General features: G+C 36.2%; 1 pseudogene across 1 annotated transcript; it reads right to left on the bottom strand.

Annotated features, from left to right (window-relative positions):
• Positions 1–74456: 74456 nt before the first annotated feature.
• LOC308641697 (calcium/calmodulin-dependent protein kinase type II subunit gamma-like) lies at positions 74457–136599 on the bottom strand (annotated as a pseudogene). The gene is made up of 3 exons: positions 136432–136599; positions 133712–133849; positions 74457–75940 (listed from the first exon to the last, which is right to left on the bottom strand). The product of its transcript is annotated as a calcium/calmodulin-dependent protein kinase type II subunit gamma-like (transcript).
• Between the last annotated feature and the right edge of the window lie 7580 nt (positions 136600–144179).

Here is a 144179-nt window from a genome sequence, read left to right as displayed (position 1 = left end):
TAAGAACATACATGTAATTTCAGGAATTTTTTACTTGTTTATTATAGAAGAACTTGCTTTCTATGAATACTTTGATGAAAATAGGGCTGTTTTATCCATATTATCTATTGCTTAGAACCTGACACAGAGCATTGTTCAAAATGTGTCTGTTGAAAGAATGAAAGAGTGATGAATAATACAAGAAAAGAGTCACATCCTGTACTTCATAGTTTCTTTTTATTCTACTAAATTTAGGGACCTCTATGGGCTTTTAGATGATGCCATCTGTTAGGATTTTACCCTCCTCTAGTAAGTTTGACAATGAAGATCAGAACTAGAAGTAAGAGAGCAGCATAAGCTAGCAAGCTAGACTTGAATGGTTGCTTGGGTGCTGACAGAAGACACATAAGACTCCTGGATCAGAGATGAAGCTAGAAAATCAGTGGGAGTATCAGCACACTTGCACCAGCTCTACAAGCTCTGAATTTATAATGCCACAAAGAGAACCAGGAAGAATCTTCATGAACAGTGAGGTATGCCACAGAAAGAAGAACTGGCATTGATTAATTTATTATTTTTGCAGGAAGGGGCAAACAAGTTTGGTTTTTGACCAGAAGGAAAGCACATTACAACACAGGTCTGTGTAGAATGTTCCTTACTTTTCAGAATTACCAATTGCAAAACAAAACTTTGAGAAGTGGTCCAGTGGCACAAAAGTGGAAGAAGAGCCAATTTGACCTATACAGCAAGACATGTAAGGAGACTCAAGTAGCAGACTGACTCAGTCACCAAGGATCTGGAAGACACTTCCATATGACATAGTTACTTTGCAGAGAAGACAGAGCCTGAGAGGTGAAATGACTATCCAAAGTTATACTGATGGGATTTTGATGTTTCCAGGATAGAAAATCCCTTCTTCACACCCTAAATCTAACACTCTTTTCATAACACCACCCTTGCTTTTTTTGTGTTTTTTGCTCCTTTCCTTCCCACTATACCACAATTTATAATTATTAAAAAAGATTTCCCCACTTGTTTCTGTATTTCATATGAAACATTAGTGTCATGATCTCATAATGGAACACTTCAAAAAGCACTTACTGAATACTGGTGTAGCAAAAGGGATCTATAAAAGAGTGTTTAATCCTCAAATATGTCTAGGAACTAGTATGTGCTCTGCCCCATACCAAAAGAATCACAATGTAGTACAGGGTTTAAGAGTAGAGGCTCTGGAATCAAGGAAGTTTGGATTCAAGGTCTGATTATTAGGCTTATAATTCTAAGTAAAGTGTCTGAATGTTATGAGACTTTAAATTATCCTGAAATTGGGCTGGGGATGTGGCTTAAGCGGTAGCGCTCTCGCCTGGCTTGCGTGCGGCCTGGGTTCGATCTTCAGCACCACATACAAAGGAAGATATTGTGTCCGCTGAAAACTAAAAAATAAATATTAAAATTCTCTCTCCCCCTCCTTCCCTTCCTCCCCCCCCCTCTCTCTCTCAAAAAAAAATTATCCTGAAATTTATGAGTTTCATCTTTGGACAAATGTAGCTGATTATACTATTTCACAAATTAGAGGAAAAATTAAATGATTTAATATATTTTCAAGAGCTTGATATTTAAGTTTAATATGACCCCCAAACGTGGCCACAATTAATGCAGAATAAAAGCTCTTATAGATCCAGCATGAAAAAACCCACCTAATATTAAACTAGAGTTTCTCAAATGTGTTGACCATGAAATAGCAAATTTATTTATTTTTGCATTACTCACCTGTCATCCCATGCATTACTATTCTGAAAGATATGCTTAAGAAAAACTTGCTGAAGAAAGAAAAGGGCAGTTCCTCATTTATGCATTGATAAACCAAGGAATTAAACTCTACAGAAAAGTTGTATATTTCATGAATAACTTCCCTATTATCCTTGAATTACCATATAAAACAGAAGAAGTATGGCTTTTGTGATGTTCTTAAATGTGGGTCAGGTTTCCTGGCAGCTTCTGTGATGATTTAAAATATAATTTCTTATTGATTTAATTGTATTCCAGCAAAGAGTCTGATTTTATTCTGCTATCACGTACACAAGGGAAATTATTCTAATAGCATGTCCACTAAATTTTTATTCTGAGGGTATGCATCTGATAATCTGAGCAGACACACCACTCCAGAATGCTAAATCCTTTTCTCAGACACAGGTAAATACTGAAACCCAGAGGTCAGGCATATCTGTCCTCAATGACAAGAGAGCACTATGAAATTAGGTTGGTTCACATTCCCTGCATGGAATTTAGTAAATATTGTTGGTTTTGTGTTCCCTAGCTTTCCGAGAGAAGCTTTCTGTTTAGAAAGTTCTTAGGTGAAGGTCAAACACACATGGAAGCCTTTGTTGGTGCTTGTGAGAAGCTGTCTTTTGGGTACTGGCTTACAGGAGCTAATTATTCAGACTCCCACTTCTGTGTTCAGTGGTCCTTGGTTAGTAGCTTGAGATCAGCTTGATGGAAGTTTTTATACCATAGATATTGAAAAATAATATGAATCATCGCACCCAATTTTTCAGCATACCCCCTCCTTATGTTCTCAAACAAGTTTGGGTGCTTTCTTAGTTCTTCCTATCCCCTGATCACACCATTAACATCTAGGTTGCTTGTTTTGACCACCAGATTTGAAGGCAAAAACCGTGATTTCATTTCTGGTATGTTTTGTACCTAGCATATTGGTAGGCATTCAGTGAAGGGGCTTGTATCCTTAAATAAATCAATCATCACTTGCGTATGATGATTTTTCTATGTGAAATGAAAAAAAAATGTATGAATATGCTCTACATAATTGAATACTGTGGTCAATTCAGTTGGAGTGTGTATTCTTGGATTGCTTTACAGAATCTGGAACTACTCTAAAAATATTTAATAAATATCTTTATCATCAGAGCAGGATTCACCTGACTGCTCTGGTATCACCTGTGTAGCCATTTGGTGAGAAAAAAAAATCAGAGATTAGTCTAATTGCCCTCCTAGATTCCTGATCTACCCTCTTCCCCTGAGGCACTGGAAAGAAATGCTTCCTGCTTAGAAGAAATTCAAAGTTGCAGCTCTTGATAGAATTCCAAATTGTTCAGTTAGATAGAATATTCTGCCAGTACAATTTCAAGAAGGATTGCTTGTAGAGATTTTGTGATCAAGAATCTCTGTTCTTTTTTTTTTTTTTAAAGAGAGAGTGAGAGAGGAGAGAGAGAGAGAGAATTTTTTAATATTTATTTTTTAGTTCTCGGCGGACACAACATCTTTGTTGGTATGTGGTGCTGAGGATCGAACCCGGGCCACACGCATGCCAGGCGAGCGCGCTACCGCTTGAGCCACATCCCCAGCCCAAGAATCTCTGTTCTTAAGGGTTAAAGAAGATGTAGTTGACATTCACTATGACTAGGAACTATCATTGCAATGTCAGAACGGAACCCAGAACCATTGCTTAATCCATTGCTATATTCTATTGCAGACTAAATAATAATACAAAGAATGAAATTACTTGTTCAGTCATAGCATTGGAATGGATGGTGATCTGAAGGCCATACACTCATGGTTGTTTACATGTTGTAGCCCAGTGATCATTGCCATCATTTTCGGTGATTAGTACCCTTTAGAGAAGTTTCAACTCTGGTGGTAATGAAAGAGTTTTTGGTGATATATTACAAACAATGAAAGTGACTCCCCCCCACCCCCAGAAGAACAGGTCTTGCTATGTTGCCCAAATTGGCCCTCCAACTCGAGATTCTCCTGCTTCAGACTCCTGAGGAGCAAAAATTACAGGCATATACCACTATGCCTGGCTGATAAAAGTAATTTTTCATTCTGTTTTCACTATGGTCCTAGGTTGGTGCTAAATGGTTACCTATATTATTTTGTCAGCACACAAACATATGAGGAAGAAATAATTGTCCTTATTTTACAGATGATAAATTTGAAGGCCAGAGTGGTTGGATTAGATGTTTGTGATCACACAATTACCAGGAGACAGACTGGTGCTTGTCTTCAAGTGTGTGTCTTCTTTCGAAGTGAAAGCTGTTAGCCAATGCAGTATATGGCCTGTCATTTCACCACAAGGACAAGGAATGGAAAATCACATACATATGTACTTTATTACCAATATATGTCTCATTATTTTTTAACAAGGTGTGGTACATGTTCTAATATCAGTAACATGCTAGAGAAGGTCTTTTGGAAATTATTCATTTCTTCCATTCCAAACTTTCCCTTCATTCTCTTGGCTTTGTCCAATGTCCTGCTAGTGTACACAATATGCATTTTAGAAGTGATATAGCAGTAAAGGGAGCCAGAAGATCACTAGAATTAAAATTGAGAGACTGATGTTCTAGCCACTTCTTTGTCTTGTGTGACATTGTACTTTCCACAGGAGGTACGAACCAATTTGTATGGATTTAACATGCATACTGAGAGCAGGACTTTTTGGAGTGAGACCTAAAGTCAAATCCTAGCTCTTGTATTTATCTTCTTTGTGGCTTTCAGGAAATTACTTAACTTCTCTGATCCATAGTATCATTGTCTACAAGGTAGAAATAGTACTATCTACCTCATAGTTCCATTGTATGGATAAAATAGATATGAATAAAATTTATATAAAACCCAAAGGTAACAGATTAGTGTCAATTCAAATTAACTGAGTACTACAAATGTTGTTTTTAAATAAATTTGAAACTTTTCTATGCTTCTCAAAAATAATATCTAAATGTTAGAATGGAGGTAAGGTATATCCTAGGAACACAGGAAAATAGCTTTAAAGTTCTTATTATCATGGACCCTCTCAAAATCCTATACCTAAGAAACAGCTGTTCCCCAAACTCTCCTGGTCTCTTACTCTCTTTATACCATAGGATTTTCTTTCCCAAACCAACCCAGATAGTTAGTAAACTCATGTCCTCCCTTGATTATTCTTCTTCTCCCTGGGAATTCCAATTTTCCTTCTTAGTGCATCTCTCTTCCCTCTCTCTGCCTTGTACATTACTTCTGTCTGCATCCTTCTCATAACACAGCTCACTCTCCCATTACCTAAACCATCATAACAAGCCAACATGGCCAGACGGTTTGAGCATGGACTCTGGAACCATTAATATTTTCTGGGTATAATTACAAACTCTGTAAGTTAATGCCTTCCTTGTATGTGTTCCTATGTCCCTGGTGTGGTCGATGGTCACTCGGCTACCCCAGTCACGGCGGGGTAGAGACTCGGTGTCAAAGCAACACATGGTCATGGGAACTGGTGAGAAAGCTGGCTGATGAGAAACCAGAGTCGACATTCAACAAGCTCAGTCGACATTCAATAAGCTCAAACTCATTTATTTTTGGAATGCATACAGCTATTATAGGATTCAGGTAGGGTGTGCCCACCAATCACACATAAGCACCTTAACATCTATAAGCCAATCTTCTTATGCCTAATTTAACCGCACTATGAGGAAGCACTAAATATTGCTGTCATGATGGAAGGCAGTCTGGAAGGGTCTTTGTCCCTGAGGGAGGGGGGCTGTAAGTTGGGAGGGTTACATGCCCTGAAGCACTTGACTCTCGGTTTCCTGACCTGGTAGTCTGGTAGCTTGGCAACGCTGACCACAAGTGCTGAGGATGTGATTTCACTGATGGCTTGCTAGAGCAGAGCACTCCCCCCTGCAGGTGTTCCTGCCAGGCCTGTACAAGCTTAGGTTTTCCAGCACTCTGAGCTGCTCGTAGCTACTAACTGTGATCTGAAGGTCATTCCAACAATGCCTGTTAAGTTTTCAGTAGGAGGTGGCCCCCCAAAACTCATGTACGAAATAATGCAGGAATTCCCAAAGGAGAAGTGGTTCGATTCTGAGAGCTTTAACCTAATCAGTAGGTTAATCCATCAAATGGATTAATTATATTACAGTTACCAGGAGGTAATTAGATTAATCCATTTGATGGATTGGCAATATAATTAATTTGATTCATCAATTTGATAGATTTATTTGAATTTGAATGGATTAACAGGTGGTAACTGTAGGCAGGTAGGGCATGCCTGAGTAAGTAGGTCACTGGGGTATGACCTGGGGGTTTATATTCTGTTCCTGGTGAGTGGAGTGCTCTCTCTTTGCTTCCTGGCCATCATGAACTGGGCAGCTTTCCTTTGCCATGCCCTTCCACCATGATATTCTACCTCATCCTAGCCCTAAGAAATGAAGTTGGTTAACCATGGTCTGAACCTCTGAAACTATAAGCCAAAATAAACTTTTCCTCCTCCAAGTTGTTCTTGTCAGGTCTTTGGGTCACCATGATGAAAAGCGGATTAAAAAAGTGACTATGCCTTATTTCCTCCTCTATAAAATGGATAACAAGAGTACCAGCCTCAGATGGCAACGGTAATGATTCAAATATGTAAAGCAACAGAGAACCAATCTTGACATAGTAGATACCAAGTAGGTGTTAGTTTATTTTTCATAGGCACCTACAGATACTATATGAGAATAAAACATTTCCTACTGTGGCAGGGCAATAGAGAGGCAGATGAATATTGAGGGAACAGTCATGATCATTTTCTTGCACAAAAATTGCCAAGGAGTTGGAAGTCAGCTCTTGGTCATATTTTCTCCCAGAAGGCACCATTCTGCCATAGTCCGTCTAACAAAATTTGGTTAGGTCCATTCTCCCATTCACGTCAGTACGTTGCTTTACCTTTTGAAGGAATCTTGGAACAGCTACTAGACATGAGTCTGTCTCATGAAAGAAATTCCAGGAAAATCCTCAGTCCAGAGATAAAACTTGAGTCCATACATTGCCAAGATAAGCAATCATAGTATAAGAATAGTAGAAAATTATATGTTAACCTTCTGACAATTTATTCAACTCATTCATTCATTTACTCATTCATTTACCATGTATTCATTAAGTACCTACCTTATTGTACACACAAAGATACATGAAAAAGGAAAATCATCACTCTTTTATTTTCATGGAATTGACAAGGTTCAGGACACACTTCCCCCAAATATGGAACCTTGGTATATTATAGTAAACTGAAGGAGTTTGAGAAAATTCCAGAAGCAAAAGGTCACTTTGACCTTGCTCCTGGCCCTCTTCCCTAAAGCAGGTCATAAAACCTAGGAAGGATCATCTAAACTTCTCCTGGGGCAGTCATAAGATGCTCATGCATAAGTGTTCTTCTTAAACCAGGAAGAAAGGAACATCTTCATCTGAAAACACAGGGATACAGAAAAGTACTCTGAATGAACATGACTTTTTACATTTTCTTAGCTCATTATTTCTAGATCATTCATTTTGCCCTACAATATTTCTGCACTATCTACTATTCATTGAATTTACTATAAAAACACCCAGGCTTAATTGTTTTGTTGGGTCTTCATTTCCTTATTAAGGCTCCTATGTCACATGAAACTTATATTAAATAAATTAGTATACTTTTTTATTGTTAGTCTGTATTTTTGTTATATAGGCATGTGAACTCAGGGCAGGCAAAGGGAAAAACACTTTTCCTCCTCTGCAGAATTTATAGTATGGAGGAGTTATGATGCTGATTAAATTATTTTCTAGATGAATGCATGATTACAATTTGGAGTAAGAGTTAGGAGGAGAAGTATATGATGAATTGATATTAATATTAGGAGCACCTCAAACCACAGATACAGTAGTAGGATCTGACCTTTAACTTGAGACCTAAACAATGAATGTTCCTGGGCTGAAGAAGAAGTTTTAGGGATTCTTTCTATACTACTCTGGTGTTTCCTGCTGATGTAGCTATGCTTACAAGGAGCAGTAGCAAAAGGAGAACGTGGTATCAATTCTGCTAGTGGCTGGACACATGCCAGTACTCCCCAGGACAGAACTTCTTTGGAACAATGTGTGGGAGCACAAAGCTTATGAACAGAGTGTTATGGTTTTGATGTGAGGTGTCTCCTACAAGCTCACATTTGAGACAATGCAAGAAGGTTCAGAGGAGAAATGATTGGGTTATAAGAATCTTAAACCAATCAGTAATTAATCCCCTGATAGGGATTAACTGAGTGATAATTGAAGCGATAGGGTGTGGCTGAAGGAGGTGGGGTATTGGGAGCATGGCTTTGGGGTATATATTTGTATCTGTTGAGTGGAGTTTCTCTCTCTGCTTTCTGATCATCATGAACTTCCCTCTGCCACACTCTTTCACCATGATGTTCAGTTTCACATTGAGCCTTGAAGAATGGAGTCTGCTGTCCATGGACTGAGACCTCTGAAATGGTGATCCCCTAAATAAACCTTTTCTCCTCTATAATTGTGCTGATTGGGTCTTTCCTTCTTCTTTCCCCAATATCATAAGTGAGTTTATGACATAGACTCTCTTAACTGTGAAAATTAAATGTGTATATATTAACTTTTGGAACTGGAAAAATAATTGAGGCAGGGACATTTTCTGGAAATCAGGACTCATCCACTGTATTTATGACATGGGACTTGGTGGCATGGACAGAAGTAGGAAGGGATCTGGTACACTTGGGTGCAGGAAGTAAATGAGGAGAGAGCAGCCTGTGTTTGAGTAATGCACAGGAGGTGGAATGGAATACAGTGTGCTCATGTCATTGATGCTTTGATCCCCCAAAGAAATGTGGCCATGAGTACTTAGTTCTCACCAATCAGATTAGCCAGTTACCTGGGAAGGAACTATGAAGGCACTAAGTAAAGGTGGAAATATGGGCAGAAGTTCTCTGTATCCTAAGGGAGATATCTGAGGTAATGGAATTCTTACCTTCCTCTTCAGCATGTGGAAGTTAAAGATAAAGTGGCACCAGAGTGAGGAGAGTAGACCATTCTAGGCTACTAAGCAGAAGAACACATACAAAAGCTGACATGGAGAATATGCAGATGTTGAAGGAACAGAGAGAAAACTAGCACTCTAGAGGGCCCAGGATGAGACTAATTATGATGTTGGTGGACATGAGGCTAGGAGGTGAGGGCCCAGGGATAGGAGGTGAGGGACTATGGAGGCTGTGCTAAGAAGTTGGAGATTCTATCAACAATGGGAAGTTCGGGTGGGTTTACCTAAATTTCCTCATCTTATACAAGCACAATAATTTCTATGATCTGTTTTTGGACTTAAAAAATTTAAAGGCAGTAAACCTAGGATAACAACATGTTTTTGTTTGCCTAGGATCAGCCAGGGTTTGTAGCTGCTTTCTTTGTTCAAGGGCTTCCTGGTTTGGATAATAAATTATGAGGTCACCTTAGCATAGCTGTGAAAAGTTTAGGCTATGGAACCACACAAACCCAGTTAATATTCTAACTCTAATACTTTCTAGTGGTGTGACCTTGGGCAACCACTGTATCCCTTAGGTACATCATTTCTAAAACAGGTTAATACTAAATGTATCTTTAGTGATGGGTAAGGATTAAATTATTGATATACACCAAACACATTAAAGACTGGAGGAGCAGAAATGCTAATAAATGTTAACTATTATTATTCTTGTTATACATTTCTCTATTTTTATTATGTTAATAGTATTTGGAATAAGCATGTGTAAAACTCTTATTGCATTTAGTAGAGCTTACATTTTGCAGTGGGAATGGCAGGGTTGGTCCAGATGTGTCATTGTAATAAAGTGAGAGGATATTAATTAACACAAACAGTCATCACTCACTGCACATTACTATAAACCAGGCTTTGTGCTAAGTAGTTAATAGATGGTTTTTCACTTACTCTTTTCCAATAACCATTGAGGTATACATCATTCATCCAGTCATAGAAGACAAACTGGGTCCAAGGAGGTTAAGAATTCTTTTAGCACAATAAAGCAGCAGAGAGGAGATCCACTCTTATCTCTCAGATACATGACATCTTTGTTAAACCATTACCTTTAATGCCCATCCAATACCAACCTCAGAGACAAAGCTGTGTTTGGCTCCTCTTAGGAGCCAACCAGAACTCCAAGTCAATTGTCCAAATGTCCCTTAGTCCAACATATTTATAATTTCAGTCTATAGCATTCCCTGAGATAAAAAGGAAAAAATGAATGTTTTGAACAATCAATTAAAAAAAGGAAAAAATGCATTTTTAAGCCTGCAGTCCACTCTTTTACAGCAGAAAAAAGCCTAATTTAATTGGCTATAAACTTCTTCTTCTTACTTATCTCTGGGATCTTTCTGTCCTTTTCTTTCAGAACTGGGTGAGCCAATTTTTTTTTTCCAGGACAGTCACAATGTTATGGATTTCAAGCAGGATGTTGGCCGACCTTTCTCTCTACTTACTGAAGAGCCATAACCTTTTCCTTCTGTCCTCGTCTGTCAATGCCAGCTTCTAAACCCCATCTATGTCCATGTTTAAAATTTACAGTTTATAAAGTGTAAGACTTTGCACTTTATGTACTATACCTTAAAGGTTATGTACATGAGAGTATTTAAAGATTAGGCTTTAGAAACTCAGCCTGAGAATTATAAAACCACATTTCTTTTGTAGTGGTTCTTTCACCTATAGTTGCCATCAAATAAAAGTGTTATTGTCCTTGGAATAGACCTAGGGTGAAATCTTGGTTCTAACATTTATTTGTCGTATGTACTTCAGTAAGCCCTTCCACCTTCTGAGCTGGCTTCCTCCTTTGGATACCCACCGAGGTACCTCAAACCTGGGAAGTTTCATTTAAAGCCACTTTACAGCCATTGTCTCATTGGAAGCTTTCAATAGTCCAGAGCTGCTGGGTAGCTTAGGAGATCTTGGAAGTTAACCTAGAGCTTCCATTTTCATGTCTTCAAGCAGCTTGTACAAAGAATATGAATTTTTACAATACTAATCTAAATTTGGAACCCAGCTCTAGAATTTTAAGCTTTCTGTAACCCCTCCAAGTTTCAGCTTCTTAGTGTAAAATCCCCACAGAAATGCATTGCTCTCAGAACAATGAAGCCATCTTTATTACCAGAACCTGTGCAGACACTACCTTACATTGGCAGATGTGATTAATTGAATGGTTTTGATATGGGGAAGATCATCCTGAATTTTTCTGTCTTGACTTGATATAATCACAAGTCTTTATAAGAAGGAGATGTGGTGATGTAAGCAGAGATTAAAGTGATGTAATTCATCCGGGTGATCCCTAGTAGTTGGAAAAGGAAAGAAAACAAGTGTGCCTGGAGCCCCCCCCCCCCCCAAGAGAACACAGCTCTGATGACACCATGACCTTAGGACTTGTGACTTCCAGAGCTGCAAGATAATTTTAAGCCACTAGGTTAGAGTAATAATGGAAAATTACTATAGGAAACTTATAATAATGACGATAATAATGTTAACAGTGACAATCCTGATACTAATATTCATATGTGTACAAATGTAGACATTTTTCTAAGTTTTATAGATTTACAAAGTTTCACATCTTGTATGGTATATATCGTACATGTTTCTTTATACATTTTGCATTTATTTTTCCCATATTTTTATTGGTGAATTATGAGTATATATAATAGTGTAATTTGTTGTTACATATTCATAAATGAATATGATATAAAAGTACAATTTGCTCAATATCATTTCCCAGTATTTCCCCTTTCCTTTCCCTTCTCTCCCCTTGATCCCTTTTCTATACTCCACTGGTCTTCCTTCCATTTTATTGAGGTGCTCCCCTGTAGTTTAACATATGTGTATTTTACATTGATGCACATTTTATGTTGCTATTTATAGTACTCACAATAATCTTCACAAAAGCAACATTTGGCCTATGGGGAAACTGAGGCCGAGAGTGTTTCAGTAACATTCTCAAGACCACACAGGAAAGGGCAAAGCTGGCATTTGAACCTGGACAATTGATAAAGCATCTACGGAGAGACTGGCACATAGAGCTACCCCCCCAGTACATGGAGCATCATCATTGCTATTCTTCTTGCACTATGCTTCTATGTGCCTACCTCTATAGGAATATTCACATTGAAGCAATGATGGGCTCCATTAAAGCTTTCCTCTCAGACACAGACTCCAGAGCTATGTGCCCTCCTGATTCCAGCATCAGCTGAAGCCCATTCTGCCCGTCCTCCAGTGCAGGCCCACCCAGGACAGAGCCAGCAGGAGGAAGGCTGTCCTCGGCCTGTGCCAACTATTGTGTTGCACTGCATTTGTGCCCTAGCATCCTTCCTCCTCTAGAAACCACAAATTACCCAGCAGAGTCCTGGTGACAGAATGATGGAGCTGGGCTGGTGTCTGCAGCTGGGCTAAGTCAATAAAGGTGATAATGAACACTAAGCAGAATTTGAAGAATGACTGGAAAAATTGCTGCTATTGATATTTCTGGCAGCCATCTGCCGCAAAACCAGACTGAAGTGGATTATTTCTCATGGCAAATCCCTTTGAGACAAATAATAGCAGCAATGATGAGAGCTCATATTTGTGCAGCTTCTAAAAGTGGTTTAATAGATATTACCTCATTTTATTTCCACCAAACCTCTGTAAAGTAGGTCTCATTTCACAGTTGGGAAAAAATAAACTCATAAGGGTTCATTTCATTGACTCTCGCCTCCTGAACTAATTGTGGCTTCAGAAACAGAGAGTAACTTTTGAATTTTTCAGTAAGAACAAACTTTGGGTAAACTTTGTCAGTGGGTTTGGCTCAGGGCTGCGTGGCCAGAGCTATCTCCTTAACCCCCTCACCAGGACAGAGGTCAAAGTAGCTCTTACTCTACTCTTGACAACTCCAGGTGACAGCATCGGAAATGTACTTTCAGGAAATTGTTCTCTCTCACATAAAATTAGGTACCCACAGCAATTCTACACCTTTAGTCTCTTCTCAGTGCTTATGTGACCCTGTTGGCTCTATCTTTGAGTCCTCTGCTTCATATAGCAGTGAATGATCTCAAGTTTTTACTGTTCTACCATATATGTGTTTCTTAGTGCTGTCTTTGCCTTAGCTATACCACCTACTTCTAGACCTGTGCTCTGCACATAATACATATATAATAAGCATTTATTGAATGGCCAAGTTCTCTGGAAGAAAAAAGTCTTAGGAGACACAATTTTCTACTTATGTTCCTGTATAGCATTTTTATGGGGAGATATTTTCAAGTCAGCTTATCACTTTTTTTTTTTCATCCTGATTTGTAAGTTTTATTTCTTGGTTACATAATAAACCTGAATTATTTATCATTCTTTTAATAAAGCCACAATATTAATTATTTTAAAATCACAGTATGTTAGAGGAGAAGGAAGTCTTAGCACCCAAGTGATAAAATGGGTGTTTAGAAAGAAGGTATTCAAGGTCACACAAGGAGTTTTTTTTATAAAGCCAAAACAAGAAATAATAATACACACTTCTTATACAAAAAAGCATTATGATGGTTTATATATACATACATTATTTTTTTTTAATTCTTAACAAACATAAGAGGCATAGAAAGATTAAGCAACTTGACTGCAATATGAAGTCCATAAGAGAAAGATAAAATGAGAGTCATATTCAGGCCTTTGTGAGCCACAATCCCTGTTCTTTAGAGAACCGCTCTCTTGAGTTTTCCTCATTCATTGAGATATCTATAATTTTTTCTCCTCATGTATCCAGGATTCTCTTTTTAATTTATGCATCCTGTTGTCACAGAACCACTGTCTTACTGTTTTTTTTTTTAAATAAATATAACTTCTAGCTAGCAGAGGGCCTATGTTTTTTCATTTGGGTATTCAGCAGTTTAAAATGAAATGTTTTTCTGAGGTAATAGAGTGAGTTTTATAACCTCTGCTATCAGAGGCCTGCTTATTATTAGTTGCTATACTTATTATTAGTTGCTAGTCTATTTGTTTTACTTAACATTATACAAAACACTGTTTTATATCTATGTTATTCTATTGGATCCTATTATCCAGAGAATAGCACTAAAGTCTAATGAGCTACACTGACCAAGGTCACCATGCTCTAGGTCACGATGCTAGGAGACTGCAAGTCTCCACCAGCCACATCAGAGTCCCAGGCTACATCATCCCTATAGGGATTGTGTTTCTATACTGGCTCCTGATGCAGGGGTGTTGCAGAGAGGGAGACAGATGCATATTCTAAGTATGGGGAAATAGGATGTGCAAGCCTAGAATATGAGTCTTGTTGCCTTGATCCACACTGGTGCTAATGAATGTCATGCTCTATTCTTTCCAAGCCTTTTAGGAAAATCATAGCGTAGTATTCTTCAGGTGGATGTATTAGTCTGCTTGGAAATTTATCTTCTCACATTTCAAGGCTAGAAGTCTAATATAAAGGCATTTGTCTCTGAGGCTTCTCATTGGCTTCCAGAAAGTCACCTTCTTGTCATGCCTTCCCATGGTCTTGCTTCTGTGCACACGTGTCCTTGGTGTCTTTTCTTGTCTTATATATAGGGACACAGTTACATTGGATTAGGGTCCCATTCTTAAGATATTTACCTCCTTTAAGACTCTTAACTACAAATAATTTCTCACTGGGGACTAGGGATCACCATAAGAACACTGGGGACACAATCTAGTCCATAACAGTGCATCACACAATATAAATGCATCATGTTCCGATTAAGTACGTCCTTCTTTCTCAATGTTTGTTTAAACATCTTCTAGAGTTGTCAAATTTATGGGTATGGATGAGTTGTTTGTGAAGCTACTAAGTCATGTTGCTTTCTTCCCTAAATATTGTGCTTACAAGCACACTGTTTACACATTGAAATGAGGGAGCAGGAAGAAAAACATGCTGCCATAAACCTTCAAGCAAAAGGGGAGAAAAAAAAGTCTTCAGAGAAATGAATATAAGTAAGCTGAGAATTCTCTCAGAACTGGAAAAATCAATTGTTGCCACAACATCCCTGACAGTGATCTAGTTGAGATCAATTCAGTAAAAGTTAATAATGCCTGTGTGAGTTCTACTGTAGCAGATTGTCGATTTTATCACCAGTGCTGTGAGTTATGGGTGCCAGCTTCAAAAATGAATATCAATGGATGCTGGGATTTCAACCATTATAAGAGGATTTGTTTTAAAAAAAAATCTTGCTTTCTTTAAATTGAAAGAGACAGTAGTCAGATTCTCAAGTCAAATCACTCCTACGAGGCAGCTTATTAGAGTCCATATGAGATGTGCTGCCTGCCACAGAGGTTTGACACACAGCACAGAGGAGGGAGGCCATGCTACCACTGTCTATTATAATAAACAACTATGGAGTCGTTTCACTGTCCTTTATTTTCATAGTCTACCAAGTGGTCAGACTTCTGCTGAGACTGTTTTAACAGGTTTGTTAATTGTGCTCTTGCACCCCAAATTTGAGTTCAGTGCTATAGGTTGGCCTCCTGCACACATGGGGTGGGAAACTGTACCCCTCTATTTTAAATCTAAGGCTTATGTGGTATGTGGACTGCTTCACTGCATACAGTTGGATAGAGCCTTCAATATTTTCATGATCAAGTGGCTCAATGTGTGTTCCTCCCACCATCTGCAAGAGAGCTCCCTGAATATGTTTATAAAGGGAGATTCTGAGGCCCAAGATGTAAAAGGATTCACAATTGTTGAGTTTGGAGAAAGGGATTTAACTTTGTAACTAGTATTATAAGAGATACTAACCAATGTCAAACTCCAAAGTCACTATTTTCTTTTACTTCTGTAGTATAAAGAAAGGTAAGGATCCTAACATTTGTACATTTCTTTTTTTAATTTTGTAAAATGCTAATTTGTTATATATGACAGCTTAATGCATTACAATTCATATTACACATATAGAGCAAAATTTTTCATATCTCTAGTTGTATACAAAGTATATTCACAAACATTCATATCTTCATACATGTACTTTGGATAATGATGTGCATCTCATTCCACCATCATTTCTAACTCCATGCTGCCTCCCTTCCCCACTCACCGCTTTGCCCAATCTAGAGTTTGCCCAATCTATTCCTCCCATTCTCCCCGTCCCTACCCCACTATGAATCAGCCTGCTTATATGAGAGAAAACATTCAGCATTTGTTTTTTAGAGATTGGCTAACTTCACTTAGCATTATCTTCTCCACCTCCATCCTTTTACCTACAAATGCCATGATTTTATTCTGTTTTATTGCTGGGTAACATTCCATTGCATACAAATGGCACATTTTAAAATCCATTCATCTACTGAAGGACACCTAGATTGGTTCCACAATTTAGCTATTGTAAATTGTGCTGCTATAAACATTGATGTGACTGTGTCCCTGTTATACGCTGTTTTCAAATCCTTTGGGTATAGAACAAGGAGAGGGATAGCTGGGTCAAATGGTGGTTCCATTCCCAGTTTTCCAAGGAATCTCCATATGCTTTCCATATTGACTGCACCAAGTTGCAGTCCCACCAGCAATGTATGAGTGTGCCTTTCTTCCCGCATCCTCACCAACACTTGTTGTTGTTTGTATTCTTAATAGCTGCCCTTCTGGCTGAAGTAAGATAAAATCTTAGAGTAGTTTTAATTTACATTTATCTAATTGCTAGAGATGATGAACATTTTTTCATATATCTGTTGATTTATTGTATAGCATCTTCTAAGAAGTGTCTGTTCAGATCCTTGGCCCATTTATTAATTGGATTATTTTTTTTTGGTGTTTAGCTTTTTGAGTTCTTTATATACATACCTTAGAGATTAGTGCTGTATGTGATGTGTGAGGGGTAAAAATTTGCTCCCATTCTGTAGGCTCTCTATTCATCTCACAGATTGTTTGTTCTGCTGAGAAGAAACTTTTTTTTGATCCATCCCATTTATTGATTCTTGATTTTAATTTTTGCTCTACAGGAGTCTTATTAAGGAAGTTGGGGCCTAATCCAACATGATGGAGATTAGGGCCTACTTTTTCTCCTATTAGAGTCTCTGGTTTAATTCCTAGGTCCTTGATCCACTTTGAGTTGAGTTTTGTGCATCACGAGTGATAAGGGTTTAATTTCATTTTGTTGCATATGAAAGTTATGTTCAAATCATTCTTCTGTCTTTCCTAGTCTCAGAAGGTTAATGTATTAGACAATGAGGGATGAAGGGAAAGGAGGGGGAATGGGAATAAATAAATATATATATACATATATACTTCATGGGAGATAATTATTCTAAAAATAAATTATTTTATTTATCTGAAATTCAAATTTAGTTGGATAAAATACAAGATATGGGTTGTGCATTTATATCTGCTAAATCTAGCAATTCTGAATATGAGTGAAAATGTCAGGCTACTCCCCCAAGCATGACTCATAAAAGTATACCATACATTTTGCCCTATGTCTGTCCACATTTAAGCTGTCAGGCTGGAGATAATATCCAGGAAGGCTTTGGGAACTGCTAGGAGCCACAAGCAAATAATATGATGCATGGCACTTTTGGTTGTAAGGTGACGCCAGCTAGCCATTGAGATGATATGATTATGTTAAGATTTACATTCATATGGAAATTGGACTCCTGCTGTTCACCTTGGCCTGCTACGGGACTCATGTTACGGGACTCCTGGAGAGTTCCCATTGGTTGGGGAAGGATAGTAGGAGGGAATTCTGGGGGAGGTCCGCCCCCCCCCCCCCGGTTCCGATAGACGCGCACATGGGTGGACCGGTTTTTGGCTTGCCAGCGCGTATGGAGTATTGGCGGCTTTTTCAAAAATAAAGTTTTGTTCCTGCTTGAGTGGCTCGTGATTCTGTGCCCAGCCAGACTGAGGCAATTGGTGGCCCGAACGGGGAACGCCTGAAACTTAGAGGTGAGTAAAATTGCTCGCCCCTGAGGGAAGGCGACAGAATGGGTGACCATTTCAAAAAACAATGTGTTCTTGTTTTGATTTATTTTGTTTTTATTTCAAGCTCCCTAGCCCTAGAATTTTCTCAGGCGAACTGGGAAAAATGGTTGGCTCAAGGTTTGAAGTTATTCGGCCCTGAGAAAGAGAAAATTGATACAACCATTCTCTGCTCCGTTTTTGTTTCATTCTGCTTCGGCTTTGTTTTATCCTATCTTATTGGGTTACGTTACCCTTATAGTAGTTTAGAATCTAGTAAAAAACAAACCGAAAAACTGTTAAGTAAATTGTTAGAGGTCCAAACTATGGTAGAAAAAACGCTAGGTCAAGCAAAAGAGAAGGTCTCTCAAGCTAGTCAGACAGAGGAAAATTTAAAGAAAGAAAGCTTAGAGGAAAAACAGCCATCAGGTGGAGAATTACAACAGGAGGCTGCTACTAACTCCGTTCTATCACCAGAGGGCGTAATTCAATCAACAGCTCCATCTACAGCTGAGCGGCCCTCAACTCCCGTAGTTGATGGACGGAATTCTGAGGCAGGACCTCAAAGATTAGCATGCCCTGTACTTGAGCAGGCAGGAGGGCAACGAATTCACTGTGCTTTAGATTTCAAAACAGTAAAGCAATTAAAGGAGGCTGTAACAACCTATGGGCCGCAAGCTCCCTTCACGGTAAGCATGGTCGAATCTGTTACCAACTTGGACATGACACCAGCAGATTGGGCCAACATGTGTCGATCTGTGCTAAATGGAGGACAATAGTTGTTATGGAAGGTTGCCAATGAGGAATTTTGCATGGAGACAGCTAGGCGAAATGCAGAAGCCGGTTACCCTCAAAGAAACCTAGATATGTTATTAGGAAAGGGACCTTATGAGGGTCAAAGACAGCAAATTGAATATGACCCTGGCATATATGCACAAATTGCTGTAGATGCAGTTAGGGCATGGAAAACTTTACAGGGGCATGGAGATTTACAAGGTCAATTATCTAAGGTAATACAAGGAACTAATGAACCTTACGCTGAATTTGTAGATAGGCTTATTCAGACAGCCTCTAGAATATTTGGAAATACAGAACAGGCAATGCCATTTATAAAACAACTGGCTTATGACCAAGCAAATCGTTGCTGCAGAGAGGTCATTAGACCATGGAGACATGAAGATTTAAACACATATATTAAATTATGTAGAGACATTAATGAACAAGGGCAAGTCTTAGCAGCAGTACAACAGGCTTTAGATGCTAGGCCAAAAACATGCTATAATTGTAATCAAACAGGACATTTTAAAAGGAGTTGCCCCATAAGAGGAGGGTTTAACAAAACTAGGTATCAAAGGAATAGAATACCGGGTATTTGCCCACGATGCCATAGAGGGAAACATTGGGCTAATGAATGCCGTTCTCAAACCACCATACAGGGTATTCCGTTATCAAAAAACGGACAAGGACCAAGTGTTTACCCACGATATCGTGGAGAAAGGTATCAGGCTCCATTGCCAAAAAACGGACTAGAGGGCCCAATGCCCCGGGGCCCAAAACCACAAATATACGGGGCAATGGAGGAACCCAGCAGCACCATCAAGGTAGTGCCCAGGATGCATTATCCATTAAATCCCTCATCAGACAAACTAGAGGGAGCGCAGGGTTGGACATCTGCGCCTCTGCCAGAGCAGTACTAACTCCAGAGATGGGAGTTCAAATCATTCCCACAGGAGTAAAAGGACCTCTTCCCCAGGGAACAGTAGGCTTATTATTGGGACGCAGTTCTTCTACACTAAAAGGACTTATGATAAGTCCTGGGGTAATTGATCCCGATTATGAGGGTGAAATAAAAATTATAGCTAGTTCTCCAAGAGGTATATCAGTAATTTCACCAGGAGATAGAATAGCACAGTTATTAATAATACCCAGCCTGCATGATAAATTTTCCAGTTGTAATGTAGAAAGAGGTTCCAAGGGATTAGGTTCCACAGGTGTAGATTGGGCTATGCTGTCTTTAAATTTAGATTCTCGCCCAATGCTAAAATTAAATATTCAAGAACATGACTTTAATGGGCTGCTGGACACAGGTGCTGACCTCAGCATCATATCTCGTCAAGAATGGCCAAAACATTGGCCATTACAACAAGCCACTCAAACGCTTCGAGGCCTAGGAGTGGCAACAAATCCCCATAGAAGTGCTATGGTATTAGATTGGAGGGATCCTGAAGGATGTGAAGGAACTATACAGCCCTATGTATTGGATCATCTTCCCGTAAATTTATGGGGACGAGATGTCCTAGATCAATTAGGATTGACATTAACAAATAACATCAATCCTAACGCGTCCACTACTAGGGCTAAACAGGCTTTAGGAAAGAAAAAAAAGATTAAGAGAACAAGAACAAGGTATGACAGCACCTGTTCAAATAGATCAAGAAATAAATAGACATGGATTGGGTTTTCAGAAAGGGCCACTGAGACAATCAAAATTACTTGGAAATCAGAAAGACCAGTGTGGGTTCCTCAGTGGCCCCTGACTAAAGAAAAGATACAAGTAGCCCATGACTTGGTCAGACAACAATTAGCGGAAGGACATATACAACCTTCCGTATCCCCCCATAATACTCCCAATTTGTCATTAAAAAGAAATCTGGTAAATGGAGATTATTACAAGATTTAAGAGCCATTAATAATGAGATGGTTATTATGGGACCTGCTCAATCAGGGATCCCCCAATTGTCTGCTTTACCAAAAACCTGGCATGTTTTAGCTATAGATATTAAAGATTGTTTCTTTTCAATTCCAATTCATCCTGAGGATAGTCCACATTTTGCATTTACTATCCCTGCACTGAATCATGAAGGTCCTGATCAGAGATATGAATGGAAAGTACTCCCTCAAGGGATGGCTAACAGCCCAACTATGTGTCAAATTTATGTTAATAAAGCAATCCAGCCACTTAGAAATCAAAATCCTGAACTACAAATATTTCACTATATGGATGATGTGTTATTGGCACATAAAGATAAAAACACATTGCTAGAATGTTATGTCACACTTACAAACTTATTGAAAAATTATAATCTAGAGATAGCAATAGATAAAGTACAATTAAATCTTCCAATTAATTATTTAGGAGTTCTATTATCCTCAACCATGGTCCGTCCACCAAAAATTCAAATACGAGTAGATCAACTCAAATCACTTAATGACTTTCAAAAGTTATTGGGAGACATAAATTGGATAAGGCCTTATCTAGGTATACCAACAGGAGAGTTGGGACCTTTATTTGATATTCTAAAAGGTCCATCAGATCCAAATTCACCCCGCATGTTAACGCCTGAAGCAAGAAAAGCATTAAAAATCATTGAAACATATATGGAAAATATGCATTTGGATAGAATTGATATGTTTGCCTTTATTATTTATTGTACTACCAACAAAAAATATTCCTACAGGAGTATTTTGGCAAGAAGGTCCATTATTGTGGATACATTTATCTTATTCTCCTAACACTATTCTTACTAGATATCCTGAGGCTGTAGGACAATTAATACTCAAAGGAATAAAAGCAGCAAAGGGAGTGTTTGGGATTTCTCCCAATAAAATTATTACTCCATATACTATGGATCAAATTGATGAGTTAGCTAATGAGTTAAATACTTGGGCAATAATCATGTGTAAAACTAGTGTTTCATTTGATAATCACTTACCATCTAATCCTTTGTTGTCTTTTTGGTCTAAGCATCCTGTAGTTTTTCCAAAAATGACAAGAAAAACCCCTATCATAAATGCTCCAAATATATTCACTGATGGGTCAAACAATGGTACAGCAGCAGTAGTTACTCCTGATCAAACTTTTACATTTTTAGTACCCAAACAATCAGCTCAAAAGGTAGAGCTTAATGCAGTATTACAAGCTTTTATGATGTTTAAAGATTCTGTATTTAATTTATTTTCTGATAGTCAGTATGTAGTTAATGCTATAGTATCCCTTGAAGATGCTGGTAGGATTTCACCTTCTTCTACTGTTTTCTCTTTGTTTTCCGCTATACAAAGTCTAATCTGGGACAGAAAAGATCCATTCTTTACAGGACATATCAGGGCACATACAGGATTGCCTGGAGCCCTTAGTATGGGCAATGAACTAGCAGATAAATCTACACATGACATACATATTTTCTCCACAATAGAAGAAGCTATAAATTTTCATAAAAGGTTCCATGTCAATGCTAATACTTTACAAAAGCATTTTAAAATAACTAAAGAACAAGCCAGACATATAATAAAACAATGTCAAAATTGTGTGACATTTTTACCACAAGTTAATCTTGGAGTCAATCCTAGAGGACTGATACCTAACCATATTTGGCAGATGGACGTCACACACTTGCCAGAATTTGGAAAATTAAAATATTTACATGTTACAGTTGATACTTCTTCTGGATTTTTGATGGGCTCCCTTCATGCCAGAGAAAAAACTAAAGATGTTATAGCTCATTTCTTACAAAATTTTGCCACTGTGGGCATTCCAAAACAGTTAAAAACGGACAATGGTCCTGGTTATACTTCCACCTCTTTTAAACAATTTTGCTCATCATTTGGCATTACTCACATAACAGGAATTCCATACAATCCACAAGGACAAGGCATAGTTGAAAGAGCTCATCAAACTATTAAAATGTACTTATTAAAACAAAAGGAGGGAATTGGAAAGGGGTATATATCCCCCAAAGATAAACTTAAAATAACCTTTTTTACTCTAAACTTTTTAAATTTGGATTCATTGGGACTTAGTGCTGCGGAAAGACATTTGTATCCAAAAAATGTACATAAGCCTAAGGTACTTTGGAAAGATATTCTAACAGGACAATGGAAAGGTCTGGATCCAGTGATAGTCTGGAGTCGGGGCTCTGTCTGTGTTTTTCCACAGGAGGAACAGCAGCCGATTTGGATTCCAGAGAGATTAACAAAAACAATTTCTACAGAAAAAGAAGATGATTTGACTCAAATCCATAACAGCTGATATCCAGAACTCCAGCTTGGCTATTCTTACATCTTCGACAGTGATCAACCAGGTTGCTTTTTTCAATATCTATTTTATTATTGCTTTTCCCACATCATAAAGTTCCATTTTAATTTTGAGCTCATACAGACATAAATTAATGTTTTTCTGATCAGTTTTATTTTTTGACTATGGAGTTTTTAAACATTGCAATGGAGATTTCACCTAGGTAATCTACAAGGCCTTTACTATTGTCTTATATGTTGTATGTTACGTGTGCACATTTCTGTTTTGTGTCGTATGTCTGTATGTGCGTATGTCCATATATCATATATGAGAAACGCTCATAAAAATATGGATCCCAAATTTTTTTTATTATTCACGTGATTTTAATGGTTTAATTTGGGTAAACAGCTGTTGAAGACTGTTTTAATATGTGTACAAATAAGCAGGTTAACAGATCTGTTTGTTTACTTTCACCTTTCCTTTTCATTATATTTAATAATTCTGTTCAGGATAATGTAAATTGTTCTAAAAATTGTTTTCTTAATACCTGTTGAAATGTTACATTTTTTTTTCTCTTTTCTTAACATCATTGTCAATCCCTATTTTCATCCCAGTGCCGGTGAAGACAAAGATGAAACCAAACTACAACTTCTTCAATAATTATCACAACAAACTGTATAAACTGATGCATCAATGAATAATAACTCAACAAGTAATGCTCAATCACTGAGTCGATTTATTTTGGGAGGAAATGGACATATTGATAGATTCCTCCATTTTGAACTGCTTACAAAACTTGTCTGGACTATGTATCACTTGTATGCATTGTGCTCTATCTGTTGATGCAGCGAATTATGGTAGTGCTGGCGTATCTTTGCTGTAGTGTCACCAGTGATGCAATTTTTCCTAAAGAGCCGTCTATTGACTTGATGTCGTGGCATTTCTGTATCCTCCTCCCTTCTACTAGTGATGGTCTAATTTTGGGGGCCAACTGAGGTGAAGCAAAGAACTTCACCCCCCCACCGGCACCAAGGTCAAATTTGGGGGCCAACAGAGGTGAGGCAAAGAACCTCACCCCCCCACTGATGCATAGGCCTATCCACAGGTATGGCTATATACTGGACCAGTAGTCAGTGACGGGTATGATTCAGTTGCAGTGGTATCAACCTAAGACAGGAGGCTGACGCCTAGAGGTCAGTTTTCCGATGACGGGTAAGAACCATATGTTGAATTGGACATACCTAACAGGCACGGTCCCTAGCCACATTGCCTGTTGCTTAATTAAACAGAAGGGGGCAGATGCTAGGAGCCACAAGCAAATAATATGATGCATGGCACTTTCGGTTGTAAGGTGACGCCAGCTAGCCATTGAGATGATATGATTATGTTAAGATTTACATTCATATGGAAATTGGACTCCTGCTGTTCACCTTGGCCTGCTAGGGACTCATGTTATGGGACTCCTGGAGAGTTCCCATTGGTTGGGGAAGGATAGTAGGAGGGAATTCTGGGGGAGGTCCGGCCCCCCCCGTTCCGGTAGACGCGCGCGTGGGTGGACCGGTTTTTGGCTTGCCGGCGGGTACGGTGTATTGGCGGCTTTTTCAAAAATAAAGTTTTGTTCCTGCTTGAGTGGCTCGTGATTCTGTGCCCAGCCCGACTGAGGCAGGGAACCACACATTTGAAGATGGCAGGATCACTATCTGTTTGGGTTGCTTCAGGAATATGTTCCTTCAATATATTTTTATAGTATCTGAGTGATTATAAATCTTGATTTCTACTTTCTTTAATGATTAGCTTGCCCAGCTTGTACATTTAATCCATGGCAGGAAGCATACATGAAGTGGCAGCTAACCCTCTGCTTAGTTCCCTCAAGCTGATAGTGCCCCCATTTTTCTCATGAGATCAATAAGGCTCAGAACTGCTAAGCAAGACATCAAATTCTGTATCACCAATTTATCTTAACTATAATAATTATAAAACTATTTATTTTTCAAGGCTATTTGTGGCCATTTGTGAGTTTCATAACAAACAAAAACAAAAACTTATAATCTAGAATTATTATTCTTTTACTAAGCCATTATTCTTATTTTCAAATTCACCCATTATTCTTGAGGGACATTCAATAGCTTAAAAAAGACACCCTAAAAAAATCACTCACTCTTATCCCTATTCCTAAGGCAACTATATCATACATGGTATGTTGGGCCATAAAACAAGTCCTAGAAATATAAGATTGAATTTATATTAAGTATGTTTTCTGACCACAAAAATATGAAATTAGAAATCAATAATAGGAGGAATTTTGAAAAATTCACAAATATGTGGAAATTAAATAACATACTATCTTTTAAAAAATCAAAAGAGAAATTTGAAAATATACCTGGAGGTAAGTTAAAACTTTTCTAAGTAAAAAGTTTATAGTTATAATGCCTGGTTGAAGAAAAAAGAAAGATGGCAAGAAAACAACCTAACTTTTACACCAAAGAACTGGAAAAGAACAAACTCAGCCAGAATTAGCAGAAATAAGGAAATTATATAAATATTAGAGCAGAAATAAAATCAGTACAGACAAGAGAGCCAATAGAAAAGATCAATAACAGTTGAATTTTTGAAAAGATAAACTAAACTGATCATCCTTTAGCTAGACTAACAAAGCAAACAAAGAGAGAAGAACCAAAGAAATAAAATTTTAAGTGAGAATGAAGACATTACAAAAATACCATAAAAGTAAAGGATCTTAAGAGGTTATTATGATTATATGTCAATACATTGAATAATCTAGAGGAAATAGATACATTCCAAGGCACATACAACCCCTCAAGACTGAATTATGAAGAAATAGAAATTCTGAACAGAGCAGTAACAGGAAAGGAAATTGAATCTGTAAACAAAATCCTCCCCAAAAAGAAAGCCCAAGACCTGATGGCTTCACTGGAACATTATACTGAGCACTGGAAGAACTAAGTCCAAATATTTCTAAACTCCTTCAAAAAATTGAAAAGGAGGACACACTTCCAAACTCATTTTAAATACCAAAGAAAGATAAGGACACTACAAGAAAATTATAGACCAATATCCCTGATGAACATAGATGTAAAAATCTCAACAAAATACTAGCAAACTTAACTTGACATATCATAATCAAGTGTGATTTGTCCCTGGGGTACAAGGAAGTTTCAACATGTGCAAATCAATAGGTGTGAGATACCACATTAACAGGATGAAAGACTAAAAATTCACAGGATCATCTCAATAGATGTAAAAAAAATTGCAAAATTTAACTACATTTCACAATATTTTTTTTCAATAAATAAGGTTTAGAAAGATGGCACCCTAACATGACGAAGATGGTATAGTACAAGCCCACAGCTAATATGTTCAATAGTGAAAAGCTGCAAGTTTTATACCTAAAATCAAGAACCAAACAGATGTCCGCTTTCATCACTTCTATTCAGCATAGTACTGCCAGTCCTAGCTACAGCTAGCACAGGCAGGAAAAAGAAATCTAAGATTGCAACCAAAATTGGAAAGGAAAAAGTTAAATTGTCTTTGTTTAAGCTGATATGATTTTATATACAGAATATCTGAAAGATTCAATCAAAATGTTCTTAAACTAATAAATTCAATAAAATAGCAGGATACAGGATCAACACATTATTATTGGTTACAGTTTGATGTGGTGGTGCATGCCCATAATCCCAGCAACACAAAAGGCTGAAGCAGGAAAATCACAAGTTTCAGGCCAGCTACAGATCAAACTCAGCACATTAGGAAAACCCTGTCTCAAAAAAAAAAAAAAAAAATAGAAAGGGCTGGGGATGTAGCTTAGTGATAAAGTGCCCCGGGGTTTAATCCCAAGTATGCTCCCCAAAGAAAATCAGCTGTATTTCTCAACACTAACAACAAAAAGTAAAGATCAAAGCCAGCCTCAGCAATTTAGTGAGGCACTTAGCAACTCAATAAGACCCTTTCTCTAAATAAAATATAAAAAAGGGCCACAGATGTGGCTTGATGGCTAAGCACCCCTGGGTTCAATCCTTAGTACCAAAAAAAAAAAAAATATTTTGTAATAAAATACTTAGGAATGAACTTCCTCTGGGGGAAAGGTCTGTATGTTGAGGAAAATGACATCGATGGAAGAAACTTAAGAAGAAACAAATAAATGGCAAGTTATCCTATGTTAATGGATTGGAAAAATTTTTCCAAAGAAGACATACAAAATGCCAAAAGTCATATGGAAATATGCTTACCTTTAATCATAATGGAAGTGCAAATTAAAATCACAACTAAATATCACCTCACAAGTTCTTAGAATGGTTAATATCAAAAAGAGGATGTGGAGAAAAGGGAACTCTTGCACATTGTTGGTAGTAGTACAATTAAGTACAGTCATTAAAAAAAACTGTATTCCTCAAAAATTAAAAATAGATCAACTATACAATCCAACAAACCCTCTACTGGACCTTTATTCAAAGGAAATGAAATCAGTATCTGGAAAACATAGCTACAATTTCAGATTTATTGTGGCATTATTTGCAACAGCAAAATAATGGAAAGAAATTTAGTCAATGGATGGATGGACAGGGAAAATGTATTTTGTATTTATATATAATTGAACATTATTCAGCTTTAGAAAGACAGAAATCCTGACACTTGTGAAAAAATGAATCAAAGGACATTATATTAGGTGAGGTTAAACAGATGCAGATAGACAGATGCTACATTATCATGTTCATATGTAGAATCAAAAACATCAAACTCATAGAAGCAAAGAACAACAAGCTTATTGCCAGGGGTTCTGAGGTGAGCGAAATGGGCAGGTTCCATGTTAAAGTACACCTTGGTGACTACATTGTCCTTGAAATTTGCTAACAAAGCAGATCGTAAATGTTCTCACCATGAATATAAGCATGTGCATAATGATAACTGCTTGTGTTAAAAGGCTATACTGATGTATTTAATTGTGGTAATCATCACACAACATATATGTATATTAAACCATCACATTGTGTACCTTAATATATGCAATTTTTGTTTGTCAGTTACACCTTAATGAAACTGAAAAAATACATAAAATTGTAGAGGAAGAAATGGAAATTAGTCAAAGAGGAAAGTGGCATGCATGGAAGGTTATGCAAACATCAGCAAATTTAAAAAAAGGTGGAGTGTTCAGTGCAAGGCATGGAGTGAATGAAAACTATTACAAAGTTCTCTAGGTGCTGGATGGATTAGCATTCTTGATGTTTCCCTCCTTGAAGGCCATCGTGATTTCAAGTACAAGGTTATCACAGTAGCTTCCATTGTGAAGCCATCTCTGACTCACCCAGGCAGAGATAGGATGATCTTTCCTGTGTCTGCACTGAAGGTTTCTCAGAGCTCTTCTCATCAACTATCCTACATTTGTCATTGTAACTGGAAAGTGTTGAAGCATATAGGAATTGTGGTTAGGCAGACAGAAATTCAAATGCTCTCTTTAGCATTTATTAGTATTTTTAAAAAATCCTTGGCAAACTATCTAACTTCTCTAATGTTGAGTTCTAATCTGTAGGATTGGTTCATTGACACATCATAAAGTCAGAAGATTGGATGATGTGATTAATGCAGAGCCACTGACAAAGCTTTAATACATAGCAGTTATTATGGTTGGTAACCTGCTCTCTCCAGTTGACTGAATTCTATTAGACTATGAAGTATCTTTGCATGTTTGCATCTCTGCAGCCCATGTCTGTCAAGTCTGTTACAAAGGGTATATTCAGTAAATATTTGTGAAATGAATGCATAAATCCAATTCATAATTTAGAAAGATCGATTTTGGCTTTGGAAAATATATTGGTGGGATATAAGTTTGAAGGTTTAACACAGCAAAAACATCACACTTTATTTAATCAAAATAGGCTATTATGTAAGGCTGAGGGAAGCAGTTTTACTTATCACAAAAAGCAATTTGCAGGAAATAATAAAATAAATTTCCCTTGCTGTTTTAACTTACAGTAGTCATTGATTATACACAGGATTTAGAATTATTACTAAAAACATAACAATAAATAATAATAAAAGGTAACATTAATTTGGAATTTATTGTTAGGTACTGTGCTTAGTTTTTAAAATCTGAGTTGCCTCATTTAATTATCACCTTGTCCCTAAGAGGTACCTGCATTTTACAGATAAAGAAACTGAGGCTTAGAGATACAAAATAGACTGCCTAAGTTAATGCAATTCATGTACATTAACTAAGGTGATTCAAATAACATCCTTGGGTGTGAGTAAAGAGATGGTTTGATGATTAATTTGTCAACTTGTTTAAGCTATTTCACCCAGATGTTGGCCAAACCCTAGTCTGGATGTTGCTATAAAGGCATTTTAAAGATGCGATTAACATTTAAATCAGTAAGCACTGAATAAAGCAATTTGCTTTTCATAATATGGGTGGGCTTCATTTGATCAGTTAAATGGCCTTAAGAGAAAAAGACAGATCACCCAAGGCAGAGTACTTTCTGCTTTTAGAGCACCCTCAGACTAGAGCTGCCACATAACTCTACCCTGGAGCTCCAGACTATTCTCCTGTGAATTTTAGGCTTGGTGGACCCTGCAATCCTATGACCAATTCCTTAAAATAAATCTATATACTCTTTAAGTATATAAAGTATAATGTTTAAATTGTAATTTATAACCAAGTGAGGCAATCCAAATTTAATTCTTTTTTTTTTTTTTGAGAGAGAGAGAGAGAGAGAGAGAGAGAGAGAGAGAGAGAGAATTTTTTAATATTTATTTTTTAGTTTTCGGCAGACACAACATCTTTGTTTGTATGTGGTGCTGAGGATCCAACCTGGGCCGCACGCATGCCAGGTGAGTGTGCTACTGCTTGAGCCACATCCCCAGCCCAAAATTTAATTCTTTTTGTGGGGGAATGTACTGGAGATTTAACTCAGGGACACTCGACCACTGAGCCACATCCCCAGCCCTATTTTGTATTTTATTTAGAGGCAGGGTCTCACTGAGTTGCTTAGAGCCTTGCTGTTGCTGTTTCTGAGGATGGTTTTGAACTCAAGATCCTCCTGCCTCACCCTCCCATGTTGCTGGGATTATAGGCATGTGCCACTGTGCTGGCAAAATTTAGGTTTTTTTTATACTTGGCAATTCAAATTAAAAAAAAAAAACTAAGAACAATAACTGGCACAAAACACACGTACATACATAAACACACAACACACATGATATATGTGCATCTTATTGGTTCTGTCTCTCTGACAAATACAGATATTATTACCTCATTGTACAGAAGAGGAGATGAGGCTTCAGGTCCCACTGCTCATAAAGCATCAAGCCTATATCTCAAAATTATTATTTTTTATGATTTCATAGCATTGATTTCTATATGACACAACTTCCATTTATTTTTGGAAGAGAAAGAAAGATGGGAGTAGTTAATAAAGGGACATTGGTAGAAAAGGGAAGAGAGAAGGAAAGTATGAAGGACAGAGAAACTTAGTTTCCTAGAGATGCCAAAGTTGTCTGCCTGGCTTTCTAGAGCGTTATAATTTGTTGTGTCTGTTCCCATATGATCAAATTACATGGTAATCAATAGCTTCTCTTTAATCCTAGCAGACATATCTTCTCCCAGATCCAATTCTGGTTTCCTCCCATCACCTTGCTTATATCCTTTATAGCATTTATAATGATCTCTCATTGTCTTATTTAATTTATATATTATTTTACTTGCTTTATTGTCTTCCTCTCTGACTGTGATGTTCATGCCCTGAGGACAGGGATCTTTTATGTTCTTACTGCTTAACTGTAGCATATACATGTTGGAGAAACTAAATGGTTGAGTGAATACCATGTTTATCTCCGTCTTCTTTTCTTCACCTCTTTTTTTCCTTCCTTGTCTTCTTCATCTTACCATTCCCTCAAAACCTAGCCTAAGCTCCCATGTCTCAAAGTCTACTTTGGTTATGGTTGGCCCTAGCCACACCTACCTTTTTTCAATGCTTACAGTATATATTGTTCTTGCAAGCTTTTGAGCCTTATGAACACTTTGCTTTGTCCAAAATCTCTTCCACAACTCTGCCCTCCCTTGGCTAAGCCAAACCAACTTGAATCCTTTTTTTCTTCAGGAAGCCTGCCTTGCTTTCCTTTAATATTAAGTTAACTGCCCTTATTATACATTGCTGTAACTATCTCACCATCTCTTTCTTTTTTTAATGATAAATAAATCACAATCCTTTCTACTTTGTAATAGTCAATGCACTTAATGTAACCTTTTATTGCTCACGATTTTTGAAATAACTTGTTCAAAGCATAAATTTACTCCCTATATTTTAACTTCTATAAGAGAATCCTGCTTATCTCCTTTTACTGTTGTATCTATAGCAACTCCTTTCTGTGCTTGGAATAGACATGATGTTTAAGAAAAATCCATTGGTTAAATAATTTAAGAATGTTCATTGATCACTATAGAGCTCTAAGAACCCCTATATGTTCTATAATCAAACGTGACAATATTTATCCATTGTTAAGTGATTACGGTGTGACATAAACTTTTTAACATGCTTTCTATTTTGATTATCATAGCAAAGGATATTGAGGGACAGGGAAGTTGTGAAGCTTGGGTGGGTGTTCCTGGTAGAGCAGGATTCCAACCCAGTCATCCCCTTTAGAAAGTCACCCTAACCCTGTGCTCAGGTGCTCATGGTCTTGTGGAGTAGCAAGCAAGAGATTAATAAGATAAATGACAGCCAGAAGTTTCATTATCTTGGTTTTTCGTTAATAGATATTTGTTGAATGCTAATTCTGTGTTAGGTACTAGAGATAAAATCATAAACCAAACTGACATGGTCCCTGCCTTCACCAGAATGCTTCAGTACAGGTTGTGTGGTTCTCAAACTTGGCTCACATTAGAATCAATTGGGGATCTATAATTGGCTTCATTTGTTTAGCTGGTATAGATCCTGAGCTCCTGTTATGGTTTGGATGTGAGGTGTCCCCCAAAAGCTCCCATGTGAGATAAAGCAAGAAGCTTCAGAGGAGAAGTGATTGGGTTTAGAGATTCTTAACCCAATCAGCAAATTAATCCTCTGGTGGGATTAACTGGTAACTGAAAGCAGGTGGAGCGTATCTGGAGAACGTGAGGCATTGGGGATGTGGCTTTGAGGTATAGATTTGTATCAGGCAAGTGGAGATTTCTCTCTGCTTTCTGATCATCATGTGAGCTGTTTCCCTCTGCTACACCCTTCTGCCATGATGTTCTGCCTCACCTTGAACCCTGAGGAATGGAGCTGGACTTTTACGGAGAAAGACTTCTAAAACTGTGAGCCCTTAAATAAACTTGTTCTTTTCTACAATTGTTCTGATCAAATAATTTAGTCACAGCAGCAAACAAAGCTGACTAAAACAGCTCCTAAAATTTTAACTCTACAATTGATTCTAACATACAACCAGGGCTGAGAAACACCTATTTAATATGTTGTTTCAGACTAATTAAATAAGACAATCAGTTGGTAAACTTTTAAACATTCAGATTCCTGTCCTGTCTCTCACTTCCTCCTGTGTTCCTGACCAAATGACCTGGGAGTTTTTGAGAGAAGAACCCAAGAAGAACTTATAGAGCTTATAGAGGACTGTGGTAGTCTGAGCTGGATTTATGTACCACATCATGTGAATATCCTTGAAGGAACGGTAGGACTTAGGCGTGTGGGTAGGGATAGAGACTTTCACTCATGCTATGTATCTGCACATAACTTTACAGTCTTATTTTAAACATGCTCATTCTATGACCTTGCCACTGAAAATGTGGTCTGGGATCCAATAGCATTTATTTGAGAAAGCAGTCGCTTGGGTTCTACCTCAGAATCTGCATTTTTAACCAAGATTTCCAGGTAGTATGTATCTATATCAAAGTTTGAGAACAATAGTTCTTGTCAGTCTTGGCTACTTCCACCTGTCCAATAAATTGTAAAGTCCTTGAGGGCATAGTACTTGACTTATTAGAAGATTTATAGGTATAGTTTAGGCACATATTATTTTATTTAATCAACTCAGTGACCCTGTGAAGTATTATTGTAGTACACATTTTTTTTTTTTTAGGGATGTAAACTGAGGCTTAAGAAAGTAAAAATTTCCTTGTTACTTCAAGTCTACTGTCATATTAGGCTGAGTTTTCTTTTACTGCCCACTATTCTCCCTATCACCCAACACTTAGATAAACATAATATTTCCAGTTCAGAAAATTCCTGAAAGTCATAGATTCTTGTTATAAGTTGGATCTAAACTTAGAAGTAATATTGCTAAACCCTTTTACTTAAAGTCGAAGAAACTCTGGTCTAGAAGATTAAAGGCCTGCTGGAGGACACAAAGCTAGGATTTTGTGAATGCTTTGATGAGATTAGTGTTCATGTATCCTCAGTTCTGCACCTTGGTGCCTGCCATCTCACCTTTTTACTCCTGCTCATGCCTCATATTGTCTGATGCAGACAGTTTCTTAGAATAGCCGGATTTCAAGCCTATTCTAGGACAGAGCCAAATAAACACTTTGGGTGGAAAACAGTTTTAAAATGCACCTGGTAGAAAATGACCTTCAATGAACTATACTTAGAGTCACTGTATGGTTTCTAGTTATTCCACAAATACAAGAGGACAGGGCCTCACTTATGAAAGTATGTCCTATTCTGAGCCTGCTGCTCAGCCCAACTGCCTAATGAGCTCAGCCACCCGGCCTCTTGCAGGCCTTTTCATTTCCCCTCAGAATGTCTTCCAGTCCTGACACATGGTGAGTCTTGGCTTGTTTCTAGCATGTAGAAAATTGTGGCAATAACCCTTTTTTGAGGGAACAGATAGTGCTGCCATTTATGTTCACCTTTGAATCTGACCTGTCATTAATATCACATATGCATCAAAGGGGGCAAATGGCCTAACACAGCTGAGTCTCCTCCAGCTGGCTGCACAAACCACACATTAAACCAAATCTACAATTTTTTAAGGAGTTGCCCTCCAAATCAATGCTTGATTCCCAGCTTGTAAGGAATCTTTCATTCCAAATTTTGTTTTCTCTTTCTTTTTTTCTTTGCCTTAATGCATTCTTAAAGCATGCAATCAACTTGAAAGAGCCAAGTGCTCAAATTCAAGATAGAAATGAGAGCTGTTGCTCCCTGATTTGCTCTGTACTTGCAAAATTTCCTACTCAAGTCTCTTATTTGTGTTGGTGTCCTTCCACAACAGCAGAACCCTTCCTAGATTTATAATTAGTAGTTTGACTTCCCATTGTTTCCCTTTAACCTAAGGTGGAAGCAATTAATATTATTCTAATTGGATAAAATAAAAAGGATAGATCTGTGTGAGTAACCAGGGAACAAAGTCACTGTATCCAGGCTTCATCAGTCTGCTAAAATTGTCACTGTATTCAAACAACTGCTTGATGTCATTGGCATCTGTCTTTTAGAGTAAAACCCCATTTATCCAAGAAAAATTCTTCCAATTCTCCTGTTCTTCTGTATAAAACTGGGAGAGGAATAGTTTTTTCACATGTTAAACAATGCCTTAATATAGTGAAAAAACCAAAAAGGGTGTCAAAATTCTAAAGATTAGGTTCATCATTTTGGTGAATTTGCTAGTCAAGGGGGAAAGGAAAATTCCTTTTAGCTCGCAAGTCGACAGAATGCCAATCTTACCAAATAAAAGAGAAAAGGAGAAAAAAAAAAGAAGCAGATAGTGTGCAGAAGTAGAACAGGAATAGCTGGTCTGAGACAAGCAGGGGGTTTGGGAGGTCATTTGCCCTAGCAAATGGGGCTAACTCAGAACATGTCAATCTGACTTCACACTTAATCCAACAAGCTTGGCTATCTCCTTACCCAGTCTGCAGGAGATTCAAAGTAACAAATTAGAAAGCATGAAAGAGGCTGTTAGAGGCAGGAACACTGACAGTAGCCAGGAAGAACATTGTTAGCTGAAAGACAAAGTGGAAATCTGTGACATGAAGGCTGAAGAATTTAAAAAGCACAGGAGTTGAAAGCCAGCCAACATTAGGAGAAAGTATCATAACTAAGGTTCCCAATAATGGCCCAGTGTCTTCAATATTTATTCAGTTATTTCCAGGATACTTTAGAAGAGAAAAACATAATGTAATATTTTAAGAAGTGTATAAAAATGAATGAAGCATTTTGATACTTAATGGAAGCTGTTTTACTGATCCGGAGGAGTCACTGTAGTTCTTTCTTCCTGGGGTTTGGCTCCCATTTTTAGCAACTATTTTTTGAGCTCATTTTCCATATCATGGACCTCAGCTTATTTAACAGCAAAATGAGGGTAATAAAAATATACCATGAAGTTTTCTGAGAGGATTAATAAAGATAATACATATAACGCAGACTAATATAGAAACCTTGTTATTTTATACATTTTTATCCCCAATGCAATCACTTAGTTTCATAAAGGCATGATATTTTATGAGTTTCTCTGTTTTCCCAAGAACCTATAGTAAGACTTTTCTACCACATTATGGTCTTTCATAGGGAAAGTAGCCTTATTTGACACATTCAAAATGCTGGGACTTATGGGACTGAATTGTTGACTTGTAAATACCCTAGACATTATGAAAATATCTTGTTGGGTACTTCTAGAACCTTCTGCTCTTCAAACCAACAAGGGAAAGATCATTGAAGTTTGAAATGTTCCTATAAATGTGGCCATGTCCATAATCAATGAGTTATATAGCCAGCATGAAGAATTCCCAATACTAACTAGAGAACAGTTAGGAGCATATTTGGGGAGAAAGAGGAGATTTTATGAACATTCTCACGGAGATTAAAAATAGCAAGTCCTAAACTGCTAAAAAAAAGGGAAGTAGAGCCAGAATGTGGACTGAGATGAGTGAAGAATTTACCTTGGCCACGAAATGAAGACACCAAAGACTCAGTAATCAATATAAATAATATTTTAATACAGAATGTTAAAAAGTAAAACCAATGCACTATAGCCCACTGGCTGATACCTGTTTTTATAAATAAAGTGCTGCAGAAGCTGGGCCAGGATTAGGATGAGGCAAGGGAGAACCCTTTATCTTTTTGGTTGTAAAGTACATGATAAGATTCTGGCAATTTTTTTGATATTTTGTTCATTATAGTTATATTCACATTGATTTTAATTCTTAAAATGTTGAATTAAATATTATATTAATTAGTGTACTTTCTGGTGCCCTCTGAATTTTGTGCTGGTGGTACATGCCTCACTGGCTCTACTCTAGTTCTGGTCTGGAGCAGAGCCGTTCTTTTATGAGTATCTTTTCATATGCCAGGATTTTAACTTACACTATATTATTTAGTTCTCTCTATATCCCTATGACATAGCTTTTGTTCTCCTCATTTATACATGAGAAAATAAGCTGTGAGAGAATTGGCCCTTGCCAAGAAGCTCAGGGCTGAAATGGCATATCTGACTCCAAAGCTCCCACTCCTAAGGCGAAACAGCTCCTAAGTGCTTCTGCTCAGTCTAAGCCACCTGCATCCAACCTAGGTCTCTGCATTGGTGGCATCTGTAATGGGCAATCTTCAGCCTTTCCCTTCATGCCTCTGCTAGCAAACACCACATGGCCACAGAAAAATGTATGTGCCTTGTACTACTTCTCACTTTGCAGCAACTAGAAAGAAAATACCAGATCCTCTTAGCTGTAAAATCCTGGCTGTTAAAGGAGGAAAAGAGAGGCAGCTGTTGAAGAAAGAACATGCTCTCCTGTTATCCGAGTGGGCATCAGTAGACTCCAGGCTGAATGAAGCTCAACAGAAATTTTGTTATGATTTGAAACTAGATTCCACTTTGAAGAGGGTTGTCTTATAGCCGGTCCATTTAAGTGTTTCAGAGTTTGATGGTGCAGAGATGCCTTCTTCACTATTTAGAATATTGCTGAGTGGTGTGCCTTTGCCCAGGGATGTTACAAACTCTCCATAGTGGTGTGGAAAAGCAGTAATGGCTTTCAGTTTGAAATTTATTAGGTCATTTTACAAAAAAATAAAATAAAATGAAGAATCAATAAATGGGATTGTTTCAGGAAACAATCGATACTGTGAGGAGAGCCTACAGAGTGGGAGAAAATCTTTACCATATGCACCTCCAATAAAGCATTAATCTCTAGGATATATAAAAAACTCAAAAAAATTAATACCAAAAAAATCAAATAATCCAATCAATAAATGGGCTAAGGAACTGAACAGACACTTCACAGAAGAAGAAATACATTGATCAACAAATATATGAAAAAAGTGTTCAACATCTCTAGCAATTAGAGAAATGTAAATCAAAACTACACTAAGATTTCATCTCACTCCTGTCAAAATGGCAATCATCAAGAATACAGAAAACAATAAATGTTGGTAAGGATGTGGGGAAAAAGGTACACTTATACATTGCTGGGGGGACTGAAAATTAGTGCAACCACTATGGAAAGCAGAATGAAGAGTCCTCAGAAGACTGGGAATGGAACCACCATTTGACCCAGCTATTCCACGCCTCAGTTTATACACAAAGGACTTAAAATCAGCTCAATTCACAATAGATAAACTCTGGAACCAACTTAGATGTCCCTCAATAGATGAATGGATACAGAAAATGTGGCATCTACACTCAATGGAATATTACTTAGCTTTAAAGAAGAGTGAAATTATGGCATTCACCAGTAAATGGATGGAGTTAGAGAATATCTTGATAAGCGACATAAGCCAATCCTACAAAACCAAAGGCAGAATGTTTTCTCTAATATGTGGATGTTAATTCACAATAAGGCGAGGGGGCACCAGGGAATAATAGCGTTAGAATAGATAGAGGGTAGTGATGGGTGGGGAGGGTGGGGATATGGGGATAGGAAAGATAGTAGAATGAAACAGATATTATTACTGTATGTATATATGTGACATAACCACTTTGATTCTGTAACATGTACACTCAGAAAAATGAGAAATTATATCCCATTCATGTATGATATATAAAAGTGCATAAATGCATTCTACTGTCATGTATGACTAATTAAAACAAAAATATTAATAAAAATAATTTACATACAATTTAAAAAAGCAAGAAATAGAACCAGACATTGGCAGAAATGGTCTGTGTCAGAGATGTCTTATGGTAAGACTAGAGAAGCCATTTAATTTCTGCTACTTTTAAGGTTAATGAACATGTACTGGTAATAATAATTCTTTATACACCCTTGATCACCTCATAAAACAGAACAGTGCCACTGGCCTGAAAGAGGTAGTGACCTCTTTGTTTTCTGTTTTATTCTGGATCAAAACCCATGTTCTTACCAACCAGAAAATGTTTTTCTTTTCTATGTTCGTGATATTTTGAGGTAATGCAATACTGTCAATTTCTGGTAGCATCTTTTGTCTCCTTTTCTACCAGCAAGATTCAGAAAATTGCTGCTCAGGGAAGAGGTATGGCTCAGTGAGAGAACACTTGTCTGGCATGAGTGAGGCCTTCAGTTCAATCCTCAGCTTTGAAAAACAAAACCCTAATGAGAAAATCGAGAAAAATGCTTGGAGTAGTGCTTTGCACATATGAGGTGGTCAGTAAATGTTGAATGAGTGAATAAATGATTCCAATAGATGTTGACCTTATAGTAAAGTGCTGTAGATGATGTTTGAGTCTGGCAGAAGACCCATGGAAACCCAAATTGAGAAGATGTATGTATATATATAGGTATATGTATGTGTGTATACACATACACATACATTTATGTTTATTTTTTGAGTTATGAGTATAAATAGTATTAGTCCAGCTGAAGAATTCTAGAATCAAGCATGTAAGAAACAAATTAGATCAAAAATTATGTACATAGGGACAATCTGAAAAGATCCTCTAGTACTTAGATATATGTGAATGAACCAAGAATCACCCATGCATCCTGTCCAAAGACAAACATAAGCCTATCTAAGGAAAGAAGAAAAACAAGCAACAAACAAACAAAATCCTTCAAATTTATAAATTTATTGACCTAAAAGTCAGTCTCTGTAAATGACTTATTGTGGAAATTCCCAAAAGTTTTGAAAAATATCTGTGAGATATATTGAGATAAGCTCTCCATGAAACAATAGCAGAAAATTAGAAGGAAGATTGTGTTAATATGTCCATAGGATGATTGTTTTTTTTTAAAAGAGAGAGTGAGAGAGAGAGAGAGAGAGAGAGAGAGAGAGAATTTTTAATATTTATTTTCTAGTTCTCGGCGGACACAACATCTTTGTTGGTATGTGGTGCTGAGGATCGAACCCGGGCCGCACGCATGCCAGGCAAGCGCGCTACCGCTTGAGCCACATCCCCAGCCCCCATAGGATGATTGTTAATGACCACTGAGATGAATGAAACATATTGGATAAGGAAGGTTTAAAAAAGAAAAGCAAAAGTAGTTAAAAAAAATTAATGCACACTAGAGGAACATATATTTCTTAAAGAAATATGGAAAATATTAATGTAAAATAATCAAGAAATTGAATAAGAAAATAGAATTAAATCTATGAAATATTTCTTTTAAAAACATTTAAACTTTTAGAAGATTGATTAATAAAAAGAAAAATACCTAAATGGACAGAAGTTGAAATGACACAGAATTCACAATAATAAAGAAGAGTTCAAATTTTGAAAAAAACACTCCATGACAATAAATTGGTAAGCATTGGTGAAATTGATGAATTCTGCCTAAGAGTCCTATCAAATTGGCTCAAAAACAAGGAGAAAACTCTAATGAATCATTAACCCAGGACTAAATTGACAAGTATTATGAAAGAATTACATCTAAAAAGGTTCAGAGAGCTTAAAACTTTAGTAAACAAATTATTCCTTTATAAACTAATTTTTTTTACATAAACTATTTAAAAGCTTAGAAAAGTATGAGAAAATACCTAAATCATTTCATAAAGGTAGCATATGCGTACTCACAAGTCTGACAAACATAGTAATGCAAAAAAGAAAAAAAAACCACTTTTTGAAAGGACTTCAAAAACCATCTGATTGAGTTAGAAATCATGCTTAGCAAATTATCATGTCAGTATCATTTATGTCAAGAATGAAAGATGATTTAGTTACCAGTCATTTATAAGTAAATTTTTCATATTAGCAGTTGTTAGAACAGAGTGCATGACAATCTCAGTAAAGAGATTGTGGCATTGATTTAAAAAAAATCTCTCAGTAAAGAGATTGTGGCATTGATAAAAATTAACATCTGAAATTTTTAGAACACAGAAAACATCAGGAAACTGAGCAATTGAAAAAAAGACACCTACCTTAAACCAACAATAGATATTATTCTTTAATTGATTAATTAAGCAAATAGTTATTGAACAGCTACCATATACAAGGTGCTTTTTAGATATGAAATGAGAGAAAAAGACAAATGTTTGTTTTAAACTGCAACATAAATTGGAATGAGGTGACATTTAGTATAAAAGACAATATATAGCATATTGATATTTATAAGTGTGAAGAAAGAAAACATGAAAGGGGAAGGGCGTGGAGTAAGGAACTTTGATTTGGTGGTCAGGAAAGGCCTCACTGAATACTGATATTGGAGTAAAACCAGAAGGAGGGATAGGGTGAACCTCCTGGGCATCAAGGGAAATGTGTTCAAAGTGGAAGGAATAAAGTACATGCAAACTGGAGCTGAGCAAGTGGAGAAAACAGAATGAAATGAAATTGGAGAGGAGGTGGGACAGCAGGGAGGTGGCAGCCAGGTAGATAAGGTCTGGGCTTTCAGACCAATGGTATGAGTATGACTCCCACTTTCACTTATGGAAAGCAAGGATCCCTCTGGCAGCTGTTCTGAGATTAAGCTAACAGGATCAAGAGCAAAAATAGGAAGCCATGATTGCATACCGAGATCCACGTGATCCATGACATGGCTTGGACAGATGGAAGCCATGAGGTGCCGCAGTCCGGCTGCAGCAAAATAGCCGGTGGGTGACGAACAACTTGTGTAGATTGATACAGCAGGAGTGGGAGCCATTTATTGTAGGACAGGAGTGGTATATATACATTCCTCACAGCTTATCTAATTAACATAAACTAGATACAGCAGTCAACCAATAAGGAATCTCCACACTTAATGGCTCGCTGGCATTACTTCACAAACCACTCCCTCTCGCAAAATGCCAGGCACCATCCAGACTTGTTTACAGACTCTAACAATGATGTTTTGAACAGAAGGCCAACAAGAGTTTCTGAAGGATAGAGTATGTGGTAGGCAAAGAGGAGGCTGAGTTCAATGCTTTATGTAACTAGAAAGATGGAACTACCATTTCCTGAGATAGGAAAGTCAATGGGCAGACCTGGTCTGGGGAGACTAACAGGAGCTCCAGTTTGGAAACATTAGGTTTGCTACAGTTATTACTCTTCAAGCAGAGACATTATGTAGTTAGTTAGTTGTAGGAGTCCAGAGTTCAGAAGAAGGATCTAGGCTAGAGATTAAAAATTGCAAATTATTAGCATACTGCTATCACTTACACTAGACATTTATTAGTTAATAGGATTTAGGCAGTAGGCTTGAAAGAAATGAAAGAAATAATTATTGGTAAGCAATTAAAATTCTAAACAATATTATTTGTTTTTGTGACAACCTATTCTCTTGGATTTTCTTGTATCTCTCTCTGTGTCTCCTCAATGTCCTTTGAGATGTATCTTATTGATGGAGTGAATGTACATTTAATCATTTATCAGGGTAAATCAAGGTAGTGTTGTCGCTAGTATTTACACACATTGATGCTTACAGTCTGATGGTTCCAGGTCCAAAGTCCACCTGCAGTTTGTGGGTTTTGAACTTAATTTTTCTCTCAAATGTATCTGTAGTGGCAGTAATGCTATCTACCTCCCAGAGCCACTTCAAAGATTAAATGAGTCAGTGTTTGTAAATAAGAGGGCTTTTAGTAACTAATGAAAGATCTTTAAATATTTATCCTGTGAGTATATGGATGATAAGCTGTGCTAGAACTTGAAGGGCATGGTCCTACGGATAGATTCTGAGGTATTTTCAGATGACAACAAAGTACATTACTTAAGATGCAATATCGAAAATCCCCAGGCTGCATTCACTATGTAAATTAGTCTCCTTTGCTTTTCTCCAGAGCAGCTGTCTCCCTTCCTTGAGGTTTAGAGCTTACATCCTAAGGAAGGGCTTCCTAGACATCCCTTAATGCTGGGACAGGCAGGCAAAGATCTGAAAACAAAAGAAGAAACTTGTGCAGAGAAAATGAGTCATGGAGCCTTAGGCCTTAGGAAAACCTTCTCTTTCTCTTGGCATCTTATTGCTAAGGATACCTGAGAGTCTCTTTTGCCCCACATTTCCCTCAGTCTTTGAAGATTTAAATCAGTGTGGCTTTACCACGTAATGTATAAATGAGTCCATGGCTTATCGCACAAAGACTCAACTGGGAACAGAGCTTAATTCTATTGAAAACAGTATATTCTCAAGGGACTGGAATTCTATATACAAGTCATGACTTTACAAAGCCTAAAATTCTAAGATTAGTAGATCTTTAGAGGCTATGTTATATAATTTTAAGATGCAACTTTCAGTAGACCATTTTCTGTACCAGTTAATGCATCAAAGTAAGTTCTGGGCATCTGGAAAATGATTGTTGTCCAGACATTCCTTTACAAACCAGAGTTTGTGAAGAGGAATGGATGGATATGGAAATAATCTAAAAGCAAATTTCAGTGTAACCTTGAATCAGTGAACTTGAGCAGTTTCCAGTACTTTATAATAGTTTACTGCTATTTTTTGAGCACCTACCACTATGTGCCAAAAACTGTTGTTCACACTGTTCCATTTAAATGGAACAGCAACCCGATAAGCTAGATAATTTTCAGGTGAGAAAATGAAGGCTAAGAGACAAGGTCATAAATGGTTAATTGTAGCGTTAAGAATACTCTTCTTTTTCTATATGGTGTTGTTTCTTATATTTATTTAACCTGGGTATCACTCTGAGCTGTCCCGTATCTTTTAATCAGCTGGAATCAACTATGGGTTAGGGGAAGATTGGAAGACATTGCCTTGCACACTTCCACCATCACTTTGTTGCACTAAAGTATCATTTTGTACTACACAGCATGTGTTCAACATGTAATACTATTATCTTTTGCACTTGCACTATTACCTATAGTGTATAGGAAAGCCCCACAATTCTGTGTTTACAGGGAAGTAAAATTTGAAATTTAATCAGTAGAGTGACAGAACATGCTCTGAAAATTCTCCATGGGTTTCATGTTCCTGTTCATCTTGTGAGCAGAGGCATTGCCTTTGTTCTTGACTACCTTTTTCAAGGAGGTTTGCATAATGAACAGCTTTGGAAGTCAGGAATAGTGTTTTTCCTGTAGAAAAAGAAATGTTTTATGTCTAGAGTAAAGATAAGATTAGATCTCCCTTCAGAGCATAGGATAGGCATGCTTGCTACCTATTTTAAAATACTTGGGTTCCCCAATTTCAAGTTCCTGCCTTATAATACAACCCACTAAGTATATAGGTGCCACTGACATAAAACCATGGAACTGGAGCCTTAGAAATAACAAAAATGCTGACACTTTGTATATTGCTGTATGTAATGAACCATCCTTTGTCTCTGATCCAGGAGTCCTAGATCTGACACCAGCACCTATGAATCTGTGGCGGGTTAATTTATTAGCTTGAAAGTACGATGAAAATATCAGCCTTTCATAGCTCTTGATAGAACCTAAATTCAAATTCAAGACAATGTGACTTCAAAATCTATATTCTTTATCATTATAATTTTGTGCTAGATCTTGTGGGTTTGGAAGTAAAGTTACCTAAGTAGGATAAAATTATGTTGTTTTCTCTCTCCTTAGGGGGCTATCTTTTCATTCAAAGTATTTCTGTGGTGGGAAGGATAAAAGTTGGTTTTTAATCTTAAATTCATCTCTGCTTTTTGGGATGCTAACAGTGACCTTACACTTCTTGAATAAATTGGTATAGTGTGGAGGAAGGAATATTTGGTTTTCTGGTTCTGTGGGAATAAAATAGGGGCCAGGCAGATAGAAGAACAGGTAACTTCTCACTTTCTAATCTATTTCCTTCGTCATCACAACAGAGGGAGTGATGTGTCTAAATTGGCCTCTCCTGCCCAATAGTCTTGTAAATCAGTCATCAACAAATCTAAGCTTGTCCTATTAGCTGAATTTGTTGGTGATACCTGGAATATGTATATTTCTTTGCAATTTGTGAATTAGAAAAAGGACAGCAGTAGTTGGCAATTTGATCATAGTAACCATTTTAAAAGAAAATTAAGGACATAAGATAAATTTTCTCAGAGTTATACAGTTCCTGAATTAGAACTTGTTTCCAGATCTACTGATTTTTCTGCCCCCAAACATCCCTGTACCAATTTATTATTATTATTTTTTTCCTTTGGAACTAGACCTCATGCCCTTTATAAGAATTTCTGGGTTTGAATAAGAAATCAGTTATAAGCTCTCCTAAAGTGAATAGTAATCAAGATAATTTCATTCTAGAGGAAAGCAATTAAAACCTTGATTCTCCAATGACTCACACTAAAGAAGCATGGGGGGCAACTTGGAGATGAGGCACCACACAATCAATATTGGATATTTACTGACAGAATCACAAATCAATTGAACTTTCTCTATAGAATGACGTATATTATCTTTGCCATCCACCTTCACATCAATAGATGGGTACATATTACATTGGTGATTTTATTCCTACCTTATAGGAGTATTGTCAGATAATTGTCAGAATAAAATTATCTTGGGGCTGGGAATGCAACTCAGTGACAGTTCTCTTGTGTAGCATTCTTTACACCCTGGGTTTAATCCTCAGCACCACACAAAAGTTTTAAAAAACAAATTAAAAACAAAAACATTTTCAAGTGTACAAATGTCTTGAGAAGTTTTCTTTTCCTTTTTTCCTTCTAGTTTACTCAAACTTTTTTGGTATATTATGTGAAAAGCACTATACTGGTGGTTGAGGGGACTATAATGATGAATAACAAATAATCTCTTTCTTCAAGTGTTTTGTACCTGAAAGGTGAAACTCAGAAAAATTAAAATAGTATTACAGTAGAGAGAGGGAACTATCACTGTATCTGAATAGAAATGCTAAATGATATCCAATTAGTACCATTGGTAACAGTTTCATGAAGCAGATGTTCTTGAACTGAATCTTCCCTGGATGAGTAGGATTTGGGTAGAAAAAGAGAGAAGCCGATTTCTGGCAGAAGGAACAGCATGGATTAGGGATGAAAAAGTTAGGTGCATTTTATGTTTGAGGGAAACAGAAGCATAAGGTCCAAGGAAAAAAAAGGACAATGAAGCTGGAGGAGTGGGACAGGACTACAGTAAAGAACTTTGATTTCATATAGACACCTGAAATTAACTTGCAGGCTATAAGGAGCCATTAATATTTCCTGGGAAGAGGTAGAGCATGATTCATTCTTCCTATTTTATGTCTCTTTCTCAATACTGTTACTCTATAATTACATGCACTGCCCTCATTTTTTTTAAAGAGAGAGTGAGAGAGGAGAGAGAGAGAGAGAGAGAGAGAGAGAGAGAGAGAGAGAGAGAGAGAGAGAGAATTTTTAATATTTATTTTTTAATTCTCGGCGGACACAACATCTTTGTTGGTATGTGGTACTGAGGCTCGAACCTGGGCCGCACGCATGCCAGGCAAGCGCGCTACTGTTTGAGCCACATCCCCAGCCCGCACTGCCCTCATTTTGCAAAAGCAGAAATTGAAATTTAAGAAACATAAGTAATTTTCCCCATGCCAGAATACTGGTAACAAAAGGAAACTTCCAGACTGTATCTTCTTACTCCTCTACTGCAGTTACCCAACACAGGAAATTACCACTTTAATAGGATTTTCTATTACTATTAAGGAATAGAAACAGAGTGTTAAAGTTAAATGGTCTAGTATAATTGCAGTGCGGGTAATTGGCAGTTTCTTCTCATTTTCTAATTCAGGGACTCTCAAACTTTAGGGTGCATAGAAATGAGTTGGGATTCTGTTTCAGTAGGTCTGGGAAAGCATCTGAGAGTTTGAATTTCTAATAAGTTTCCTGGTGATTTTGATGCATTTGATTCTTGAACCAAATTTTTGGCACAGCAAAGTTTTGTAACATTCCTTTTATCTTCTCAGCCTTACTTTGAAGATATACATGGACTTAGCATACTTTTCAATAACATTTTCCTTTTATATGTTGAGTAACAGCTGGGCTGTGTCTCTGGATAGTGAAGGAAAATTGAAATTGAATATGCAGAAGCAGCTAACAGTGTCTGACCCACTCAAGGGGCACAAGCAGGTTGTCTAGCTATATTCTTATTGATGATCCCTCTTTTCTTCTACAGCCTCTGTAACCCACCCTCTTCTCTCATGGATTTCTTCCCAATGACGAGAACACTTAAATATTTTATAAAGAAAATCCTTAAAAAATTAGGATTTTTTTTCTTTAAAGGAAGTTAAAATGTAAAGAACTTTATGAATTACCATTTTGAAGCTAAGCTCAGTTAGTGATTTGCAAGTTTGGAAATTATAATGTTATAAGTTATAATGCTTTAGGCAGTTTCTGCTTTGTAAGATCTAAGCCCTGCCCAAAGCAGTCCCCAGCTACTGCAGGTTTCTCCTCCTCATCTCCATGGATTCTAGAGAGCAGGGCTCTTAGCTGACTGTGCCAGCAGCATCATAGCTGTCAGTCTGGTGTGCTCATTACCATTTCCAATTTTGCATTCCCCTGTTTTTCTCATCCTTCTACTCTCTGTGCTTTGAAGACTGTATCATAGTTTTTCTTTCATCTCCTGTTTTCCTAAATTCTTTTTTTTAAAGAGAGAGAGAGAGAGAGAGAGAGAGAGAGAGAGAGAGAGAGAGAGAGAGAATTTTTAATATTTATTTTCTAGTTCTCGGCAGACACAACATCTTTGTTGGTATGTGGTGCTGAGGATCGAACCCGGGCCGCATGCATGCCAGGCAAGCGCGCTACCGCTTGAGCCACATCCCCAGCCCTTCCTAAATTCTTCTTGCTACCTTTTTGGTAGCTATCATGGGAATAGTGTTAGCTGGGAGGCTGTTGGCATCTTGAATGGTCTTCTGACCAGCTCCTCATGAGACAAAGAATAAAGATCTCTGAGAGTCCAGAGAGGCAGTGACTTTTCCAGAGAATCCAAGTTTCCTGACCCTATTAGACAAGAATAGTTCCCTACATGTTCCCCATTTTACTCACTGGTATGGGGAAGGGAAGAACTAATGGCCATAGAGCCCTTACTGTCCTGTGTTCCAGGTCCTAGGTGATTTACACTTGGAGCTCATTTAAGCCTCGGAAAAACACTATAAGACCCTATAAAGGGGAATTAAGGCCTCCTTTCTACAAATGAAGAAACTAAGTTTCAGAGAGGATAAATAAATTTCTTAACTGCACTCAGCTAATCAGTGAAGAGCCAAAATTAAAACTGAAGCCTATCTAATAGAAAATCCATACCCTTTCCAATTCAATTGGCTGTAAACTAGGTTTCATGATTATTTCCAGTAATCTATTTGGCTTGCTATAATAAAGTAAGTCACTCTTCCTATTATGTATCCTTTATGCAAAATGGGCCTAGAATTTTAGTGTGTTCCATTCTTGGTAGCTGTTACTATGTACTGATACCCATATCCACAGAAATTCTTATTCTTACCCCTCTGTCACATTACTCCCAGGTCATCACACTTTGGCAAGGCAGGTATCATGAGCCCAGCTGAATGTGATGTGTTGGAAAGGGCTTGTCTTTGGATGGGAAGGCTTCTGCTCATAAAACATCATGTACTCTACTTGAATCAAAAAAAATAAAACATGGGTAATATATATTTGTGTGGACTCTTCTATAACTCTGACAGAGTTTGATAGGGAAACTCTCTGCCAGGGAGACAATGAGAACTGTGTGTTTGGCCTACAATGGAGAACAGGGCTTTCTCCTGGTCAGCATTAGAATGTAAGGCCTTGCAGGGAACAGTGCTGAGTAGGCCTGGATTCTATAGGTCACACAATGCTGGTAGAGTTGCTGCCATATACCCAGATATCCAGATGAGACCACATAGAAACCACACTTTAAAAATAGAATTATTACAAATCTGTCTTTACAAAGCCTAAAACCAATCTTGCCAGGGCAAAACTGAACCAATAGTGAAATAACTACTTTCCAAAACAAAGCACAACACTCTAAAGGAAGACAATGAATTGTGGACTTTCAGTGTAGCAACATCTCTAAGTACAGCAAACAACAGACAATTACCTGGTATGTGAAAAGTAAAGAAAAATGTGTCTCAAAACGAAGGGGAAAAGTTAACTGAAAGAGACTCAAATGTGACCCAAATGTTCAAAACAGTAACAAGGACTTTAAAACAGCCCTTTAAATATACTAAAGGACTTAAAAATATAAATAGGACTGAGGATGCAGCTCAGAGGTAGAGCTCTCATCAAGTACGTGCAAGGCTCTGGGTTTGATCCTTAGCACTGCAAAAATAAGTACATAAATTTATTAAAGTAGATAAAGTAAATGAATTATGGAAATCTCTGCAGAGAAATGGAAGCTGTGTATAAGAAACCAAATTAAAATTCTAAATATGAAAATATGGAGTATCTGAAATTTTTTAAAAATATCACAAAATGCTTGAAATAGCATTTGTCAGTGGAATTATTTGAATGCAAAGAACAAATTATACCCCAACATGTGAAGGAAGGAAATGAGAAAGATAAGAGTGGAGATTAATGAAAAAAAATTTGGAAAACATTTGTAGAAAACACAGATACAAAAATTGATCTATTAAAAAGATCAATAAAGTTAATAAGCTTTTACTTGGCTCAATTATGAAAAATTAGAGAAAACACAAATTATCAATATGTGGAATGAAAGTATAAGCATCACTATAAATGTTGCACAGGCATCAAATGGATAGTAAAGGGCTAGCATAAAGAGATTAGGGCTAGCAACTCTGTCAGTAACTGGATAAATTGGGTGAAATTAATGCACCCATTGAGACACAAGTGACCAATTAAGTGCCCTGTATTCATTAAATAACCTATATTCATTAAATAGCAGTTGATGAATTTTTAGCCAAGAAAACTTTAGGGTGACTTCTATAAAATATATAAGGAAGAAATAATACCAATCTTATATAAACTCTTTTAAAAAATAGATGAGGTTAACAGTAACCTAATATCAAACCAGAAATATATGAGAACAGACAAATACAATCCAATATCCCATATGAATAGAAATGCAAAAATACATTAGAAAGTAGCAAAATAGTGGTTAATTTATTAGTAACAAATGGAGTTTATCTAGAATTCAGGCTTTGTTTAACCACCGAAGTTCCATATACATATGGAATTAAAGAGAAAAAAATATTTGTAATCATTTCAGTAGATAAAAATATAAAAAAAAATATTCAGTACTTAATTATGATTAAAACTCTCAGCAGACTACGGACTGAGAGACACTTCCTTGAACAGCCAGATAAGAACCACATCGGTAAAACTTACAGCTAACAAAATAATTAATGAACAAATTAATGATGAAGATTGTGAAATTGTAAGAATACTCACTTTTAGAATGACAATTCAGCATTTTACTGAAGGTCCAAGCCAGGATAATAAGTCAGAAGGAAAAAGAAAAAGCATAAATAAAACTTTGGACAATAGGCTTGTGAATGTTAAAAAGTCTGAAGACATAAAAAATAAGCACTAGCTGAGCATAGTGGTGCACATCTGTAATCCCAGCTACTCAGGAGGCTGAGGTAGGAGAATCACAAGTTTGAGGCTTACCTGGGAAACTTCATTTCTCAAAATGAAATAAAAAGGATTGGAGGGCCTCTGGTTTAAACTCCCAGTATGGGGGGTGGAAGAGGGGAAGGACTAGAACTAAGACGTGAATTTAGTAGGAACAATACACAAAATCAGTAAACAAAAATCAATTTTATTGTACAAGCTAAAAATAATTGAAAATAAATTAAACAAAAATAATACAACTTGTTATAGCATCAAATATATGAAATATTTTGTAAAAGACATGTCAAACTTTACAATTAAAACTAAAAACTGCTGCTTTAAAAATTAAGATTTTTAAAAAAACAGAAAGATGTATCTTGTACAAGGATTGGAAAACTTAGTATTGTCATGGTGACAAGCCTTCCTAAACCAATCTATAGATCTAGTATAGGCACATTCAAAAGCCATTGTAATTTTTATGAATAGAAACTGTCAACCTAATTCTAAGATTTATATAAAAATACAAAGAATCCAGAGTAGGCAAAAACAATTTTGAAAAAGAAGAACCGAGTTGGAGAACCTGAAAGACTTGCTATAGGTCTGGGGATAGATCTCAGTGGTAGAGTACTTGCCCCAAATACATGAGGCCTTAAGTTCTATTCTCAGCACTGAAGAAAAGACTTATTGTAAAATTATGGTAATTGGAGGTCACAAATATATGAACTACACTTTTATGATTAATCTTTAGCAAAGGGGTAGTCTTTTCAACAAATGGTACTAGAACAATTGGATATATCTATATCTATATATATATTTTTTGCAGGGGATGGTTATGGGAATTGAACTCAGGGGCACTCTATCATTGAGCCACATCCCCAGCCCTATTTTGTATTTTATTTAGAGACAGGGTCTCACTGAGTTACTTAGTGCCTCACTTTTGCTGAGGCTGGTTTTGAACTTGCTATTTGCCTCAACCTCCTGAGCTGCTGGGATTACAGGCATGTGACACATGGCACAACTGGATATTTACATGGAAAAAATTCATAATAGCTGAAACCTGGAAAGAACCAAAATGTCTATCAGTAGGGGGATGTATAAGCAAATTGTGGTTTACTCTTACAATGAAATACTGTTCAGCAATCAAATGGATCAAGTTCTGATAAGCATGATCACATAGGTGAATTTTAAAACTATGCTAATCAAGAGAATCCAAAAAGAAAAGTAGACATGTAATTCCACTTAGGTAAAATTTCTGAGTTGGCAAAACCAACTTATGTTGATAGAAGTCAGAGCAAAAGCTGTTCCTTCTCAGAAGGGACACCAGGGATCATTTTGAGGTAATGAAATGCTCTGCATCTGGATAGATGTGTACATCACACACAGGTGTACTTCTACCAAAGTCATTCTATCCACATCCCTAGCATCAGTGTATTTCACTGCATGTAGTTTATGACTCAATAAAAAGTTGGATTGTGTTATCATCCGCTAAAATATCTTATTGGTTAGAGAGTGGCAAACATGACGAAGAGGGTTCTTCACTTGTTAAAGGGATAAAACATAAAACATGAAATAGACTTATGGTTAAGCAGATCCATGGAATGATTTTTTTTTATGGTGCAAGGGATCAAACCCAGTGACTCACACATGCTAGGAAAATGCTCTACCCCTGAGTGACACCCCTAGCCTAAACATACCTGGTGATAATTACTTCCAGAATTATGAAAAGTGTGGATGGAAAGGAAGAATCAAGGGAGTAGGGAATAATTTGATATGTACAGAGGGAGATAAGGAGATGGTAAATGTGACTTAAAACAAGTAAGCATAATTTGGGAGTAATTTAATACTCTTGGATGCATGTTTAATTTCCTTTGCTCAGGGTTCTGAGTCCTTTCTGGAAAAAGAGCACTAGACGAAGTGGACCTTGTGTCCTCCCCATCTATCTCACAATGAGAAACGAGTGGTATTATTCCTGGAATACCTCTTGCTCTTTAGACTTGAGGGATCCTTTCCCTAGTTCATTAGTCAAAAATATTCTATATTATTATTGCTATTCTTTTAATTAGAGCATTATCATTATATATGTAAGTAGGATGCACTGTGTTATATTTATACATGATCATTTAATGGAAGGGAGGTCAGTAGAGTAGAGAAAATGGATGAGGGGAAGGGTGTGGAGTGAAAGGTAAGGTACTGGGGAAGGAGACAGAAAATTATGTTCATGTATGAGTATGACATAATGAATCCCACCATACTTACAATGCACTAATACAAAATACATTTTTAAATGTTATGTAAAAGAACATTTATTACATTGATTGATATCTATTGTGTTGATACTGTATATATAGGGCTTAGGAAGGTACAAAGGGTACAACAAATCCAAACAGAGCAAAGTCCCTGTTCTCATGGAGTTTGTATTGCAGTGCTGAAAATAACAGTGAGTAAGCATGTTGATATAGACTTTGTGCGTAGTGTTGATGTGGTGCAGAAAATAAATCAGAGTGAGAGAGCTAAGAAATGCTGGGACATGTGCAAGTGACTTTATTCAAGGTGATCAGGATGCCTTTGCTATATATATATATATATATATATATATATATATATATATATATATATATTTGTTTTCAGCAGATGAGATTTGACTTAAATTTTAATGGGATAATTGGCTATTGTGTGGGTAGTAGACTGCATAAAACAAGAATAAAATTACAGTTCATTAAAAAGACTCCTCTTTCTCCAAACAGAAGGTAATGGTCCCATAATCCAGGCTGGGGATTGTGCCGGGGAGGGGTGCCTGAAGTGTATCTCTCCGTGTGGTGGGTTATGATACAATGAGTACCTTGTTGAGACTCACTTGGCTCCATTCATTTCCCTTCCCCAAACAATCCTTCTTTCTCATGGCATAAAGTCTTTTGAAAAAGTGTTTATTGCACTTGGACTCCTGAGAACCTCACTTCAAAGATTTTTTTACTCCACAGTGAACCACACAGCATAAGAATGGTCAGGGCACGTGACTTCTCTAGTCCATTCCTCCTTGAAACCCAGAAAGCCTAGGGTTTTCTGCTTTGTAGCTTGATAGCACTGTCCAAAGTTTGTTCTTTTCTCAAAAATATATTTGATAAACTCTCATTACAATAGTTCAGTTGCATTTTCCTAAAGAAGAATGGTTAAGGTGAGAGAAAGGATCCACAGAAGATTCACTGCTCCTTGGGAATGCAGAAGATTAACATCTGAAGGTGCCTTTCAGGTTGAAATACAACATGAATATTAAGCAGTCTGAACTTGGTGAGATGCAAACAGAGAATGGCTTACTCTTGTTGCTGTCTTAAATGTACTCGGATCTTTCTTCTCAAACTCTTGATAGGATATTGAGAGGTCTTGAAGCTTCTTGATCACATTAAACTCCAAGAATTGACCCATTTTGCTTATTAAGCCTCAGTTTCACTTATAAATATGTCCTGTCAAGTCTAAATTTAAATTTCTATCTCAAACCCAATGCAAATCTCCCTTCTACTTCTGTTCCTTTATCTGCCTCCCTTCCAGCTCAGGCCTGATCTGCAGCTTAGCTATAGCAATGCACTGAATGTGAGTCAAAGACTTAGTAAGCATCTCTTTACAATTCTGAATTCACTGATATTGGTGCATTGATATCAGCTAAGGTGGGAGGGAATATTTGTACTATAGAAGGTGGCAACCATTTCAGGGAGGGTTTTTTTTTTTTTTTTTTGTATCAAGAGAGCCAGTAGCATATAACTGCTCAGAGACAAGTAGTGGGAAAACAGTTTTTTAATTTTAAAAAAATTCCTTTCACCTTTGCTTTTCTGGTTCTGTTTTGCTCTGAGCAGGGAAGGGATTGAGACTTAGAGGTGAAGGGAGAAGATATAATTTTATTGGTGTTATTGTAATCTGGCTGTTAGTTCTCTTTGAGTGGCAGACATTCGTTGCTGGCTTACATTTGCAGAACTATTGTGGGCTCTTAGAAAGGCCTTGCAGGATCTCCACATTGTCTCTGGCACAAGTGATGAGTTCCTTGGTTGATCTTTTAGGATTCTCCCCAGCTTTTGATTCCCTGCAGTCAAAAGAACCATAGCTTCTTTCTAATGTATCCCCTACCTCATACACCTTATTCTTGGGTGGATAGAGAACATGCAGGATAACTCAAGCCCCACTTTACTTTCTTTTATACTACCAATCTATATGGGAAACCTGTGCATTCTGGCCACAACCAACATGGAAGTCCAGGCTGTCATACTGCTGCCCTTTCTGTTGTCTTCCTGTCATGTGAAACTGCTCCAGCTATCTCTCTATGTTACGATTCTTCAGAACTTGAGCAGGCACCATCTCTATGTTGCAATATACCTTATATTATGATGCTCTGCCAGGCTCTTATGGTCTTCCTCACTGTGATCCTGTCTGCTCTAGTGACAGGCCCAGGGAGAATCTACAGATCCTGTGCTATAGCAGCCATCCAAGTGGGGATTGGGAGACCAGTTCTCTCTTCTGCAAGCACCTAATGTCTGTATAGACCACCTTAGAGTTCAGTCTGGGATATATGGACTATCGCAGATTTCAACCTTCTATTCCAAGATATATACAAATTCCTTTACCATTTTATTTTATTTTATTGCTTATATACTGGATCCAGGACTAGATTAGTGGACTGGTTTGCACATAAAAATTATATATATATATATATATATATTTTTTTTTTTTAATTTTTTTATTGGTTGTTCACAACATTACAAAGCTCTTGACATATCATATTTCATATATTAGATTGAAGTGGGTTATGAACCCCCAATTTTACCCCAAATGCAGATTGCAGAATCACGTTGGTTACACATCCACAATTTTACATAATGCCCTATTAGTAATTGTTGTATCCTGCTACCTTTCTTATCCCCTACTATCCCTCCTCCCCTCCCCTCCCATCTTCTCTCTCTACCCCATCTACTGTAATTCATTTCTCTCCTTGTTTATTTTCCCATTCCCCTCACAACCTCTTATATGTAATTTTATATAGCAAGGAGGGTCTCCCTTCATTTCTATGCAATTTCCCTTTTCTCTCCCTTTCCCTCCCATCTCATGTCTCTGTTTAATGTTAATCTTTTCTTCCTGCTCTTCCTCCCTGCTCTGTTCATAGTTGCTCTCATTATATCAAAGAAGACATTTGGTATTTTTTTTAGGGACTGGCTAGCTTCACTAAGCATAATCTGCTCTAGTGCCATCCATTTCCCTGCAAATTCTATGATTTTGTCAGTTTTTATTGCTGCATAGTACTCCATTGTGTATAGATGCCACATTTTTTTTATCCATTCATCTATTGAAGGGCATCTGGGTTGGTTCCACAGTCTAGCTATTGTGAATTGTGCTGCTATGAACATCGATGTGGCAGTATCCCTGTAGCATGCTCTTTTAAGGTCTTCAGGGAATAGTCCCAGAAGGGCAATAGCAGGGTCAAATGGTGGTTCCATTCCCATCTTTCCCAGGAATCTCCAAACTGCTTTCCAAATTGGCCGCACCAATTTGCAGTCCCACCAGCAATGTACAAGTGTACCCTTTTCTCCACATCCTCGCCAGCACTTGTTGTTGTTTGACTTCATAGTGGCTGCCAATCTTACTGGAGTGAGATGGTGTCTTAGGGTGGTTTTGATTTGCATTTCTATGACTGCTAGAGATGGTGAGCATTTTTTCATGTACTTGTTGATTGATTGTATATCCGCCTCTGAGAAGTGTCTGTTCAGGTCCTTGGCCCATTTGTTGATTGGGTTATTTGTTATCTTATTGTCTAATTTTTTGAGTTCTTTGTACACTCTGGATATTAGGGCTCTATCTGAAGTGTGAGGAGTAAAAATTTGTTCCCAGGATGTAGGCTCCCTATTTACCTCTCTTATTGTTTCTCTTGCTGAGAAAAACCTTTTTAGTTTAAGTAAGTCCCATTTGTTGATTCTTGTTATTAAGTCTTGTGCTATGGGTGTCCTATTAAGGAATTTGGAGCCCGACCCCACAATATGTAGATCGGAGCCAACTTTTTCTTCTATCAGACGCAGAGTCTCTGATTTGATATCAAGCTCCTTGATCCATTTTGAGTTAACTTTTGTGCATGGCGAGAGAAAGGGATTCAGTTTCATTTTGTTGCATATGGATTTCCAGTTTTCCCAACACCATTTGTTGAAGATGCTATCCTTCCTCCATTGCATGCTTTTAGCCCCTTTATCAAATATAAGATAGTTGTAACTTTGTGGATTAGTCTCTGTGTCCTCTATTCTATACCATTGGTCCACCCGCCTGTTTTGGTACCAGTACCATGCTGTTTTTGTCACTATTGCTCTGTAATATAGTTTGAAATCTGGTATCGCTATACCGCCTGATTCACACTTCCTGTTTAGAATTGCTTTTGCTATTCTGGGTCTTTTATTTTTCCATATGAATTTCATGATTGCTTTATCTATTTCTACAAGAAATGCCATTGGGATTTTGATTGGCATTGCATTAAACCTATAGAGAACTTTTGGTAATATCGCCATTTTGATGATGTTAGTTCTGCCTATCCATGAACAGGGTATATTTTTCCATCTTCTAAGATCTTCTTCTACTTCTCTCTTTAGGGTTCTGTAGTTTTCATTGTATAAATCTTTCACCTCTTTTGTTAGGTTGATTCCCAAGTACTTTATTTTTTTTGAGGATATTGTGAATGGAGTGTTTTTCCTCATTTCCGTTTCAGAAGTTTTGTCGCTGATATACAGAAATGCCTTTGATTTATGCGTGTTGATTTCATATCCTGCCACTTTGCTGAATTCATTTATTAGTTCTAGTAGTTTCTTTGTAGACCCTTTTGGGTCTTCTAGGTATAGAATCATGTCATCTGCAAATAGTGATAATTTAAGTTCTTTTCCTATTTTTATGCCTTTAATTTCTTTCATCTGTCTAATTGCTCTGGCCAGTGTTTCGAGAACTATATTGAATAGAAGTGGTGATAGAGGCCATCCCTGTCTTGTTCCAGATTTTATAGGGAATGCCTTTAACTTTTGTCCATTCAGAATGATGCTAGCCTGAGGCTTAGCATAGATAGCTTTTACAATGTCAAGGTAAGTTCCTGTTATCCCTAGTTTTTCTAATGTTTTGAACATAAAGGGATGCTGTACTTTGTCGAATGCTTTCTCTGCATCTATCGAGATGATCATATGGTTCTTATCTTTAAGTCTATTGATGTGGTGAATAACATTTATTGATTTCCGTATATTGAACCATCCTTGCATCCCAGGGATGAATCCTACTTGATCATGGTGCACAATTTTTTGATGTGTTTTTGTATTCGATTCGCCAGAATTTTATTGAGGATTTTTGTATCTAGGTTCATTAGAAATATTGGTCTGTAGTTTTCTTTCTTTGAGGTGTCTTTGTCTGGTTTCGGAATCAGGGTGATGTTGGCCTCATAGAATGAATTTGGAAGAGCTCCCTCTTTTTCTATTTCCTGAAATAACTTGAAAAGTATTGGTATTAATTCTTCTTTAAATATTTTGTAAAACTCCGCTGTATACCCATCTGGTCCTGGGCTTTTCTTGGTTGGTAGTCTTTTGTTGGCTTCTTCAATTTCATCCATTGATATTGGTCTGTTCAAATTGTGTGTATCCTCCTGACTCAGTCTGGGCAAATCATATGACTTAAGAAATTTATCGATGTCTTCACTATCTTCTATTTTATTGGAATATAGGTTTTCAAAATAATTTCTAATTGTCTTCTGTATTTCTGTAGCATCTGTTGTGATATTGCCTTTTTCATCCCGTATGTTAGTAATTTGAGTTCTCTCTCTTCTTCTCTTCGTTAGCATGGCTAAAGGTCTGTTGATCTTATTTATTTTTTTGAAGAACCAACTTTTAGTTTTGTTAATTTTTTCAATAGTTTCTTTTGTTTCAATTTCATTGATTTCCGCTCTGATTTTAATTATTTCTTGCCTTCTGCTACATTTGCTGTTGTTTTGCTCTTCCCTTTCTAGGGCTTTGAGATGAAGTGTGAGCTCATTTATTTGTTGGTTTTTTCTGTTTTTGAGGAATGACCACCAGGCGATGAATTTTCCTCTTAAAACTGCTTTCATTGTGTCCCATAGATTCCGATATGTTGCGTCTGTATTTTCATTTATCTCTAAGAATTTTTTGATTTCCTCCTTTATGTCTTCTGTAACCCATCGATCATTCAGTAACATATTGTTCATTTTCAATGTGATGTAGGATTTTTCCTTCCTTCTTTTATCATTGATTTCCAGTTTCATTCCATTATGATCAGATAAAATGCATGGTATTATCTCCACCACTTTATATTTACTGAGGGTTGCCCTATGGCATAATATGTGGTCTATTTTTGAGAAGGATCCATGTGCTGCTGAGAAAAAAGTATATCCATTTGATGATGGTTGATATATTCTATATATGTCAGTTAAGTCTAGGTTATTGATTGTGATATTGAGTTCTATAGTTTCTTTATTCAACTTTTGTTTGGAGGATCTGTCCAATGGTGAGAGAGGTGTGTTGAAGTCACCCATAATTATTGTGTTGTGGTCTATTTGATTCTTGAAGTTGAGGAGAATTTGTTTTATGAATGTCGCAGCACCATTATTTGGTGCATAAATATTGATAATTGTTATGTCTTGTTGGTGAATGGTTCCTTTTAACAGTACATAATGTCCTTCTTTATCCCTTTTGATTAACTTAGTCTTGAAGTCGATTTTATTCGATATGAGGATGGCCACCCCTGCTTGCTTTCGAGGACCGTGTGCATGGTATATTTTTTCCCATCCTTTCACCTTCAGCCTGTGTATGTCTTTTCCAATCAGATGTGTCTCCTGGAGGCAGCATATTGTTGGATTTGTTTTTTTAATCCATGATACCAGCCTATGTCGCTTTATTGGAGAGTTTAAGCCATTAACATTCAGAGTTACTATTGATATATGGTTTGTACTTCCATCCATGTTTGATTATTTATCCTTTTTTAAAAAAAATTTAGTTTGTTTCTCCATGATTATCTTTCCCTTCGCCCTCTGTCTTTTCCGAGGCCCTTCCTACTGATGGTTTTGGTTATTGTTTTTCATTTCTTCCTCGTGTACTGTTTTGCTCAAAATACTTTGCAATGCTGGTTTTCTGGCTGCAAATTCTTTTATCTTTTGTTTATCATGAAAGATTTTTATTTCGTTGTCATACCTGAAGCTTAATTTTGCTGGATACAGAATTCTTGGTTGGCATCCATTGTCTTTCAGTGTTTGAAATACATTGTTCCATGACCTTCTTGCTTTCAGTGTCTGTGATAAAAAATCCGTTGTTAACCTTATTGGTTTACCCCTGAATGTAATCTGTCTCCTTTCTCTTGTAGCTTTTAATATTTTCTCTTTGTTCTGTATATTGGATAGCTTCATAACAATGTGTCTTGGCGTTGGTCTACTGTGATTTTGTGTGCTCGGTGTCCTGTATGCATCTTCAATTTGTATATCTGTTTCCTTTTTTATTTCTGGAACGTTTTCTGTAATTATTTCATTCAGCAGGTTACTCATTCCCTTGGTTTGAATCTCTGTACCTTCTTCTATCCCGATGACTCGTACGTTTGGTTTTTTTATGTTATTCCATAACTCTTGGATGTTTTTCTCGTGATTTTTTTACTAGCCTTTCTGAGTTGGCTAGACTCTTTTCAAGATGATATATTTTGTCTTCATTATCTGACGTTCTGGCTTCTACTTGCTCCACTCTGTTAGTGATACTCTCAATTGAGTTTTTAATTTGGTTTATCATTTCCTTCATTTCTAGAATTATTGTTTGATTATTTTTATAATGTCTATCTCCTGATAGAGATGCTTAACTTCTTCTTTTATCTGTTTATGTAATTCATTCTCAATGTGTTCTTTTGCTGCTTGAATTTGCTGTCTTGTATCCTCTTTAAGGTTCCATTCCATCTGTCTAAGGTGTTCCTTGAGTTCTTTATATGACCATTTTTCTGATGACTCTAGGTCCTCCTGAATATTTAGGCTGTCCTGCATTTTTGTACTCCTTTTCTTCCTTGCTTTTTGAAGCTGCTCATGTTACTTCTTGTTCTGTTTGACTGATGAGTTACTGTTTACTCCTATAAATTTATTAGATGCTGTAGCCGCAGGTTTCAATGAAGTTATCTCCTCCGCCGCAGTCTGATGACGTCAGTTCTCTGCCATGATGGTATCTCTTGCAAATGTCGACAGTTCAGTTCCCTTTGCCGGGCGACCAATGCAACGGGTGGGTTCTTACTGTCTCTCCCAAGCCCCGTTTCAAACCTGTGGCCACTACCTATGAAGGCTCGGTAGGCATTTACCTCTGTAGGATGAGAAGGGCTGACCAGTTGTTTCAGCCGAATGGATTAGTGCTGAGTCACAGCTGTTTGTCTGCGGGACGCAGGCGAACGGGAGCTTGAATTCAGCCGATCCGGGCTCAGAGTGTGTTCTGAGAGGCCCAGACTGTTTGCCCCAGATCCATGTCAGCTCAGCATTGCCTAGTGATCTCTTACAGAGAAGTTCCCAGAAGATACTCATTTCCTGGTTCTCAGGAGTAGGGTTACTTGGGATCCTCAGTTCCTGCACAGCAGAACAACCTGTGACTCTGAAGTGTGAGACATTTCCTGGCTGTCAGGGTTCTCCGCATTCTCCCTGTGGTTTGTTTTCAGATTCTGCATAGCACAGACATCTGGGCTCCGGATCCAGGACCTAAAAATTATATTTTAAGTTTAAAAAAAAAAATTACTCCTAAAGTCAAATTGTTATCTACCTTGCATAGAAAGCTAAGTCTGGCTAACCCCAAGTGACTTTTGATGGCTGACCTGAATCTCAGGCATGCCTTTTAGCAGCCAAGTCTGAGGTGAGTAGAACAGCCATAACAATAAGAAATGGCCAGCAGAATCTGGAGCTCAAGACATCTTGGAACTTCAGTGGTCTAGGCTGTGGGGTGGAGAAAAAAAATGAACAATGGGTAAATGGAGCAGAATCCTTCTGGAGTGGCACCTGGGGGACATATGTCCCAAAGGGCAATGGTTAGTTGACAATTTGCCATCCAAATTGATGAATTCAAGGGTGAGGAAGGGTAGGAGGAATGCCCAGGGATAGCAATCCTGAAAATTCCTCCTACCTAATGTTGGAACCTAATGAGATTGCAACAACAGTATATTTATCTGTTCTGGAGCAGGCAGTAGGTTTAACTTCTTTCTGCATTTTGTCACTTGCACTGATAATAATCTCTAGAATCTAGATACTATTATATTCTCTGTTTGACAGATGAGGAAACTGAGGTACATGAGATTCTAGAGCTATGAAGTTGCACTACTGGGGTTCAGCCCAAGTGGCCTGGCCCCACTGTTTATGCTCTTACCCATTCACCTCTCCTGTTCCTCTGGATTAGTGCATAGAAGCATGAGTCTTGAGTTCAGGAAGATCTGAGTTCCCATGTGACCACAGGCAAGTTGTTTATGGTTTAATTATCAATAATTTATTATTTCTTCCACAGGAAAGAGAATCATAGCTAACTATGCTATACTGTCTATTATTCATGTATCTTTTTATCTCAGTATTAATTTACATGTCAAGTTATACACTTATTCATTAATATGCATTGGGTGTTTATTATGACCCAGGCCCTTCACTGAACATTTCCCATATCAACTCATTATTAATTGCAATCCTACAAGGTAGCAACTATGATTCACTCAATTTTATAGCTATAAAAATTATAGTGGTTATATTTTAATCGATATCCAATTCTAAGGCCAAAATGATTTTCTATAATAATATGATGTTCAAATATAAGACTTGGATATGTGTATCAATTATTGTAGCTGTTATTATGCTAGGGTTATGTTGTAGGAGGTAAGAAAGTGGAAGGGATCACTAACAGGCAAGGGCTGAATTAACACTGACAAGATAGGAAAATATCCAGGGAGCCTGTCCAGAATGGGAAAGGTGAGTATGGTCTTCACAAAATACCATTGAGAGGTTGCTGCAGAAGTCAAGGGAGGCTGAATTCCCTAAGACATCCATGTCTCTGCTAAATCAATATCTGTCAAGGCTCAGCCATAGGGAGAGAAATGCTTTAAGAGGGATGGATTTCTCAAAGTTCCTTGAAGCCTGCAGGCATAGCTCTCAACTGGCAGAGGTGCATTTTACAAGGACCTATGAATGATGAGAAATGGCAGTAGGCAGAATTATGACTGCCTTTCTGCTTTTACAGTGGGATTTAAGTGGAGAGAAAAGGGGAGAGTACCCAGGACAATCACAACTCCCAGTATCTAGTTCTAGAATGGACACTGGATCAGACATTAGAGACTCATGTCTGCATAAGGATGTTTCTCAGAGTCACAGGGATTCTCAGGCAAGGTGAGGAGACTTTATTATAGCTCAGGGATATATGTCAGGTTAGCCCTTCACCTTTTGGAGAGCTGAGTGCCACCAGAAAAAGGATTTCTTTGCTGTCTTCCCACCTCCTTTCACTCTCTCTCCTCTCCCAGTACTTGTCCCAGTCAAGGCTTCCTTAACACAATCTTTCAAATATACCCTGCATAGCCCTGGCCATTGCCCAGCAATGTGTTCATGGATATGAACAGAAAGGACTTAAGGAACAGACAAGAGGACAGAACTGTTACCACCCACTACTCAACAGAGAAATCCCCATCCCCTCTTTGTGGTCTTTGGCCTAAGGTGGTTGTATAATTTGTTCTCTTTAATTATGCATGACAGCAAAGTCTTTTTGACATATTTACACAAACATGGAGTATATTGCTCTCTGGTTGGGATCCCAGTCTTTTGGATGTACACAATATTCACAGTGGTGTAATCATATATGTACATAGGAAATTTATTTCTGACTCATTCCACTGTCTTTCCTATTTTGGTCCCCCTCCCTTCTTTTCATTCCCTTTTGTCCAATCTAATGAAACTTTACTCCCTACCCCAGTTGTGTGTTAACATCCAGATACCAGAAAGAATATTTGAATTTTTGGAACTGGCTTATTTCACCTAGCATGATAGTCTCCAGATACTTTCATTTACCAGCAAATGTCATAAGCCATTCTTATTTATGACTGAGTAATATTCCATTGTGTGTGTGTGTGTGTATGTGTGTGTGTGTGTATATATATATATATATATATATATATATATATATATATATATATATATATCTCACATTTTCTTTATCCATTCATCTGTTGAAGGGCAATTAGGTTGGTTCCATAGCTTAACTATTGTGAATAGAGCTGCTATAAACATCAATGTGGCTATGTCACCATAGTATGCTGATTTTAAGTCCTTTGGGTTATGGTATGTACTGAGCAGTGGGATTACCAGGTCAAGGAGTGGTTTCATTCCTAGTTTTTTGAGGAATTTCCATACTGCTTTCCAGAGTGGTTGCACCAATTTGCAGTCCCACCAACAATTTATGAGTATACCCCTTCCCCATATCCTCACCAATATTATAAAGTGGTTTTGTTTGAATAAAGTCTTCTACCCTCCAGTGCTTTTCTCCTGGAAAATCTGGATCAGTCGTGTGTCTACTCAGGGCAGGAATTTGACAAATAGTAGCTACATTTATTAGCAATACTATACAACAACTTCCTCAGAAGCTTCCAGGTTTTAGAGAACCCAGATAGGTTCCACTTATAGGTTCATGAGTAGCTGCGCTCGGATGTGTGCACTGCTCACACCTTGTACTCTCTTTCCACAAGGGGCACACATTGCTGCTTGCCTTGGCAATCTGGACTCCATATGCACCTCTCTTATTCAAGAAGTGCACAGCTAATAGTAAAGGTGAGACTCTGAATGCCAACATGCTCTGTAAACTGTAAAATGCTATAACATATTTGATGTTGTTATACCATTTACAGTATTTTTAGAAGGAAATTGAGTCACAATAGATATTATTAGTGGGAATTTGAAAGAATTCCCTGGGACAGACCCACTCTTGTTCTCAAAAGCAGCACTTGGTCTGGAACACTGAGGGAGAATGCTGAGAAGCCTATATGAGAGGTTCTTTGCCTAAGAGAGTTTATCATAAAACCTCAATTAACCAAATCCTATTTTTTCATGACTTCAATTAAACAAAATGATATATTTTTCTTTCCCATTATATTTTATGAGAAAGATAAATGACAAGATGACAAGATTATATCAAATAACTATATTTTCATTTTTGCAAGTATGTATGTATCTATGTATGCATTGTGCTTGGGACTGAATCTAGGTGGGCTTTACATCCCCAGCCCTTATAAGTTTTAGTTTTAGACAGGGTCTCATTTTATCGCCCAGGCTGGCCTCAAATTGTGACCATTGTGACCCAGCCTCTTTCATAGTTGGGATTACAGGCGTGCACCACTATGCCCAGCTACAAGCATTTATTTTGCAATAGTAGTTTTAGGATCTGCTCATGGTAGTTCATTCAGTGTACAGCTGTACCAGCTATTGTTCAGGACATAGAATGGGGTCTAGGGAGAATGGAAAGGTTAGGAGTTAATTCAGACTTATTGATAGTTGTAGCAACAATAACAAACCTGCAGGAAGATGGCTCCAATGCAAAGTGACGACTGGTGACATTTCGAGGTATAGATGCCCCAGGGGAGATAAAGGAAAAAAGTTTTCCCCTGGAAGGAGTATGTCAGAGTATGATAGTCTTGCATTTATAGACAGCTGATTATAATGTCCACTAGGGCCAACTGTATCCTAGGGCAAAATGGTGAGATGAGAAAACTTTTTAAAATATTTTTTTTAAAGAGAGAGTGAGAGAGGAGAGAGAGTGAGAGAGAGAGAGAGAGAGAGAATTTTTAATATTTATTTTTTAGTTCTCGGCGGACACAACATCTTTGTTGGTATGTGGTGCTGAGGATCGAACCCGGGCCGCACGCATGCGAGGCGAGCGCGCTATCGCTTGAGCCACATCCCCAGCCCCTAAAATATTTTTCAAATCTTTTCCCTTTCCCTGTTTTTTATTGTCCACAAATACCAGTGTCCTTGCATGTTCTCTCCACTCTAACTCAAAGATATTCTTAGGTCATTTAAGCACATGTCATCAATTAATTAATTAAATAAATAGCCATCAAGTACTTTCTCTGTTCAGAGTATTGTTTTCAGTTATCACCATTGAGAAATGATGGTGAATAAATGGACAGGTTTCTCCTAGCATAACTTTTCTTCAAACTCCTGGGTGAAAATGTCTCCTGAAGAGGAGAGCTAAACGACCTGGATACATAGAGGATTTGAATCAATGTTATAAAAGTTTGTTAACCAAGCAATTAACTTTTTATTCCAGAACATTTTATTTAATCAAAATGTTTTTATAGTTTGTAAAGGGAGAAAGAAGAGCACAGAGAGTTTGGGTAAGTTCTTTCCTCAGATATCAAGGTCTCCCTGGGATGAGATTGTTACAAAACACCTTGGCAGTAGGGAGGAAGTTGAGGTAAGGTGATTCTGACACCTGCCATGGCCCAAGAGACCTACATTTCCATCATGAAATTTATTCTGTTGGCAACAGTGTTACTTATCAGTCTGATATTGCAAAAACTGTTTGCTTGTTTCTTTCAGAGCTTCAGGTAAGTAAGTGCATACTTACTTTAGACTTTAGTAGGAATATGAATTCTGGCAAGGCCGCTGATGGTCCCACAGGATGTTTAAGGCTTCAGAGAAACAGATGAACATTTGCATAACCTTCTATGTGGAAGACAGCAGCCAGTGTTAATTTTTAATTTATTTCCCCCAGGAGTAAATACCTCTTAGTAACTCTTGGTCAGGCAGACACCGAGGATTTAGTAGAATCATTTACAAGTCTGGAAAATAAAACCCAAATGTTCTGAGGGTGAAATCAAAATAAACATTAGAGAAAGGAATTTTCTATCCCTCCACAGATGGAAGAATGGTGCAGAAATAGTAGGTTTGCATCATGGAGCACACTGACTGTATTAGGAAATGTGAATGAGCTGAACTGTCCCTCTTCCTTTGGAGTAGTGCCATTGCAGGGCCCAATTAATTAAAAACCATAACAAAAGATTTTTAATTACTTGAAGACACATTGCTGGTGACCTTTCCTATCTCTACTTATGGAAATTATTTCAGATTTTAAAAATAGAATAATTAATCATTAGACAATTCCAAAATTGTATCTTCTAAGGTCTCTGCAAATGAGTTTTTCTGGAGGAGACAGAAATATTCTATCCTAGATTCACTTTTGAAACAAATTTTGTTGTGCATTTGCGGTTTGTAACATGATGATGTGGGATAAATAGTAAAACAAATTAACATATTCATCTTCTTACTATGTTATTTTTGTGACAGAAGGAACTAAAATATATTTATTTAATAAAAATCTCTAACACAGTAAAATTTTATTAACTGTTAATTTTATTAACACATAACTGTATGTTATGTGTTAGATCTCTAGACTTATTCACCCATACAGAAATGGAGAATAAAACAGTGGTTACTAGAGGAAGGAGGGTGGGTTGGGGGAAATGCATTTCAAAGGCTATCCCAGTCTTTATTTACTTTAGGAAATTTCAATCTCCTATCATCTACTACCAATAGAGAAATAAGACCCGTCAACAGGGTCATACACAATTATTATAAGCATTACTTAGTAATTGAAAAAATTTAGAACATATATTTTTATTGTATCTAACCTTTTCAACAACACTGTAAGAAAAACATTATTACATAATGAGACAAAAGTAAGCTGCTGCTGACACAGTGAGAAGTTAGGACTTGCCTACAGTCACACACCTGAGAGCAGAGCTGAGATTTAAGCCCCTTTATAATGTTCTTTAAAAAAAAAAACATATATTTTTTTAGTTGTAATTGGACGCAATACTTGTATTTCACTTATCTATTTTTATGTGGTGCTGAGGATGAATCTAGGGTCTCGCACGAGCAAGGCGAGCGCTCTTCTGCTGAGCCATAACCCCAGCCCTATAATGTTCTTTTCATTGTGCTTGATATTAAAGAGTTGAGGAGAAATGAGTGAGGCTGTTTACAATGGGAAGACTTTCTAAATCTTTAATTACAGAGTTAAAAAGAAACTTAAGGGTCACCTATCAAAACTCCCTGAGAGTGATAAAGATGATAAAAATTGCTACCAGTCTTCAAGCAAAGCTTCCTAATATCTGGGCCCCTGTTCTTCCTTTGGCATTGTTTCTCGTGCTCCAATTCATGGGTGTGGCAATATACAGTGTGTATATTTGTACTTATTATTTATTTTATTCTTACATGTCTTACTTCTCACTCAGTTATCTTTAGGGAATAAACAGGACATTTCCAAGAGAAGAAGAGGCACCTTGCCTATTTAAGAATCTACAAACTTAAGTTTTATGTTGAGACAGGCATCATTTTCCCAGTTTATTTGAATAAATGAGGTTTCAGGTTTCTCAGTAAATTATATACTTTTTCCTGTCCTTGTGTTCCTCCAATCTCAACTTTTTAATTTTTATTCTGCTGGGTTTCTAATATTTTAGTATTAATTGTGCTGAATGTCAATGTGGTCAGTGGATATTGTGAGAAAAATTACATATGTGTGTGTATGCATATACATATGTATTATATCTATATGTATATGTGGTTTTTGGTGGGTAGGTCAGCTTGAATTCACTGCAGTGCTGTCCTAGACCTTCTTTTCCAGCTAAGTGAGTCAATAAATTAGTCAAGGTGACAACATTGATTTATTAGTATCAACACCAGTTTGCATTTTAGACAGTGCTGGTGCCCTGAACTGTTACAAAATAGTATTTCAAGGAGGTATAATATGGGGCAGTGGTTTCTACCTTAGGTTGTGGATGCTTAGGGTGCTCAGTTACTGTAAATCCTTAACATTTCAACAGACTAGAAAAATACAAGCCACAAATCTGTATGATGGGCTCACAATACATGCCTGAAGCTTTGCCCAACCCCAGCTTTTGGAGGTAAGTGTTCTTGTGTTTCAGGCAGTGGCCAACCCTGGGGACTTTGGAAAGTGAGTTGAGCTACTGTCTGGAAAGGCATCAATTAGAGGATGGGTCAGAAGAAGGGAGAAAGAAAATGAGATCCAGGAAAAAGAAGAGAGACCAAAACAGCCTCTTAGGCTGAGTTTGTAGCAAGTGCAGGGAGTTTAGACAATATGACTAGAGATTTAGAATTGTAGAAGGATATGAAGAGTGTGAGGAAAAGAACTGAGAAAGTGAGGACTTCAAGGTATGTCATGTTTTATCAATGAATGTCCTTGACCTCTTTTCATGGAAACTCTAGACAGGATTTAAATAATTTTAATAGATTTGTATTATTTGCTAGATATAATATTTGTGTTTTGAATCTGGCATTGATCTTGAATGGTTCACTAAATCTACAGGTCATGAAACACCCAACTATCCTTCAAAAGTATGCTACTTTTGTGATTAATAAAATAAAGTCAATTTATTGGACTGGGGCTATAGCTCAGTAGCAGAGCATTTGCCTAGCATGTGTGAGGCACTGGTTTGATCCTCAGTACCACATAAAAATAAATTAATAAACTAAGGTATTGTGTGTCCCTTTACAACTAAAAAAAATTTTTAAAAGTCAATTTAAACATAATGTTAAAATCATAATAGTTTTATATTATTATGTATTTTCTAAATTTATATATATATAATATATTTCTGTAGTAAGAGATGATCAATTATTTTTCTTTATATTTAAAAGAGTGCTTATATTCAAAAAAGTTAAGCCTTTATGTTAATGACAACAAAAAGTCTAGATCTGCAAAGTCTTATGCAAATGATTATTATTAATCTTGATATTGTGAGATTTGCTTAGAGCAAATTCAAGTAAAAGGACTCACACTTAAGCAATTGCCTCTTTCATTTTAGGCAGAAAATCCTTGAGAAAGCAGAGTCTTTTATCAGGGATGGGCAGGGCAGACCTTCAAAGAGATGAGAGTAGAGTTTGCTCTTTACTGATGTGGTGGATGGAGTAGGGCAGTCTAGGAAGAAAAACATGAGCAAAGGCAAAAAAAAAAAACAGAAGGAATATCATGTTTTGCATTTGAACTACTTACACCTGAACAAAGATACAACATCCTCAGAAGAAATGATGGCTACGATGAGACCAATCAGTTATCCACTCCTGAAAAGTTGCAGCTGTCATGTACAAGGCCCTCTGGGTTTGATCCCCAGAACTGAAAACAAGCAAATAAGCAAAACAAACAAACAACAACAACATAAAACAAAGCATAGAGTATTGGGGAGAACTGGAGAAATAGAAACTCGCTCACTTTGTGGGTGGGAGTGTCAATGTGAGATTGTTATTTGGCTATATCTAGTAAAGTTTAACATGTTTAATTCCACCTTACTCTTCCATGTAATATTTGTTGTTGTATTGATGGCAATACTGAGACAATTGAAAACAATTCAAATATCTGTCACGGAGGATAAATATGTGAATTGTGTGATCCTTTCTTCTATGAAATGTATACAACAATTAAAATTAATTAGAACTATATATTAGCATAGCTAATTAAATCTCAGAACATGATATTCAATGAGAAAAGCAAATGCAAACTGATTTGTCCAATAAGATGGTATTTTTGTAAAGTTTGAAAGTGAGAGACCAGTGTACCATATTGTTTGTAGAGGTAACCTATATGGTAATGTCTAAAAACATGTTTGAATGTGGCAACTTTTCCAGGGAGAGAGTGAGAACAGACCAGGAAGAAGTGTCAGAAAGTCTAACTTTAATTCTTTAAAATAATCTACTAAGAGAGACCATTAACTTACAAAAAGTGGGTCGGGGGAGGGAGGAGGGAAACGTGAGGGAGGTATTGAGAAAAAAATTGATCAAATTATGTTTTGTGTACAAATAAGCTACAATGAAACCCATCATTTGGTCTAAATAATATAAACCAATGAAAAAATATTGTGCAGGTATGCAGGTTAATATATGGATTCTTTGTATTTTATTTGTGTTGGAATAGTTTACAAAATAAATTTGGGAAGAAATTTAGTAAATGATTTTTTAAAAATATGAGTCCTTTGTTCTTTGCTTTACATTTCTTATTTCTGTTCCCCAGAGACAAATTAGTAGACATATTTTTGGTATTTATGGCCATATTTTTAAATACTGTGGTTTTATTATTTTTATAATATAAATTCAGACTTTATCTATTTTCCTCCTGTGGTTAATGTTTAGCTTTCCCCACCCCATATCTATTCCTCCCATCCTTTTTAAAATAGATTTCACAGTTTAAAATTAATTCATATTCAGTGTTTATTATGATCATATAAATATTTTAATGGATGAGCCCAGTAATACTCCTTTATCTTTGCATGTCTTTTATTCTACCTGTAGTAACTTAATGAATTATGTGTTTATTTAATGATTTTTCTATATAACTACTGGTAATTTCCTGCAGTTTTCTCAAAAGATTTATAGAGTGCCCATTTATAAAATTTCCAAATGCTTTGATAGACAAAATAATCACATTCTCTACTTCCCTAAACACTCTCCTATTGTCAATCTGTATTTTTCTGCTCTAATACAAATTAGTGCCTCTGTAAGCCTGTTTTTTGCCTCTTACAGGAAAATTCCTCTGCCCCAATCTTTCATAGAACTCTTATTCTTGAACTCTTCAGCTTTCCTTCCTCTAGATTAAAACTCCTTGTGTGGTGGAACAAACAGAAGACATAGAGACAACCCACATAGTTCAAGTCATTTTATAGTAGATAAAATTTGCATAAATTGTAGATAAAATTTGCATATATGATATAACTTTTTACCAAATGGTACTGGGAAAACTGGATATCAATATATAGAAAAGTAAATGTAGAACCCTATCTCTCACCCTGCAAAAAAATCAAATCAGTTTGGATAAAAGAGTTAGGAATTAAACCACAAACTTTGCAAATGCTAGAAGAAAACATAGGGTCAACAACACTCCATGATATTGGTGAAGGCGTTGACTTCCTTAGTAAGACCCTTAGAGCTCAAGAAATGAAACCAAGAGTCAAAGTTGGATGCTATCAATTTAAAAAGTTTCTGAACAGTAAATGAAAAGATGAAGAGAGTGAAGAGAGAGTCTACAGAACAGGAAAAATTCTGCCAGCTACTCTTCTGACAGGAGATTAATATCCGGAATTTATAAAGAATGTATTCATCATAAAACTAGAAATGGAATCAAGATATGGTCCAGCAATTCCTCTCATTTGTATTTATTCCACAGAACTAAAATCAGCATACTCTAGTGATACAGCCACATCAATGTTTATAGCAGTGCAACTCACAATAGCCAAGTTGCAAAACCAGTCTAGGTACCCACAAACAGATAAATGTGTTAAGAAAATGTGGCAAGTATACATAAATGAACTTTATTCAACCATAAAGAAGAATGAAATTATGCTATTTGCTATAAATGGGTGGAAATGTTGAACATTATGCTAAGTGAAATAAATGTCAGACTCAGAAAATCAAGGCTTGAATGTTGCAGTCTGGCTGGGCACAAATCACAAGCCACTGAAGCAGGAACAAACTTTATTTCTGAACTCCACCAGCACACTCCACACAGGCTCCCAGGAACTTTCCCGAATGCCACGCGGCTCCTCCAGGAACCAGCAACCAGAAATATCCCTCCTCAGGCACTTCCCCAACCAATGGGAACTCTCCGGGAATCCCCGTGAAAGCTCAAGCGGAACTCATCGGGAACTCCGCCAGAACTCAAAAATCATCATCTTAATGGATCGCTAGCGTCACCTCTCAACCACTACTTCTGGCAAAAATGCCATGTGTCATCCCTACTCGGTTGTGGCCCTCAACACTTGAATGTTTTCTCTCACATATAGAAACTAGAGCAAAGTAGAGGACAAAATGAGGGTAGGAGTAGATATCAAAAGATAGAAGGAAGACCAGTGGAGCAGAAGAAGGAGATTGAGGGGAAAGAAGGAGCTATGGGAAAGGGGAAGACATACTCAATGAATTTTACAAAATCATACTGTGTCCACGTATAAACATATATCCCAGTGAATTCTATATTTATGTATTTATATAAAGCACCAATTAAAAATAGATTAAACAAACAAAACAAATACCAGTAGAGTAGAAGAAGGGAATAGCAGAAGGGAGGAAGTGAGGGATAGAGGAGGCACCAAGGACTGAAATGCGGGAAATTATATTCCATGTATATATGATTAAGTCAGAAAGACACACTATTATATATAACTATAATGTGTTAATAAAAGATTTAAAAAAGTAAAAAAAAATAGGACTGGGGTTGTGGCTCAGTGATAGGGCACTCACCTGGTACATGAGGGTTGCCTCCTCAGCACCACATATAAATAAATTAAATAAAGGGTTTGTGTCCACTTACAACTAAAAAATCATTTTAAAAAAGCAAAAAATATTTTTTGATAATTTCTTCTCCTGTATCTTGTCTTTTCTTTAACTTCTGTTAATTAGACAATAAGCATCTTGGATCAGTGCTCAGATTTTCTAAACATTTTTTTCTTCAGTTGTATATTTTATTCCTATTTATGAATATTTTCTAAATTTTTATCTTTTAACACTTGATGAACTTTTATTTTTAATATTAACACTTTATTTGTTCTTCTTTGGTATATAGTAGATACATAGTAGACTATATTTTGACGTATTATACATACATGAAGTATAGCTTATTAAGATCCCATACTGAAGGATGCACATGATGTTGAGATTCACTGTGAGGTATTTGCTAGCATAATTGCAGCCATCTTTCTTTTCCCCACTCCCGCTTTATTAATAGTCTTCTTATTCCCAAGAAATAGAAACTAGCCTGAGATAAAACCTACTGGTCCAGAGATGCCCTGGTCTCTCCCTGTTTTCTCATTGAGAGATAGGAGACAGCTTACCAGACCCTGAGATGGGGGGGTACTGGTTTCCCTGTTCTCTCCTTGAGAAGATAAAGGGACATGCTGGTTTTCTTGTTCCCCCTCTGAGAGAAAGGAAAATTGCTTGTCTTTGTTCCCAAGAAACAAATTGTTTCCACAAGATCAGGGATACTTGCAATGTCATTCAGGATTAATCCTGCCTCAAACCCGTGGCCATGATTCTAGCCTATAAAAAGTACCATGCAAGGGAGAGTTGCTTCGGGGGCTACAATCACATCACGGCCCCCAAAGTTCCGTCAGAGTCCTTGACTGTTTCTCCTGGGTCCATGGGGATCTGAGGCTGAGTTCACCTCTCCAGGGCTGGTGGGTAAGTCTAACATTGTTCATGCCAGGATGGGTGTCACACAGACGCCTGTCTTCTTGCAAACCCAAGGGCTGTAAGTGGTTTTAAAACACCTCATGGTATGGATTTTTATTTTATTTTTTTTTAACTGCACAGAGCAGCCCGTCAGACTTCTGACAAATAAATCCGCTTCTTATCCCAGGTATGTGTGGGATTAGTCCTGTGCCACTTTTCTTTCAGTATTCATATTCATATATGAACATAGGAAAGTTATGTCTGATTCATTCCATTGTCTTTCCTATTCCTGTCTTCCCTCCTTTCCCTTTATTCTTTGTCTAATCCACTGCACTTCTATTGTCCCACTGTCCCCATTGTATGTTTGCATCCACATATTAAAGAGAACATTCAACCTTTGTTTTTCCTTTCTTACTTCACTTAGCATGTTAGCCTTCAGACCCATCCATTTACCGCCAAGTGTCATAAAGTCATTCTTTTTTATGGCTGAGTCATATTCCATTGTGTATATAAACCACATTTTCTTTATCCATGCATCTGTAGAAGGGAGCCTAGGTTGGCTCCATAGGTTATCTATTGTGAATTGAGCTACTATAAACATTGACATGGCTGTGTCACTGAGGTATGCTGATTTTAAGTCTTTTAAGTATATACTGAGGAGTGGGATTACTGGGTAAAGTGATCCTTCCATCCATGTTTTCTGAGGAATCTGCACACTGATTTCCAGAGTGGTTGCATAATTTGCAATTATACCAGCAATGTTTGAGTTTACTTTTTCTCCCACATTCTCTCCAACATTTATTGGTATGAATTCTTGATAATTGCCATTCTTACTGGATGTAATTAATGTTTGGTTACTTATTTGGTGACTTTATAGTCTTTTAATAAGCGCAATGCAATAAACTTTCCTCTTAGAACTACCTTCATAGTGTCCCAGAGGTTTTGATCTGTTGTGTCACTGTTCTCATTTACCTCTAAGTATTTTTTTATTTCATCCCAGATTTCTTCTTCTATCCTTTAGTCATCAATAGGGTGTTATTTACTCTTCAGGTGTTTGAGTAGCTTATATTTTTATTTTATTGTTTATTTATAATTTCATTCCATTATGATCAGATAGAATGCAAGGTATTAGCTCTTTTTTTTTCTGTTTGCTAAGAGTTGCTCTGTGGTCTAGAATGTGCTGTATTTTAGAAAATGATCAATGTGCTCCTGAAAAGAAAGTGAATTCAGTCATTTATGGATAAAATATTCTATGTATGTCTGTAAAGTCTAAATTATTAATTATGTTTTTTAGTTCTCTTTTCATTTTATTTTTAAAATTTTTTCTTTTTAGATATTCGTGACAGTAGAGTCCTTGAAACTCTATAGCTTTTTTATTTAGTTTTTGTTTGAAAGATCTATCCAGTGATGAGAGAGGTATGTTAAAGTCACCCAGTATTATGGTTGTTGTCTATTTGATTCCCCCTTTTTTTTTTACTGTTTCAAGGTTATTTTATTAAATATCTTCAGTAAAAGATTTCATTGTAACAAAGACTACCAACATTCAGAATATACACTATCTTTAAATTATTTCGATGTCATCATGCAAAAATCTGCATGAAATGTCTTCCCTGTCTCTTTCTTAGAGTAAAAAAACACCTCCGTTCAGCAGAGACAGACACGAAGGGTGGGTGGGATGGCTTCAGGCAGGAACATGGATTGGCTTCTGCTACTTTATAATTTAATTGTTTTAAACCTCAAACAAACAGGACTGTTGCTGTCACTCAGATCTTCTAGAGCCGCTGGCTGTGAAGGTTCAACCTCTACCCGGAATCTCCTAATTTCCCTGTGGCTGAAGCTCACTATATCAGTGTAGCAGGGACCCCTGAGCAGTGATATTGGACACTGAGCCACTTGCCATCCTGGCAGTGCCATACCTAGGGTCTCCTCTGACTGGCTGGTGCAAGGCTGACCCTGCCCATCAATGTACTGAGTGAGACGGTTGTAAGCAATGCAAGCTGTGTCCTCCCTAATGGCATGGACATAAGGGTTTAGGATGGTGGTATGGATGGGCTTGCTGTTCTTAGACAAGAGATTCTGAAAGTGAAACTTATAAAAATCCATCCCCTCCAAAGGCCTTGGCTCAAATGAAGTGAGACCTGTGTCACAAATTTCCTTGTAGACCTCAAAGTCCCCATTATTGATGGCTTCAATCAGCTGTTCTGTGATCTTAATGCTCTTCTCTTTTTTTGCACTTTGAGATCCTCATCTTCTGTAGTGGTGTTGCAACTCTCTGTGGAGCTCTTGATCCCATCTGTAGCACTGTGCGCCACAGTGGTTTGTGGCTCCATGGCTGTCTGCAAGGGCATGGTCTCTTGGGTTGGGCTTATGAGACTCTTTTTATTGTTGCTCTGTGGCTTGACACATCAGTCCAACTTCTTGTTCAATAGGCTTTTGGTAACTGTTTTTTTCCTGGAGACAATCATAGTCATGAGGATGGAACTCTTCCATTTTCTCCAGGGGTTGGATTTGCACAAACACTCCACAGTCTCTTGGAAGTACATCATAGAGGCTGTTGTGGATTGTTGGCAGACCTAAGGGTGCTTCAGAGCCTGGTCAGCTGTGGTGTGTTTTGTTGGGTTTATGGTTGGCATCAAGTTCTTTACTTCAGGGGTCACTGTGTCCCATTGATGGGAAAGCAGGCACTTGTGGGACCCGGAAGGAATAGTGATCCTTCTTTATCACCATTACTGGAAGCCAAGGGCCCTTAACAAAGAAAAGCTGAGGGCGTTGAGTGGGCTTACTGCAGGCACAGATATCCACAGGTTTTCTATAGGGATATTTCTTAAAGACCTTGGGGGACAAATAACCTGGGGTGCCAGGAAAACCAAACCAAGCTTGCTGCTCTGGACTTCGATGGTGAGGCTAAAATTAGCCATCTTGATGGCCACACCCTTGCATTTTCTTGTCGGCAGCAAGTTCTCAGGCTTCAGGTCCCTGTGGACAATATCATGCTAGTGGATATTGTTAACATTCTCCAGAATCAGATGTGGGTGGCATCTGCTGCACTGTAGTACTCTCTAGGAACTATGTCTTCAAACAGCTCCCCACCAGTAACCTGGTCAAACACAAGGTGGTGAAACCCTTCTTAAGAAATACTGTCATGGAGGCCCACCATATTTGGATGTTTAAGAAGTCATATCTCAGCATCATGTTCTAGTTTGTGATGATCTCAGGCAGACAACTTCTTGACATTGATGGGTTTTGCTGCATACTCCTGTGTGGAGGTTTTCTTCAAACATCTGCAGACCACAGATAAAGAACCTTTATCAACCTCCTCAAAGAGCTAGTATTTGGTGCAGTGGGTGCAGGTGGTGTGTTGGCCATGCTAGCTGCTGGCAGGCAGAGGTGGTGGGTGCAGAACCGCACCTATGTCAGTGAACAGTCACTGCTGCCTAGCCAGGGATGAGTCCAACAGTACCTACCAGACTTGACTGGGGAGCTGTTTGAGTCTTGAAATTGAGAAAGGTTTATTTTATGTACTTACATGCTTCATTGTTTGGGGCTTAAATATTTATCATTGTTATGTCTTATTGATGTAAAAATTCTTTAAGCAGTTTGAAATGTCCTGTTTCGTCTCTTCTGATTAACTTTAGCTTGAAGTCCACTATATCAGAATAGAAACCCCTATTTGTTTATGAGATCCATGTGAATAATTTGTTTTTCCCCATCCTTTTAACCTTTAGTCTATGGATGTCTTTGCTTATGAGGTGAGTCTCTTAGAGACAACATATTGTGGGGTCTTGATTTTTAATTGATGAGTTTAGGTCATTTACATTCAATGTTATTGTTGAGATATGATTTTTATTCTATGTAATTTTGATTTATTTCTGGTTTTTAATTTGAATTGTTTTTCCTTTGACTATTCTAGTGTAGTTTCTCCCTTTGATTGTTTTATTTTTCCTTTCTTCTTCATGAAATATTTTATTAAGTATGTTTTGAGGTACAGCCTTTCTAGTTGTTAATGCTTTTAACATTACTTTATCATGGAAGGTTATATTTCACTGTCAATTCTGAAGTTTAATTTTACTGGGTATAGTGTTCTTGTTTGGCATCCATTTTCTTTCAGAGTCTGGTATATATTATTCCAAGACCTCCTAGTTTTGAGGGGCTGGATTGAGAAATCAGCTGAGATCCACTTTGGTTTACCTCTAAATGTCACCTGTTTTTTGTCCTCTGGCAGGCTTTAAAATTCTATCCTTATTTTGTATGTAAGGCATTTTCATAATAATATGCCTTTTGTGGGTCTATTGTAATTAGGTAGATTTGGGGTCCTATAAGCATCCTGTATTTGATTTTCCATATCATTCTTAAAAGTTTTGGGAAATTGAAAATATTCTGCATTCTTTTGGTTTGTATCTCTAAGCCTTCATCTAACTTCATAAATCTTACATTTGATCTTTCCATGTTATTCCATATTTCTTAGAAGTTCTATTCTTGGTCTCGTAACATATTTTCTCCATGGTCAAGTTTATTTTCAGGATTATATATTTTGTCTTTGTTGCCTAAAACTCTATCCTCCAGATGGTGTAATTTACTGGTGATGCTTTCCATTGAACTTTTAATTTGGTTTATTGATTCCTTCATTTAGAGGATTTCTACTTGATTTCTTTTTCAGAATCTCCATCTCTTTAATGAAGCCATCTTTCATTTCATGTATTTTCTTACATGTTTTTTATATATTTACCCATCTAGCAGTAAGGATCTCAGGCAGTAGTTTCTACCTTGTGGACTTATAGTGACAATGGATATTTTCCCCATACCTCAAAATGTAGGGAGAGTTAACATTATTTTTATTTCCAAGAGCTACCTTTTGTTCATTGACAATTTGGAGGGTATCTTTTACTTGTTTTATGTATATTGTGTCTTATTTTCTATTATGAAAGCAGCTTTTTTTTTAATTCTACACAAATTATCTACATTTCCTCTGACTTCAGTGTATTGTTTCTTTCTAATTTATTTTCCATTTAAATATCTGGTGATCTTAGTGTTAATGTTCCTACTTAAGAATGAAACACTTGAAGGGTGATTAGAAAATTCCTCTATGTAGGTAGGTTTTGTGAGTAAGCTTCACAAATTCAGGACCTAAATTGGAAGTCAACCTTCTCTGTCAGAGGTCTCCAAATTTTCCTTGGGGTGACTTAGGTTCTCCAAGCTCCTAACTAGAGGATATAATCTGGCTGCAGATGCTCAGTATGAAGACGCTGGAGAAAGTATGTGTACTGACTCCTGGTTAGTCTGTTTTAGTCTAGTACCTCAGCTTTGCTTGTTACTAATGTTTTCATATTGAGTGAATGTCACTGTGGCAGTTTCTCCAGACCATGAAACACGTTCTCCTTCTTTAGGTACTTGTTCGCCAGCTTAGGCGATCAGAAAGGAGTCCTTGATATCTTATTCTTAGGTTCTTTGCTTTACCATGGGCCCCTACCAATACTTGGTGTCTCCTGAAACAGAAACTTCACATCTTCCATCAGTTGTTTTCTCTTCCGTTCTTTGTATTCAGGGGTTTATACTTTGTTTTTCCTTTAATTTTCATTCCAGTGGGGCTTCTGGAGGGAATGGAGAGAAATTCACTATTTAATGAGAGAGATGCAAGGGCAGGGCAACCTTTTATTTATTCAAAGTTTTGGGCAGGAATTATAATGTTATCTGTCATATGGAAGTGTGAGAATTAAATGGAAGTGCTTAGAACAATATTGACACCTGGAAGGTTCTTAGTATCTACCACTATTATTTATTGGAATGATTATTCAACATGCCAAAAATTTCCTACTTGGCTCCATATGCCTATTTATTCAAAAAATCAAAACCCCAAAACCCCAAATAAGATAGCATACCTTGAATTGGAGCATTGCCCAAGATGCTACAACAATATAGGGCACAGAGTAGGTTCTCAATAAATGTTTGCTGATTTTGAATCTGTGGTCTTATTTTCCTTCTCAATTAGTTCCCAAGTCCCTTTGTACACCCCATAGGTCTGCTCAGGAGGACATACATGCTAGCTGTTTCCAAAAGTATTTAGAATTGAACCAAAATGAATTTGTTTTGGGAAATTTCTGAGAAACAGACTACAAATCTTGCCTTAGATATCAATCAATAAAAATAAAAAATAGAATTTTTTGACCAAAATATTAGTGATGCTCCTCCAAAATTAAAGTATTTTAGAGAACACTTTATTTCCACTCTATGAATATCAAACTAATTCAGTCAATAAAATGTTACATTGTATAAGCTGTAGTTCTTTACATTTCATCATTTCTTTGGATAGATTTGTTTCAGGGCTGGTTTCTCATCATAATGTTGAATTTCCTGACTTATATTTAATCTCCTTAGCAAGTTCAAGCCTGTGACAATGGTAAAATATTTACTTTTAAGCTTTCCTGATTTGAAGAATTATCATGATTCCTTCATTTATTTAAAACCCAGATCAGTGCCCAAGAGAAATATTACTTTGTTACGAGTGTTCTGCAGAGAGAATCTTGGAGATATGTACCTAAAAATGAGGACAGGTCAATTGATGCATCTCAGGGTCAAGACAGATCTTACTTTGAAGATTCCCACTAGAAACTCTGTGATATAAGATCAGACAATCTGTGAATATGGGCTTTGTAATCTCAAGTTGCCATAATGGAAAGGAACCAAAGACTGTGTGCTGATGCACATGGGGGTCTCCAGAGTGAAATCCGGAGAAGATCCTCAACTAATCTCTATCAGCATGCATTACATGCCTTCTGCTTCCTCTTTCTAACATATGCAAAATGTAACCCAAGAAATAAATTATAGTGAATTTCAAAACATTTGGACAAGTTTGCAAACCTCTGCTCCCTATCTCATTTTTCTGTGGAACTCTATTTGAAAGCTACTTTAAAATGCTTTCAGAAGTAATCCTCTTGTCTTGACTACTTTTCATGACAAGTTAAGTTTAGGGCAGTTCAGCTGATGCTGCAGAGGCTTATGTTTGGGAGAGAATTAAATAAGATTCATAAGGCTAAATTCTGCAATTTATTAAAACAACCCAACCTAACCCTTTCCTCATGAGCATTTGCAAGTCTCACTAAACTATGTATGCCCTTTTGCACAGGGGAACTCTGTTTCTGAGATTAAATTTGCCTGAGCAAACAGTATGCAGGTAATGGAAGGCTATGATGTCCTAGAAACCTTTAGACTAGATATAACCTCCTGTCTTCTACTTATGGAGTACTTTTTTGGGGATGAAGGAAATAAGCCTTGAAGTTTTATATTTGGAGCCTTTGTTGTGAGAGTCTTTGATGGAACCAAGTCCATTTTGGTCTAATAAAACAACTTAGGTTTTTCTGAGAGAGGAGCTGGATCCTCCCCATGAGTTCCTTGCTTACACTCATCCTGAACAGTAGGACACTGAAAACTCCTTTTGAGTTTCAGGAACCCATCTGACTTTAGGACATGGTGATGGCATTGTAGAATGCCGGCAAAGAGTGAGTGTGCTTGTGGTTTTCTGGATCTCTCCCTGTACTTGGTTGGCAATGTGAAGAAGTGAACTAAAAACTTGAGCAACAAGGCTAAAAGGATGTACTCACTAAGCTATAAATGTTTGTTTAGAGGCATGACAGTTATGCAAAAAAAATTGGAACCCATATTTTCCTTACAACAGACATCAGATATGTGATCTAGCACTTCTCAAGATAGCATTTCCATTAGACTCTACCTACAGGGTCAAGATGGTGTATGAGAAGAAACCTTTGACTATCATAAAGTCAGGTGGCCACAAGTAGCAGAGCTACTTTGCTCAGCAAGAAGCCTGGCCTGCTTTTATTAATGAGGTTAAAAAAATGATTATGTTTAAAAATAAATGTTTAAAGAAACCTAAAGGATGTGATAGTCCTAGTCATAGAGATAGAATGAATAACATCCTATAATTCAAATGAAATAGGAAACCAATATACCTCATTTATTTTCTGACTTTTCTCTTTTCAGAGATTAGTTGTCTTCAAAATTATAGTTTTCATTAATATTATTGGATCATCTTATAGTTTATTATGATCTAAAGGAGTTGAACACTCTGTTTAGTACAAACTTAAAAGTAATAGAGAAACATCCAGAAATATCTCTAAATAAGATTATCTATTTATTTTCAGATTAAAATTGATGGCTGCACAATCAACTTATAGGAATATTTTAGAATCTCTTTAAATGTTAAGCAGTTTCTCAGTCTCTAGAATATTTGCAGTTTCTTTTTATTTTACCATATTTACTATGAGAAATACTCCATTCTTCATGTTTCAAATTATCACTTATGGTTATGAAAAAAAATGGCTTTCTCTATAGATTCCTATTGATGAGTTTATTCTGTAACTAAGGAAAAGCAAACAACATCTTCCTTCCTTTGAAGAAGATTTTATGCTAATAATCAAAAGTTATTCAGGGATTCCTATGGGTTCTCCAAGCACTAAGATCATATGTGCATATGCTCAATATCCCTAATCAATGTGACACTTGAATTAAGCTAATTTATTCAGTGCGAACATGACCTTGAATTATAGAGTAATATTTTAATGTTGTGCTAAAGAACTTTACCTACTAGGAAGAATTGTAATTAAAGTATTATGAGAAAAGGCACTTAATTTGGGTCATTGACTTGTCATTGTTCTGAAAATAATTGGTGCTCTTTGGAAGTCACATAGAAGGTTTCACATTAAAGAATCATTTGGACAAATGGATAACCAGGTACACTTTAGAATAGGAATAAGTGAGGGCTGAAGTCCCTAGTTGTCTTGCTCAACCATGGATGAAATTAAGCAATGCTGAAGATCTAAAAACACCATCTTCTTGAAAATACAAGTTTTGTAGAGATTTAAGATCTTTCTGTTTTTTTTTAACCTCTATTATATACCAGACATTCTTATGCAACAAGCAACTATTTAAAACATAATCTGACAGTCCGAGTTATTTTTAGTGTTTTTATTAATGAAAAAAAATATTTGTATAGTACCACCAGAAGTTTAGTTCAGTTTCAGTATTTGTGGCACAGTGGTTAACCTGGTATGTGCCTATCTCCCCGAAGTTTTCATTTTACTTGGAGAGATGGACATAAAAACAAGCAAATAAGATAGTGTCATCCCTGGGGTAACAGGTAAAACAGAGAGTTGTGGTCATCTCAGTACATTCCAAATGGTAAAAAATTATGTATCCAGGGTAATTACAAATATCTCATTAATTGTAACTTCTATAATTATAAAAATTATGTTTTTTATGAAATACAATATAAATTTGAGAAACACCTTTGAGCTATACCATAAATTTAAATAACATATAAATTCAACTATCCATTTTACTTTATTTTATTTTATTTTTTTTATTGTTGGTCATTCAAAACATTACATAGTTCTTAATATATCATATTTCACAGTTTGATTCAAGTGGGTTATGAACTCCCATTTTTACCCCGTATACAACTATCCATTTTAAACACTCTTTTTAGTCCTCAGATATTTTGTTTAATTTCCAGTCTAGGATGAGGGGGAAAAAAACAAACTTTTTCAAAGGGCCTCACCCAAAAAAATTATGGAAACTCTCCTTTAGAGCTATTGCTACTGAGAAAATTTTACATTGGTCTTTAAGATGCTGTGATTAGTGTCAGTTCCCTACACTGTGTCATAAATGCTTAAGACAGGGACCAAGTCTCTTTTTAATTCACTTTTGCATCAAGAGTGGCTTATACAGTGCTTGTTGCACAGTAAATAATAACTATTTATTGAATGGATGCATGGATGAACAAAAGAAATTGAAATTGGAGGTAGAAATTTCTCAGTTGCATAAATGGTGGTGGCTTGGACTAATAGGATTAAAATTGGGTATCTACAAAAGTGGATAGATTTAAAAGATAGGAAAATATACAGGACTTAAATTTTGCTTAAATAAGGGAATGAGGGAGTAAAAGGCAATAAGGACAGCACTCAGATATATGATCTGAATAGCTTGAAGGATGAGAGTTCCCTTGTTTGAGGCACTCTGATAATTTATATCCCAAGACACCAAATGGACTTTCAAATGTAACCCAAGAACAGTGGTCAGTAACTAGTGAGAAATGAAAGAAGAGAGATTATAAAACTTAAAGAATCAGATATCTTCTGAAAAGTTCTGGAGAATTACTAGGAAACTTCGCCCCTTGATTTAATGAGACATTTAGAAAATCCATTTGTATTTGTTTCCTAGGGCTGTTTCCAAAAATTATCATAAACTTAGTGGCTTAAAATAACAAATGTAATCTCCCACAGTTCTAGAGGTAAGTAATGAGAAACGAAGGTGTTGGCAGGGCCATGCTCACTCTGAAGGCTCTAGAAAAGAATCCTTCCCTCCTCCTTCCAGCTCTTGGTATACCTTGGCTATGGCAGAATAATGCCAGTCTCTGCCTTCTTCTTCACATACATTCTCCTTTCTCAGACTATACCTTCATCAAACAAGGACCTCAACCATGATTAGTTCTTTTAAAGGACGAATAAAGTAGTTAAAATTTTGTCAAGATTGCTAAAAAGAAAAAAAAAATGCAAAAACTTCAGAGATTTTCAAAATTCACTAGAAGTGATATGAATGTTTATGAAAATGACTTGGAAATTTAGATGTGATGAATAATGTTGTAGAAAACGTTAATATTTAAATAGAAATAAAAATTTAAATAAATAGCTGATAATTAAATAAAATAAATAAATTATTCAAATTCTCAACCTTCTTCTTTTAAAACTCTAAGATCTGGATGGGATTTGGTTGATTTTCTCCAAATCTCAAAAGAATAGGTAAATAAATAAATTTAATACAAATATAAATATATAAATTATATAAATATAAAATATAAATTATATATATATATATATATATATTCTCTCAGAAGAAAAAAAGAAGCAATTCTAACTTATTTTAAAAGAAAAAAGAAGCAATCCTAACTTATTTTAAAAGTAATGCAGCCACTAATAGTTTGATTGTCCTTCTGGGAATGTGGTAGGATTGTACTTTCCCATTTTCTTCAAAGTAGGCTTGAGCATGAGATTTATTTTGATCAGTGGAAAGAGACTGAAATAACAGGGCCTTCATTTGGACAACAGCTTTTAGGAGAAAATATTCACGAACAGTGAGAGAATTTTAAAACCAAGTGATTATTCCTAACATTAAATTGGAATGTTAAAATGTAATTTTAATAAAATACACAAACAAATTAATTAACCTGAAACTGAATCAGTAAATATAGAAGAACAAACATAACAGTCTGAGAAAATGTGACAAGTCTTGCTGAAATGATTTAGATAGCAATTTGAGCATGGTGGAACATGCCTGTAACCCCAGCGAACCGGGAAGCAGAGGCTGAAGGATGGCAAGTTCAAGGCCAGTCCAGGCAATTTAGTGAGACTATGTCTCAAAATGAAAATAAAAAACAGCTGAGGATATAGATCAGTGGTAGAGTACTCAAGGGTTAATTTCCCAGTACCACAAAATAAAATAAAATAATTTAGAAAGTAAGACAGTGAGATTTGATGAAAGAAAAATAGATGACTTTACTGAGATAAAGAACACAGAAACAGATTCACCCTAAATAAAAATATCTTTTATGACTGACCTCAACATTATAAAGTCTATGCATGACAAACCTAAATCCAGCATCATACTGAACAGAGAAAAACTGAAAGCATCCTTTAAAGTCAGGAATAGGATGATGATATCCACTCTCACCTCTCCTATGTAATATAGTTCTTGAAATTCTAGCTAGAACAATCAAGCAAGAGAAGAAAATTAAAGGGATTACAAAAGGAAAAGAAGAAATCAAATAATCTATATTTGCTGATGTCATAATCCTGTAGCTAGAAGACCCCCCCAAAAAAACTCTACCAGTAGAATTCTAGAGTAGATAAATTCAACAAAGTAGCAAGATAAAATATCAACTTATAAAAACCAATAGCCACACTCCAATAATGATTCTGGTAAGAAAGAAATCAGGAAAACCATTCCATTCCCTTCAAAAAGAAAATGAAATAAAAAGAAGGCAAACAAACACTTGGAAATAAATTTAACAAAGGAGGTAAAAGACCTACAATGAAAACTATGGAACACTGAAGAAGGAAATTGAAGAAGACCTTAGAAGATGAAAACACCTCCTATGTTTTTGTATAAATAATATTATAAAAATGTTCATACTACCATAAGCAATCTACTTATTGAATGCTATTCCCATCAAAATATCAATGACATTCTTCACAGAACTAGAGAAAAACACTCCTAACATTTATCTGGATGAATAATAAAAGACCCAGAATAGCCAAAGCAATACTTAGCAAGAGTGATGCTGGAACCAGACCCAGTCCCTATCTTTTACTTTGCACAAATCAACTCAAGTGGACCAAAGACCTAATTCTTAAGACTTAAATAAGAAACTTTGCAACTGCTACTGGAATACATATGTCAATACTCCACCGTGTTGGCACAGGTACCACTTCCTTAACAAGATTCCTAAAGTGCAAAAAATAAAACCAAAAATAAAAAAGGGGATCACATGGAGTTGAAAAACTTCTCCAGAGCAAAGGAAATGAGCATGAAGAGAGAACCTACAGAATGGGAGAAGATGTTTGACAGGTACTCTTCCAACAGGCGATTAGTATCCAGAATACAAAAAGAACTCAAAAAATCTTATATGCACACACACCCCACAAATAATCCAATCAATAAATGGGCAAAGGAACTAAACAGACATTTCTCAAAAGAAATAAAAATGGCATTTATATATATATAAATATAAATGCTCAACATTTCTAGCAATCAGAGAAATGCAAATCAGAACTACACTGTGATTTCATCTCATTGTAGTTAGAATGGCAATGATCAAGAATACAAATTATAATAAATGCTGGCAAGAATGTGGCAGAAAATGTGTACTCATACATTATTGGTGGTACTGTAAATTAGCATAACCACTCTGGAAAGCAGTTTGAAGATTCCTCAAAAAATTAGGAATGGAACAACCATACAACCTAGCTATCCCACTCCTTTTCATTTATCCAAAGAAAACTGAAGTCATTATACTGTTGTGATACAAGCATCTAAATGTTTATAGCAGCACCATTCACAATAGCCAAATTATGGAACCTATCCAGGTGTCTGACAAGAGATGTATGAATGAAGAAAATGTGATATATATATATATAAACATCATGGGTGTTTTACTTAGCCATAAGTAAGAATTAAATAATGACTTTCATTGGTAAGTGGATGGAACCAGAGATCATCATGCTAAGTGGAATAAGCCAGACTTAGAAAGTCAAAATTTGAATGTTTTCTCTCATATGTGGAAACTAGAGAAAAATAAGAAGATAAAAGGGGAGGATTTCATGAAAACTGAAAGGTGATCCCTCCAGTAGAGGAAGAGGATTGAGAGGGAGGGAGGGAGGATTAGAAAAAGGGAGGAACTGTGAAATAAAATTGATCAAGTTATGCTATGTACATAAATAGGTATATCACAGTGAACTTCATCTTTATGTGTATGTATAAAGCAGCAATTAAAAATAAATAAATAGAAGGAAGACCAATATAGTAGAGAAGGGGAGAATATAGCTGGAGAATGGAGCATGCAGAAGGGAGGATAAGTGGAAATACTAGGGATTGTAATGGAGTAAATTGCATTCCATGCATGTATGATTATGTCAAAATGAATCCTACTATCATATATAATTACAGTACACTAATTAAAACATTTAAAAATTTGATGTATGACATGGTTTGTATTAAAAGCAACAGTGGAAAGAAAGTAGATGGCTTAATAAATGTCCCTGGAAATATAGAAAGAAATTAACAAACTGGAGAGAAATAAAATTGGATTTCTATGTCTTTCCTTGTATGCAAATGAATTCCAAGTGAACTCAAATGACATAACTGTCGAAGGACAAACCTGATTACTATTATTTATATAGGGAACTATGAATACAAGGAATAGTTTTTTTAATAAGCAAATAGAACTAAGTGTGTGTGTGTATTTGTTATTTGAAAAATAAATGAAATAAAACATTAAAATATTGATAAACGTGATTACTCTGGAGTTTAAATCATCTGTGTGCTCAAGACCCATAAATAAAGTAGAAGATTAATTACAGAATTCAGAAGTTATTTATTTATATTTTTTAAGTTGTAGATGGACACAATACCTTTATTTTATTTATTTATTTTTATGTGGTGCTGAGGATTGACTCTGCTGCCTCACATGTGCTAGGCAAGCTTTCTGCCACTGAGCTACAGCCCCAGTCCCAGAAGATATTTTTAATATATGTAATCAAGACTTAATATTTAGAATATATGCACAATTCTTATAAGTGAAAGAATGCAACATTAACAAGAAACAAAAAAGTGAATTGGGAAGAGGAAACACTGTTGTCTGATAAGTACATGACAAACAATTAGCCTTATCAGTAAGTATGAAAAGAAAAACAATGGGCTGGGGCTGTAGCACAGCGCCAGAGTGCTTGCCTAGCATATGTGAGACACTGGGTTCGATCTTTAGCACCACATAAAAGTAAATAAAATAAAGGCATTCTGTCCATCTACAACTACAAAAAAAAAGAAAGAAAAACAACGAAGATTTCACATTATTAAGCATATAGGCCAATATTAAAAGGCTGAAATACCAAGTTTTACAAGTATATGGAGAATTGGAAGTCTTCATACTTTTCTGTTGGCAGTGAAAATACTTATAACCACTTTTGAGAGTAATTTGGCAATAACTAGAAGTTAACAGAAATGCATACTCTTCAACATAGTAGTTCCTCTAAGACTACTTTTAGATTAGAACCATCTATATATATGCCCATGGACTCTTGTATAAGGATAAGGATATTAATTGCAGAATAATTTGTAAAAACAGAATATTAGAAGCAGTCTAAGTGACTATTAACAGAAAAATGGAAAAACAAATTAAGGTATCACTTATAAAAACTTGAGGAGGCCACCGTGGAGCCATTGGTATGGGGCTTTAAGGGTAGAGGTGAGAGATCTTCTGAAAGGGACCATCAGGTGTTTTATTACAAACTATGTAAAGGGAGGGAGGGGAGGACCCAATGATACTGGGGTTTCAATGAATGAGTTAAAGGAGAAGATTCTCTTAACACATATAGAAAAGGGAGCATGCAAAGTTATTTGGGACATAAAGATTGTTTAAAGATATTTAAATATAATGGAAATACTCCACATTTTCTTCCCACTCCATTCCAATCCAGGATCACTATAGAGTCCTCAGTAAAGCTTTGTGAGTGCTCTTCCTCTTCAAGCAGTACACATGATGTGTATCCAAAACACCTGGGTTTTAATCCCAGTCCTGCTAACATAGTACCAATCTCAGTTTACTCATCTGTCAAATGGGGATAAATACTTAATCCCCAGGGTACTTGTGAAGATAAAGTGTGCCTTGTTCCAGGTTCATTATTATGGTTAGAAATATGCACCAAGCTTTAATCAGAGAGGAGGATGAATTGTTGCCAAGAACTCTAAAGTGAATGGGTTCCTAGTTGATTGCAGGTTTACAGAAAAATGATGAAAATTTCTGGCTTAGACAGTAATGAAGAGGTTCAAAACAGCAATTCCTTTTTCCCACAGAGTAGTAATTTAGTTTGAGCAAGTTCAAGTAGTGGTGAATAATTTATTACAAAATATGCAATATGATGTGCATAATTTAGTCAAATAAAAGCTCATAAAAGTCAACTTCAGGAAGAGACATATTAACTCAGGCTATAGACAGTATTTTTTGCCTTAAAACATACCAAACAAAAGCAAATTCAGGAAACTTGCCAGTCACTTATTTGAGGAAAAGAGCAAGTTTTGTGTGCTTTGAAAGATAATGCTAAGTGAAGTTAGCCAATCCCAAAAAAACAAATGCTGAATGTTTTCTCTGATATAAGGATTCATAGTGGGATAGGGAGAGGGAGCATGAGAGGAATAGACAAATTCTAGATAGGGCAGAGGGGTTGGAGGGAAAGGGAAGGGGCATGGGGTTATTAATGATGGTCATTATTATCCAAAGTACAGGTATGAATTCATAAATTAGTGTGAATATATTGTGTATACAGGCAGAGATATGAAAAACTGTGCTCTATATGTGTAATGAGAATTGTAATGCATTCTGCTGTCATATATAAATAAGAAATAAATTTAAAAAAGAAAGTCTTTATCCTGTAAAATTTAATACTATAATATATTTTGTAAGTAAGGTCACAATATGTTCAAAATATTATATATAGTAAGTACTTTATAGTAAATATGCCACATTTTGAAGTGTGTATGTATGTGTGTGTGCCTATGTAGCTAAAATGTAGAATTTAGTGGAAAAGTATATAGGTAAAAGCCTTTTGAATGATTTAAGACACTAGATCCCTCTTAACATTCATATCCTATGCACAGATAGCATACCTGCAAGAAAACAATCCAAAGAAAAAAAAACTAAAGAAGGTTTATATAGTAAATTTTTAAAAATGTCTCATATAAAAAAGTGATGTACTTCTCTCCTTACAAATATTAGATTGAAAATATTAGATTAAAAATCTCCAGGAAAACCTACCTATGGACCATAAATATTGCATTTACACAACTACATCAATATTTATAGCAGCTCAATTTATAGTAGCTAAGCTATGGAAACAACCTAGATGCCCTTCAGCAGATGAATAAAGAATATGTAGTATATATACACAATGGAATATTACTCAGCCAAAAAAATGAAATTATTGAATTTTGCTGGTAAATATATAAAACTAGAGAATATCATGCTAAGTAAAATAAGCCAGTCCTCCCAAACTGAAGGCTGAATGTTCTCTCTTATATGTGGATGCTAATCCATAACAAGGGAGGGTAAGGAGGGACAGTATAGAAGTTCCCTGTATTAGACAAAGGGAAATGAAGGAAAGGGGTATGGGAATAGGACAGACAATAGAATGAATTAGACATAACTTTCCTATGTTCATATATGAATATATGACCAGTTTAACTTGACATAATGCTCAACCACAAGAATGGGATCAAAATTGTAATGGGTTGCACCCCGTGTATATATACTATGTCAAAACACACCCTATTGTCATATATATATATATATATATATATATATATAACAACAAATAAAAAACAAATGAGACTTTCTTTAGATGTGAATCAATTCATATTAAATTCATTCTTTATGGTTTATAAAACATCTAAGCCCCAAACATAGATCTTCTCAGATTATTCAAAGGCATGAGTTATGAATGTTATAAAAAATCAAATCCCTTGGTTGTGTCAAGGTCTTTTAGGGATGACTTCATTTCTCCTTCACCTAAGCTCTGCTGTCTGGGCTCTAGATCCAGGGAAAACACGGAGCCTGGCTTTCCCATTGGTAGAGAGTTAATTGCACAGAGGGTTTTGATATTCCAGCTTTAATCCCAGAAACTGTGAATAAGAAATCATTTGAAACCCTGCCTTATAGATGAATGTCCAGGCAGGGCAACATAGCTCTGGGTGGCTAGGACTCTTCTGCCTGGGGTTTATACTGGCACATACATGTGATAACATCTAGTTTCTTATCTAGACTTTAGATTTGCATGGAGATTAAAATGATTTTGATCCTCTTGAGCTCAAAGGCAGCAATGATCTGTGATGGTCAGCAGTTACTTTCCTATTTTATTTTTTATTAACTTTGGCTTAATGTCACTAACATTATTTATTTCAAACTCCTCTGGACACATGGCTATTTGAATTTTCAGCACTCCAAAATGTGAATAATTAAACATTTGTGTGTTTCATAATTAGTAAGCACTTATTTTGCAAATGCATAGAGTTAGACATTGGGAATATGAAGATTAACACCTTGTAGAAAGTATCTTCAAAAGCAAATAACTTCTGGGTCTCTTTATTTTTCCAGATGAATTTCATGACTGCTTTTTCTATTTCTATGAGAAATGTCATTGGTATTTTGACTGGAATTGCATTAAATCTGTATAGTGCTTTTGGTAGTATGGTCATTTTGACAATATTAATTCTGCCTATCTAAGAACAAGGTAGATTTTTCCATCTTCTAAGGTCTTCTTTATTTTCTTTCTTTAGGGTTCTGTAGTTTTCATTGTAGAGTGAAGCAGGTGGCATAACTATACCAGACCTTAAACTACACTACAGAGCAGCAGTAACAAAACAGCATGGTATTGGCACCAAAACAGACTTTTACAGCAATGGTACAAAATAGAGGACACAGAGACTAACCCATCTAAATACAGTTATATTATACAAAGGTGCCAAAAATGTACAATGGAGAAAAGATAGCCTCTTCAACAAATGGTGCTGGGAAAACTGGAAATCCATATGCAACAAAATTAAATTAAACCCCTACCTCTCACCACGCACAAAACTCAACTCAAACTGGATCAAGGACCTAGGAATAAACCAGAGACACTGCATCTATTAGAAGAAAAAGTAGGCCCAAATCTCCATCATGTGGGATTAGGACCCAACTGCCTAAATAAGATTCCTATAGCACAAGAATTAACATCAAGAATCAATAAATGGGATGGATTCAGACTCAAAGGTATCTTTTCAGTAAAAGAATAATCAGTGAGGTGAATAGAGAGCCTACACTTGGGGAGCAAATTTTTACCAGACACACACACATCAGATCTCTAATCACTAATCTCCAGGATATATAAAGAGCTCAAAAATCTTAACACCAAAAATCAAATAATCCAATCAATAAACAGGCTAAAACACTTCTCAGAAGAAGATATACAATTGATCAATAAATATATGAAAAAACATTCAACATCTCTACAATTAGAGAAATGCAAATCAAAACTACTTTAAGATTTCATCTCACTCCAGTCAGAATGGCAGCTATTAAGAATATAAACAAAAATAAGTGTTGGAGAGGATGTGGGTAAAAATACTCATATATTGATGGTGAGGCTGCAAATTGGTGCAGCCAATATGGAAAGCAGCATGGAGATTCCTTGGAAAACTTGGAATGGAACTACCATTTGACTTAGCTATCCCTTTCCTTGGTCTATACCCAAAGAACTGAAAAACAGCATACTACAGAAACACAATCACATCAATGTTTATAGCAGCATAATTCACAATAACTAAACTGTAGCACAAACATAGATGGCCTTCAGTAGATGAATGGATAAAGAAAATGTGGTATATATACACAATGGAATATTATTTAGCATTAAAAGACAATAAAATCATGGCATTTGCTGGTAAATGGATGGAGTTGGAGAATATAATGCTAAGTGAAGTTAGCCAGTCCCCAAAAAACCAAATGCCAAATGTTTTCTCTGATTTAAGAATGCTGGGGCTGGGATTGTGGCTCAGTGGGAGAGTGCTCGCCTAGCATGCACAGGGTCCTGTGGTGTTCGATCCTCAGTACCACATAAAAATAAATTAATGACATAAAGATATATAAAAAAAAGAAGTTTACATTAAAAAAAGAATGCTGATTCATAATGTGGTTGGGGTGGGGGCAGCATGGAAGGATTAGATGAACTCTAGATAGGGCAAAGAGGAGGAAGGGGAAGGGAGGGGGCATGAGGGTAGGAAAGACAGTGGAATGAGATGGACATAATTACCTTAAGTACATGTATAAAGGCACAAATGGTGTGACTCTACTTTGTGTACAACCAGAGATATGAAAAATTGTGCTTTATATGTGTAATATGAATTGTAATGCATTCTTCTGTCATAACAAATTAAAATTTAAAAAAATTCACTCATGGAGAGGAAAGTAAATGTGGAACCAACCAGAATATTAATATGATGATGATGTCCATAATACTTATGTTGTAAGTAAAGGAATACCAAGGACAGTGAAAACCTGCCGGATGAACCCAAAGTATGGTAGTATGAGGGAAGAAGAAGGAGATTGGATATTCAAGGCAATCTGAATACCACATCCAGCAGGTTTTGGGGCTGTATGAAAATAGGCAAGGAGAAATGGCAGAAGATGAGCCAGAAAGGGATGTAGTAGATGGAAAACTCTAGTGAATTTTTACTGTGCATAGTGGGGAGACATGGATGGCTTTGTGAAGGAGGATTACAGAAACAGGACTCCAGAGTCCTTGGTGCTGAGAGCATGCTGCCTCTCCATGGCTGGACTGTATTTCTAAGACAGACACCAAACATTCAGGTAGACTTGCACAATTTCACAATTTGCATTAGTAGTTTCAAATAAACAAAGCTATAGAAAGGGGCTGCCTACAACCCTGACATCTTCTATAAAACTGTGGACACCCTTGGAGGCTTGCAAAGTAATCATTTTGAAGTTAATTGATGCCAACTGGAGAACATTTACAGTGATTTGAAAGATCAAAAGAAAGCACTTTAAAAGTAATTTTCAAGATCAGATCACATGACCCTTGTAAGTTGGGGAAAGAAGCGTGTGCCAGTGGACTCAGTGCCAATCACTCTCCGTTATTATTGTAGAGGTTTTCTGTTCACTGAGGTCATCTCCGACTGGGAACACTCAATCAGCAGGCCAATTCCTCTCAGCAATCTGAGGGCACAGAGAATTCCAATGTCTGAAGCCTTTTACAGGAAGTCAGAGGATCATAGAAGGCTACTGCTAAAGAGCTCTCAGAACCCTCTTGCCCCATCTGTCCCTGCTTCTGGCAGACAGGGTATCACTGCCACAGACTGCAAAGCAGAGAAGCCTTAGTCATGGAGCCCAGGTGCCAGTGATGACAGCTGCCAGCTGCAAGGGACAGGGAATTGCAGCCAAGGGCTCTCTGCTCTGTCACCATATTTTCTAAATAAAAAAGCCAGGGTATGCACTCTGACAAAAGATGTATTCCAACTTGTGACTCATTTTCATGAAAAGACAAAGGAGAAAACATTTGCAGTATGAACCGTCCTGGAAAATTCACATGGAAAAAGATGCAGGGATTTAGGGACAAACTGTAGGAGGACAGGAAACAGGCTGCAGCAGTTTGAGAGAAAGTTGTTCCAAGTTGCAGTTCCATGTTGAATGATCCAAGCTGCCAGCAATAGCAGAATTGGGTTGGGGGGATGGAGAGAGAGAGAGAGAGAGAGAGAGAGAGAGAGAGAGAGAGAGAGAGAGAGAGAGAGAGAGAAGAGGACTGCATAAAGAATGCCTATCATAGACTATGCACCCAGTAAATATTTATTACTGAATAAATAATAGCAACAAACTGCACAAGTAAAATTGACAGTATGAGGAGCAGATAAACAATGTTTCCAGATAATAGAAAGAATTGCAGACATGTTCCCAGGCCTTTGCAGGCTTGCCTGAGCATCACTGAGCAGCAGCAATGGCAACACCTGGAAGCTTGTTAAATCTCAAAAATGTGGGCCCTTAACCCTGACCTACTGAGTTAGAGTCAGCATTTTAATCAGCTCTCCAGAGGATCACATGATCTTTAAAGTCTGAGAAGCGCTGCTCTGAGGGCATACCCAGTTACAGACAGTAAAAAATGATAGATAGATTCGAACCCAGGGTGTTTGGCAAATGTCAAGAGTATTGGTTTATGTGAGCTCAACAGTCATCATCTACAGGCTTTGAGGACAAACGGTTAAAAATCACAGTTTTCCTAAGAGACGAACATACAGCATGAACAAGCAAAAACAACTGTAGGTTGAAATCGATGATCATAATCACAGGTTGTGTGAGGGACAAAACACACACATGAAAAGAATAAATGAGAGCTGCCTAATGTAAGGGCAAATATATACATGTATATGTGAAAATTTTAAATTTTTTTTCTGCTGCCAAAAATAAATGAGAACTTTCTTCCTTTCCTTTTTAGTATTCCTTTAGAAAACATGACATTGTTGATGTTTTCCCTGTCTTTTTGAGATACGTGTGTGATATCTCAAAAAGTGTGTGTGTGTGTGTGTGTGTGTGTGTGTGTGTGTGTGTGTATAAAGTGAATTAAGCTCAATAACGGTTTTGCCTACCAGGAAAGTCTGTCATAGGGGATTCAGGGATCCCTGTCTTTGAAATGTTAACATCAAGAAGGACAGTTCCCTACCATTGACTCTGTTGGAGATTAGCTAAGGAGCCTGGCTCCAAGTTGTAATTATCTGTTCATTACAAAATTAAAGACTTGTTTTTCCTTTGGATACAGACAATCAACATGCATGTAATGGATCTGCCTAGATAATCTCTTTGGTGGATTGCCTGTGACTCTTATTGCAGTTAGATTTAAGGCATGAAACACTGTTCTGTTCTTTTTCACATTTTGTGTAGATGATTCTTTTGGGTTGGCAGGAATTTTTATTTGTAATTATTTTCCCCACTCCAATAACAAGGTTGTGAGGATCAATTGGGTAGTCTTTGCCACTGACTCAGTGCATAAAATGATACCCATTATGAATGAGGGAAAGCAGCAGAATCAAAGGTGGGTTGTCATTTGATTTTATGTGAGATTCATGATGCACAATTATGTGTTTTTCTATGTACCTTAAAATGAAATTAAAACTATGTGAGAGTGGAGAAACAGGCTATTTTATAGGTAAAACAGACAAAATTCTGAGTCTAAATCTCTTCAGATAATTTTCTTCAAGATGGTAAGAACAATAGTCTGTCTAGTTCTAAAAGTCACAAATAATGACAATGTGGGATGTCCTTCCCATGACAGAGATTTTGCCTCAGAGGGCCTGGATGGAGAAGCTCTGGTTCACTGATTTTGTGCAGGGGATTGAAGCCCAGGGTAGTGTGATTGTCTATGCAGTTGGAACATCTGTAGAAGATCTCCACAGTGTTGGAACTTCATGCTTTCTTCTCATGTTTACTCATTCACCACTTCAAACAGTAATTAAACATCCTAGAGTTTAATTACAGCAAAGATTTAGCAGGTGCTGGAAGTCTAAGTTGAATAAAGCTCAGGTCTTACTCTCAAGGAGTTTATAGTTTTTGAGAAAGAAAAAACCTGTACTTGATTACAGCAGAGGGTGGTGAGTGCTGTCATGGGATCTGCATAAGCACTGGTGAATATTCATAGGGGAACTGACAGCCTGGGACAGGAGCAGGGAGTCTGCTGGAAGGTATTAGCTAAGCACTGACTTGAAGCTGGGAGGCAAACTTTACCAGCTGTGTTTCCCTTTTTCCTTCCCTTTGGCCTGGCTAATTTATAAGACCTAGGTTCTCCTTCAAAACTAACCTCCATGAGAAAGGCTCCAGTGACCTTGTAAAGCTGGAGTAGGTGAAGCTCACTCATTCCCTCAAGGCCCTGCCTATACCCCATACATGTAAGTTCCTTTACAGCAGGGATTTTGTCATATTGTCTTCTGTATGTCTAGTAATGAAACATCCTCCAGTAACAGGCTTGGAACCAGGTGCTGCAAGTCTAAGTTGAATAAAGCTGGAACACAACTAGTCCTTAATAAATACTTAGGAAATGACTGAATGTTAGGTGAAAAGCAGTTATTGATGTGTGTGAGAGAAGGGTTGGGGTGGGAGGGAAGTTACTGGCACTCTCAATAGAGAAAAGAGCATGAATATAGGAAGGCAAAAAATAGGTATTATGTGAAAGAAATGACAATATTTTAGAGTTGCTAGAATATACATTGCAAGGGAGAGAGGAGCATGATATAAAATTGGGGAACTATACAAAGACCCTGCTTCAGTTTCACAGTAAATGATGCATTGATTTGTCTCTCTTTGGCAGATCTTTGAGGGCTGCCAATAGCAGTCGACATCTGCTTAACTGTTTAACAATGTGAACATGGTACAAACAATTCTGCCTACCATGTGATTCACAGAAAAGCAATATTTCCAGGAATGGAATTAAAAAACAAATGTGGTCTTTACTGCAGCCCATTATAAACCTCTAAGGAAGCTTATCAGAAAGACAGTTACCCACCTCTTACCCACCTCGGAGGGATTCTCATGCAAATTGGATTTGGGAATTGGGCACATCATGTAACCAAAAACATATTATTAACACCTAATATGTTGCAGAGTGTTGGATAAGACTCTGCTTGACTTATAGGATTTTGCAATACAGGTTTTTTGTTGGGCTAAGTGTATGGTGGTGGTGAATACATAGGGAGGTTTATACTAAGCTATAAATCTGTAATAATTTGGTCTACTTTGAAACATAGTAAAATCTAATCCTTACTGAGGCAAGTGCTGACTTCAGATATGATCTTGAGAGGAACTATGGAAGTCAGGCAGGTTGGTGCACTGAAAACAGGTCTGGATAAAGGGTCAGAGAGCCCGGGTTCTGTTTCCTTTTCTGTCTCAAAGGAGTTTTGTCTTCACCAGCAGGTCATATACCTCTCTGACTCTGATCTACTTTTTCACAAAACAAGTTTTCACTGAGTTGTTTTTTTTTTTTTTTTTTGAGAAAAATATGAGATCTTGAAAGTAGAACTCTAAAATAATAAACATTAAGAGCAATTGATTACTAATAAAATCGATTTGATTTTTATTAGTAATCACTATGCATACAGCCCAATACCTCTGGGGAAAAAGGAAAGCAAAACTTTCTATTTCCATCCTCAAGGTTCTTTTTACTTTGACATTACAGACAAAATCAACATGTATGCATAATAGAGAACACTTAAGCACTGACTTTTAATGCAATCTGAATTCAGATAAGAGAGGAATCTTTGAGAGATAGTTGCTGAGGAAAGTTGCAAGCTGAATCTCATAGAATGAGTTCACATTTTCTTTTTTCCTCTCTTTTTTTAAACAATTTTCCTATTTCCATTTTTAGAAAAAAAATGTAAGTCTATACCGATCACAAAAACTTACAGTAAACTAGGACAAAAGAGTACTGTTACTTTGCCAAAATTCTCTTATGAAAAACCTAGCCAGTATTATGCTTAATGGTTAAATTCAAGGTTGTCTACCTCACATGTTAATTTGACACTCTACTGGAGGTTCTGATAATGCAATGAGGCATGAAACTTAATAAACATATTTTAGTTTGGGGAAAAAATTACATCTATTTCACTGTAGGAAACAATTGTCTGAATAGAAATTGGTAAGAAGACTACAAAACAACTAACTAATATAACTATTAAATGAATTCATCAAAGTTTCAGAAGACAATGTTAATATGCAAAATTAAGTAGTTTTATAAACTAGCATCAAACTTTGAAAATTAAATAAAAATATTTATACTGTCCTCAAAAGAGGAACATGGAACCCTTCTGTATACATTTAACCAAATATGCTCAATAAACTAAAAACTACTAAAAATTGCCAAGAAAATTTAAGAAGATCTAACTAAAAGCAAGACATATCATGTTCAAAGACTGAAAGAATTAATAGACAATTATATTTAAATTATAAAACTTTTGAAACAATAGCATTCTAGGAGTGGCAAACTGAGTAGGAAGCAGTATAAGAAAATATCCTGAAATTATGGAAATATTCCATATATTACTAGGAAAGTTAATCATATAGATGTGTGTATTCATCAAAACTAATGAAATTTTACATCTAAAAGTTTTATGTTGCATTGAATGTAAATCTTATCTAACGAATATAAACCATACTGAACTCTAGTTAGTAGTTTTGATTTTTACTCTGGCATGGCACAGCAATTCTGAAACTACTTTTTTGTGTGCATAATATTAAGCTAGAGCAAATGAGTGAATGTGGTAAGGATGTGAGGAACATGTTTCTCACTGTTCTGAGCTATCTTTCTATCTACCTGAGTGCATTTCAAATACATATTCTAGATATAATCATTGAGAGGATCTAAAAGCCATCACACATAAGTATCGTTGAGCACACCTTGATTTATAAGTATCATTTTCTATTAAAAAGAACCAAGCTCCTTGAGGAAATAGATGCCTTCAGAATGAGGCAGAGAAACTATGAGTTGATCCCCAAATATCTTACTGTGTGTCAAATTAAGGAATTATTTAAAAAATGATGAGAATATTATTGAGGGACACCAGATAGGTCCAAACACCTTCTGCTGGTCAGATCTGGACTAATTTAAGTGTATTAAATAAATAAGCATTTTATGCCCCAAAATAATAAAACTGTACAAGTTTATTTCAATAAAAATGATTAATAAAAACACAGGAGAAGAGGTAAAATTTTCAGTGGGATTACAGGTAATGTATAGATAGAGGATGTTAGTGATATAAAACAACAGGTCTAAAAGTAGAAGGTCAACGTTGGATGTATAATAAGATATTCACATAGTCTCAAATTATCTCCCCACACATTATCTCTTAGCCTGTTAGTTACCAAGGGAAAATAGCACATTTATGTTGGAAAAATTTGATATATATTGTGGCAGGGGACATAGCTCAATTTGTAGAGTGCTTGCCTCACATTCACAAGGCCCTGGGTTCAATCCCCAGAACTACAAAATAAATAAATAAATAAATTGATACATATTACCTAAATCCAGTGATAAAGTTAATATCACAAGTATTAGTACAAACTGATATTATGTGCCTCCTGTCATGGACATAACATCACTTTTCTGGTACACCTTACAAAGCAGCATAACAGCCCATCATCAAACAGGAGGTAAAATCAAATTTAGGAATAATTGATCAAATAATTTTTTGGTTCTCTTTAGAGCTCTCAAGATTAAGAGATCCATGCACACAGGCCTTTGTAGGGCCCAGAAACACAGCAGGCCTGGTCCACCCTTTTCCAGTGGGGCAGACTCTCACCAGGGCCTAGCCTGTGGTGCAGGACCACCCCTTCGGAACAGCAGACTACCACAAGATGTCAAGCCCAGCGGCCCAGATCCACCCATTCCAACTTACTCAGGACCCAGATCCAGCATGCAGTAGCACTCATTGAGGGACACCAGCAGGGTCTGGAAGCCCACAACAAGGTGAGATACAAACAATCTTCACAGGTACTACAAGAACACAGGGAAGAAACCGTAATATCTCAGATCCACACTGCAAGAAAGGAAGACACATAGACAACATGAAAAAACAAAGGAGCAAAGTGCCCCAAACAAACCAGGATACTATAATAACAGAACCCATGGACAGCAAAGCTGATGAAATGTCAGAGAAGGAGTTCAGAAAGTTCATAATTAAAATGATCTGTGAATTAACGAATGACCTAAGTGAGCAAATACAAGCAAAAATTGATCACTCCAACAATGAGATAAGAGAGCAAATACAGGTAGCAAATGATATTACTTCAAAAGAGAAATAGAGACTCTGGGGGGTAAAAAAGTCAGAAATCCTTGAAATGAAGGATAAAAACTCAAAAATGAAAGATAAAAACTCAAATAAAAAAACTCAATACAAAGCATAACCTGCAGACTAGATCACGTGGAAGAAAGAATGTCAGATAATGAAGACAAAATATACAATCTGAAAAATAAAGTTGATCACACAGTGAAGATAGTAAGAAACCATGAACAGAATATCCAAGAATTATGGAGCAGCATCAAAAGACTAAATCTAAGAATTATTGGGATAGAGGAAGGCACAGAGTTTCATACCAAAGGAATGCACAATCTCTTTAATGAGATAGTATCACAAAATTTCCCAAGCATGAAGAAGGAATTGGAAAACCAAATATAAGAGGCTTACAGGACACCAAATGTACAAAATTACAACAAATCTACACCAAGGCTTATTATAATGAAAATGCCTAGCATACAGAATAAGGATAGAATCTTAAAAGCCACAAGAGAGAAGAATCAGATCACATATAGTGGGAAACCAATTCATATCTCAGCAGATTTTTCAACCCAGACCCTCAAAGCCAGGAGATCCTGGAACAACATATACCAAGCTCTGAAAGAAAATGGATGCCAACCAAGAATCTTTTTTTAAAATATTTTTTTTAGTTATACATGGATACAATATCTTTATTTATTTATTTAGTTAGTTAGTTATTTTTATGTGGTGCTGAGGATCGAACCCAGGGCCTCATGCATTCAAGGCAAGCACTCTACCACTGAGCTACAACCCCAGGCCAAAGAATCTCATATACAGCAAAGCTAAGCTTAGATTTGATGATGAAATAAAAACCTTCCATGATAAATAAAAGTTAAAAGAATTTACAACTAGAAAGCCTGCACTACAGAACATCCTCAGCAAAGTATTTCAAGAAGAGGAAATGAAAAACAATAATGAAAGTCAGCAGAGGGAGGGATTATACTAAAGGAAAATGTAATCAGAGGAGAAACCAAGTCACGTTAAATACCAAAAAAATTAAAAAAAAATGGCTAGGAATACAAATAATGTCTCAATAATAACTCTGAATGTTAATGGCCTGAACTCACAAATCAAAAGACATATACTAGCAGATTGGATTAAAAAAAGACCCAATAATATTTATGCTGCCCTCAACTGACTCATCTCATAGAAAAAGACATTCACAGACTGAAGGTGAAGGGTTGAAAAAAATCATACCACTCTCATGGACTGTGGAAGCAATCAGGGGTTTCCATCATCATATCAAATAAAGCAGACTTCAAACTAGAGTCAATCAAAAAGGATAAAAAAATTACATACTGCTCAAGCAAACCATGCACCAACAAGACTCAACAATTATATATATGTCCCAAACAATGAAGCAGTTATGTTCATCAAATAAACTCTTATCAAGTTCAAGAGTCAAATAGACCACAACACAATAATTTGGGATGACTTTAACATACCTCTTTCATCACTAGATAGATCTTCCAAACAAAAGTTGAACAAAGAAACTGTAGAACTCAATAATACAATTAATAACTTAGAGTTAACTGACGTATATAGAATATTCCATCTACTTTCTTCTCAGCAGCATATGGATCCTTCTCTAAAATAGACCATATATTATGCCACAGAGTAACTGTTAGCAAATATTAAAAAGTAGAGATACTACCCTGCATTCATTCTATCAGATCATAATGGAATGAAATTAGAAATCAATGATAAAATAAGAAATAAAATCCACTCCAACACCTGGAGACTAAATTATATGCTACTGAATGAACAATGGGTTACAGAAGACATCAAGGAGAAATTTAAAAAAAATTAGAGGTGAATAAGAACACAGATACAACATATTGAAATCTCTGGAACATCATGAAAGCAGTTCAAAGAGGAAAATTCATTGCATGGATGGAGTTCATTCCTTAAAAGAACAAAAATCAACAAACAAAGTACTTAACACTATATCTCAAAGCCCTAGAAAAAGAACAAACCAACACCAAACGCAGAAGAAGACAGGAAATAATTAAAATCAGAGCTGAAATCAATGAAATTGAAACAAAAGAAACAATTGAAAATAATTGACAGAACAAAAAGTTGGTTCTTTGAAAAAATAAATAAAATTGACAGACTCTTAGCCATGCTAACGAAGAGAAGGAGAGAGAAAATTCAAATCACTAACATACGTGATGAAAAAGGAAATATCACAACAGACACTACAGTAATACAGAAGATAATTAGAAATTATTTTGAAAACTTGTACTCCAATAAAATAGAAAATATCGAAGGGATTGACAAATTTCAAGAGTCATATATTTTGCCCAAATTGAATCAGGATGATATACACAATTTAAACAGATCAATTTCAAGTGACAAAATAGCAGACACCATCAAAATCCACCAACCAAGAAAAGCCCAGGATCTGATGGATACACAGCTGAGTTCTACAAGACCTTTAAAGAAGAACTAATGCCAATACTCTCCAATTTATTTCAGGAAATAGAAAAAGAGGCAGCACTTCCAAATTCATTCTATTAGGCCAATATCACTCTGATTCCCAAACCAGGCAAAGACACATCAAAAAAAGAAAACTTCAGATCAATATCTCTAATAAATATAGATGCAAAAATTCTCAATAAAATTCTGGCAAATCAAATACAAAAACATATCAAAAAGATCGTGCACCACAATTAAGTGGGATTCATCCCAGGCATGCAAGGATGTTTAAAATTAAAATTAGTAAAATAGTTTCATATTGAACAAAAGATAAGGTAGGAAGATATCACTGAGAGAGGGCACATGGAGGCATACGGAAACACTTAAGGTACTTGAGTTTTCTGTTAAATACATGGTATGCATTTAGAACTGCTTCTGTAGGTATGACTCATTTCAAAATATAAATATTAGAGATGCTGAGAGGATAGATTAGTGTCCAAGATGATGCCACTTATTCTTGAGGTGCCAGGGATATCACCCCAATGTATGGATTTCCATCAAGTCCATTTCTCTGCCAGGTGACAATATCGGGGATGATGAGGAAGTTAATATATTGCTGGCTAGATAACTCGTAATCCTCATCTATCCATCTCTCTACATGGACCTAAAAGGAAATAAATAACCTATAGACTAACAAAAAAATTTCATTATTGACTAAGTCCTGGATCCTTAAATCCTTTGTGATCTTTAGGGAGTTGGCTGAACTAGAAGGGAAATTTTTCCAGGTACAAATGGCCATGTCTGAGGAAGCTGAATGCTTTTCCCTGTATTTTCTTCCTAAATATGCCTAAGTCTTGAATTGTAGCTATCCCTAATGATGACAAAAGTTTTCATCTGAGAATCTTTTTAAAAATAGGCTTGTTAATATCCTGTTAAGTTTTGACTTAAAAAAAATCAGGGTCCTTGTGAGCTTGTACTGGTCAAAAAGACATTATTGCTTATTTTTTATTTATAGGCTGTCCTGGGGGCCAGCAATGAGACCCCATAGAAAGTATTTTACTGGAGAATATTTTTTAAAAATTGGAGGAGTTAGAGCTTGTGGCATCTTGTGAGCAAGTCCAATCATAACGTTTCTTTGTCTGCTTTCCTATTATGTGACTATAAAAAGCTGTCAACAGTGCACTTAAATTTTCCTGTAGAGAGGAAATATACAGTTTATAATGAAGGTAAGAATATGCTTATAACCATATGTTTGTTCACATAAAAATGTGCCAATATAAGAATTGTTCCATTTTGAAGTTTTGGGCACCATGTGGAGGTGGTGGGTTGAAACTTCCATAGTGGGTTCCTTTGGTGTTTTTTCCCCTCATATTATATCTTTAAATTTTTCAATTTAAAGGTTTCTGTACTACCACCTCCTCTCTCACCCCCTTCCTGCTCCCCTACCTCGTTCTTTTGTATTAAGGTGAGGATAGAAAACACATTCTAAATAATCTCATATTCCATATACTTGGAGACAAAGGAAATGGTTGCTTAGCAACAAGGTCCTGGTTAAAAATTCAAACATTCTTTTACTTTTACTTTCCATTTTTAGGGCAGTATTCAGGAAGGTGTTTGCAAAGAGATCCAGGACTAGGGGAAAAAAATTTTTTTCAACAAGTTTGCCTAAGACAGAGGAGGAAACAGGAGAAAAAGGAATAGGAAGAAAGAATGGAGAAGGAAGAGAAAGAGGAGTAACAAGAGGAGGAGTTAGATGAAGTTAATTAAGGAGTTGTCACCATATAAGTGACATTCTCAATGCAATGAGAATGGAGAGCAGGGATTGGAGAGATTTGATCTCAGTGGGACAGAGAGCTTCATCTTTGCATTTTCCTGCTGTTTTCTCTGGTTTCAAAACTTAATATGGGATTCCCATCAATTAGCTGAGAGCTAAAGACACAGAGGAAAACTAACCACTTATATTAGTTTTTCAAAGCTTTCTTGCTTCGAGGGCTGTAGTGACAAACTGGAAATGGTAGCTGTTGGCTGTTACTAAGACTCTTAAAATATTTATCTGAACTAATGCTATATATCAATAGTTCTTTTTTTAAAAAAAGGGTTAAATATTAACCATTTTTTCAAATTATTAAATATTTTAGAAAATATGGTTGTTTAGAAGTTTATGATATCAATATCATTTGATTGACTTTTCCATCTCATATCATGCATTTATTTAGTTTATTATGAGCAGTATGCTTATATTAATGTTACTTCTATGAATTTATTCTTATAAAAATTTTTATACCTTAGAAATTGCTCATAGGACAGATAACTAAAAGAATTAACAGCTGAAAATATGTTACATTTTTATTTTGAAGTTTTAAAATATTATTGGTATTATAGAATAATTGCTTCCAGCAAACTTGCACTAACAAAAATATTTTTCTGATTTTCCGAGTAATACATACTGATAGTTTATTTAGGTTTTAATTGGTTACTCATAAGGTTATTGTTGTTGTTGTTGTTATTGTAGTTCATTTCTAAGTTTTTTCTTTCTAAAGTTCCTGTCATGCTATTGCCAATTGTGTGCTGTCTTTTTTGTTGATTTATAAGGGTTCTTTACATGCACACACATGCACTTACATACACACATAACATTCTTTAAATAATGACAAATGAAGTAAGAAACATGGAGACACAAAAGGAATGACTAATATAAATAGTATATATTCATGATTATATTTGTTGAAAAGCTTTTCCCGATTTATCATTTGCTTTCACTTTATGAGGTTTATTATATTTAATTTTTAATTTACAGTTTATTATTTTGTTTTAATAGCAGCCCAGAGAGCAAAGTGATAAACAGAGGGTCTCAAATCTGATTGCCTGTATTTGACTCTTGTCTCTGACATCTCTAGCATATGATTTTGTTAAAATTATTTTAAACTCTCTCTACCTTAATCTTCTTCCTACACAATGAACATTCAAATTACATCTAGCTTCTGGGTAATGACATTTCATCAGATTAATACATATAGAAAGTATATGGAGTGATGCCTGGCACATGCCAAGCTCTCAATAAGTCCAAGTAGCTGGTATTATATAGCAAACATATTCTGTGATACCATTCTTTTGTGATTTCCCCTCCCCAGATTTTAGGTGCAGAAAGTCTACTCCATGGAAAAACAATAAAGTACTTATTTATTGATTGTTTTATTTTCTTCATATTTTATTTAATGGTTAAATTTCTTAATGTACTAGAATTTATTTTGGTATATGGTAAGAAGTGAGTTAACCTAATTTTCTTCCCAATTGCAAAATGTTTTGTCAATTAACCTGCCCATCTCATTCATTTTTGTAATTCCTTCATCATTTAAAAGTTTTATATATACTTGTATCTGTTTCTGAATTTTCTATTCTATCCTGTTATTTCATCTTTTATCCTAATACCATATTGAAAATAAACATGATAAGCTTTAATATTTAGTAGGCAAATTGTGATGTCATCATTTTCAAAATTTTCTTAACCATTTTTAACTGTAAAGTACTCTAAGTAATTAAGTAGATCATTTTAATATATTAAAAATACCATCAGGATTTTGAATAGGATTATATTGATCTTTAAACTGAATTAGGGAGAAGTGATTTTTAAAACTATTGATTTTCTCCAAAAATCTCCTATAGATTTTTTTAGTGTTTTCATAAAGCTTCTTACATATTTCTTGATATTATTAGCAATTTTTATTATATATATATATATATATATATTTTTTTTTTTTGCTAATTGTAAAACAGATTTTTGCCTCTATGTATTTAACTAGATGCAAGAAGGAGCAAGTGACCATCCAAGTTCTTAACTCAAACTTTCTTCACTTACATGTCTGTGTATGCTCTTCTTGCAAGAAGATGATTAGATTCTGAATCAGGGATTCCTTACTAAACATAATTTAAACTTGAAATGGGGTACTCTGTTTCTAAAAAATTTCCTTTTTCTAATTAAACAAAATTTTTGTGTCCCATCTACATGCAAATGTGGCTTGCGGAGATAGAAATTGTACCTGCTACAGAACTTATGGTAGAGATTGACTGTGGGGGGCCATCCTTGCACATGATCACCTCCCTGGCTGGGCAAGAGGCGCTTAGACACATCTTTGTGTTCAGAGCTTTCCCCACCCTTCCCGGTCCCAGGGCTTGTCCATGTGGAGGCGTGCCTGGCCACAACTCTTGAAGACCCAATCATCTCACCTGACCTTGGGTCACTGCCCCCCTTAATCTTAATTGGATGGGATTTTCCCCAGAATTTTTTGTTCCCCAATAAAGGTCCACTCCCTGGCGTGTTCTCCCCGCCTGGCTTTTCTTGGATTTAAAGGTAATTAGAGCCTGTCTCTTTAATTCAAACTCCCTTTGGATTTCTCACATAGCTGAAGCTTCACCTATGAAGACTGTGCTGGCCGAGGGCTAAAATCGACTTGATGGCAGCTGTAAAATGACTCGGGTACGAGATGATGGCATAATTTAAGGGCCAAACTTATGCAGTGCCAGGGCAGACAACCTCTAGAAAATGGCATTTGTGCTGAGCTGTGAGGAATCAGTAGGAATTAACAAGCAACCTATGGATGTTTCCAAGGCTGGAGTGGGCCAGGACACAGGATTCTCAGAGTTAAGATAGAGCCTATGTAGTTGTAATGTAGAAATGGGGTGAGGAGAGATATGGCATGAATCATTGGGGATAGGGTCAAAATAAGTTTTTTATTTTTATTTATTTTTTATTTTAATCTTAAAACTCATTTTTAAATTTGTTAGTTTAAAAGTGTTTAGTTGACCCGCAACAATTACACGTCTACAGGGTACAGTGTGATAATCTGATACATGGTTTACAGTGTGTAATGATCATATGAAGGTTTTTATCCTTAAAGGGAAAACAAAATATACCTTGAAAAAAGTTAAAAACAAGCGAGGAATGCTGATGTATGCCTATAGTCCCAGTGACTTGGGAGGCTGAGGTGGGAGGATACCAAGTTGAGGATCAGCCTGGGTAACTTTGTGAGACTCCAATTTTAAAATAAAGTAATAAAAAGGATGTATAGCTCAATGATAGAATGACCCTGGGTTCAATGCCCAGTAACGGAAAAGAGGTATGTGGGGAGAGGGAGAAAAGTTAAAAATAGAAAAGCCATCAACATAACTAATACCATACACATATTTTCCTTTGAAAATTAGCGTAGTTCCCATAGTTATCTGCCATAGTCCATGATGGAACAGTCTTATGATAGTTAATCTTCTTAAACTCACTGTGAGGGGGTTAGCTTGCCCTACAGATTTCTTGACAGAATTTTTCACTCTAATCAAAGTCTAGTCAGGTCAGTATCTGCCTTAAGATGGGAAAGTACTGGAAGCATTGTAGATGTTCTTTGACTTAGCAATGAGGCTACATCATAATTAACCCATTGTAGATTTAAAATGCATTTAATACCTAACCTAATGTTACTGAACACTGTAGCTTAGTCTCACCTACCTCAGACTACTGAGAACACTTACATTAACCTACTTTTGACAAAAACCTCTAAGCCTAAGACTTTTTGATAATAAAGTATTGAATATGTCATGTGCTTTATTGAACATATGAAGTCAAAAATCACTGGCAACATAGTATACTGTAGAAGGAGTTGCTTACTCTTGTGGTGGTGTGATTGACTGGGAGCCATGGCTTGTGGCTGCTTCCCAGCATAGCAAAAGATTATCATGCCACATATGAGCAACTTGGGGAAAAGATCAAAAGTCAAAGTGTGTTTTTTTTTTTTTTTTTACTGAATGGATATTGCTTTTATGCCATTGCACTGTTAAAATGTTGCAAGCCAAACCATTGTTAGCCAGGGGTCTGCTGGTTATGGCTAAAAGTTCTGTTTGCTTTTTTTTTGGTCAGTACTGTTGAGAGCAAATCACAGATCCTCTTAAAAAAGTAACTTCCCATGAAAAAAAATCACACCATTCCCTCAATTAAATTCAAGGATGATAAATGCCAAAATGCCTTAAGAAATGTCAAATCACTTCAGAATACGTCTTCTAATTGAAGCCAGAGTATTAGTTTCTTAACTTTGGCACTGTGAACACTTTGGGCCAAATAACTCTTTTTTTTTGTGGAGGGCTATCCTGTGCATTGTAGGATGTTTAGCAGCAGCTGCCCTGGGCTTTATCTCTTAGATGCTAATAATGTCAAGCCCAGTTGTGACAACCAAATGGAGAGACACTGCTTTTTCCCACTAATTAATACTATTATACTCAGTTTTACTTCACTTTTTATGAATTCACTATCATAAGGTAATATTTAACAAATGAGATTTAAAATTATTAATAACTGCTAGCTCTCCTATCATGTACAAAGGCAGTTGTATATCTTTCATCCATTTATTCATCACTTATTTAATACTTGCTATATTAAACACTTTCTAGAGCTATAATCAAATGAGAACACACTGCATATGTCCTAGACCACAGGGAAAGATTAAAAAAGAAAAAAAAAGTGAGCATGTCTTAGGAAAAGTTGAGAGGCAAGAATAATACTCAGAATTTCAGGTGAGTAATGGAGCTTCTAGGAAAATAAAAGAAGGAGACATGAAGCTCTGCAGAAACCTGAACTGAAAGAACAATCAAGGCTTGCTGTGGGAGAAAATGCCCATTTATTGAGGAACGGCTCTGCATATTTATAGAGCCGGGAGTGGTTTGACAGTTAGCATGGAGTGCTTTTTGATTGGTGGGTAAGGATCAGGTGAGCCAGCAGGGCTAGTCTGATTGGTGGGTAAGGATCAGGTGAGCCAGCAGGGCTAGTCTGATTGGTGGGTAAGAATCATGTAAGCCAGCAGGACAAGTATTTTTCAGGCTGATAGATTCAAGGAATGACTGAGAAGCTTAAAGACTTGCACAAATATTCTGGGATGTGCATTATGATCATATCTGTTTCAAGCATGAGAAAACTGAAAAGTTAAACATTTAGCTTAAGGTCACTTAGCTAGATGGTAACAAAATTAACCAGGTAACAAAATTAACCAATCAATTTACTCCCTGGATTATTGTTGTTTGCCTTTTCCAATTAAATTCAGTGAAATTAGAGATACTTGGAATACCCTAGACAAGAAAGAAAAAAGGAAGGAGAGGAAGGAAGGAAGGAAGGAAGGAAGGAAGGAAGGAAGGAAGGAAGGAAGGAAGGAAGGAAGGAAGGAGGAAGGAGGAAGGAAGGAAGGAAGGAAGGAAGGAAAGACCTTACAATGATTAAAAAAAAAAAAAAAAACCACTCTCTGTGGCTGGGATTGTGGCTCAGCAGTAGAGTGCTCGCCTAGCACATGCGAGGCCCTGGGTTCGATCTTCAGCACAACATATAAATAAATAAATAAGGATACTGTGTACAACTAAAAAATAAATATTTTTAAAAAATAACACTCCCCGATATTAGTATGTTTCACAGGTCATATTCACTGACATTCTTTCATGTGATCTTTCCATCAAACCTGTGAGTTAGAGTATTCATTATCCTTTCTGCTTCTTAGAGGCAGAGTAGTCTCACAGAGTGTGTTTAAATATAGCACTTACAAAGCCATGCCTGCCCTCTCAGCATGGACATACAGTTCCCATAGGGCAATGTAATGGTGCATTGTATTTTAGCTTGTCATTGTATTTTACCACCAGGATGTGGCCATCATTTTGCTATCCTTGAAAGCAGTTCAATTTCTGCACTTAGAGTTGAAATTATAGTGTCTCCAAGCTAAATTTAAAAGAGTAATTTACTGCTGTCCCCATGAAGAAACAAAACCAATCAATGCAATAAAAAATTTTAGGATCATTCTGTACTTTGTACAGTTGCTATTGCAGTCATGTGACTCACAGGGAGCTGCAAACTGCCTGTCATTATGAAATATTTAGAAAGCAAAACCATGCTTGGTCTGAGGTAGGTAGTCAAGAAATGTGTGTTAGATATATGGGTGGAAGAGTTAATGGAAGGATAAAAGGTGGATGGAAGGATGGGTGCTCCTAGGAATGAGAGATGGATCACCATTATTTTGATTATTTTCCAACACCTTTGTCTTCCTTTGTTTTCTGCTAAGAACAAGTTCTCTGTTACTGGTTTCAACAGGGATTCTAATTCCAGTACTTGTCCAAAAGAAATATAAGAGCAGGTGAAAACTGTTGAAATAAGCCTTTCAGTTTTGAAATCTCCTTACTAAGGGAGAGGCACTCAGTACTCACTGTCACAAATGCTTTAATTATCAGACCCCAACTTGACCCCCCTTTCTTTTCTATAAGAACTGTTAATTGCTAAGTCTAATCTTACCTCACTCAAGGGTTCATTATGTAATATTTAGAGTGTAGAACCATGTTGGCCTGAGGTAGGTAATAAAAAAATGTGCGTAAGTTAGATAGATGGGTGGAAAAGTTAATGGAAGGATTGGAGCTGGATGGAAGGCTGGGTGATTTTAGGAATGAGAGAAAATGTCCCTTGATTTTATTTATATGTTTATCACTTTTGCTCAGACTCCCATCACCTCTATTTTGAGTTCTTATACTATATTGGTGTCTCAACTGATCTATTATCTTCATGATTTTCCATTATATCTTGAGCACATATTTAAATTAAAATTCAAAAACTTATTTTGGTGTTTCTTCTGCCTCCCAAAATTTTCAATGGCTCTACATGATAGAGCCCAAATTTCTTATTCTAGCCTATAAGACCTCCCATAATGAGGCCCTTCATATTTATATGTGCATAAACCTACTTGAACCTGAAAGGTAGCTTCATTTTACCCAGTACCTGTTTTACACACCACCTCATATAATTTATTCTTTTGTACAATATTTACTGAAATCTTTCTATATAGGCTGTATGTTAGATCATGTATATCAGGAAAAAGAATGAAATATGAAAAGATGCACTTCTGTGTTCAGGGAAGTGTTTCCAGGGATATGTAGGCAAGCTATTTTATCAGAGAGTAAATGTGTTTTAATAGGATAAAGACACTGGAGGGGCTCAACAGAGGGACAACCACCAGCCTAAGTTGAGTGCCTCCTTCTTTGGATCCTCTCTTTAGCTCAGTACTTCATATGTTATAATTTTTCATCTGCCTTGTATTGTAAGTAGTCATTATCCCTGAAGTCAGAGATGGAATCTCGTTCATTTCTCACTCCTAAAAACCCTATGAACACTTGCAGCAGAGAGCAATTACTGGTTGCTTGCTTAAGGAGTGGTGCCATCAAAGGGACTATAGAGATTTTCCCAGTTGATTTCCGCAATATCTATGGGCATTATTAATGATTGGTAATAACTCTATTTTACATAGTGATATAAAATAACTTGACCAACAACTATTAAATGCAGTATCTAGGATTAGAACCTTGCTCAGTGTGATGCTCAAACTCTTAATCCTTCCTAAATATTACCATATAAATGATTTAGTAATGAATAAGTTAAAATTTTCTCTTTCCATATGGGTGCTTTCTCTACCCCTAGGAATTTATAAAGTCTTGAAAGAAATCAGACACATTCAAAAATTATTTTATTTTCCTCTAAAGTGAAAGTTGTTCAAGATGAAATGATAAAAGTAAAATTAGTCATTCCAGAGAAGCTGTAAGTTTCAGGGACATGCAGGGAATCAGGACAGGTACATATGATGAGTCCTGTATGTGACTGCTGAAAGGGCTGGCAATAAAACCCACAGAGTTATCAAGACAGAATCATATTATGTGTTCTGCTTTTTGTAACCCCTAAATTCAGAGACCAGAGGTGACAATCACAGAGAAAGGAGATGGCTATTTTCTGAAGGGGACTAACAAATTCCCTTTCTTTCTTCCCAAGTCAATCAAGTTGCCTTGCTTTGTCCTCTGCCAAGATGAGAGATGACTTTTCATTCTTCTGCAGGTATAAGTCATTAAAGGATGGGATTTTAAAAGAAGAAAGCTTGCTTGTGCAGAGGGAAAAGGACTTGCACTGGATTTGGCAGGATTTGGTAGCTGCCCTGTGCTGGCCACTGTGATAAGGTGAGAGTTATCAGGAGCTCTGGGACATTTTGAAGCCCTTAGAGTTTCTTAAATCCTCTGATCATACTGCCATGGCTGAAGTAAGAGTCATAACAGGTTAGAGCTGCTCAGAAGGAGGAGCTAAAAGAAAGTAGAGAGAATACAAAATCTGACTCCAGAAAGTTCAAGTTCAGACTGCAGCTTGTGAACCTTTGTGAACCTTTCTTACCACCTTTATGAACCTGTTAGAGATTTGGCTTACTATCTGAAAATGGAGAAAAAGTATCTGCAAAAGGGTCTTAAGGAGTAAGTCCCATTTTACTTGTGAAAGAGTCTAAAACATGAAAGTGATTCCATGTTGTTGTTTTTTTTTTTTGTCTCAATGCCTAAGATGAAGAATTCTTCTACCCTCACTCCCACCCAAGCTGATCTTAATAGACTGATCTTTGCAACTGATAGAAACAATTTATTAGGTCTTAGACCCTATATCAAACAATTATGTATTAAGAGCCCTAATTATAAAAGTGAAAATTATCCCCAGATTCTCTTAGTCCTAAGGAAAATTTTGGCATTCCTTGCCCTTCTGGAGTATGGTTAGTCAAATTCTCCTTTATACATCATAAGACCTCCTGGAATTGCCCAAATAATAAATATTTTTTCCTCTGTCTGTTATCTATTATACTTATTTTATGTAGTTTAGGAATTAAAATATTGTCACAATCTACTAACTGATTTATACATCATTAAGAGATGAGGCTATTCAAAGATATTGTGAGAACTGTTGGCCTTATGTTTGAATAAAGCAAAGGACTTTCTTATAGAACTTATCTCAAATCAGCCATGAGATTTTCTATCTTATTTTAGTATTGTCAATGATTTGTGTCTTAGATGACAAATAATAATAATAATAATCAAGACCAAAAGGCATATGTATACAAAGTACTCACTCTGGTTGAAGGAGCTTAGTGAGCAGAACATGGGCTTTATATTAACTCTCTTAGGCCAATGTTTTTGTGTGAAACCTGGACCACTGTTTTCAGTGACCCTGAATCCTAACAACTGTTCTTGGGGCCTCAGATTAATCAGACTACAATAACTCTTCCCTCTGTAAAACTTTTGTCTGATGGCATCCAAAGAGGTGGAATGCAAATCCATACATGTTTTCCTCTAAGATCAGGTATGTATGGGTCAAGGACTTCTACAATTATGAAGGAAAAACACTAATTAAAGTATTAATAAAAAAATTATTCAGTCCTACAGTGTGAAACCCATTGAGGTGAATTCTTTCAAAAATTATTTCATTTGATCTTTAGTAGAACTGGATCCAGGAAGTTATTATTGCACTTACTTTATAGTGACAAAACTGTGGCTTAGAGGTGAAACAGAATCACCCAGGAAACAAATATCAGAGACTTATTTCAAATTGAAGTATTCTGAATCCCCAGTTTTGTCCTCTCTTTATAGTGTTATGCTGCCTTAAAATACCCTAATTTTGTAATGTCAAATTCACTCTATTTTAAGGATTCTCCCATGTTGCAATATGTAGAATATTACTCTAGGGCAAATACATAGGATATCAAGCTAATCTAAACTCTATAAAGTGATTTTAATTTGTATATCTTTTGAAATAATTTCTTGGTTGATTATATGTTCATTGTCAGTAAAGTAAGCTGGTCAGAGATTATAAATATTGATCCATTTGGCCTACCAGCTCTACAAGGCAATGTACTCAAGTAAGAAAGCTTTTAACTTATTAATCATTCATTCTATACAAAAATATTTATTGGAGTACCAATAATTATTTGAGTTGGTATCATTCAGAATTATGAAAAGTAAGAAATGGAACTATAATAAAAGATTTTGCTCAAGTGGATAATATAATCATGTAAACATGTAATTATGATACTCATCTTTTAAAACTCTGCAAAATTGTTGTCATTTCTAGAATTCCTCCACAATTTTGCCAGGTGCTCATCTTTTCTATTACTATGACACAACATGCATATTGCTTTGTTAACATTTACCTATACAGTGTTGCATTATTATGTTTTTAATTTTTTAATTTGTTCTAATTAGTTACATATTATAGTAGAATGTATTTTGACATATACATACTGGAGTATAATTTCTCATTCTCTGGTTGTACATGATGTAGAAGTACATTTGTCATGTAATCATATATGCACAAAGCATACTTATACCCAATTCATTCTATCTTTCCTATTCTCTTCCTCCTCCCTTCCCTTCATTCCCCTTTATCTAATCCAAATACTTCTATTTTTCCTTACCCAGCCCCCACCTTATTTTGAATTAGCATTTGCATATCAGAGATAACTTTCGGCCTTTGTTTTTTTGGGACTGGCTTTTTAACTTACCATAAGAGTCTCCAGATCCATCCACTTATCAGCAAATGCCATAATTGTGTTCTTCTTTAAGGCTGAGTAATATTCCACATTTTCTTTATCCATTCATCTGTTGAAGGGTACAAAATATTTGTTCCATAGTTTAACTATTGTGAATTGAGCTGCTATAAACATTGATGTGGCTGTGTCAGTGTAGTATTCTGATTTTAAGTCTTTTGGATATAGACTGAGGAGTGGGATAGCTGGGTCAAATGGTGTTTCCATTCCAAGTTTTCTGAGGAATCTCTATACTGCTTTCTAGATTGGTTGTACCAATTTGCAGTTTCATCAGTCATGCAGGAGTATACCTTTTCCCAACATCCTCACCGACATTTATTGTTGCTTGTATTCCTGATAATTGCCATTTTAAGTGGATTTTTCTCAGTGCAGTTTTGATTGCATTTCTCTAGTTGATAGAGATGTTCAAGATTTTTTCATATATTTATTTATTGATTATATATCATCTTCTGAGAAGTGTCTTTTCAGTTCTTCAGCCCATTTATTGATTGGGTTATTTTTTTGTTTGGTGTTAAGTTTTTTCGAGTTCTTTATATATCCTAGAAATTAATACTTTATCGGAGGTGGGGGTGGGAAAAATGTTCTCCCATTCTATAGTCTCTCTCTTCACATTATTGATTGATTGCTATGAGGAAGTTTTTTTAGGTTGATTCCATCCATATATTAATTCTTGGTTTCACTTCTTCTACTTTAGGAGTCTTATTAAGGAAGTCAGTTCCTAAGGCAACACATTGTAGATATGGTCCTACTTTTTCTTCCATTAGTGCAGGGTCTCTTTTCTAATGCCTAAGTCCTTGATCTGCTTTGAATTAAGCTTTGTGAGGGTGAAAGACTGTAATTAAATTTTAATTTAAATTTAGCTTCTACAAGGCAATGTACTCAAATAAGAAATCTATTCACTGATTAGTTAATCATTCATTCTATACAAAAATATTTCTTGAGGTATCAATAATTATTTGAGTTAGCATAATTCAGAATTATGAAAAGTAAGAAATGAAACTACAATAAAAGATTTTGTTCAAGTGAATAATATATTATGTAAACATGCAATTATGATACTCATCCTTTAAAACTCTGCAAAATTGTTGTCATTTCTAGAGTTCCTCCACAATTTTGCCAGTTACTCATCTTTTTCATTCCATGACACAATATGCATATTGTTTTGTTAACATTTACCTATACAATGTTGCATTAGTATGTTTTTAAAATTTTAACTTCATTTTTCTACATATGGATTTCCAGTTTTCCCAGAACCATTTGTTGAAGAAGCTATCTTCTCTCCAATGTATATTTTTGGCACCTTTATCTATTATGAGATAATTGTATTGATGTGGGTTTGTCTCTGTGTCTTCCATTTTTTACCATTGGCCTATGTGTCTGTTTTGGTGCCAGTAAAATGCTGTTTTTATTACTACAGCTCTGTAGTATAATTTAAGGTCTGGTATTGTGATGCCTCCTGTTTTACTGTTCTTACTAAGGATTGCTTTGGCTATTCAGGGTCTCTTATTTTTCCAAATGAATTTCTTGATTGCTTTTTCTATTTATATGAAGAATGCCACTGGGATTTTAATAGGAATCAAATTAAATTTGTATAGTGCTTTTTATAGTATGGTCATTTTGACCATGTTAATTTTCTCTATCCAAGAATATGAGAGACCTTTCCATCTTCTAAGGTCTTCTTCAATTTCTTTCTTCAGTGTTCTATAGTTTTCATTGTAGAGGTCTTTTACCTCTTTTGAGGAATATATATATATATATATATATATATATATATATATATATATACACACACACACACACACATATATATATATATATACACACACACACACATATATATATTTTTTCAGGCTATTGTGAATGGGGTAGTTTTCCTAATTATTCTTTCAGTAGATTCATCACTGATGTATAGGAATGCATTTGATTAATATTAATTTTGTGGGGTTTTTTTTAATACCAGGGATTGAACTCAGGGGCACTTGACCACTGAGACATATTCCCAGCCCTATTTTGTATTTTATTTAAATATTTAGAAACAGGGTCTCACTGAGTTGCTTAGCTCCTCACTGTTGCTGAGACTTGTTTTTGTGGATCCTTCTACCTCAGCCTCCCAAGTCACTGGTATTATAGCCATGCACCACTGTGGCCAGCTGGGTGTTAATTTTATATCCTGCTACTTTACTGAATTCATTTATGAGTTACAGAAATTTCCTGGTGGAATTGTTTGGATCTCCTAAGTATAGAATGATGTCATTGGCAAATAGGGATAGTTGAAGTTCTTCTTTTCCTAGTTGTACCTCTTTAATTTCTTTCTTTTAATTGCTCTGGCTAGAGTTTCAAGGATGATGTTGAATAAAAATGGTGAAAGAGGGTATCTTTGTCTTGTTGCCATTTTTAGAGGAAATGCTTTCAATTTTTCTACATTTGGAATGATGTTGGCCTTGGGTTTACACTATTAAGGTATGTTCCTACTATCCCTAGTTTTTCCAGTGTTTTGAACATGAAGGGGTGCTATATTTTGTCAAATGCTTTTTTTGCATCTATTGAGTTAATTATATGATTCTTGTCTTTAAGTCTGATGATATGATTAATTACATTTATTAATTTTTGTATGTTGAACCAGTCTTGCATCCCTGGAATAAATCCCTCTGATTGTGGTGCACTATTTTTGAGTATGTTTCTGTATATGATTTGCCAGAATTTTATTGAGAATTCTTGCATCAATGTTTAGTCAAACATATTGGTCTGAAGTTTTCTTTCTTTGATGTGTGTTTGTGTCTGGTTTTGATATCAACATAATATTAGCCTCATAGAATGAGTTTGGAAGGGTTCACTCCTTTCCTATTTCATGGAATAATTTGAGGAGTATTGGTCTTAATTCTTCTTTGAAGGTCTTGTAGAACTCAGCTAAGAATCCATCTGGTCATGGGCTTTTCTTAGTTGGTAGGCTTTTGATTGTATTTTCTATTTCATTGGTTGAAATTGTATTTTCTATTTTATATCATGTATATCCTCCTGATTCAGTTTGGGTAAGTCAAATGTCTAAAAATTTGACAATGCCTTCAAGAATTTCTATTTTGTTGGGGTATACATTTTCAAAGTAGTTTCTGATTTTTTTTATATTTCCATAGTGTCTGTCATGATACTTCCTTTTTCATCATGAGTTTTAGTAATTTGAGTTTTCTCTCTCCTTTTCATTAGGGTGGCTAAGGGTTTATCAATTTTATTTATTTTTTCAAAAAAACAGCTTTTTGTTTTGTCATTTTTTTCAATTGTTTCTTTTGTTTCCATTTCAATTATTTCAGCTCTGATTTTAATTATTTCCTATCTTCTAATGTTTTGGTGTTGATTATTTCTTCTTCTTCTTCTTCTTCTTCTTCTTCTTCTTCTTCTTCTTCTTCTTCGGGATGTAATATTGGGTTATTTATTTGGCTATTTTCCATTCTTTTAATAAATGAGATCAATGCAATGAAGTTACTTCTTAAAACTGCCTTCATAATGACCCAAATATTTTTATATTTTGCATCACTATATTAGGGTTCTCTAGGGGAACAGATTCAATAGGAAGTATAATTATAAAATTATAAAAGAATAATTATAAGGTTGGGTTATGTAACTAGAAGCTGGTTCATTCACAATGGCTGACTGCATGCTAGAGAGCTGGGAGAACCAGCAACTGCACAGTCCAAGAGGCTGAAGCCCCAGAACAAGGAGAAATCAACAGTGCTACCTTAGTAGGAAACCTAAGTCTTCTGGAGAATCACTGTCAGAGTCTGCTTTGGAAGAGTGAAGAAGTGAGAATCCAATAACCTCAGATGATTGCAGCAGCGATTAAGAAACTGTTCAAGAACAAAGTTGCATCTGCTGCTTCTTCTGTGTTTTTCCAATTTTTATTCCATCCAAGCCATCATCCTATTGCTTAGGGAGGGTCTCCATTTTAGTTGGCTATACCACATGCCAATCATTCCTATTCACACCCTCACTAACTCTCTTAATCCTTGGCATCTCTTAATCCAGTCAAATCAACAATTTAAATTAACCATCACAATCACTATTCTTATTTACTTCTAAGCATTTTTTATTTCATCCCTAATTTCTTCTGCTATTCATTTCTCATTCAATAGCATATTATTTAGTCTCTAGGTGTTAGCATAGCTTCTATTTTTAATTTTATCCTTGATTTCTAATTTCATTCTATTATAATCTGGTAGAATGCAGGGTATTATCTCTATTTTTTATTTTCTAAGAATTGTTTGTGGCATACAATTTGGTCTATTTTGGAGAAGAATCTGTTTGCTGCTGAGAAAAAACTGTATTCAATCATTGATGGATGAACTATTCTCTATATATCTGTTAAGTCTTAATTTATTGATTGTATTGTTTAGTTCTATAGTTTCTTTGTTTAGTTTTCGTTATGAGGATCTATCCAGTAGTGAGGTGTTTTAAAGTCACCCAGTATTATTGTGTTGTGGTCTATTTGATTCTTGAAATTCAGAAGGGTTTGTTTGATATATGTAGATTCTCCATTGTTTGGGGCATAAATATTTATGACTGTTATGTCTTGTTGATGTATAATTCCCTTAAGCAGTATGAAATGTTCTTCTTTGTCTCTTCTGATTAACTTTGGCTTGAAGTGATATGAGGATGGAAACTCCTGCTTGTTTATGTGGCCCATGTGCATGATATGTCTTTTCCCATCCTTTTACCTTCAGTCTGTGGATGTCTTTGCCTATGAGATGAGTCTCTTGAAGAGAGCATAGTGTTGGTTCTTGTTTTTTAACCCAATCTGCCAGTCTATGTCTTTTGGATGATGAGTTTAGGCCACTTATGTTCAATGTTATTATTGAGATATGATTTGTATATCTAGTCATTTTGGTTTATTTCTGTTTTTTGGGGTTTTTTTTGACTTTGTTTCTCCTTTGACTGACTCTTGCTTTGGTGTAGTTCCTCCCTTTGCTTGGTTTCACATTTTTTTTTCATTTCATGTTCATGAAATATTTTGCTAAGGATGTTCTACTGCACAGGCTTTCTAATTGTGAATTCTTTTAAATTTTGTTTATCATGGAAATCTTTCACTTCATCTTCAAACCTGAAACTGGGTATAGAATTCTTGGTTAACATCCATTTTCTTTCAGAGTTGGAAGCACATCATTATAAGACCTCTTACCTGTGAGGGTCTGGGTTGAGAAATCAGCTGAGATCCACACTGATTTCACTCCTTACATTTTTCTCTAAATGTAATCATACATTTGTCTCTGCCATCCTTTAATATTTTACCTTTATTCTTTATATTAGGGATTTCTATACCAATGTGACTTGATCTGTTGTAACTTTGTACATTTAGGATCTATCAGCTTCCTTTATTTGATTTTCCATTTTATTCTTTAGTTTTGGAAAATGTTCTAATATTATTTCATTGAAAAGATTATACATTCCTTGTGTTTGTATCTTCATGCCTTCATCTAACCAGATAAATCTTAAATTTGGTATTTTCATAATTTCCTATAATTATTGGAAGTTTTGTTCATGTTCTCTTGGTGAACTTTATTTTCAAGATTTTATATTTTGTCTTCTTTACTTGAAGTTCTGTCTTCCAAGTGGTCTAGTCTTTTGGTGATGCTTTCTATTGAATTTTTAATTAGTTTATTGATTTCTTCATTTCAAGGATTTCTGCTTGATTTCTTTTAAAAATCTCTGTCCCTTTATTGAAGTGGTCTTTCACCTCCTGAATTTTATCATTGATTTCACTCCTTACATTGTCCTTTATCTTGCAGGTCAGTTTATGTACATTTTAAAATCCTTTTCTGACATTTCTTCCATTGTGATGTCAATGGATTCTATTATTGTTGCATTTTGGTTTGTTTGGGGTGATTTGTCCTCCCTCTTTTTTTCCCCATGATATTTCTATGTCTATCCATTTAGCTGTTTAGATCTGAGGCAGTACACTTTCTACCCTGTAGACCTGTAGTGTCCCTGAGGGGGAGACAAATAATAATGACAAATAATGTAAACAATACAGCCTTAAACCAAATAGCACCTACTGTGATATCTACAGTTTTGTCTGAATAAACAGAATTGATATGTTCAGTTATTATAAGTCCTTGCTTAGCATCTAGATGGCCATCTTAAGTGACAGCCACCATTTTAAGGAGGAAGTTTTGCTTTCCCAACTAAGGGCTTTTCTGAGAAAGGCTCACCACTCCCTCATACCAATCCAACCTTTAACCACCAGCATTAGGACCTGCCAGGCTCTGATCCCTGAGTCTCCCCTATAAAAGTCCCAGAACTCAAGTCTGTTTTTCCTCTCTCTCCTATAGATGGATGGCCTTTATTTGTCAGCTCTGACAAATAAACTTTCATGTGTATCTCTGCCTGGTCTCCGTCTTTCATTTCTCACTTGCCAGCCTCTCTTTCCTTACTTTCCCCTCAGTTATTGCCTGCAATAAAAATAGTAAGTTTGCAAAAGGATTTACAATTTCAAATTATAGAAAAATACAGAACAAAAGTAATATAGAATGTGACGTTCATGAGGAATGAGGAGAGAAGATGAAAGTAAAAAATTATAAGAAGACTGAAAGAGGGAATAATAGTGGTTTATTGTTAGCAGGATAAAAGAGAGAAAGAGAAGGGAAACAGATAAGTGAGTGTGTATACACACACACACGCACACACACACACACATATATGTTTAAAAAGTAAAAACTAGTATAAAAAGTATAAATAAAAGAATGCAAAACAAAACTGTAATATACTTTTCAGACATCCCAGTCCTTAGTAAAATGGTGGATGAAAATAATTGGTTTCAAAAATGGTAAAAATGTGAGAGAAAAGAAGAAAAAAGAAAAGAAAAAAATGATCCCAATGAAAAATTAAACAATTGTTTCTGTGGGAGTTTAAAAATTTCTGATTCCCTTCTCAGTAGTTAGGTGGGGTTGTCTTGAGTTTAATGCTTGCTCCACCCTCAGGGTGGGATGGAGTTGCTAGGGTAAGGAAGTTAATCCTGGAGATGGAATTCCTGGAGGTAGTGTATAGGCTTCAGTCTCTTTGATGAATGCCAATTGATCTGGAGATTTAAAATCAGCACACCTTCAGGGCCCAGAAATTCCCAGTCTTCCCATGTTGGAAGACTGCACCCCAGGAATCTCCTTTGGGTTTCATTTATGTGGTATATCTGCATGTTCTTAGCCCACTATGTCACCAGCAGACTCCACAAATTCCTGGTCTCTGATTCAGTCTCCAAACTCAATATCTTGCCCCCACCATTTCAAATTCCCAGCCAGGCACTTCTCTCCCAGCAATTCTGGGTGCCATGACCCACTGGCCAGGCACAAAGCTGTGATTGGCCAGGGAGGGGTTGGGAGACAGGGGACTGGGGAGCAGAAGGACCATGTTGGGTGTAGGACTGATATAGGCCCTGGTGGGCCCTAGGAACCTGGTGGGTGCCAGATCAGCTATTTGGGTGAGCTAAGAGCAAAATTCCCTCATAGCCTCTTCCAACCTTCTGACACCTACCCATTGTAGCCAGCCACATCAGTCCTTGGGAGCCTTAGGACTGTGTTTCCCCTGGGGGAAAAATGCTCTTGATTTCTGACTTTCCACAGTTTTGCTAGACTCAGACAAACCTATGCAGACCTAGTTGCAAACTCAGAGATCTGGGTTTCCAGTTCCTGTATGTTCTGCCACACTGAAGTCCCCAAGATAGCTCCTGGATCCACTTTCATGGGAGGTTTGATAAACTCCAGTGAAGAGTGTTTTCTTTAAATATCCAATTAATGTGTCAAATAGTCTCTGGTTTGGCTAGGGCAGACTACCTCTTCAATCTCAGGATTTTTCACTCTGAATCTCAGGGAGATGTGGTATTACTGGAGCCAGATTTAAAGTTAGGTAGTTAGTGTAGTTAGGTAAATCGGGTCTAATACCAAGTGAAATCTAAAATGGAGGCCATGCTGGGAATGACTCAGGGAAAACACAGGACAACTCATGGAATGTTAATGAAGTCCCGAAAAGGCCCTAGGCCAAAGTCCACCTCAAAGAAGTGTTAATGAACAGCCCCCAGCAAACTTAAAGATAGCCCATCACAAAGAAGTGTCCCACCCCTCGGGCCTTCCAACCTACATTCCATCCCCAAAACTATAAGAAGGAGAAACAACCGCACTTCCACGGATTCCACCTCTTGGGTCCCCTTCTTCCTCCGGGAGAAGTCTTTTCTGCTGTCCTTTAATAAACTTCTAATTTCTACTCTGACCTTGCCTCAGCGTGCTTCTTTGGTGTTATTCTTCAACATCTTCAACATCGGGGAAGCAAGGACTTGTCACCGGTCAACAGCGGTATCATTACCACTGTTTGAGTTCTAGGTAGCCATAGCTGAACTAAGAGAAATACTGCCTCACACTAATCTGCCATCTTTGAGCCCTCCATTATTTTTTTAATTCACAAAATAGAAGGTGTGCTACTTACAGGCAGGGACTTTCTGTTATATTTATGCATTTCACACTTTACCCATGCACGCTAATATTTGTGACAAAGGATACTTGGGGAATCAGGTAGTATAATACTACAAGAGAACAGTGTGCCAACTTTAATGGGAATTCATTGGATTAAGATTTCATTAAAGATCTGGAGAAAATTATCAGAGGAATGGAAAAGTGCTGAGGGCCATTGCCAAGTAGGAATGACACATCGAAATTTCCTTGCCAGCGTACCCCATGTTAAATGGACTTGCCTTGGAATTTCACTGTTGACATTGCATGTAAGGTGACCTTGCTCAAGGACCAGGGCGGATCCGGGTTTAGAGCTGATCAGGTTTTAGGAAGTATTCCGGTTTAAGACTTGGGTTTAGGGAAGTCCCAGGTTTAAGGTGTACCCTGCGGGGGAATAGGGTGTATCCTGCTGCCTCAGGCACGCCCGATCCTTGAGTTCCCCGTTGAGTTCTCGTGAGATTCAAAAAGTATTGGAGAAGAAAGCCTCGTGGAGTAGGTGAATTGGGCGGCGGCAGAACGGGATTTCCCCAGAACGTGTGCGTAGAGGCCGGTGTGATTTAGGAAATAAAGAATTGCTGTTTGAATCTACAAGGTGTGTGGTGGCTTGTGATTCTGTGCCCAGCCAAGACATTGGCAGAAAAGCATAATCAACAGGTTCTATAAGGGAAAGAACTTTGAGGTAGCCAAAAAGGATCAAGAACATGCACTCAAGGTGCATAGCATGAAGGCTGCAGGTTAAAGCTCAAATGTCCCTCAAAGTTGCATGTATTAAAGACCTAGTCCCAGCCTAGTGTTATTGGGAATTGGTAGAAACTAAAGAGGTGGGGCCTCCTGGAAGGTCTTCAGGACATTTGGTATACTTTCAAGGGGGATAGAGGGATTGTGCCCCATATCTCTTCCTCCCCTTTCCTCTTCTCAGCCATGAGGTAAATGATTTGCTTCCCATCATGATATTCTTCATAGGCCCCAAAGCAATAGGGCTAAACAACCATGACTGAACCTCCCAAACTGTGTGCCAATATCAATCTTTCTCTTTATAAGTTGGTTATTTTAGGTATTTCTTACAGTAACAGAAAGCTGACTAGCACAATTAGTAAAGATAACCATGGAGTTTTGAATAGTTATGAATATGCTAGTGATGATCTGAGAATCAGGATTAAAGGAAAATTGAACTCAAACAGAAAGAAATGGATACTGTATATGTACAATGAAGACCTGTAACCATATAGATTTTTTTTTAATGAGGCTATTTATAGGATTAGAGTTTGAACCATGTTGTATGGTCAATGAGGGCTATTGAAGGTTTCTAGGAAGTATATTGACAAGTAAGATAAGTATTTTTGAAAGAGCACTTGGCTTTTGGTTAAATCCTTTAACATTAATTTTTCTTTACATTTTCTTGGAAGGAGGCAGGGATGGCCCTATGGAAGCTAAGCTGCAGGGAAGTATTCATCTCAGATGTATTGAGAGATCATCATCTAAACTATTCTTTTATTGCCTTAATTTATCTTGCAGATAATTATAAAAGAAAATAAGGCCTGGTTATCAATATTAAGGGCTGGGTTTGAAACCCTATTCATCTCAATAATATCTGCCAAAAAGGGAATCTGTGAGTCTTTAAATTTATCAACATATTAGTTCACAGTTTTATTTAAGAACTTGCTAGAAACTCTGAGTTTTAAGAAAGCTACTATGCTCCCCTGACTTCCTAACTAATTTTAGGAAAAATCATAATCACAACTTTATAAGTTTAATTTTCCCATAGGTTTGCTTGCTGTGTCTCACATTGTCAAACCACTATAATTATTGGGTCATATCAATATGTTGCCATCATTACATTATGAAAATATTGTTCGATTGACTCATCCCAAGAATATGCAGTTCTATAAAACTGGGCATATTTAATTGGAGTTAGCCATTGCCACCATTGGAGATTACCATTAGGTTTATTAAGATAGTACAGCACAAGAAGTCTTAACTAATATCAACAAGCTTTAACTAAAATTCCAGCACCTGTGTTTGAGTTCTAGCACTACCAGTTCATCCATCAAATGGAAATTATGCTGTTTCCTATCTCAGTGTTTCTATGATCATATGATCAGATGAAAAAGCTCTTTTAAATTGCAAACAGAACATTAAGTTAGCACTTAATTATTAAGTGCATAGACTTTGAACTTAAAAAAAATGGGTTCCAACCCTGGTTCTGTTACCTACTAGGTGATTCCAAGCAAGTTCCTTAATGTTATTTTGTATTACTTTTGATATCTGCCCAAATTCTTTAACCCAGATCACAGAGTTGTTGTGAAGATGCAATATAATAATATGCTGCGGTTGTAAAATGTGTCTGTGTATTCTTTGACATACTCCCATTGAGATATAGGGTTCTTACCTCTTTAAATTGAACCTGAATGGGCTCTAGAGTACAGAGGAAATTATGCTAAGTGATGCCTGAGGTCAGGTCATAAAAGGCCATGGAGCCTCTCCTGGACTCCCACATATTAGATTTAGCAAGATATTATCTGATGATATTTACCTATATCAGTAGTTTGATAAGAAAGAACATGATAAGATATTATCTGGTAATGATTTTAAAGTGGCATCACAAAAATTCTTCAATTAGCAATTAAGTACACATCTGAAACAAATTAAATTGAAATTTTCTAAGAGTAAATCTTAGCTGTTCTTTACACACGCAGATAAAGGTAACCATATGAAGTGACAGGAATGTTAACACATTAACGAGCTTGAGTGTGATAAACATTTCACAATGTATGCACATGTCAAAGCATTGTGTATATAGCTTAAATATATGCAAATTTTGACAATTATAAATCAAAGCTAAAAAATAAAAAAGTATGAATTTTCAGAAAGAAAATAGAATACATAAAGCCTAGCTAAATGGAAATTTTGGAACTGAAAAATATCTACATAGAAAACAATGTACATAGAAAACTTAGTATGTAGGCCCCACAGCAAAATAGAGAAGGCAGAAGAAAATATCAGAGAACTTGAACATAGAACAATAGAAATTATTCACTAAAAAAATAGACAATATACTTTAAATATACAGAATTTCAGCAATCTGTGGGTTTAGAACAAAATATTTTAATATTTAAATCTTTAGGATCAAAAAAAAAGAGAAAGATGATAAGGCTAAATAGTATTATAAACAATAATCACTGAAGAATCTGCAAATTTGGTTAAAGATTCAAATTTAAAGATTTACGAAGCTGAGTGATTTCTTAACAAGATAAACTCCCAGAAATCTATGCCAAGGTACATCTTAATCAAACTCAGAAAGCTAAAAACAAAGAAAAATTATTGACAGCAACAAGAGAGGAATGACACTTGTACTGAAAAATAATTCAAACTATAGCAGATTTCTCATCAGAAATAACAGAGAGACTCAAATGAAATGGCACAATGATTATCCAGTGTTGAAAGAAATCAACTCTCAACCTAGAATTTTATGTACAGCAAAAATATCCCTCGGAAATAAAGGAAAAAATTAAGAGATTCTCAGATGAAGGAAAACAATTTGTCACATGTAGTCCTATCATAAGAAGGCATGAAGGGAAGTTCTCCACACAGAAAAGAAATAAGAAAAGTAAGTCTAGAACATTAGGAAGGTAGAAAATACAATGGCAAGAGTGAAAATATATGAAAACTGTATATGAAACAGACTTTACTTGTGTTTTCTAAAGTATATTTGAAAGTCAAAAATTGTAACACTGATGTGGTTATCAATGTATGTAGAGACAATTATGCTAAGAAATTGAGGGTGTAATGCGGCATAAATGGAGGGAAATTTGCTAGGTGCTGTGGTGCAGACCTATAATCCCAGTGACTCCAGGGGTTGAGGCAGGAAGATCGAAAGTTCAAGGTCAGCTTCAGCAATTTATTAAGGCCCTAAGCAACTTAGCAAGACCTGGTCTCAAAATAAAAACTACAAAGGGCTGGGTATGTGTCTCAGTGGTAAAGTACCTCTGGATTCACTTCCTAGCAACAACAACAACAACAACAAAAGGCAAGTTCTCTGTACTTCACTTAGGGTGGTAAAATGTCAACGTGGTACAATGTGATAAATTATGTGAGTCTAATGCCTAAAGTAACTACTAAAAGCTGTGTAAAGAGAGACACTCAAAAACACGATAAATAAGTATAAGGAATCCTTAAAGATGTTAAAATAACCTACAGAAAGAAGAGGCAAATAAAGCAGGAATAAATAAATAGAAAATGAACAAGACAAGTCAAATGGATTTCAATTATATAACATTCTTAGAATGACAAGCATTGAGAACAAATTAGTGGTTGCCAGGGTTTCCAGTTGTGGGAGGGAGTAGCATGAGGGAAGTCTTGGAAATGAAGTAGTTCTAAACATTTACTGAAATGATAGTTACACACATCTCCACATGTAAAAATGGTGCAGAACTGTACACCAATGTGGGATATTTAATATGTATTTCAAATAAATATAATATTTTAAAATTAAAAAATGTAAATAGTAAATATTAGAAGCCAAATAGAAATATGTGGCTCCTGAGTCTTAGCCCAACTCTTTTTTCAGTGTTTTATGACTGTGGAAATAGCCAAAAGTAAAATATTGAGCATATGTGGGCAGCCATATATGTCATAAATATATTTTTAATTATCTGATAATTTTGTCAACACTCTTTTACTTGTTATATCTATAGTTACAACACCAGAGCTCTCCTTGTTTCAATTTTTCTGTGAATGTTTTCCTGAGTCTACAGGTTTCACATCCACATTAATGGCAGTCACATTTCCCCTGTGCCACTTAACATGATCATATACAGTCCAGTGCTTTTCGTTGTATCATATTGGCTTAGCCTTATTTACCTAATCATGTTATAAGCTCCTTAAGGTCAGGCATAAACGTTATCTTTTTTTCTAGCTATACACTTGACCCCGAGATTTTGCTAAATCCCTTCTTTGTAAGTTGATGGAATGATGCTCAAGTGCATTCATTAGAAAGTCATTTACAAAATTTTGAAAAGTAAATCCTTTTCAAAATTGACTTAAAATGGCATTTCAGAGATACATTGTCCAAGATATACAGATGTTGGCTTCAAGCAATATCTGTTTTCTTCTGTGAAAATGTAAGGCTCTGATTTCAACACAAATTTTATATTTCAAGAAAAAAATTCAAATCTAATTGGATTGAACATTGATTGGAAATAACTGGTGGTAAATGTAGATAGGTAAGATGTGGCTGGAGGAGAGGGGTACTTAGGGGAATGTCTTTCAGGTTTTTATTTTGTCTGTGGTAAGGGTAATCTTTCTCTTTGCTGGTGTGATCTCCTGAGCTGCTTTCTTGCACCACAGTCTTCCATCATGATGTTCTACCTCACCTCAGGGCCCTAGAAATACAGCTGGCTATTTATGTACTGAAACCTCTAAAACAATGAACTCCCAACCCCCACCCAAATAAATTTTTCCTTTTTAAAAAAATCTAATTGGATTGAACAACAAAGAGAATTCATTGGCACATGTAACAAAAAGTTTATGGGTAATTCAGTTATAGCTTGATCCAGGGGCCAATGATACCAACAAGGATCAAACTTTCTGATCTCTGCAATGTTGGGTTCTGCCACCAGTTTCACATGATGCCCTGATTGCTCTGGGCTGTCCCATAATTATTGAAAAATATCTGCTTCAATCGAGACTTGTACAACACAGATTCTGAAGGAAGAACATTTTCAAAGAAAAAAGAAGAATATTTTCTTTCTCAGGTTACCCAGCAAAATTTACTTTGCCTTTCTTTGACTCTGACTGGTTCCTATGTTTATTATGAAAATCAATTACTTAAGTCAGGAAGACTAAATACATAAATCTGTTTTTTAACAAATCTTGACAAACTCTTAGATCTCATGATGGGGATCAATAGCACTCAAATTAAATGGCTGAAAACACGTGGAAATAATTCCTCCAGTGCAAACTTTTGACACTGTTGATGGACAGAAATCTGAAGAATGTAATCAATAATATCCACTGCTAAAGTATTCATGCAACTCAGAGACTACAACTTTGAAACATTGAAAAATCCTTTTCCTCTGGAGCAGGGCCAAGAATTTGCAGATGTGACTTTCAGATCTGACTTTATCTTTTGTTGTATTGGTGAAACCAATTAATTTTCTGTTTCAGCTTTTAAATTTTATTTAGATGGAGTTAATTCTATGTTAGTCAATGATAGTAAGGATCAAGTAAAATAATGATATAAGAAATGCTTTAAAATCTGTATTTAGAGTTCAATAAAGATGACTTTCTATATCTTGCATATAGAGGCTTTGCATGGGACAGCATATTTATAAATGTTTTTATTGAATTATTTGTTTTCTGTTTCTTAGAGTTTGTTGTATTAAAGTTCCTATCTAGGAAATAAAACAAAAAATAGTATTTGTGAAAAAGCATCATAATTTTTCTTTCAGCTGTAAATGCAGAGCAGTTTTACGATTTTTCATTTAAAAAAAATGTTAAGAAATGTGTCCCATAGATTCCGATATGTTGTGTCTGTGTTTTCATTTATCTCTAAGAATTTTTTAATTTCCTCCTTAATGTCTTCTATAACCCATTGATCATTCAGTAACCTATTGTTCGTTCTCCAAGTGATGCATGATTTTTCCTTCCTTCTTTTATCATTGATTTTCAGTTTCATTCCATTATGGTCAGATAAGATGCATGGTATTATCTCTACTCCTTTATATTGTCTAAGAGTTGCCCTGTGACATAATATATGATCTATTTTTGAGAAGGATCCATGTGCTGCTGAGAAAAAAGTGTAACTACTTGATGTTGGGTGGTATATTCTATATATGTCAATTAAGTCTAGGTTGTTAATTGTGTTATTGAGTTCTATAGTTTCCTTATTCAACTTTTGTTTGGAAGATCTGTCCAGTGGTGAGAAAGGTGTGTTGAAGTCTCCCATGATTATTGTATGGTGGTCTATTAGACTCTTGAACTTGAGAAGAGTTTGATGAATATAGCTGCACCATTGTTTGGGGCATATATATTTATGATTGTTATGTCTTGTTGGTGTATGGTTCCCTTGAGCAGTATGTAGTGTCCCTCTTTATCCCTTTTGATTAACTTTGACTTAAAATCTATTTTATTTGATATGAGTATGGACACTCCTGCTTGTTTCCGAAGTCCATATGAGTGATATGATTTTTCCCAACCTTTCACCTTCAGTCTATGTATGTCTTTTCCTATCAAATGCGTCTCCTGTAGGCAGCATATTGTTGGGTCATGTTTTGTGATCCATTCTACTAGCCTGTGTCTCTTAATTGGTGAGTTTAAGCCATTAACATTTAGGGTTATTATTGAGATATGGGTTATCCTTCCAGCCATATTTGTTTATTTATGTTACTGAATATGGTTTGTTTTCCTCTTTGATTATTTTCCCCCCCTTTACTGTCCTACCTCCCACTGTTGGTTTTCATTGTTATTTTCCATTTCCTCTTCCTGTAATGTTTTGCTGAGGATTTTTTGGAGAGATGGTTTTCTAGCTGCAAATTCTTTTAACTTTTGTTTATCGTGGAAGGTTTTAATTTCATCTTCCATCCTGAAGCTCAATTTTGCTGGATACACAATTCTTGGTTGGAACCCATTTTCTTTAAGTGTTTGAAATATGTTATTCCAGGATCTTCTAGCTTTCAAAGTCTGTGTTGAGAGATCAGCTGTTATCCTGATTGGTTTACCCCTAAATGTGATCTGCTTCCTTTCTCTTGTAGCTTTTAAGATTCTCTCCTTATTCTGTATGTTGGGCATCTTCATTATAATGTGTCTAGGTGTGGATCTCTTATGATTTTGCACTTTTGGCGTCCTGCAGGCTTCTAGGATATGGGATTCTGTTTCATTCTTCAAGTCTGGGAAGTTTTCTCAAATTATTTCATTGAATAGATTGTTTATTCCTTTGGTTTGGAGCTCTGTGCCTTCCTGTATCCCAATGACTCTTAAGTTTGGTCTTTTAATGTTATCCCATATTTCTTGGATGTTCTGCTCATGGTTTCTTAACAGTCTTGCTGAGCTGTCTATGTTCTAAAACTACAACTTTCTTATATTTGATAAAGGGGCTAAAAGCATGCAATGGAGGAAGGATAGCATCTTCAACAAATGGTGCTGGGAAAACTGGAAATCCATATGCAACAAAATGAAACTGAATCCCTTTCTCTCACCATGCACAAAAGTTAACTCAAAATGGATCAAGGAGCTTAATATCAAACCAGAGACAAGGCATCTGATAGAAGAAAAAGTTGGTTACGACCTACACACTGTGGGGTCGGGCTCCAAATTCCTCAATAGGACACCCATAGCACAAGAATTAATATCTAGAATCAACAAATGGGACTTGCTCAAACTAAAAAGTTTTTTCTCAGCAAAAGAAACAATAAGAGAGGTAAATAGGGAGCCTACATCATGGGAACAAATCTTTACTCCTCACACTTCAGACAGAGCCCTAATATCCAGAGTATATAAAGAACTCAAAAAATTAGACAATAAGATAACAAATAACCCAATCAACAAATGGGCCAAGGACCTAAACAGACACTTCTCAGAGGAGGACATACAATCAATCAATCAAGTACATGAAAAAATGCTCACCATCGCTAGCAGTCAGAGAAATGCAAATCAAAACCACCCTAAGATATCATCTCACTCCAGTAAGATTGGCAGCCATTATGAAGTCAAACAACAACAAGTGCTGGCGAGGATGTGGGGAAAAGGGTACACTTGTACATTGTTGGTGGGACTGCAAATTGGTGCAACCAATTTGGAAAGCAGTATGGAGATTTCTTGGAAAGCTGGGAATGGAACCACCATTTGATTCAGCTATTCCCCTCTGGGTCTATTCCCTAAAGACCTAAAAAGAGCATGCTACAGGGACACTGCTACATCGATGTTCATAGCAGTACAATTCACAATAGCAAGACTGTGGAAGCAACCTAGATGCCCTTCAATAGACGAATGGATAAAAAAAAATGTGGCATTTATACACAATGGAGTATTACTCTGCATTAAAAAATGACAAAATTATAGAATTTGGAGGGAAATGGATGGCATTAGAGCAGATTATGCTAAGTGAAGCTAGCCAATCCCTAAAAAACAAATGCCAAATGTCTTCTTTGATATAAGGAAAGTAACTAAGAACAGAGTAGGGAAGAAGAGCATGAGAAGATGACTAACATTAAACAGGGATGAGAGGTGGGAGGGACAGGGAGAGAGAAGGGAAATTGCTTGGAAATGGAAGGAGACCCTTAGGGTTATACAAAATTACATACAAGAGGAAGTGAGGTTAAAGGGAAAAATAATACAAGGGGGAGAAATGAATTACAGTAGAGGGGGTAGAGAGAGAAGAGGGGAGGGGAAGGGAGGGGAGGGGGATAGTAGAGGATAGGAAAGGCAGCAAAATACAACAGACATGAGTATGTCAATATGTAAATCAGTGGAAGTGTAACTGATGTGACTCTGCAATCTGTATACGGGGTAAAAATGGGAGTTCATAACCCACTTGAATCAAAGTGTGAAATATGATATATCAAGAACTATATAATGTTTTGAACAACCAAAAAAAAAATAAAATAGAATCACTATAGAACCTGAATCTGACATTTATTGTGAAATAAAATCTCCTAAATCTGTAAAAAAAAAAAAAAAAAAAAGAAATGTGTTTGCAGGGAGTAGATAACCGTGAGATGTTTTTATATGTGCTAGGTTGTTAAATAATCCTCCAAATCCCATGAGGAATGTACTATTAACCCAACTGTAGACCAAGAAACTTGAGTTGAATTTTCTTACAACACAAATGGTAAACAGCAAATCTAGACTCAAGTCAAGGTTAGCCTGACACCAACTCTCTGCTCTTTCCACAACAGAATGTATTTTTTTACAAGAAAATTGTAAGTTCCCCCAGAGCTAAACAATATTCAAGTTTTAAATAAATATCTCCTTGAAATACATGGTTTCTAAAAGGGTACTTTCAGTGTCCTTAGCTGTTGGATAGATGTTCATATTTAAGTATTTAAGATTTCAGAGTTTAGCCTAATCATCGTGCCATCTGCTATGAAATGATGAGCCCATCTGTCATGATATTCAAGACGGTATCAGATTCCATTTATTCTACGAGAAGACAATGACTTTTGAAATACCAAATTTGAATATGTCTGATTACAACATTGTGTTATGCTTAAGAAATTTCGAAGCTAGTTTCATATAGTTGAATGATAACTGAAGCCTTGGCATTGGTTTGGAGATGATGAGGCAGCCAAATTGGAAAAATGCAGATCCCTAAAGCTGATTTGGGAGTTTGTCAGATATAGTGTGATGCCCCTCGTCTTACTGACTCTTGGCATTATATCCAACCATACACATTCTCTAGAAGTTTTGGAAGAAATATTCTTATAAATAGCATTCTATAAAATATTTTCAATTCCATTCCTCATTTAATTTTCATTTAATGTAAACATGCATTTTTATTTTCAGCCTTATTTTTTCTCTTTATGTTATTCCATTTCCTGTATATTTTATATTTATTTCTAGAAGTAAGCAAACCATATTCTAAGTGGAGTTGACAGTCACGTGCTTCTAAAAGGAAAATACATGAACTATGGGAGAGTCCTCTTTGGGGACCAAGGCTGAGATTAAATTGGATATCAGGTGATGCTGCTGCATTCTCTTTTTATCATCGTCATCATCGTCATCATCATCATCACCATCATTGTTATTTGATGAAATGAGCTTGAACAAATGGTTCCTTCAGTTTTAACATGAGTTGATTCATGAATATATTTTAGGCAGGACTGGTAGAAATTATCTTCCCTCCATGCAACCTGACTTTAATCAATCATATAAGGTCATTTAGGTTTTAAAAGTGATTTACAATTCTCCAAACACTTTCTCAATTTTCAAGAAAAATTCAATTCTCAAATATGTATGAAACATTACCTGTCTCTCCCTACCTATTTCCCCTTATTCTACTCTATTTTAACCTTGGGTTGAAACTGTTTTGTTTCTGCACATATGGAATGGATTTCTTATGCTAGAATTGTTTCTTCTAAAGATCTAAGATTCTAAAGTACTTCTATGCATTCTCCCAAATTTCCAGAGGACCAATAGCATGTACAAATTTCTCACAGAGAGGCCTATATGCAGCTAATTTAAGAAATCACATTACTTTCAGAATCTTGGGGACAATTTAGGCACAAACTATTATTACCGAGATAGACCTTTAGTAAGATTTAGTGTGGAATACAAGAAAACAATAGACACAAATCATCAGGAAAGAAAAAGAGAAAATCTTCCATGTTTGGAATTTCTCATATCTCAGATCATTTTGATCTATTGAGTTGATGAACCAAGTACCTAAATTTGAACTGAGGGAAATATTTCAAAAGGGATTTCCTACACTGCCAAATGCACCTCTCTGTCCTTGACCTTGCAGGAGGCCAAGGTAGTGCTGGATAAAGCCCATGACCCCATGGTGTTACTATTGGAAGATTATCTGGTGACTTTAGAAGCAAGGCATAAAAGACCCTTGGGATCTTGTCTCTCTCTGGCCAATCTGTAGCAAAGAACAAATTTAAATCTTAACATGTAGACAACACCCCCCCCTTCACTTTTTTAAAAAAGAACTTTGCTGGATCTCCTTTGTCCTTCTAGTGAAATGAGAAAACACTAGATTTGATGGTGTGGCCTTCATATCCTTCTCCAACACTACTTCTTTTCTCCATTTGCTTCTGTGTTCTATTTAAAAAGCCCTGACATGAAGTTCCCTAACACATGCCTTAGTCCTGCTGAAAACCTTTTATCAGCTTCCCATGTCATATAAGAAAAACCTGAGCTGCTTATCCTGTGTACCACACCCTGCATGATTGGGCTCCTACCAGCTTCTCCAGGCTCCTCTCTTGCTGCTTCCTGCCTTGTCCACGGTTTTAGAAATATTCTTTTTTTTTTTTTTTTTTGGCCAAGCTCTTTTTTTCCTGCAAGGATTTTATAAATGCTGTCTCTTTACCTGGAATGCTCTCTATTCTCCTTCTTTGACCTGGCTGATACTTCTCATCTTTCAGATTTCAGAATATCAATCATCTTATTTTCTATCTCAAAATCTTCTTTAATATCTTTCTGAAGGCATCAAATTATGTTACTGAAATTATTTTACTCTTTAGATTCTATCAGTGGCAAATATTTGTAGAATAGCCTATCTACAATTTCTTTCCAAGATTTCCTTAAATTCTGTCTGAAGTCCTTGCTAAGCACCTAGGTGGAAGCTACCCTCTTTGTGGCATACACAATTGTTGTTTTGACTGTTCTATCAGTCCTTGAGATTCCTAAAAACAATTGCATACATATTTGTGCCTAAAAGAACTTGATAAATACTAAGTTCTCAAAAGCTTCTGCTTTTAATAAAATGAGAAAATGAATTCCACAAGCAAGTTTGATATATATTTGAGGAATTTTGGATATCGAGGCCAAAATATGTATAAGTGTATAGGTTCAAGGTTGCAGTATAGGAATTCAGGCCAGTTACAGAGTATAGTTTAACGAATCTGGTTGCCTTATATTTACCTTTGTTTTTCTTATTTTTAAAAATGTTATTAACATGCATAAATTGTACATATTGCTGGGCTTCAGTGTGGTAGTTAAATGTATGTATACAATGTGCAATGATCACATCCAGCTGCTCTTTATATACCCTCCCTCCCCTTTTCTAGTCTCTATTCTACATTTACGTCATTTTTTTTAAGTGACTTCCACATATGAGAGAGAAGATGTGGCTATGTTTACCCTTTTTCTACTCCCATTTCCAATCCTACAAAATCCCCTTGGTCCAGGAAGCCCTCTTTCACAGACTCCAGGTGCTGAGGGAAAATGTTTCCTCTGAAAAAGACCAAGCAGATTCACTGTCATCCATAAGCCCTGGCAGACCCCAGTGTCCTGTGCTAGAAGCTTTAGACTCCCTCCTTTACCTGGGTACTGCCTGAGTTTTGGTTATCCCAGACCTTGCTTTCCTCTCTGGATTTTAGTCAGTTATTGTTAAAGGAATAAACTTAAAAAGGGCTGCAATTTGTATCAGGTGACCTCTACCTGTACTAGAAAATAATTGGGCCTAAAGTGGAGACTGATTCAAGCTGACCCAAAAAGATTTACTCTTACACCTACTTCTGTTCCTTCTCCTCCTTCTCCTCTCCTTTTTCCTCTCTTTCTCACCTAAAATTATAGCATAAATCATTCCCTCATAGTTTGGGATACTAAAGAAATCAATTATATTAGAGTCCAGAGTTGGGAAAAGAAGAGAAAGGCTCTGAATTTAACACTTTTACCTTTGGAGGGAAGCTTTTACCTAAGGAGGCAAGCTTGTAGTAAGAACTTCTGGTTTCTGCCAAGTTTCCAAAGGCAGAATTCAGTAGCCTGGACATGAGCTGTACCGATTTTAAATCCAGAGAATTGGGCTTCCTGTCCCCTGTTAACGTCTCCCTAGTCTCTTTCATGGTTTAACAAATCTGGTTGTCTTATATTTACCTTTGTTTTTATTACTTTTTAAATGTTATTAACATGTATAAATTGTACATATTGCTGGGCTTCAGTGTGGTAGTTAAATGTATGACAAAGCAGGAAATGCTGAGGATAGAAAACAAATTATAATCAGAAAAACTGGTAGTGATGGTGGTGTTTGGGGGTATCAGGGTTTGGGTTTTGAGTTTGGAAACCTTCTAAGAGAAAACCTTATTCCAAAGGACATCTTGTTGCTGAGAAGAAAACAGCACAGACGAGAGAAGATGCCAGTGTGTAAAGGAAGCAACCCAAGTACTAAGTGTGAAGGAACTGGGTTCAGCACCCAACACAAACCAGGGCTTGGGGTTCTGTCCTTTACCTGCTCAGCACCTGCTATTACAATTGGCCCAGATCCCTGCTTAGAGATCCTAGTTTGAGTCTATGTATTGTGTCATCTTGGACAGAGTTTTTGCATTCTTGAATTTTCAATTTCATTTCCTTTTAAAATCAGGCCATGTCTTTTTCATGACCAAAGTTGGTATCAATACAAACAATGAAAGTAAATAACATTTCTTAGTTGGTAGAGTAACATAAACTCCAAGTTATTAATCTTAAGAAGTAAAAGAACCAGCTAAGTGGCAAAGGGGCTATGTGTGAGTCTGAGTTCTGAAGAAAGAAATTCTGTGCCTGAGGACATAGGGAAGCCTGACAAAAAGATTAAACACACCCCCATGCTTTGTACCATGCTTCCTGGCAGAGGAGGTTAAATCCCAGGGGTAATGACACTAAAACAACAACAACAACAACAACAAAAAACAGATATCATGCTTCCCCCTTACTTCCTAGAGCTAGTTCCTCTTGTTGTTCCTCTGTCAAAAAGAAAGACCTAGGTAACAAAGAATATCATTTTATCTGAGAGAATTTTTAGTAATTTAGAGTGTTTGGGTTTTTTAATGCTTAAAATTCTGATCCTTTTTAATAATTGCTCTTATTCAAAGAGGAAAGAGAAGAGAGAGAGAGAGAGAGAGAGAGAGAGAGAGAGAGAGAAACCACTTAGTCTTATAGAAAATCTTAAATCTCCCTTATTCCCACAGTACCACCTTCAAAGAGAGGCATCATTTTTAAAAGTTTAATGTCCTAAATTCTTTTCCTTTGAGCTCAAGTACTTTTTCACTGAGTCACTTTCTAAAGGACATGAGCACTACTTCTGGATCTGATTTTAAAAACTAAGATTGGATTTTGGATTTTCTCAAGTTTCGCATTAAGGGTAAGAATCTTTGCCAACTACACACAATTACATCCTTTTGTATTTCACGGTAAAAAAGTAATGTAGTTTTAAAAACTTTGTATGACTCATTTCTTTCTTTCTTTCTTTTTGTTAACACTGAAGTTTGGAAAAAAATTTCTCCACTAATAAATTTGTTCTGTTACAAAATCCACTTCCAACATCCAGATGACTTTCATCTTCTTCCCCAGGTCAGACTGTACATTTAGAGGAATTGTACCATGTGACACAAAGTCTAACAAATATAACCTCATGCAAGCTTAAGAAAAATTTATGCTGTAGATATTTTCCTTATTTTATAGATGGCATTTATGGATCTAGTTCAGAATTATACGGAAAATCCAAGTACCAAATGAGAGAGTTAGAATTCAAACCAAGGTATTTCTTCCTTTAAATCTCTTTATACTGTAATATGTTCCCTTTACCTGGGAATAAAACTAATAATCATATATATTCTAAATGGAGAAAGAGCTGGACAGAAAGTGCTGGTAGTTCAAAGATAAATAATTAACATTCTTTTCCCTTAAGGCATTTATCATCTAATAGTGAAGACAGAGGCAGATGTAGTCTGATTATTGTAAAATTCTGTGACAAAACAAGAATATCATGTGATATTTACTGAGTATGCTGTGTTTGCAGAGCAAACAGTTATGAGTACTTGTGCTGGTTCTTAGGTTTAATGATATAGGAACTCATGAGGGGCATGGTGGCCAGGGAAAGGGAGGAAGTAGTCTTATTGGAGAGATCCATGTCTTCATTATAAGAAGAGGATACAGTGGAGCAGATGTCAAAGGATGGGTAAGGATCCCCTGAAGTTATATTTGGGTAAGAATATTGGAAGCAAAGTGAATAACATGTGAAAAGGCAAATATGTGTGGAAAAGCTTGGACATTCAAATTTGCCCAAGTAGTTCAGAGGATGTGGGAGAGTGGGATAGGCCCATTTGAATAGATAGGCAGGTTTCAGCTCCAGAAAGCCCATGCACGCCATGTTCTATTTGATTTCATCCTGTTGGCAGTGGAAGGCCACTAAAGGGTTTTAGGGTGGTGAGTGATATGGACGCCAGTCCCCATATCCCATTTAATGTGGACATTTCTTCTATCCATAAATTCTGGGGTCATGAGACAGAGCTAGAGCCATCGTTCCCTTCAGGTAACAGTGCTGTAGCTACAATACTTGGCCTCTAGTCCTTAGTCCTTGATTGTACTACTGTAGAGTTTGGTACTTCTGTAGTCATGCAGCTTAGGGCCCAACAACTAATGGTTATGGTCCATCTCCTAGAGGCTGATGACAAACCAGCTAGTTCCCTAGGTGACCTAGAATGTGAAGGGAAGCAGAAAATCTACACGTTTTAAAAAATCACCTACCTTCCAAATTTCCCCAAATAAATAGGAATAAAAGCTTGATGTTCAGTCATTTACTTGTTATACAAAAATACAGCCCTAGAAATATTGGTGGTATTCCTCTGTTGCAAATTAGGGATGGCCTCACTTCTACTCAGCTGCCCTAGGTGTTATTCCCTTTGAAGTTAAGGGACCAAATAAAAGGCTTATGACATTACCTTTTAGTCCTGTTTCTACAACAGGTCTTTCTTTATGCTGAGGACACTCATTACTTAGTTCAAGGCAAAATTGTTTATCTGGCTCCAAATTACTCTTAACCATTTTTCCAATTTCAATCAAAGTCTCTTCAGAGCTTGCAGTCTCAGGCAGATGTGGGATCCTGGTGTCATGCAGAGAAGTAGCTTGATTATAATCACGTTCCTCTAATGATCTCATTCCAACTAGGCAGCAGCTTGATGCCCTTATTCCCTTCACAGATTTGCCTTGGAAGTTCAGTTCTACCTCCCTGACTAGATGTCTCTCCTTCTATTTCTGCTTTCTTGCTATTCAAGAAAACTAACGTACCCTAGTTATTTGGCATCCATTATTTGTGAAACTCTTAACCCTTCAATGGAGAAAGTGAGTCTATTTCTTTCTTCTAGGAAAAATTAGCAAGTTAGTTGTTCTTGCTTCTATATCAACTTGTTACCAAGTTCTCTAGGGTCTAGCTCCTCTTGTAAGGCCACTTTCTTTTCTCCTTGTACCAATGACCTTTAAAACCTGCCACCTTCATTCTTTCTGAATCCCATCTTGTCTTATTATTCCTCCAACTTCATTTTTCAAGGCAATTATGTTCCCATTATCTCTGATAACTTGCTACATTATACAAATGTAGATTGTTGATGGTGAAAAGATTATGATTTTGATATTTAATTGCTTTTTATAATATGGTATTTGTTTGGAAATAGAACTCTGATATTGTAGCATTTCTCTATTATATAGCATTCAATGAAAGCCAATTAACTACAAAACAAAGCAAAGCAAACATAACTGTGAGTTTTAGGAAGAAAAGGTATTTTTGTCTAAACCCAGATTACTGATATTCAGCTGTTTAAAATTAGAAGTAGAACATGGGCTCCTTAAAGAGAATCACTACCTCAGAAAACAGTCCTATTTGGAGAATTTGGGGAAATTGATGGGGAAACTCATTCTTCACCAGCACAGGCATTCTAGATATGTGGCTTACAAAAATATATTCAGGCCATTTATTGATTGTAATTCATTCAATTCAAACATGAACTGACTTTTACAGTTTTCCCATTTAAATATGTACTGAGCATCAATCCCATGCCAGGCACTGGAAGTTCAGGTTAAATAAAACATGGCCAACTTCCACCCTCAAGGAACTTACATTGTAATAGAAGTAGCAGGAAAATGCAAAGAGGGAATTTTAGGAGAGGATATCCAAAGTGAGGAGGCCTGTGATCAGAGGAAGTGATGACCAGGTTGATTACTGAAGAATTAGCCATGGTATATGAGATAAAGCGGAAGGGAATAGAGATACTACTAATGAATGAAACAGCATGTACAGGAACACATTCAAAGGTTAGGATCTGCCTGCAGTTGGAATAGTTCTTCAGAACAGTTCTGTTTAGTTTCAGTATAGTGCTTTAAAATTGAAATTAAATGAACTTAAATGACATGCATAATTCTTCTACTACTCCCTACTACCTTACACATACAGTGTTAGGTATACTTATGCTTGACCTCTAAATGTATTGGAACTTTTGAACCTTGGCACAGAGACAGCAAACAGAATGAGGCATTAGAGAAGCTTCAAGTAGCTCAGTATGGGCAGAACAAGTGTGAATGCAGAGAAGGGGAAGAAAGGAATCTGCAGAAGTGCATGGGAATCTGCACCTAAAGAGGCTTGCATGCAGTGATAAAGAATATGAATTTCATCCAGAAAATTAAAGGAAACAATTAAAGCAGCTCAAGCAGAAAACACCAGGGAATATTTGTCTTATAGAAAGATCATGAGGCAGGAGTGTACAAGGTAGATTGGAAGAGATAAAAAATAGTGACAAAGATAAATTTTATAAAGAAGTTGATTAAGCCAGGCTGAATATTATAAAGGCCCATAAGCAACAATCAAAATAGAGTATATCTCTCTTTGAGATTTAAAGAATATGAAAAATAAAACTTGGCAAATGATTGAGTGGGGATGGCTTAAAGGGAAATGCAGAGGGTGAAATATATATATATATATATATATATATATATATATAAATCCAGTCATCAAAGACAATATATATATATAATATATACACATATATATATTGTATATTTTGTATATATGTATATACACATACACATATATATTCTGTCTTTGATGACTGGATTTACATATATACACTTGAAGTGTATATATATCACATATATATGTGATTATAATGTCTTTTATGCCTGGCTTCATGTATATATTCATATATACATTTAAGTATATGTTAATATATAAAAATATGTATATATATATATATATATATATATATATATATATATATATATATTTCACCCTCTGCATTTCCCTTTAAGCCATCCCCACTCAATCATTCATGTTGGTACCGATTGCTGAAACAGGAAAGGAAAATAAATTGGTAGGAATTTGAAACTTCTCATTTGTCCTCACCCATCATTCCCTCATCTAGAGAAGAGTGTTCTGCTTATGGCTATGTTCCCATATTTTTCAAAAGGCTGTTAAGGAGATAGATGATGGTATGGCAAATAGTATTAGATTTGTAATTAGATGATCAAATTGGACATAGTATTTTCACTATATCTCAAGCATCTCACTTATAAAATGAAGATAACAAAATGTTTCTGCTTAACACATGTCTTGTTTGAAGATGAATATATGATGAAAAAAGCAAATGCACTTTTGAGAAGTGCAAAGTGTAAGGGAACATCTAAGTGGTTAATTAAGCCTCTTGGTACATTCGAGTCAGGAAAGTCAGCATTTACCCAGAGGACATCATAAGGGCAGATTTAAAAGCAATGAGAGATATAATAAGACTGCTGCAGCAAAACCAAGAGCAAATGAAACAAAATAAACAAAATGTAAACTGGTGACATGGAATGAAACTCTGAAAGTCAGGACAGACTGACAGGGAAATAATCTCTGGGAAGTCAGGGAGGATGTCTCTAAGGAAGAATGCCAACTGGCATCACAGCCCTGCCTGTGGGCACACAGGCTGAAGGTTTGTGCTGCGGGGCCAGTTGTGGGGTTCATGATTCCTCCATATCCAGGATGTGCTATTAATGAGGAAGCTTATGATCAAAACCTGGTACCTGTGACCTGCCCTAGGTAATTCTCAGAGCTGCTGCCTCATTTGGGGTTGGAAGTTGATTTGTGTATGCTGAGAGTCTAATGTGACAGTGGTCCTTACATTAGATCCTTCTGCAATCCTCTTCTGAAGCAGATGCTAGTAGATTCCCAAATCAGGGTCCTTCAGAGGTTACTAAAAAATAGGGTAGTTATATTAATTAGGATACAGATTAGATAGCTATAACAAAAAGACTTCTCAAATACTGTAACATTAATAAGACAGAATTTGTAATGTTTTTTCTTCTAGAAGTTTCAGTAGGTGATGCAGGGCTGTGTTGGTGGCTTAAAGGGGTGAGAACTCAAGAACTCCATTGTCTTTAGGGTTCATCATTTTGCATGTTTGAAATTGGCTAAAGGCTATAACTTCTGGAAATCCCATTTTGGTCAGCAGGGTACAAAAACAGAGAGGAGAAGGCATAACTTTGCTCTTTAAGGATAAAATTTAAAAGTTGCATATATTGCTTACTTTAATTAGGCAGAACTTTATCATACATTCCATTTACTTTGAGAAAAGTTGGGGAGAGTAGTGATCCATGTGCCCATCTAAACTTACATGCTACAGAAGCAAAATAAAGGAGTAGGTATTAGAAGATAATTTTTGTTTTGTGCTGTAGTGATGAAAGCAGTTGGGACTTGGATTTTAGCAATAAAAATCATGTCCAAATTTATTTTTATGGACATCTTTAAAACTAATTTTCAATATAAAGGGATAAAGTGAAATACTAGTCTGATGAAAAATCTAATTATAGCTCCTGCTGTGCATTATTTAGCAAAGTATAATTTATATACAGTGTAATGCACAAATCTCAACTGTTGCAAATAATGAATTTTGACAAATAAGTATACCAATCCAATCTGCCCCCTACAAAATGAGTGAACATTTTCCTTACCCCAGAACATTTCTTCATGTCCTTTCTCAGTTAATCTCCCAACCACAGAAAACTCTCAATCTGAGTACTCTCACCATAGAATAGTTGGCCTATTGCAGAGGTTTAGGGAATAAAATTAGAGAGCATGTACTACCTTACTTCTTCTACTAAAAAAAATGACTTTTGAGATTCATATCTGTTATTGTATTATTGCATTATGTAAATATACAACAACCGTTTGCCCACTTTCCTACTGATAAATATTTTGGGTTGCTTTTAAGTTTTATCTGCTATGAATAAAGTGATTATGAATGTACAGATGTACTTATTTTTATGGACTTTTTTTTTTTTACTTCTTGAGAAAAGTTGGGGAGGGTAGTGATAAATACCCAGGAGTGGAATTACTGGGTCATAGTATTGATGTATGTTCACAACGAATTTCAAGTGCTTCTACCAGCAATTTGAGAGTTCCAGTTGTTCTAAATTCTCACCAATATATGCTATTGGCAAATTTTTAAATGGAAACTGTTCTAATGGGCCAGTTGGGCTTTGAAAAGGCAAAATCAAATTTGATCTTTAGCTCTCATATTATGTTTTTACAACCTCCTTTTACAGGGCATAAATACAGAAATAATTATTGATGTATTTTGAAATATGTAAAAACTTATATGAAAAAAATGATCCTCTGACAAAATTTTTAATAATAATGGCTCTG

Source organism: Spermophilus citellus, assembly GCF_964194105.1.
Source record: "Spermophilus citellus genome assembly, chromosome: 2".
Taxonomy (NCBI): domain Eukaryota; kingdom Metazoa; phylum Chordata; class Mammalia; order Rodentia; family Sciuridae; genus Spermophilus; species Spermophilus citellus.
Note: the sequence above shows the minus strand (reverse complement) of the source record. Positions and strands in the feature narration are given on the sequence as shown.